Below are 144,179 nucleotides of genomic sequence, written 5' to 3'. Positions count from 1 at the left end.
ACGTTAAGAAGTTAAAATAAACGCTAATACATAAATGAACTATACTTAGTTAAGTTTTAAAATGAAAACGTTATATGATATAATAATTCCTATTATGTAAACGATCTTAAATTATACTTTGAAATATAATTAGTATTTGAAAAACTAAATATTATATTATTAAATAAATATTTCTAATATATATAAATTTATATTTTTAAATGAATATATATATATATATATATATATATATATATATATATATATATATATTTTTTTTTTTTTTCCAAATGATAAAATATAACTTCAATATAAAATGTTTTGATTAAAAAATAATACTATCGTGTATATATATATATATATATTTGTATATATAGTGAAAAGATGATTTATAGAAGCAAATGACCAAAACATTCAAATGAATAAGTTACACTTTGAGTGAGATAGTTTTTCATTGATTTAAGTCTAATTATTGATAAAGGTACACGTCGTGTAATGTAATGTGCTAGTTTTCTAAGCGTACGAAAATGCGTTCGAGAAACCGAAACCGGAACATAAGTCGAGCGACAACGTACAAGTCATCGGGATAAAAATTTCAAGTTAACTATACACGTAAATAAAATATAATATATAATTAATTAATTATATATATATATATATATATATATATATATATATATATATATATATATATATATATATATATATATATATATATATATATATATATATATATATATATATATATATATATATATTAAACTGTTGGCAGCCCACGAGAAAATCGAGTGTGAGTTAGAAGGTGGAGGTCCGCAATCGCGGAGGTCGAGGGTCCAGGTCTTGGGCTATAAAGCTCGATCATTTTGCTTGCTCGATTCACATTTCAATCTCTCTATTTATATTATTATTATTATTAAAATTAATATTATTATTATACGTATTATTATTGTTAGTATTATTATACATAAAATACTACGACGAGGTTATGATCGAGTTATTTCAAAATGGATTTTTTTGAGTGGGATAGAACTAAGGAAAATATGGGTTATAACTATGGAGGTTATGGGTATGATTCATGGGTTTTGTTCGTGAGGTCAAACTAGTGTTTATCATCTCCGTTACGTCTACGTACTTCCTGCAATATTGAATCACAATATTGATACGTGAGCATTCATATCTTATCTTTTATATATTAATAGTGTATCACTGACTAGTGCTCAAGTATATAGGATTATGCATGCTTATATGTTTAATTTCGTCGTTAAATAGTTTATGATAAATCATGAATTTAATACAAATGCTACTGAGATAAGGTATATGATATGCATGTCGTTGGAAATCTGGCGAAAAATTAATAACTTTTCATTTAGAAAGCGTATGATTTCGATGAACGGATTAAAAGATATAGTCAACTGAATTATTATTAATTTTAGTATTATTATTGTTAAAATGATTATTATTACAACCGTCGTTATTATCGTTGTTATAATCTAATTATTATTATTATTATTATTATTATTATTATTATTATTATTATTATTATTATTATTATTATTATTATTATTATTATTATTATTATTATTATTATTATTATTATTATCATCATCATCATTATCGTTATAAGAATTATCATTAAAAATTGTCATTGTTATTAGTATTACTATCATTATTATCATTAATATTATTATTAATATTATCATCATCATTATTATTATTATTATTATTATTATTATTATTATTATTATTATTATTATTATTATTATTATCATCATCATTATTATTATTATTATTATTATTATTATTATTATTATTATAATTAGTATTATCATTAATATTATTATTATATTTATTATTATTAATATTATTATCATTAAAACTAATATTAGCATCATCTAATTATTATGATTACTATCATTATTATGAATGCGTTATAAAAGAGGATTAAAAGCTATTAAACAAATCGATTAGGAAATAAAGAGTATATGTATCATGATGAAATTAAAATATTGTAATATATTGATTTAGATAAAAATATCGTTTTCATTATTATTATTATAAAAAATATCATTAATATTAAAACTATCATTTTTATTAAAATTATCATTTTTAATAGAAATATCATTGCTATTATAAAATATCATTATCATTATTATTATCATTTTAGTATTATTATTATTAAAAATTATTATTTTGAATAGAATTATCATTATTATTGAAAGGATCCATTCATATACATTATAAACGATTCACAATAGTTGATTACATTGCGAGGTATTTGACCTATATATGATACATTTTACAAACATTGCATTCGTTTTTAAATGACAATCTTTCTTTACATCGAAAATTGACAAGCATGCATACCATTTCATAATATCCAATATCCAACTATAAATTGATTTAATAATAATCTTTGATGAACTCAATGACTCGAATGCAACGTTCTTCGAAATATGCTATGAAAGACTCCAAGTAATATCTTTAAAATGAGAAAATGCACAGCGGAAGATTTCTTTAACACCTGAGAATAAACATGCTTTAAAGTGTCAACCAAAAGGTTGGTGAGTTCATTAGTTTATCATCATCATTTATTTCCATCATTTTAATAGACCACAAGAATTTCATTTCCAGTTCTCATAAATATACGTCCCATGCATAGAGACAAAAATAATCATTCATATGGTGAACACCTGGTAACCGACATTAACAATATGCATATAAGAATATCCCCTATCATTCCGGGATCCTCCTTCGGACATGATATAAATTTCGAAGTACTAAAGCATCCGGTACTTTGGATGGGGTTTGTTAGGCCCGATAGATCTATCTTTAGGATTCGCGTCAATTAGGGTGTCTGTTCCCTAATTCTTAGATTACCAGACTTTAATAAAAAGGGCATATTCGATTTCGATAATTCAACCATAGAATGTAGTTTCAATTACTTGTGTCTATTTCGTCAAACATTTATAAAAGCGCATGTATTCTCAGTCCCAAAAATATAAAGGGTAAAAAGGCAAATGAAACTCACCATACTGTATTTCGTAGTAAAAATACATATAACGTCATTAAACAAGTGCAAGGTTGGCCTTAGATTCACGAACCTATATTAATTATATATATTTATATGTTGGTCAATATTTGTATAGCAATTTAGGTCAGGTCATAGTGTAATCCTATCCTATAGCTCGAGTCTAACTCTACAGTATAGTAACATGTTATATTACTCATGCTCAATTAAGATTCTAGTAAAAGGTGACGTGTGAAACAACGTAACACAAATGGTTTCATAATCATAAAATAGTATTTTAGGTTTTTTTTTTTTTTTTTTTTAGAGAAAATCAACACAAAAAGTTAACTGAAAAGTTAACAGGAAAAGTCAAAGTTCAAAGTCAAAAGTCAAAGGTTAAAGTCAAAAGTCAAAAGTCAAAGTAAAAATGAGGTCGCATGCAAATATATAATAACTTATACAAAAATGATTTTCGGTCAAACATGACTAAACGGGCCACTTCAGCTATTTTTAGAAAAATTATCGGAACTCCGATTGATAAACGGCCAAAGATAAAAGTTACACATTACCAAAAAAATTAAACATAAATATTACAGAAGTAAACTAAACCTAGACAACTCGTAGTTGCAAACGCGTTTTCGGCGTTTCAAAGTTAATTTTTCAGCTTTAATAAATTTACAAAAGTGACCGAGTAGCCTACTTTGGAGATTTTTAGAAAATTCCTCAAAACTCGTATTGACAAACGGTCAAAGCCTGCAAATTCTCGTTACCACAAAGATATAACATGATTTTTGGCAAGAGTAAACACATATCAGGCCGACCATGACAACTGATATAAAACTGACATTTTTAAATAAAAAAGTTTCAGCTCTTTTTAGAATTTTAAAATGTGACCAAACTGTCAACTTTGATGATTTTTAGAAAAATCGTCGAGACTCGAATTGACAAACGGCTAGAGTTGTTTATTAGACCTTACAGCAAAGAATTCAGTGGTATTTTTTTATATATGAAACAACGCAGATCAGCGAGAATTTCAGTTCCCGTTTCGACATTTCATCAAAATTTGCAAAACTTCTTTTGTCCATAACTTGACAACCGTTCAACGAAACGAGACGTGCTTTATATGAAAATTCATCTACTCGACGAGTAGAATCCAAATAATCACTTTTTATAATCCAGAAAATTAGTTCACTAATTATCATCAGCAATTTTAATTACGAAATTAATTATGCAATTTGTTTATTTCATAACTTTCTAACCATTACTTGGATTCAAGTGATTCTTAAACCAAAATTCAACTATTTTTCGCTAGCTTTCCAACGACATGCATATCTTATACCTTATCTCAATCGTATATGTAACTAATTCAGGAATCAACATAACCTATCTAATGGCAATATCAAAAGTACAAGCATGCATAATCCTATATACTCGAGCACTAGTCAGGGATACACTATTAGTATGTAAAAATTAAATTATGAGTACTCACATATCAATATTGAGATTCAATATTGCAGGAAAGGTACGTAAATGAAACGGAGATGATAAACACTATATTGACCTCACGAGCATACCCATGAACCATACTCAATCACCTCCATAGCTATAACCCATAATTTCCTTAATCCTATCCCACTCGAAAAACAATTTCGAAATCACTCGGATAGCACTCTGTCGTAATATTTTATGTATACTAATAATATCTTGAAATAATACGGAGTAAATATATATATGTAAATCGATTGAGAGAGTTTAGAGAAAAATATTTTCAAGTTTCTATGAAATAATGAAACCTATTGAATTCTATTTATAATAGATTTTTGAATTATTAAAGTGAATTATTAAAGTATGAATTATTAAAGTGAATTATTAAAGTATGAATTATTAAAGTGAATTATTAAAGTATGAATTATTAAAGTGAATTATTATAGTATGAATTATTAAAGTGAATTATTAAAGTTAAAGTAAGGTAAAAATAAAGTAAAGGTAAAGTTTAAGTATAGTAAAAGTATAAAACTATGTACGTATAATACGCGTATAAATATATAATATTAATTTAAATTGTTATATATATTTAATAAAATAAAATATAAATATCGTTATCTTTATCATACTAGTTAAGTAATGAGTTGTCAAAAGTGGTTCTAGATATTTATAAAAGTTATATACGTTTTAATAATAAAGTTCTTTTTAAACTGAAAACATTTTTGTACGTTTGAAACTAAATAGATCCATCGAGTCTTTATGAGATTCAATCTTCCACTATCCTTTGTCTAGTTCTCAATGATTGACAATTTATTTTTATTTATAAATCACTTTACTATTTTCCGAATATTGTTAAAATGGAAAGATTTCTCAAATCAACGTGGGCCTTTCAACAGAGACTTGTAATCATAATTCAATATATCTGATAATTCAATCATTTGATCTTATCTTCTAATTTCATTGATAAACATTTTGAAACATATACAATCACGTAAAGTATTTAATCTAATATTTTGTTTGCGTTTCAAGTTATAATATATATACACATATACATATATAATCATATTCGTTTAATGGTTCGTGAATCGTTGGAACTTGGTCGAGGTTGAATGAATGTATGAATATAGTTTAAAATTCTTGAAATTTAACTTAACAAATATTGCTTATCGTGTCGAAAACATATAAAGATTAAAGTTTAAATTTGGTTGGAAATTTCCGGGTTGTCACAATTATTATTAAAGTTATTAATAAAAAATATCGTTATTATTAAAATTATCATGTTTAGAATTATCATCATCATTAGTAAATATAAATATTGTTATTATTAGTAGAATAATAGTAATTATTATTATTACAAAATAATACATCTTTTACTCATTATTATTATTATAATTTTTATTTTATCAAATAAATATGGGATACAAAGATATTTTACCACGCGTAATATAATTACATTAATAATACATACCACTATATTTTATGATACTAAGTGAACGTTATAAATTTTATTACTTAAGATATATAAAAGTGTATTTTTATCTTATATAAATTTTAATATATATTCTTACTTATTAATAAATGACTTGTATTACTGAATCTAATAAAATCTGATGAATATATTTAAATATATAAAACGACTATATTTAAGTTAAATAATAAACTTGTATAGATTTTGGAAGTCATTTTGGGTCAAGTTGACTTTTGTTGACTTTTGCATATCGATCTCGAGCATTAGGATTTTGATACACTACGGTTTGACCTAAATTGTTAGACAATTATTGACCAACATATATATATATATATATATATATATATATATATATATATATATATATATATATATATATATATATATATATATATAATTAATATAGGTTCATGAATTCGAGGCCAACCCTGCACTTATTCAGTGCCGTCATTTGCATTAATGCTACGAAATACAGTATTGTGAGTTTCATTTGATTCCCTTTTACTCTTTACATTTTTAGGACTGCAAATACATGCGCTGTTTTTACAACTGTTTTATTTAATGCCTTTGAAATCTATATTTTTGAACTGAGAATACATGAGATGCTTTTATAAATGTTTGACGAAATAGACACAAGTACTCAAAACTACATTCTATGATAGAATTATTTGGATTCAGTGGTTCGATTTCTATAAAGATTGCATTAGCTACCATCGGTGAGATTGTTTTGCATTTTTGCATTAGCTACCGTTGGTGAGATTGTTTTGCATCTTGATAAATGGTTTAATTTCTATAAAGATTGTATTAGCTACCATCGGTGAGATTGTTTTGCATTGCACGTTGCATTAGCTACCGTTGGTGAGATTGTTTTGCATCTTGGTTGCATTAGCTACCGTCGGTGAGATGGTTTTGCATTTTTGCATTAGCTACCGCCGGTGAGATTGTTTTGCACTGTCCGTATTCCCATCAGGTGTTTTTCATAAGAATGATTTTTAGCCGTGAGCAGACCGGCATATTATTTGAAAATGAATTCTTGTGGTCTATTAAAATTATGAAATGATTATTTATGATAAACCAATGAACTCACCAACCTTTTGGTTGACACTTTTAAGCATGTTTATTCTCAGGTATTAAAGAAGTCTTCCGCTGTGCATTTGCTCATTTTAAAGATATTACTCGGAGTCATTCCTGGCATATTTCAAAAGACATTACATTCAAGTCATTGAGTTCAATAAAGATTATTATGAAATAAATGACAGATTAGGTCATCTATAGTTTGGATATTATAAAATGGTATGCATGCCTGTCAACTTACGATAAAATGAAAGTTTGTCTTTTCAAAACGAATGCAATGTTTGTAAAATGTATCATATAGAGGTCAAATACCTCGCAATGTAACCATATGTTATTGTATTCGTCCTTATGGAATAGGACGGGTCGTCTCACATGTCACTTCTGTGCACATGCTGCCAAACCTACGCTCTGATACCAACTTATAACACCCCTGATTTTTTTTTAAAATACAGCGGAAGACCTGGTTATAATATATATCATATAAAATCCACTTGGTTATAATATACACGTTAATATTTAAAAGTCTGGGTGTTATATTAAATATTACAACAACTTTTAATATAAAAGACACGACATCAGAGTTTCCGGCTTTGTCAAACATATCTTCCAACATCCCATCTTCACCCTGATAACTAGCATACAACAAATCCATAACTTGTAGGGATGATGTGGGGGATTAGCACGAAGCTAAGTGAGTGCAACTAACTACATGCAATAGTATACAGGAACCGTCATACTAATCATGTCACATAGTCTAACACATAAACATCACCCAAGTGCCGTCTACAGAGACTCTGGCGGCTCGGCCAAACCATTAACCATCAGTTGATCGGACTGGGGCTTACCAGAAGTTCCTCCACCACCGTATGTATATATATAATCCACACGCGACGGACGCGTCATTCACATATATATACACCATGATTGTCTAGGCTACCACAGAGGAACCCAACCTGCAGGTTGATCTCTCCTACCGAGGCTACCACACAATTGGGACGCACTGGGCTCCAGCGGACAAGCATCAACTAACATGCAGTCATCACAACAAACTAACTAACCACAACAGTAAGTATATCTAACAAGCATGGCAATCATAATATAACATGCTACTATATACTATATTCTCCAGTTAGTCCCACTCACCGGTACCGACATCACTCGGTAGTCTAATGTCACCGAGTCTTCTCCTCGTATGTATCACCCGAAAACAATACTCAAAAGTTAGTTATAATATCATGATCATCAATATACAAACGGGCAGCATAACGGCTAAAAATCAACACTTAGTAAAATATTTCACTGCCAAAGACACTCGGTCGATCGTCAGAGACAGTCGGCCGACTATCTACACTCACTCGATCGAGTGTCAAGTCACTCGGTTGATGGTCTCTCGCAGACACACTCGGCCATGGGTCTTACACACTCGATCGATGGTCGAGTCGGTCGGTCGAGTGTCTCGAGACACTCAGCCGACTGTGTTTATCTGCAGAAGCTGAAGAACAAAGTGACGGGTTTCAACCAAAATCGACCAATTCTTGCTCTAGAGCTCGATTATGACCTCAGAATTGACCAAATTGAAGACACTAAACATGAAGAAACATAAACCCACAAGATTTGGACTCAAACAACATCAAATCTAACCATTTTGACCCAAATTACACACTTTGTAAAAACTAACACAAAAACTCAATTTTCTCAAAGATTATAGCATGAAAAGCTACAAATATTACCTTAAAAGAATCAGAAAATCGCAAGGAATACAAAAATACCAACGATTTAAGCTCTAAAACAAGAATTAAGGATTAGGGTTTGGTGTAGGTGAAGAGATGAAGAACGGTGTGTGTTTGGTGAATTTTGTAGAAATGGTAAGAACACAGCTCACTAGTTACTTAATTTAGGTTAATTCCCACACTGTGCGATACACGGGTATTTATCAGTTATCTGATATCTTTCGTACTTAATTTGACTGCCTTAACGGAGTCCAAATTAAATAAACAAACATGTTCTGTGACCCTTGTCACAAACTGGTCCTATTCACATCATTAAATAACAATAAATATAAAACTAAATAAAAGCATATAATAACACCACACAACCTGAGGGTAAAATAGTAATCTAATAGCTAGGCCCGCTTCGAGGGTGTTACAATGTCAAGCCAGTTATACAAAGACCACAAGTCCATAATGTTAAACTTTGTTAATTGACTGAAAACGACATCGGCTACGTATCAATCCATTTATTGAGAGAGCGATGTTATGTTATTTAGTTTCATAGATCATAAATACACCGGATTTCTCCAACATGGTATTTATCATAGTTTTTGAAAGCACATTTATCTAGAGTCTTATACCCTGTGCCCGGCCTCATCTGTTTCAATTTTCGGGACACCGGCCATACACTTGTTAGACGCAGAATACTTAAACCCACTTATGTAGATTTAAGCACGTTCCAAGTTGGATAAACTTTATATAACTTGACAAAAACTCACCTTGTTTATAAAGCATTGAAACACTTATAATGATATAAACGACAACAATAGTAAAACATCCCAAACTTACATTTTTAATAGACACCAGAAGTAATTTAGCTCATTATAATTTAACATTCATTATAACATTTCGATATAATACTGATGAAGTCATAGTTGATACATGAAATGTTGAGTAAATAGGCTTCTCGATAACGCTTTTCAATAAGTACCTCATTTATTACTAACGTAACTACACTACTAGAGGCACTAATAAGACTTCTTTCCCTATAGTTATTACATCATAATAACTACTAACTGCTAGAAAATAGAAAATACTTGGACAAAGTTTCTTTGAATTGAATTGAAATAGAAATGAAGTGTGTGTAAAAGTGAACGATCAGTAGCCTATTTATAGTAAAGCGGGTCGCCAGTTTTGAGAATTGAGTCGCTAGTTGCTTAACCCGGGTCGCCAGTTGCTTAACCCGGGTCACTAGTTTTCTGCTTCGGGTCTCTAGTTTCTAACCTTGGGTCGTCAGTTTCAGCTGTGGGGTCGCCAGTTTTTGATTTCGAGTTGCCATTTTTATTTCTTAAGTCGCTAGTTTCATTTTCGGGTCGCCGGTTTAAGTAACCGGGTCGCCAGATGAAGTAACCGGGTCACCAGATGAAGTAACTGGGTCTCCAGTTGCTTCATCTAGGTCACCGGTTGTTTAACAACCTTTAGGTGTTTATTTGACGAATGAATTTCTTTGATAGTTGCGCTTTATCTTGCCTGGTGCAATGTACAGTCAGCTTGTAGTAGGTAAATATGTCTTCTGGAAGGTCTTTAAGCTTGATCTTAAGTGTACACAAGTCCCTTGGCCAGTCTCTGAAGCTCTTGTTGGGCGGACTTGAGTGTAGGAGAGATTAGGGTTTAGTGTGTGTTTCAGTGTGTGTAAGTCTTGTAACTTCTTGATCTCTTCAACCGGATGCACAGAGGATCTAGGTGAGGCATCGCCATTTTTTTATATACGTTGCGAAAGCATTATATTAATTAAACCATTTCATTAAGACAAACATGATTATACAAACCCAATGTAACTTGCAACTATCATTAAATTACTACAAACAGGTGCCACGTGATATTACAACAAAATATAATTTTAATTGGGAAAAGTCACGTCAGAGTTCTTCATAGTCAAACATAACATCACCACGCCCGTCTTCTCTCCAAAAGCACTATCTACAGAAGTTAACAACCTGCATGGAGGAGATGGAGGGGAATTTGCACGAAGCTAAGTGAGTGAAACTAAATACAAGCAATAGTACATAACTGCAGTTACACTAATCATGTCATTAAATCTAGCACAAACATCACCCAAAGTGAAGTCTACAGAGACTCCAGCGGAACCCACAACCACCAGCTGATCGGACTGGGCTTACTGAAAGTTCCTCGAACATACCATGTTGTATAAATCATCCACATGTGATGAACGTATCATTCAAACGTATACAAACATGGATGTTGACCACCTCATGAGGAACTCAACCCTCAAGTTGATCTCTCCTACCTAAACTACCACATGATAGGGAAGCATTGGGCTCCAACACACATGGCAACACATAATAAATAGTTATCAAAGAGCCATAACTAACTAGTAATAGCAGCATGTTAATCTCGACAACTAAGGCAATCATAGAATAGCAAGCTACTTTATACTATCAATCTTCAGTTAGTCCCACCAAATACCAGCAACCGAAGGTTCTAAAAGGTCTAATCTTTCTGAGTCTTATCTTTGTCTTTATCACCTGACCAAAGATAACACAAGGTAGCAACATTATTCCAAGAATAATGATGACACTACTGAATCATTAACAAAAAGGTCTACATCTCTCGACCCCTTACAAAGCCACATTTTTTATTCAACAGAATGGTTTATCATGCCCACAAGAATGACATACATAATCCAAAATCACACTAAAATTACAATTGTAGCTACTAAGGTGTTCTTAATAAATTTAGACATACGGGCAGCATAACGGCTAGAAAACAGCCATTAAACAACAAGTCATGCACTGATATACATCCGTACGGTCGCAGATGCATCCGTACGGATACAACGTGTATCCGTGCAGTTACAGGTTCATAATCTAGTTGCATAACACCAATGTATTCATACGGTTGCATATGCATCCGTACGGTTACACAATGTACCTGACGGTTGCAATATGTAACCGTACGGTTGTGTTCTTCAGCAACAACAGCAGCTAAACTACGGGTTTCAAGCTCAAATCAATAAAAAATCTTGATCCTGAACTCATTTTTGACCACAAAATCGAACACATCTTATACACTAAACGTTTTGGGATATAAACCCACCAGATTTATATCGAAACATCCCTAAATTTGCACAATTTGACTCAAAAATCACTTTTAATAAAACCTAACTAAAAAACCCCAAATTTACAAAGATTAAGAAATGAAATCAGTAAAATCGTTACCTTGATAATCTTCTCAAATCACAAACAACAGATTATAAACACAAACAAACACCAAAGATCTAGATTTAGCACTTAGGGTTTGGTTAGCTGAAGGAGATGAAGAACGAGGTGTGTGTATGTGTGTGTGTGTGTGGTGAATTTTCTAGAGGATGAAAGAAAAAGGCATCCATTAGACACTTAAGTAGCGTTAAAACCCTTACCCCACAACACACGGGTATTTATCAGTTATCTGACATCTTTCGTACATCGTTAGGCGGCCTTAACGGAGTCCAATTTAAATAAACAAAACTGTTATATGACCCTTGTCACAAACTGGTCTTAACCACATAGCCAAATAATAATAATAATAATCATTATATTAAAATTTAATCATATAATATAACACATAAACAAACTTAAGGGCAAATGAGTAATCTTACAGCTAGACTCGGCCTAAGGGTGTTACACTAGGTCAAGGTTGGAGAACTCGGATCTCGGGGAGATCTCGGCATCTCGGAATAATCTCGGGGAGATCTCGGACGTTGACTTACGTTGAATTTGTAGTTTTTTTACTAAAAAAGTACATAAAAACATAAATATATGTATATTTATATACGTTTTTACGAGATTTTACAACAATATCCGAGAAATGAGCGAGAAAATCTTAGAAATTAAGAATTTTACAAGAAAATCTTACAAATTAGCAAGAAAATCCGAGAAATCGTGGTTATGACTAAGTTTGACCCCGTTGACCGAGAAATCTCGGGAGATGAACATCTCGTCTCGGTTGCCTTCTAAAAACGAGATCTCGGGGGAGATCTCGGGGAGATCTCGGGAGATTTACAACACTGCACTAGGTCATGGATAGATCTTCATGAATGAGCTTCAATTATGTGCCGGTAAGTCTGCTAGTCTTCTTGATCTTTCGAAGTAGTCTTTTATAGTGATATCTGAAATTAGGGTTTACCTTGTTCTTTAATTCAAGCTTATGGATTCAGACTCTAAGAGTTCTTCATGGATGTTTATGAGTCTAGAATACCTATTTTAAGGCTAAGTAGATAGAGTATATCGCTTGGATAGAAAAAGTGATACAAACCTTGTTAAAACCCCTATTTTGGCCTTATTTTGGCATTTCTGCCTTTGACCTCTCAATATTATAATTTGTATGATTTTGCATGTTTATATATCATTTTGTTAATATTAAGGTTAAAATATAGGTAATATCACTAGTAAAAACATGACCATTTTGAGTGATATGAGGAAACTACATCAAAAAGATGTAGCCCCCAAGTACAGTCGAAGAAAGCAAAACCAACTGAGCCTAACTAAATGCTAACAATAAAATCGAGCTCTAAACTAAAGATCAAACAACCAAACTAAAACACTCATCAAACAAGCCAAAAAATATAAATCAAGGAAAGAACAACAAGAGGTACGACATGAAAAAGATAACCTCAACAGAAGCCGAAAGAACTCGATTACCGCATTACAACTCAATCAAGATCTTTCATAAATTCATCAAATTGCTTCTTCACGGGCACCTTATACCAAATTTCTTTTACGAAGCTTTTTTGGTTTAACCATTGGCGTTTTCGAATCATTGGAATTAGTTATAATTTCTTCAACCTTTTCACCCCTAACCATTTCGTAAAATCGTCAAAGGATCCGAAAGGAGAATTCAATTTACTAAGGGAATCCTCATCATCGTTAATCAAAGGCGTCTTACCATTATTCCCATTCACTTTTTTAGCTACGGAAACTAAGTCTGATAACTTTTTATCAACAACACGAGTAGCCGTACCATCACAAAAATACGAACCCTCTTCCAAATTCCCATTAGCTGAAGTGGAACCCAACACAAAACCCCTCGTGGAGCACACTCCACGCTAATTAGATCCACCAAAGTACACCATTAGGAAAAACATCTTGCTTATTAGAAACATAACCTACAAATGGTTCTACAACAAGATCCAACAAAGGGTTCAAATGAGTGGGATCACACCACCTTCCACCAAGCCATTTACGTTGTCAACCTCTATAGTAACTACTGGAACAGCACAAGTAGCGTCCACCACGCCCATGTCAATCAATCGAAACATCAATCGAATCTGAAACAACTCCCTGCACCTGACATGCATCATGAAGAGTGTTTTGGATGGATTTAAAATGAGCCAAATAAAATGACGATACAGGGACGCTCCTCAACTCGGATCACCCACATAACAGTTAAAGGGAGCCGGACCTATCATGATAGTCCGATTAGATCTAGCAAGCAACTCAAGTAGATACTCGTCATTGAAAAGCCGTCCGAACTCCGAAATATTACCTACTTCGTTGACCCAAACCCGAGTCTTCGTAAAGCTCGAATCTTTCAAGTCCGCTTCGTTGGTGTTTGACGTGAGATGACTTTAGAGAAGCGAAAGCGGACCCCAGATTACCCAGATTAACAGTCGATTTAACAACATCAAGAACCTTACTACTAGTTTTTCGAAATTTATTGCAAATTTTATTTTTATAGGATACCACTAAATATAATAATGAGATCTCATAAATTTTTAGAGATTATAATTTGGTAGTTTGGACTAATAAAATATTTAAATTAACCTACTTATAATTGTATAGTATGGGTATTGAATATATTAAATAAACATGAAAATAAACATACCCTTAAGTGAGAACCACACCATCTCATCATAACTCTACTGATAATAACTATTATTGGTCCAATACATATAAGTGGGTCATTTGAGTAGATTAACCATATACTTCGTATTATGTTATGGAGTGATATGTAAATTGTTTTTTAACACTTCAATGTAAACATTATATAACACTCCCTCCGTCCTATTTATATTTAGTTGTCCTCACACAAAACATATAGTTTAAGAAAATGTCATAAAAGTTATACTATTTATTTACTTTTCAGTTTTACTCTTACTTTCTCTTTTTCGTATTTTATCTACATATATTAAGGACACAACAGAACTTAATCTTTTTATTCTTTTCTATTTATGGAAGTGGACTATAAATTTGAAACATCCCAAAATAATATTAAACTATAAATTAGGGAGAGAGTAACATTGATCAACCATACCATCTATTAAACAATTACAATAATATTGTAGCAAGTAATTTTCTTCACTATATTTCTTGTAGATTACTGAAGTCAATAGCAATTACGGTACCAATTTTTTGTTTATCTTTTGTTTAAAACATGTGAACTTGAAAGTAGTACCAATTGAAACCAAAAAGTTGGAATTAAACGTTCGTGTAATACTCATTGAGGTTCACTATGGTTCACTTCTAAATGAGAACCTTGTTAAGGTTCTCATTATGGATGAAGTTTATCATATGAAACCTCATCAACAAATGTAAAAACTTACCTATAGTATTTAGTAGATTGAATACATATATATATATATATATATATATATATATATATATATATATATATATATATATATATATATATATATAAGATGTAGAATCCTTCTCATGTCATAGAATAAAGAGAAGTCATTTCTCCACTAAGAGTGAAACACCGCAAGAATAGAGAAAGTCTTCCCTCGCAATGTTCTATGGATAGAGAGACTGCTTCCGAATGGACATCCGGTCAATAAGTAGGTTAAGTGTGAGACGCCATGGAATGAATTATCCAATTTTATTATGGTTGTTATAATGACAGTAATAAAAAATAAGAGCAACCTTATATTTTGAGAGTATTATCCAATTTTATGTTTGTGTTTTTAGCGCGACCCGACCCGATTTGACACGACAAATTCAATATTTTGTGTAAGAAACTAATCAAATAAAATTTTGGAACTCCATTGAGTTTTCATCCTAGAATCGCCACTGCTTTGAACATGAATAGACAATCAAGATGTTCTCGAATGTGGCTTTGTCGGAGCACCCTATCAAACAACCGAACGGGCCGAACTTACAAAGAGAATAGATAATGGCTTTCTTCTTCAACGGAAAATTACTGACATTTTCTACCATCATCGAAGCTTTATCAACCAGTTAAATGTAGTAATCCAATCCATCTACAACATCCATGTTGACAGACAGTTAACGTCAGAATTTTAGGATCCGAGAAAACCGATTTCGGTTAAAAGAACCAACGTTATTCATTTTTGTTGCCAACCGACGTATATGGGGTGTCCAAAAATGTTAGACTTATCAAGCTCTTTAATGGCAGCAACAACAGAACACTTCTCTACATAAGTTACAAATGCGTACCTTCTTAATGTACAAAACTTGACATCGGAAATGGGTCCTAGCTTTCTGCAGGAAAACTCGATCATTTGACGCGTAAATGTTTTCTCCATTCTTCCTATGAAGACGGTATCGAAATAGAACCGGGTCAATTTTTAAGCGTGGCACCCGTGATCCATCGTGACACCACCATTAATTTATGTTTGGTAAAGATTATACATCTAGTTATCGGATTATTAGTGTCGAGATACTTGTTGTTAACTGAGTATTAGTGATTGGCACATGCAGTGTTTGATCTTAAACCCGTACAAATTTCTTACTATTATTACTATTTTATTTGCTAATATGATAAAACAAATTTAATTGTTATTCTCTTTTCTTTTTTTTTTTTGAACGACGAATTTGCATCACCGGATCATTTATTTCAACGACCATCTTCATTTGTACCCACACACGCTAGAAGGAAACTCCTACCCGGGTTGCTTGGCAATTAATCGGGGGACCCGGTTGCTTGACAACTAATCGCATGAAATTGGAGAGAGACCTTCAGCCCCCAAGAATTGAACCCGGGTTACTTGACAACTAATCGCGAGCCTTTCCACAATGAGGAATGATATTATTGAAGCAAACGTTCGTTAGTTAATTGTTATTATCTAATAATAATAATAATAATACTGTAACTAGTGTAATTAGTGGGTTGAAAATTTACATGTTACATATAACATTGCTATGACTTATGATGTTACTCTTTTACCATACAAAAATTACAAATGCATGAGTTCATTAACCTTAGAAGCTTACGTAATTATTTTAAAAGCTTAGGTAACTATTTTGCAAATCTCAGAATATGATTAAATAGGCTTAAAATGCTTTTAATAAAACAGAATGATCAAATACATTTAAGTGAATTTTATAACGATTAATACAAATGTAGATCACTATTATGGGTAGACACATTTACTCGTGGATATGTAACAATATTTTCATTGCTAATCTTGAACTTCCAACCTAATATTTTGAAGGTCAACGCAATTGTTAATTTGATTGTTTTTATCTATAAAAGATTTTGTAACATCGGAATTCGAATTGTATAATCAGGTTAAAGTGAAAGATCATTGATCTAGTAATATCATTGGACTCTTCTTGGTAAGAGGTAAGAGGTTGAGAGTTTAAATTTTAAGATGAACAAATATGTACAAAGTAAACAAGTTACAGTTACGAGTGTGGCTTTTTTAATGTATTATATCATGATTTTATAAGTTTCTATTTGAGAATGTTTCTGATTATATGTCTTAAAAAAACGAACAAATTTTAGATTAAATAACAGATTAATCGATAAAGATATAGAATTTTACTTATTGAATAAAAAACTATCAGATTTATACAGTCCCACGAATGTGTGTGTATTTGTGGGTTGGAAGAATTGTTGAGCATAATTGAGTGTTTTGTTAATCTCTTGAACTTTTCATCGTATTCATGAATTATTCTTTGATTTTATTTATATATAAGTCTCGTTTTTTCTAAAAAAACATGAAAAACAAAGAAAATAGTAATTATTTCAACTTAATAACGACATAAATGTAGCCACAAAAGTGTTTGATTACATTTATGAAAATGTAGATAGCCCATACTACGATATTTGTTGCACGTTGCTAATACTTTTAATGTAGTTAATTAATTATTAAACAGTAGCCCATGGATATTGACAGCCGAGCTTATTTATTAATTAATACTTACAAGTAATAATAATGTAAATGTAAAAGATCAGCTTTTAATGATTGTTCTATTATATGTACCACCATTACTTTTTATTATGCGCATATTTTTCAACATACATTTCTCCAAACTCCTTTTCTCTTGTAGCTGCTTAACCTCAACTTATCACTTGCTACACCAAATTTGAAATAGAGACACCAATCACTTATTCGTACACTACCAAACTATGATTTAAACTATTAACTATTATACTCTATAATATATCTACAATATCTTTGTGGTGTACCAATTAATATTTTCCCTTTCTATTACCGTTCAATCACATTCTCTAACGTCATTCAAGTTTAATTGAAAACTAACTTAATATAAACTAGTATCGATTTGGGTCGATATTATAATGATTAGTGATCGAGTCGTTATATTTCATGAAATGAAATGTTCTATCATGTTTGTGCAATGCAATGCATTCAAGTACTAAAAGTTAAGAGTAACTAAAATAAATATTTCAATATCGTGTAGAGCCACATAATCAATACGGAGTACTAAACTGAAACAGCCAAACACTTAAGACCTAACATTAATTGAGGAAATACGTAACATAAACGCAAACCATATAGAGATATAAGGTTGATATTGTTTTGAAGCTATCTTATTGATTGAAACTACCAAACTTGGATGTTTAAACCACTTTTAAACAACCCAATAAAACTGGTTTTGGTTCTTTTCTTGTTGAGATATGGAGTTTTTTAAATAAAAGGAAAGGAAATCATAGGCTAGATTTTGGGATGAGTAGCTTGGAGGTTAAGGCAGCTTGTGGAGCAAGTATTCGAGAAGAAAGTTCCGCGATGGCGAATTTTGGAAGGACATGAAGCTCGTGATCGCGAAAAAGTGTTTGGATGGCCAGAAGTTTTCTAGAAAATCTTAGCTTGCTCTTTAAGTTATTTCCTTGTTTGTTTTCCCCTATAAATAGACCCCTATGTAACCCATAACTGTCTGCACGAAAATTATAAGAAAAATCTTTGGAGTAAACCCTATGTAACCCGTGGTGTAAACCCTTCTCCGCGCTTTGAAGTTGGGATATAACCACGTTAAAATCCGTGTCGTTTATCTTTATTTATCGCTTTATGCGTTATTATTCATTTATCGTTCGTGGGTGAGTGATTGGTTTACATCACTTATCTTTTTGGAGCCTACTAAATTCCTAACAAGTGGTATCAAAGCTATAGGCTACGAGGTCGGGCACCATGGCAATTTGGAAGCAAGAAAAACTAGTTGTTGAACATAGTGGGCTCGCGACCGCGAGACCTGAGGTTGCGATCGCGAGGAGTGTTCTTGCTAATTTTTTTTTCAAACGACGGGGTTAAGGATTGCAACATGTATCGAGACCATGTGACTTAGTTGGTCGCGATGAACTCATGAGTATGTGACAAGGTTGCAAAATTTGCTATTCGTGGATTAATCGGTCGGGACTTTGGAATGATTAATCGGCAATGCGAAGATTAATCGGGGATTAATCGGATTGTACCTTATACATTTAAATATTAAATTTCAAACATTATATGTGTAAATATAGAAGAAAATCATAAACATAAACATAAACATAAACTTTAACAAAACTGTTGACAAATTGTTCATTTTGTACAATAACTCTAAAGTTCTAGTTTAAATTCGTGTTAAAATGTTGACCAAATTTGACTTTGACCGAATTGGATTACCAAATTTTATTTTTACCCATCAATCGACGTTGACCGATTAATTAAACGGATTTGGAAAATCGAAGCATATTGCTCTTAAATATGAGTAATCGGGGTTAATAGGCGATTAATTGGGTTTTCTAGAATGGTGGGTATGTCTATGTATCCGGTAGTGTTGATCACACTAGGATTCGGGTAACGATTCTAGAAAATTATATTGTAATCGGTGTGCAACGGTTGTATTGTGATGGTGATTTTTTTTTCACGAAGGGTTACGGAGTCAAAGGTCGGGTCTGGAGAGATTTTTCGAGAGATCCAGGTAACAGATACGAGTTCTCAATCCTCGCTATCCCGTGCGAAGGAATGATTGAGCAAAATTCAGATGTTCATGCGTAGCCGCACAAGAAAAATCATAGCGGGTTCGTTAACCGTTGGATCGACATAATTTTTTGGCTTTGAATAGACGACATACTTCTACAAGTGGTGAACATTTGAGGCCAATCTGACCGTTGGATCTTGAGATATGGTTTTTCGAATCTAGGCTGTTTTTAGCGTGAACTTTTCGGGTTTGATGACGCGAACGCGAGATGGTTTTGTCTCGAAAACTTTGAGCAATACGAGCTGTGTTTACAGAGATGTGGGTTTATTACGGAAGCTCAGCAAGGTTTTCTTCTCTCGGTTTAGAACTGTTGTGGTACCGAACAAGATGCATCGAGTTGAAATCGATAGTGGGAGTATCGGGAAAGTTTGTTGCTTACGGGTTTTGAAACGGGATGACCAATGGTATCTGGTCAATATTCCAGGGATTATGAAATATGCAGGCGGATTAGAGTTCCTGCTGACCAAGGAAAATTGATTGTCGAAGGGTATCGGATAGCGCACATTCGACGGTTGCTCGGTTCTTAGTTGATGTTTCAATGAAAAGAGCGATTCTTATTCGAGGGTGATCAAATAGAAATCATTAGGTGATGGAAGAGGGGCGCATAATCTTGTAAGTCCCGGAATTTGAGCTTTCTAGGATCGTTGAGAGTGTCGGGAACTCGTTTTGAGTTTGGTAACCGACGAAAGTTATTGAGTTAGTGGGAGTTTGACGACTAATGGAGTTTTGGAGATGATTGAGCGACTTATTTCTCCAGTGTTTTCAGGTTTAGTGCGTTAATTCTGGATAACACTAGGGTTTCGACTACTTGTTTTGCTCTTGATGTGTGCGAGGTGGTGTATAAAATAGTTATAATTTTTACAAGGAAATACTATTAAATACGATACAATTTTACACAAGTGATTTATTTATTTATAGAGTGGATATACCTAAACCTTGCTACAACACTTATAGGCAGTGTACCTAATCGTACAGTAGTGTAGTTTTTAGTAAGTCCGGTTCGTTCCACAGGGAGACTTAGCCAAGTTTAACGCTATATTTTTTTTTTTACTTATAATTGTAAAAATACAAAAATATATATAAGTAGTATTATTATTATAAAAGGGGGTTTTTACCGTTTAATGACCGGTTTGTCGATTTTAAAACTTTAGTCGCAGTTAAAACCTAATGTAAAATATTAAAAATAAATATAACTTAATTTAAAGCGTAAAGTAAATAACGATAATGAAATTGTGATAAATAAAAGTGCGATAAAATAAAATTACGATAATTAAAGAGTACGATAATTAAAAATGCAATTAAATAAAATGACAATAAATAAAAGTGCGATAATTAAAAGTGCAATTAAATATGAAATATATAAATTATGCTTTTTTAAACTTCCGTAATCATGATGTTTGACGTGTTGATTTTAGTTTATTCCCATGGGTTAATTGTCCTTTGTCCTGAATTATTCGATATGTCCATACGGATTTGTCCATAATAGTCCATCAGTCATAATCATAAAGTGCGAAAGTCTTCGTCAAATTATTCTTATTCCCGAAGTCAAATATTCCAACTAATTGGGGATTCGAATTGTAACAAGGTCTTAATACTTTGTTTAATGAATACACCAGGTTATCGACTGCGTGTAAACCAAGGTTTTACTACTTTGTTAACAATTACACCAATTACCCTTGAATGTAATCCACCCCTGTTTCAACAAGTCTATTAACTATTAATCCAGTTCCATGTCCGGTAAAATGAACAATTATTGGTATTTATAGATATCCCGCCCACCGTGCCCAGTCAAGCGTATGTGGTTATATATAAATACGTCAAATTATAAGTCTATATATTAAATTAACGAGGTATCATTTAGTTAATATAAAGCTCATTAATAGCCCATAGTCTAATTTCTACAAGTGTCGTTCTTTTATCCAAACCCCAATTATGGTACAAAGCCCAATTACCCAATTTTAATATTTAACCCAACATCACGATTACTTTGGCATTAAATAAGCATAATAATAATTTAGCTACGAGACATTAAATTAAAAAGGTTGAACATAACTTACAATGATTAAAAATAGCGTAGCGTTACACGGACAGAATTTCGACTTACACCCTTACAACATTCGCTAACATACCCTTATTATTAGAATTTAAAATAAATTTAAAATTAAAATATAATATATATATATATATATATATATATATATATATATATATATATATATATATATATATATATATATATATATATATATATATATATATATATATATATATATATATATATATATATATATATATATATATATATATATACGTGAGATAGATAGAGGAAAGATATATGGATATATGATCACCAAACTGCGAAATTTATAGGCATGTGGCCAGCCACCTACTGCCATGTGATCGCATGGATTTAACACTTCCAGGCCATGCGATCGCATGGCCTGCTTTTCCAGCTCACAGGTCTTTGTTTGTTTATTTGCCGACGTTTTAATAAATAAATATAATATATAAATAATTTTAAGAATTATTTAAATATTATATTATATTTATGTGCATAGTTGACTTGAAATTTTTAGTCCGTTGCGTCGAGCGTTGAGAGTTGACTCTGGTCCCGGTTCCGGATTTTCGAACGTCCTTACGTACAATTTAATATCTTGTATTTTGCGTTTCGCGTCTTGTACTCTTGTAATTTTGAGACGTTTCTCATCAATAATTTGAACCTCTTTGATTGTACTTTGTACTTTTGAGCTTTTTGGTCGTTTGCATCTTCAATTCGTCGAATCTGTCTTTTGTCTTCACCTTTTATTATTTAAACGAATATCACTTGTAAATAGAACAATTGCAACTAAAAGCTTGTCTTTCTTGAGGGATAATGCTATGAAATATATGTTTGTTTTTAGCATTATCAAATATTCCCACACTTGAGCGTTGCTTGTCCTCAAGCAATATAGTCTTGAAATAAAAATACTAGAATCACTTCTTTATTCTTCACACTTTGTACATCAGTGATTTTTATACGGCGGTATAAACAATGGTAGTAACGATGTGGTTTACAGTCCCACATGACTATGAAAATTTAGATCCTTTAGGAAATTGGATCTTTATGAAAACATTTGATCTTTTGAAAATTAAATCAAGCTTTTACCCTAGATAAGTTTTTCGAAATAACCCTTCACCGGTGTTTGCAAAATGTTTTTGTGGGTTTGGTGGGTTTCAGATTTGAAAATTTTAGCTCAAAACTTGCGGTTTTGTGTCACCCACTTGCTAACCTTGTATTGGGAAAGCAACACGTCCAGTATACTTGCTCCGTATATTACCTTTCGGTAACTACCATCCGGTTGTAAAGGAAAGCGTTGAACAAGAAACTGTTAAGGCAATGTCCCCTGACATGCTTTTAATTATGGTCTATAACGTGTCGGATGCAATTACTATCCTTGGTAGGAGCAATAGTAACGCTCACCCTGTAGTTTTTCGGTCTGGCACAAGGTCCTGTCTTCTACCATACTATGCAACCACCGTTCTTACGGTTGACACCCGATTTGGTTCAGGTGACCTGATGAATTCCAGGTGAATTTCTAGGATTTTACGTTCAATGGTAATGAACGCATTAAAAATGGGTTTTCCGAAAACAAATCGGTTTGTAATTTGATCAAAATATTTTCTCGTTCAAGATCGAGTTTAGATATCATCGAATTTCATGAGTTTGTAATTCTCAATCTTTAAGGTCAATCTCAAGGATTGAGTAATATCAGTCGTAAAAGCTGATTTTTAATCTTTAAGGAGATTATCCTTTCTGGGGGTCTGATTCATTAGTCTTATCAAGCTAATTTGCATGGCGCCCTCCCCATTTTACGAGACAGATCCTCTCATGGTTAGGATAAGTCTGGCCACTTGGCGACCCTGTTTGATGCTGAGGTCCGTGGATTTCCAGCTGATTTTCGAGAAAACTTTTCAAGGTTTTTCATAGACTCTACAACTGGTCTGGACGACAACTTCCTGACCTAAATCAAGAAGCGCGTTTCTTTTTCGGAAGACTTTACTTCCTTTTAATGATGGAATTGATTCATCGTGTAGATTCATCTTTCTTTCAAATATATTTACAGTAAATTTGGTAAAACTGATTAGTTTAGTCTAAAGCAAAAGTATCTTTAATTATTTGTTACAAAAATATGTGATATATGTTTTAAATAACTTGGTAAATTTTTCCCACACTTTTCTTTTATTTTCCTTTCTTTGCCTTTTTATTGTCCTCTATTCTATTTTAAATGAATTCTAACATTTTGGGTTGTTTCTCAATTTATGTCCTTTTCGAGGTAACAATAATTTCGGTGTTAACACCTAGTTTTATCGTTCATAAATATGTATAAACATGATTTTGAATTCATTTAATTGAAAATTTTGAAAAATTTTACTAGAATTGGGTAGTCAGTATATAAGACTAGGGCTGTTCTTTATTATCAGAGAGCACTAGATTCTAATACAACTACTGCTTTACTAGTATTTTTAATGGTAACCAAGTGTTTAAATTTAAAATTTTAAAAATCCGAAAGAATTTAACCCCTTCCCACACTTAAGATCTTGCAATGCCCTCATTTGCAAGAAATCAGTAACAATTTAAATTATTGAGGGTGAGTAGCGTAGAAAAATGATTAAATTTTACCAAAGTTTCCAAACATATTGGGTTTTTTTTTTTTTTTTTAAATACTTTAGATTAATAAGATTAAAAATAATGATAATAAAATTTCTCGTCCCACCCCTGGGTAAAGCAATTTCGGTTCAACGACCTAGTTTTCAACTCACGACGAATTTTAAAAATCATATTTTTAACTTAACGAAATAAAGTAAATTTTTGTTTTTAAATTCACACCAAACTTAAATTTAAAATGCATAAAATTAAAAATTCATATTATTAATACAAACTTTATATTAAAAATTTTGTTTTTAAACATACAAACTTATTTTAAAAATATTAATTTTTTCAAATATTTGAAAACTTAAATATATTGATTTTAAAAATTTACATTAATAATTTAATATTAATTTTAAAAACAAAGTAAAAATAAAATTTAAAATCTTTTTGGTCTTTTATTCCACTTTAATCAATCAAATATTATCAAAAATATACGCCCCTTTTTTCGGTAAAGTAATTTCGGCTATATTACCTAGTTTTACTCCTGACGAATTTCTGAAATATTTTGGGTTGATTAATTAAAGATATTTATACCTTAAAAATAAACGGTAAATTTCGCAGTGATGTAATAAATTTTTGTATGATATCAATAATTTGGGTTACGCATACCTAATTTTATTGAATACCAATTTAATACTTTATAGCGAACGATTTAGCGTTTATTATCAAAAGGTTAAAAGCAATAAAATAAAAACTGTACATACTTACCTGTGAGATAGAATTCTCAGTGACCTGCTTTAGCCCACTCATAAGATAGTCGGACTAATTGGTTTTCCATAGCTACATAGGCGTAACCCCGAGCATTCAACGATTTTTCTTCGAAACATATGAATGGTCCTTCTCTGCATAAAGTAACGAACTCGGTATTGGAATATGTCTGATTCGTCGATCATTTTCCTTCGTGTGACCATTTTCCGCATTTGTGACATCTTTCAAGGTGTCGTGCTCTTCTTTTCGCTGCGGATTTTGATTTTCCTTTACCAAAATGTAACTTATTATGATCGTTTCTGAGTTCTTTTCTTACTCCGTCCAATTTGGCTCTTATTACTGATACCAGGTCACTCGGGAGTGTGTCATTATTACATTTAGTAATCAAAGCGTGTAGCATTAGACCATGGTTCAGATCAAAGGAATTCTTCATCTCGTAAAACCTAAAAAAAATAAAAATTCAGAATGGGGGGAGAAGACTAGTTCTTTAGGGTCTGCTAGGGAAAGACCATTCGGATTCCATTCTTGAGAACTACACGAAAACAGAATATCTAACTCTAACAGAAATACATATTATCCTTTAAAGATTCGAACCTCCCCACACTTAGTTAGATGTGGTGTTTGAAATTGTGATTAACTTCATTGTCAACTTCCATCGGGCCATATATGTAATGTTTAACTCTGTGACCATTAACTTTAAATTCAATCCCATTTGAATTTATTAATTCTACTGTTCCATACGGAAAAACTCTTTTGACTATAAATGGTCCAGACAATCTTGATTTCAATTTTCCAGGAAATAGCTTGAATCGTGAATTGAAAAGAAGAACTCTGTCTCCTTCTTTAAATTCTTTTGAACTTCTGATTCTTTTATCATGCCATTTCTTCGTTCTTTCTTTATAGATTAACGAATTTTCGTATGCTTCATGTCTCAATTCTTCTAATTCGTTTAGTTGACTTAACCTTAGACGTCCGGCTTCATGTAAATCAAGATTACATGTCTTCAAAGCCCAAAATGCTTTGTGTTCAATTTCTACTGGAAAATGACATGCTTTTCCGTAAACTAGTTTGAAAGGTGTGGTTCCAGTTGGAGTTTTGTAGGCTGTTCTAAAAGCCCAGAGTGCATCCTCCAATTTCATGGACCATTCCTTCGGATTTGATCCTACGGTTTTCTCTAGAATACGTTTTAAAGCTCGGTTGGTATTTTCAACTTGTCCACTTGTTTGTGAATGATAAGCAGTGGAGATTTTATGAGTTACTCCATATCTTTTGAGAACTTTCTCAAGTTGATTGTTACGAAAATGAGTACCCCGACCACTTATTAAAGCTTTCGGTGTTACAAACCTAGCAAAAAGACGTTTTAAAAAGTTGACTACAACTCGTGCATCATTAGTTGGGAGAGCTTGTGCTTCCGCCCATTTAGATACATAATCAATAGCAACGAGAATGTAGAGATTATTATGAGATTTTGGAAATGGACCCATAAAGTCAATACCCCAAATGTCAAATACTTCACATACTTGAATGACATTTTGTAGCATTTCATCTCGTTGACTTATTTTTCCGGCCCTTTGACAAGCATCACAGGATTTGCAAAGAAGGTGTGCGTCTTTGAAAATGGTAGGCCAATAGATTCCAGCGTCGTAAACTTTTCTTACTGTGAGCTGAGGCCCATAATGCCCTCCTGTTGGTCCTGTGTGACAATGGTTTAAGATTTGACTAGCGTCATTTCCGAATACACATCGGCGTATTATTCCATCGGGACAACTTTTAAACAAATATGGATCTTCCCAGAAATAGTGTTTTATATCACTAAAGAATTTCTTTCGTTTTTGGTACGATAATCCTTTTTCAAGGAATCCACATACTAAGTAGTTTGCATAGTCTGCAAACCATGGAATTTCATTATAATCTATCTTCAATAGATATTCATCAGGAAAGTTGTCTTGTATGGCCGATTCATTTAGAACTTCTAATTCAGGATTTTCAAGACGAGAAAGATGATCAGCTGCGAGATTTTCTGCTCCCTTTTTATCTCAGATTTCAATATCGAACTCTTGTAAGAGTAAGATCCAACGGATTAATCTTGGTTTGGCATCTTGTTTCTAAAATAGGTATCTAAGAGCAGAATGGTCAGTATAGACCACCGTTTTTGCTAGAACGAGATATGAACGAAATTTGTCAAAAGCAAAGACAATAGCAAGAGTTCTTTTTCAGTAGTTGTATAATTCGTTTGTGCTCCTTGTAACGTCTTACTAGCATAATATATAGGTTGAAATCATTTTTCAATCCTTTGTCCTAAAACGGCTCCCATTGCAAAATCGCTTGCATCGCACATTAGTTCAAACGGTAGATTCCAATTTGGTGTTATCATGATCGACGCATTAGTGAGTTTTTCTTTAATAATATTAAAAGATTTGATGCATTCATCTGAAAATATGAATGGAGCATCCTTTTCTAGGAGTTTATTCATAGGAGTGGCAATTTTAGAAAAATATTTTATGAAACGTCGGTAAAAACCGGCATGCCCTAGAAAACTCCTAACTCCTCTAACATTGGTGGGATGTGGAAGTTTAGCAATTACATCTACTTTAGCTCTATCCACTTCAATTTCTTCCTTTGAAATTTTATGACCAAGAACGATGCCTTCTTTAACCATGAAATGGAATTTCTCCCAATTAAGTACTAGATTTGATTGTTCGTATCTAATAAGCATTCGTTCAAGATTAAGTAGACATATTTCAAATGTATCACCGAAGACTGAAAAGTCATCCATGAAAACTTCCATGCATTCTTCTATCATATCGTGAAAAATCGCCATCATGCACCTTTGAAAGGATGCAGGGGCGCTGCAAAGTCCAAATGGCATGCGTTTGTAAGCAAAAGTACCATAAGGGCACGTGAATGTGGTTTTCTCTTGGTCCTCGTGTGCTATTGGAATTTGAAAATATCCGAAAAAACCGTCAAGAAAACAATAGTAACTGTTTTCGGCTAATCTTTCCAACATTTGATCAATGAAAGGTAAGGGAAAGTGATCTTTTCTGGTGGCGTCATTTAATTTTCTATAATCAATACAAACACGCCATCCTATTACCGTCCTAGTAGGAATAAGCTCATTTTTCTCATTTGTGATGACAGTCATGCCACCCTTCTTAGGTACGCATTGAACTGGGCTTACCCATGGACTATCAGAGATTGGATAAATTAAACCTGCATCAAGCAGTTTAATAATTTCTTTCTTAACAACATCTTGCATATTAGGATTTAGTCTTCGTTGGCGTTGCACATACGTTTTATGACCTTCTTCCATAAGGATTTTATGTGTGCAATACGAAGGACTTATTCCTTTAATATCATGAATCTTCCATGCAATAGCTGATTTATGAGCTTTTAGCACAGAAATGAGTTGAGATTTTTCATTTTCCGTAAGAGAAGACGATATTATTACAGGTAATTCAGATTCACCATGTAAATAAGCATATTCCAAATGGTTTGGAAGGGGCTTTAACTCTAATGTCCGTGGTTCTTCTATCGATGATTTATATCGATATCTGTCTTCCTCTTTTAGCATTTGAATTTCTTTTGTTGTTGTTTCATATCCATTAGCCATAAGTGTAGCTAACATTTCAGCTTCATCAATTGGTTCAGTTCCTTCTCCTAAAGAACATTCTCCTGTTCCTTGCAATTCTGGAAATTCTTCTAACAATTCTGCATGTGAATCTATAGTTTGAATATAATAACATGTATCATCTGCAGATTGCGGTTGTTGCATGGCTCTATCAATTGAAAAGGTAACACTCTCGTCCTCTATACTTAGGGTCAGTTTTTTACCAAACACGTCTATTATTGCTTTAGCCGTGTTTAAGAATGGTCTTTCTAATATGAGAGGAACTCGAGAATCTTCTTCCATGTCCAGAATAACAAAATCTACTGGAAATACTAAAGTACCAACTTTAACTAGCATGTTCTCCATTATCCCTCTAGGATATTTTACTGATCGATCGGCTAGTTGTATGCTTATTCGTGTTTGTTTCAATTCTCCAAGGTCTAGTTTAGCGTATAGTGAATACGGAATTAAATTTATACTAGCACCTAAGTCTGCCAATGCTTCTATTGAACTAAGACTACCCAGAAAACATGGAATTGTGAAACTTCCTGGATCAGATAATTTTTCTGGTATCTTATTCAACAGCACTGCAGAACAATTAGCATTCATTGTAACAGCTGAGAGTTCTTCCATTTTCTTTCTATTTGTGATTAGATCTTTCAATAATTTAGCATATCTAGGCATTCCTGAAATTACATCAATGAAAGGAAGATTGACATTTATTTGTTTAAACATATCCAAAAATTTAGATTGCTCGGCTTCAAGTCTCTCTTTTCTCATTTTACTCGGGTAAGGAAGTAGTGGTTGGTATGGTTTAACATAAGGTTTAGCCTTAACTGTGTTATCTTCATTAACCTTTTCAACTACCGGTTTTTATCCTTATCTTGCTCAGATTGTGGTTCTTGTGGAGTAGGAATAGTTTCATCAGAGATTACAGGCATTTCAGGTGGTTTAAGTGTAATACCACTTCTTGTGGTAATGGCTTTAGCTGTTTCATTCCGGGGGTTAGCATTTGTATCACTAGGTAAACTTCTCGGTTTTCTTTCACCTATCAACCTTGCTAGGTTACTCACTTCTTGTTCCAAATTTTGAATAGAAGCTTGTTGATTTCTAAATGCTTGAGTATTTTGTTCATTGGTTTGTTTCTGAGATGTGAAAAATTGTGTTTGAGATTCAACTAGCTTTGACATCATATCTTCTAAATTTGGCTTTTTATCATCCGTTTGTTGTGGTTTAATTGGAAAAATAGGTCTTTGCTGATTGTAAGTATTATTGGATACTTGTTGATTGCTAGGACCTTGTTGGTTGTTGTATAGAACATTTCGGTTATAATTCTGATTTTGATTGTAGATTGGCCTTGGCGGTTGATAATTATTCTGATAATTATTTCCAAGCCTTTAGTTTATGTATGAAACATTCTCTCTTTGTTCCATTGTTAGTTCAATACTGAGACAATCTTTTGTCAAATGTGGTCCTCCACACTGCTCACAACTAATTCGTATTGAGTGGATATCTTTAGTCAACTTTTTCATTCGTCTCTCGACAGCATCTATCTTTGCGGAAATGGAATCGAAGTCATGGCTAGAATCGGCTCTAGCTGCTTTAGATGATCTAACGATATATTTTTCTTGATGCCACTCATATGAGTGGGAAGCAGTGTTATCAATAATTTTGTAAGCATCAGTTGCGGTTTTCTTCATAATGGAACCACCAGCTGCTATATCGATGTCTTTTCTTGTAGTGATGTCACATCCTTGGTAGAATATTTGTACTATTTGACAGGTGTCTAAACCATGTTGCGGACACCCTCTAAATAATTTTCCAAATCTGGTCCAAGCTTCATATAGAGTTTCATTTAGCTTTTGCGTGAACGTAACAATTTCTCCTTGAAGTCTCACGGCTTTAGATACCGGAAAGAATTGTTTAAGAAATTTTTCAACTAAAACATCCCATGTATCAATCGCCCCTTCAGGTAACGATTCTAACCAATCTTTGGCTTCTCCCTTCAAAGTCCAGGGAAATAACATGAGATATATCTGTTCATCCTCCACTTCTCGGATTTTAAATAGAGTGCAGATCCTATTAAATGTACGAAGATGTTCATTTAGATCTTCCTTCGATGCACCACTAAATTGGCATTGATTAGTCACCATGTGTAGGATTTGTCCTTTGATTTCATAATCTGGCGCATTAATGTCAGGTTGAGTAATTGCATGACCTTGGCCAGTGCGTTTAGCTCTCATTCGGTCTTCCATACTTAGAGGTTCCAGATTTTCCATAATTGAATTTGTTGAATCTGAATCACTAGAGGATTCTGATTTAATGGTAGGTTCCTCAACAATCTCTGTTTGAATGATTGGTGGTTCCGGAGGAAATATTAATGGTTCAGGATCTATGAATTGTCCCTGAAGATCCTCCGAATTCTCAATTGTGAGGTCGGGTTCAAAAAATGGATTATCCGAAATTTGAATTGGAGAACTTGGTCGACTAGATGACGATTCTAAAAAAAAATCAACGGCGACAATATTTGCTAGATGTCTTGATCGAGTTACAGGTGGTGAACGTACAAAAGGTGGTGAACGTTTTGCTCGGTGCATTCACTGAATATCCTATTAGTTATAAAAATTATATAAGTTATCAAATTAATAGACTTTTCTGCTTTTGTCCACGTTTCGAATAGCCAATAGATGCAGCAGGGAGCCAGAACCCTTTAAATCGGAAGCTCACAACTCAGCCACTAACAAATCCAACTATTACTACGAAACAGAAAATTTGGATGTCTATCAATTTAACCGCTTAAAATAATTTTTCGTTGAAATTTAAAGAAATTTTAGAGAAGAAATAGAAAAAATCTATGTCCTAAAAACTAGAGTGGCGAAAAAAATAAGAAAGAAAAAGAGTGCGTCGGAAAACGTCGAAAAATAAATAGTCAAAAAAAAATAATAGGCGTCGAAAAAATAAAAATAAGAAAGTAGCGCGTCGATACTTAAAAAGGAATTAAAAACTAAAAATTAAAAGTTGCGTCTAAAAATATTAAAGCTTAAAAGAAATACTATATCTCAAATGGCAATAAATTAAAAAGGTACTAAAATATAAAAACAGCGTCGCAAAATTCTAAAGCACCTAAATCTTAGTCTAAAGAAAAAGCACTTAAGGGATTTTACGGCAAAGCCTAGAAATCTAGAAATAAAAATAACTAAGGCAAAAACTATAACTTAAAACTAAATACGAGCGAAAAATACAAATGTTACGCTAAAACGAATAAAAAGATACAAAATATAAAAATAAACTTAAAGTTGTAAAAAGTACAATTTTATAAAAATATTATTTTTATATTATTTATTTTATAAAACTATTAATTTTATAATTTATTAAAACTAATTAATACTAAATAAAACAAATTAATAAAATTAAAACTAAATAATATAATAATAATAATACCCTAATTAGGGTTTAATAATAATAATAATTATTATTATTACTCCGTAATTAATGCAGTACCAGGTCAACTATGGCGTGTCAGTTCACTTCATGCGATCGCATGAATTTTTGCCTTCGGGCTCATGCGGTCACATGAGCTAGGGTTTCGGGCCAAAAGTTAGGCTGCTACAGTACCGGGCCTCGAGTGTTTTTTTTTTCTGTTTTAAAATATTTATATAAAATATATATATAATTTGAATAAAAACTTAATTTTTAAATAAAAATAAAAACTTTATAATTGTATATGTATTTAACAAACTATTAAAAATATATAATTTTTGTTTTTCTTTTCTTTTTATAATTTTGAATTTTTAATATTTAAAACGTATATTTATTTTTTATAAAAGAACTTAATAAAAAAAAATTTATAGCGTTGCGCTTTTGGCGTTTTAGTGTCCCCGGCAGCGGCGCCAAAAATACTTGATGTGTGCGAGGTGGTGTATAAAATAGTTATAATTTTTACAAGGAAATACTATTAAATACGATACAATTTTACACAAGTGATTTATTTATTTATAGAGTGGATATACCTAAACCTTGCTACAACACTTATAGGCAGTGTACCTAATCGTACAGTAGTGTAGTTTTTAGTAAGTCCGGTTCATTCCACAGGGAGACTTAGCCAAGTTTAAGGCTATATTTTTTTTTTACTTATAATTGTAAAAATACAAAAATATATATAAGTAGTAGTATTATTATTATAAAAGGGGGTTTTTATAGTTTAATGACCGGTTTGTCGATTTTAAAACTTTAGTCGCAGTTAAAACCTAATGTAAAATATTAAAAATAAATATAACTTAATTTAAAGTGTAAAGTAAATAACGATAATGAAATTGCGATAAATAAAAGTGCGATAAAATAAAATTACGATAATTAAAGAGTACGATAATTAAAAATGCAATTAAATAAAATGACAATAAATAAAACTGCGATAATTAAAAGTGCAATTAAATATGAAATATATAAATCATGCTTATTTAAACTTCCGTAATCATGATGTTTGACGTGTTGATTTTAGTTTATTCCCATGGGTTAATTGTCCTTTGTCCTGGATTATTCGATATGTCCATACGGATTTGTCCATAATAGTCCATCAGTCATAATCATAAAGTGCGAAAGTCTTCGTCAAATTATTCTTATTCCCGAAGTCAAATATTCCAACTAATTGGCGATTCGAATTGTAACAAGGTCTTAATACTTTGTTTAATGAATACACCAGGTTATCGACTGCGTGTAAACCAAGGTTTTACTACTTTGTTAACAATTACACCAATTACCCTTGAATGTAATCCACCCCTGTTTCAACAAGTCTATTAACTATTAATCCAGTTCCGTGTCTGGTAAAATGAACAATTATTGGTATTTATAGATATCCCGCCCACCGTGCCCAGTCAAGCGTATGTGGTTATATATAAATACGTCAAATTATAAGTCTATATATTAAATTAACAAGGTATCATTTAGTTAATATAAACCTCATTAATAGCCCATAGTCTAATTTCTACAAGTGTCGTTCTTTTATCCAAACCCCAATTATGGTACAAAGCCCAATTACCCAATTTTAATATTTAGACCAACATCACGATTACTTCGGCATTAAATAAGCATAATAATAATTTAGCTATGAGACATTAAATTAAACAGGTTGAACATAACTTACAATGATTAAAAATAGCGTAGCGTTACACGGACAGAATTTCGACTTACACCCTTACAACATTCGCTAACATACCCTTATTATTAGAATTTAAAATTAAAATTAAAATATATATATATATATATATATATATATACGTGAGATAGATAGAGGAAAGATATATGGATATATTATCACCAAACTACGAAATTTATAGGCATGTGGCCAGCCACCTACTGCCATGCGATCGCATGGATTTAACACTTCCAGGCCATGCGATCGCATGGCCTGCTTTTCCAGCTCACAGGTCTTTGTTTGTTTATTTTCCGACAGTTTAATAAATAAATATAATATATAAATAATTTTAAGAATTATTTAAATATTATATTATATTTATGTGCATAGTTGACTTGAAATTTTTAGTCCGTTGCGTCGAGCGTTGAGAGTTGACTCTGGTCCCGGTTCCGGATTTTCGAACGTCCTTGAGTACAATTTAATATCTTGTATTTTGCGTTTCGCGTCTTGTACTCTTGTAATTTTGAGATGTTTCTCATCAATAATTTGAACCTCTTTGATTATACTTTGTACTTTTGAGCTTTTTGGTCGTTTGCGTCTTCAATTCGTCGAATCTGTCTTTTGTCTTCACCTTTTATTATTTAAACGAATATCACTTGTAAATAGAACAATTGCAACTAAAAGCTTGTCTTTCTTGAGGGATAATGCTATGAAATATATGTTCGTTTTTAGCATTATCAGCTCTCCAATGGCAAACAAATTTGTGACTGACTGGGTGTACGAACTAAGTTTCTTCTCAAGTAGCTGCAGTTTATTTGTTACTCTTACAGTGGGAGCGTGCTTGGCATGAGAAGACGGGGTTTGTGAAATTCATAGCTATGAGGAGGTCAGTGTACCAGCGATAAATCGAAAAGTTAAAAAGGTGGTAGACTTCGAGGTGGTGATTGTGTTCTCACTAGGAAACCTTGATGAATAGTCTACAAAGGCGTATGTTGGGTTTTCTTGTTGCTAGTAAAAGGAAATCATAGATAAACGGGAAATTCTATACGAAGGTGATCGTTGACATGTGGGTTCAGGATTGGACATGTCTAGAGCGATAGGTGAGGCGGTGTTGTCTCATGGAAGAATCCTATGATTGAAGTCTCGCTCACTTCAATTGGTCTTCTAGTGTAATAAGATGATCTTCGTGTTAGAAGATGGTGGCGAAAGAAACTGAGATGGCCCAAGCTGGTAACTATGAGATTGAATTATCGTTCAGTGGTGTCTTTTGGTGTCGAAAAACTTCACTTACTTGTAGGTTAACAAGTAAAGTGTGGCGTGATTCGGGTGTATCATCTGGCGGTATCAAAAGGAGTTGGTAATTGGTTAATCTAGAGTTATTGAGGAAAATAAAGGAACATATTTGACGGGCTGGCTAAAAGTCTCCAAGTGGGAGATTGTTGAGATATGGAGATCTTTAAACAAAAGGAAAGGAAATCAGAGGCTAGATTCTGGAATGGGTATCTTGGAGCTTAAGGAAAGTTGTGGAGCAAGTATTCGAGACAAAAAGTTCAAAGAATGTGTCAGGAAGATCTCGCAATCGCGAATTTTGAAAGGACATGAAGCTCGCAATCGCGAAAAAGTGTCTGGGCGGCCAGAAGTTTCCAGAACATCTTAGCTTGCTCTTTAAGCTATTTCCTTGTTTGTTTACCCCTATAAATAGACCCCTATGTAACCTATAACTGTGTGCACGAATATTATAAGAAAACTCTCTGGTTCACACCCATGGAGTAAACCATTCTCCGTGTTTTGGAGTTGGGATATAACCACGTTAAACCCGCGTTGTTTATCTTTATTTATCACTTTATGCTTTATTATTCGAACATCATCCGTGGGTGAGTGATTGGTTAAAATCATTTGTCTTGTTGGGGCCTACTAAATTCCTAACATTTCGTTGACGAAAAACATAAACTAAATTAAAAAGATTCGAATGATCTAGTAAATTATAAGTGATGCAGATCTAATAGTCTGCATAAGTACATTGTACGATCTACATGAACTGCATTGCGTATCAAGCAATACGTGTTCGACAAGAGAAAAACATTACAACGATACACAAGATACTAATGAAACAAATAAAGAGAACCATTGAGACCACTAAAATCTGCAACTTCGTCCATCACTACCCAACCGAAGTATCAAGATATTGAGCGCCTTGAACATCTTTAATGGTGCATAACAAATTACACTATGATGATTCAAGATCAAACCTGAAACTCCAAACTCCAAAAAATACTTCAAGCGTCATCCCTGATATCGTCCAAAAAGTCACGTTTTTATCCCTGATATTAAGCCCTACATCAATATAGTTCCAAAATTTATCGCCAAAATAATCGCTTTGTCGGTTAATTTTGTAGATTTAGTAATTACAAAGGCGATGCAAAAAGAATCAAGTAAAATGGATCTAAAATGAAGATTCTAGAGCGAAAACGGTGAAAGAAAAGTTACGACCCCGAAAACCAAATTACGATCCCGGGAACAAGCAAGACGATCTAAGCAAAACAGCAGACCAGCCCAGGCGCCGGCCGCCTGAGCCGGATTTCCACGTCGACCTTCCACATGGGCACCGGCTTGCCACATGATTTGGACATCGGGCATGGGAAACATCCTTAGCAGCTGACTTGCCTGGCACCGGCCTCCCACACCGGCCTGTGGGGCTGGCTTACCAGCCGTTCCCAGTCATTTTTCTCCTATAAACTAGGACTTTTAGGCTCATTTTTACACACACTCAGTTTTCTACTTCAATTTAGAATTAAATATTATTAGTTAGTTTTTAGTAGTAGCTAGCTTAGCTTTTATTTTTCGGAGGATATCCTGGCGAGTCACTGCGATCTCGGGCAGATTTCTTCGGCCTTTTCGGGTTTTTATCCAAAACGCTTGTCTTGTTAATTAAACATGCATTGTTATCATTTATGTTTAAAGTTGCATTTTGATATTACCATGTTAGCTTAATTAATCTATGTGTTACCATGATAGAAGTTTGGGTTAGTGTAGTTATGTTAAATTAGTACGATTACCGTTGTTATACTGAATATGTGACCCCGATAGATTTGTATGCTAGCATCTTAAGGATTGATCAACCTAAGTTGTGATCGGGACTTATCCACCCATATGAACTTAGCTACTTCATAGGACCAAGACCCCTGGTCATACTGTATCTGAAGATTCCATGAACTCAGTATGGTCGGTGTTCCCGATAGGCATCTAATGCACTTTTAGGACACGAAACTTAGGAATTGAGACATGATTGACCTAGTATGATTATTAATTATTCCAAGGAGACCTCTTAGGAGCCATTAAGATCTAGTTAGTGCTTTAACTGTGTGACCCAAACCTATTGCATGTTCTTGTTTGATTGTTGCCATAGGGTTAAGTCATATCAACTGTTTTAGGTATCTATTAGGTTTCTATCTGCTTTACTTTCAGTATATCAACTATAATGCTGTATAATGTTTAGATTAATATGATCTCATTAGTATGATGAAATGGTTGTTAGTTTACAATAATGTTTTGTCAACTTGATCCGACGGACTCCTTCCGTTTGGGATCAGTGTTCACTCAACACGGAACATTGTTATTCAGTTCCCTAAACTGATAACGAGGGTTAGGATTAGTACTAAAATCACTAATAAACATAGTGTTATGTTAAGGATAACCTCCGAGGTATAGATACCCTTCAATTATACAACCAAGTGACATGTTTCTCACTGCTCAAGGGGAACTTCGAGAGTCTAAAGATAAGTAGGCCTGTGTAACTGGCTCATCCAACCAGATCTACACTATTCTAATCATAGCTTTAACATAAACATAATTACATTTCCCTAGCCCAAACTGATATCTTGGTCAACATTTCTCTTATCTGCATACTCCGAATATCCCTCCATTACCTTTACTTTTTCGTAATTAGGATTATTAGCTTAAAACCAACTACTATCTTTCACCTAGATAATTTAACCAAAGACAATTATCCACTTGATTTTCAATTCGTTAAACCATTCAAAAACACGACCCTAAGTTAGCTTACACTTTCTACCCTAGAAAGTTTTAAAGTGAATTTAGGCCTCGCAAAATATAAATAAGAAAAAGAGGAAACCCTATTGATAAGTTCATACTGTCACCTTGCGACCTAACGACGCCGCATAAATAAAACCGTCCAGTTTAGACATATCATAAGGAGACCGATTTATTGGCGCCACTACCGGGGATCAAATATTTTGATTGAAAAGGGTTTTAAAAAGACAAATGTGCTATCTGGTGGTGTCTAAGAAAGCCAATGATAAACGGACTTGGTTATTGGATTTTTTGAACAGTCTCTAATTTTATTGGAACCAAAAGGAGCATGCCTCTCCGTAGTCGATCTGGCCACTTAAGTACGAATTAATTTGTAAGAAACTCTATTAATTGGAATATCTGATAAGGTTAGCGACCGAATTTCAAGAATAATTGTTATCGATCCTTTTAGTTAATTAATATTTTCTGGAAGATATTTTTCAGTTTTAAAACATAAAATCTAAAAAACAATGGAACAACAAATCACAATCAATTCTACACAAAAGCCATGCTTAGAAGAAAGAGGAGGACCAATCATCTTAGGAACCGAAGGGATCCCTGAAATCAGTTCACATATGATCAAATTGGTCAGTATGATCTGTAAATTTCAAGAATTTCCAACTGACGACCCGAATTTTTACCTGAACAAATTTATCAGTCTGGTTGACTCTTTTAAAAAGGAAGAAATCAAGAAAAACATTTTAAAACTTCACCTTTTCCACTATTCTTGTCTTCACACGCTTTAACATGGTTTGATGAGCTTAAAGCCACAAAGTTTTTGAACAAATTTTATCCACCTTCCCTGCAAATCTGTTTAAGAAATGACATCACAAACTTTTCTCAAAAAGAAAACGAGTCATTATGTCTGTCATGGAGTAGATTAAAGATGATGCTTAAAAGATGTCTGAATCATTCGTTGAGCCGAGCAGACGTAATCTGCACACTTTACAATGGTTTGACCAAAGATGATAAGTCTCTCCTAGACATGGCCTCGCAAGGTAATTTCATGTCATGAACGGCAGATGAAGCATGGAATCTCTTAGAAACAATAGGTGCACAACAGGAAGATTGGAGCAATGAAGCTGCTGAGAAACATGGCAGCTTTATTCAAACGGTAAAAATACTACAAAACCAGGTTAGAAGATCTCACCCTCACTCTTCAAAGTTTATCAATTCCTAAAAGTCCCAATGCTACTAGAACCAGTCTAAGGTATCCTTACCCTAGATGGGCATATAAATAACAAAATAGCTCGGACTCTAATATAATCTTCCCAATACACCAACCTACTCTCCACTCTCAGAAAACTTTAGCTGACTTTATGACAAAGCAATATATGATAAATCTTCAAGTCATACAATGCCAAATTTGACGTTTTGATAAAGACTTTTGAAGAACTAATAACAGATTTTCAGCTTACTCTTAACCGATTAACCACTAAAGTTGAAACAGAGTGTAGTGAGTTTGATGCCCTTGTAGTAACTAGAGGTGGGAAGGAAACAACTGTTAACATACCCATACAAAACATTTCCAATACGGAACCTGTGACAATTGACCCAGTTGTCAATCCACCAGAACCTATATCTCCTAAAGCCCCAAAAATTATTCTGCGGGCCGACATACCTTTTTCAAGTAGGCTTAGAAAGGAAAAGAAAGAAGCGTAATTCGTTAAGTATTGGGATAATATCAAAAACATGCATTTGTGTGTACGACTAGTAGATGCTTAAGTAGAAATGCCAAACTACGCTAAACTTTTCAAAGAATTACTTTCAAACAAAGAGAGATTAAGAGAGATAGTTAGCTTACCCTTAAGTGAGGAATGTTCATTTGTGTTACAACATGGTATTCCCCCTAAGTTAGGAGACACAGGAAGATTCACGGTACCTTGCTACCTGCAAGATATCCAAATCAACAATGCGTTAGCCAATATAGGAGCCAGTGTAAACCTAATGCCCTATTCATTATTAAAAAAGCTAGGACTTAATGATTTAAGACCCACCAGAATGACTATCCAACTTGTGGAAAGATCAGTTAAGATTCCTCGAGGGATAGCTGAGAATGTCTTAGTCAGAGTGGATAAGTTCGCATTCCCTGTTGATTTCGTCATTATGGATATTGAGGAAGACCCAAAGGTCCCACTCATACTTGACAACCATTCTTAAATACTGCCAAAACCATAAATGACGTACACGAGAAATCACTAAAACTAAGAGTTGGAAACGAAGAATTCATGTTCAATGTCGCCCGACTCATGATCCATCCTCGTGAGGAAGATCTCAATCTCGATTATTCTTTTGAAGAACTCGTCAATGAATATCTGGAAGATATGATGGCTATATGCAGTCAAGATCAAATTTCTAAGGATCTGTTCTTTTCACCTCCTGAAGAAAATCTTGATAACCATTCAGCCATAGATCTTGGTCAACACAAATCTCCCCTCTTCGAAAGTAACTTTCTCGGCAAAACTATCCATATAGAACCTCTAGGTTAAGCATTTCATTACCTCTATTAAGGAGAAGACCGAATGAAGAAACAGATTTCATTTTGGTATTCCATGAACCACAGTTAAATAAGAACTGTGATGAAATTCCTGAGCCAACATTTGAAACTAAAGTAGGAGTTTCTGAAGACGAAGCATTGAGAAGGATGAAGAATCAGAATTCCAGAAGAGGTATGACTCGTTAGATAGAAAGGAAATAGCAAGAATGAAGCCATCTATCGAGGAACCTCCAGAATTGAAGCTAAAAAGTTACCTGAACATCTGGAGTATGCATTCTTAGAAGGAGAATCACAGCTCCCTGTAATCAATTCTAAAGATCTCACGCCACATGAAAAGGAGGAATTGATTAAGGTTTTGAAATCACATAAGAAGGCAATCGCTTGGAAGATTTCCGACATCAAAGGAATTAGTCTGAACTATTGCACCAACAAGATTTTCATAGAAGACGATTTCAAACCATCAGTTCAGAGGCAAAGAAGGGTCAATCCAGTGATTCAAGAAGTCGTCAAGAAAGAAGTAATCAAACTTCTGAATGCCAGTCTGATCTATCGTATTTCCGATCACCATGGGTTAGTCCTGTTCAAGTGGTACCCAAGAAGGGAGGAATGACCATAATTAAAAATGTAAATAATGAACTTATTCCAACACAGGAGGTCACCAGTTGGAGGGTTTGCATAGATTATCATAAATTAAACGATGCAATCTGAAAAGATCATTTTCCACTTTCGTTCATTGATCAAATGTTGGAACGACTATCGAGAAATGAGTTCTATTGTTTCCTTGATGCTTTTTTCGGCTACTTCCAAATTCCCCTCGATCCAAAGAACCAAGAAAAGACAACCTTCACCTGTCCTTATGCAACGTTTGCCTACTGACGCATGCCCTTAGGGTTATGCAATGCACCTGCTACATTTCAGAGGTGTATGGTAGCTATATTCCATGACATGATCGAACGTTGTATGGAAGTCTTCATGGATGACTTCTCTATTTTCGGTAATACCTTTGAGTCGTACCTTTCTAACCTTGACAAGATACTCGCTCGGTGTGAAGATTCGAACTTAATTCTGAACTGGGAAAAATATCACTTCATGGTAAAAGAAGGAATAGTTTTAGGACATAAGATATCAAAGTCGGGAATATAAGTCGATAAGGCTAAAATTGAAACAATAACCAAACTTCCAGAATCTACCATAGTAAAAGCTGTGAGGAGTTTCCTTGGACACGCCGGATTCTACCGACGTTTTATCAAAGATTTTTCAAAGGTGACAAGACCTATTACTCATCTCCTCAGAAAGGAAGTTTGGTTTATCTTCAATGAAGAATGTATTCAAGCATTCAACTATCTGAAGGAACAGCTCACACATGCACCCATCATGATAGCTCCTGATTAAAGCTTACCCTTCGAAATCATGTGTGACGCTAGTGACTTATCGGTTGGACATGTACTAGGACAACGGAAAGATAAGCATTTTCATCCAATCTATTACGCCAGCAAAACCTTAACCGGAGCTCAAGAGAATTACACCACTACAGAAAAGGAGCTGCTAGCAGTAGTTTTCACCTTTGACAAATTCTGTTCCTACCTCATCATGTCTAAAACTACGGTTTACACAGATCAATTAGCCCTAAAATATCTGTTTACTAAGCAAGATGATAAACCAAGACTCATAAGATGGATCTTACTCCTTCAAGAATTCAATATTGAGATTAAATATAAGAAAGGAGTAGAGAACGTCACAGCAGATCATCTTAGTCATTTGGAAAATCCAGCGATGGAACAACTTGTTGAACAAGATATTAGAGACAAATTTCTAAAATAACAGCTTATGAGCTTAGGACAAGCCAACATAGGATCACAATTCACTGATACCCCTTGGTACGCTGACATAGCCAACTACCTGTTGCCAGAGTAGTGCAAAAAGGAATGAACACATCTCGAAGAAGGAAGTTCTTCAGGGATCCTAAGTTTTACTATCGGGAAGATCCGTACCTGTTTAGAATTTTCCCTAATCAGATAATCAAGAGATGCGTATATGAGAAACAAGCAACAAGGATTCTTCACCAATGTCACCAAGGACCAACTAGAGGTCATCATGAAGCAAATTTTGAAATGACCCGTTCATAATAATTATAAACGTTTCATATTAATTGATTTCGTTGCGAGGTTTTGACCTCTATATGAGACGTTTTTCAAAGACTGCATTCGATTTTTGAAACAAACCATAACCTTTATATTTGCGATAAAGGTTTAAAATATTACGAAGATTATCAAATAATGATAATCTAAAATGTAGCGTTTTCACACGACCATTACATAATAGTTTACAATAATATTACACAACAACTTAAGTCTTCGAATATAATTTTTAAACAATACTATACAAGCATGCAGACTCCAATCCTGTCTTTATTTAGCATGCAACAGCAGAAGCTCTTAATAATCACCTGAGAATAAACATGCTTTAAACGTCAGCAAAAAATGTTGGTGAGTTATAGGTTTAACCTATATATTTATCAAATTGTAATAATAGACCACAAGATTTCATCTTTCAATAACATGCAATCTGCATAAAAATTATTCATATGGTGAACACCTGGTAACCGACATTAACAAGATGTATATAGAATATCCCCATCATTCCGGAACACTCATCGGACATGATAAACTCGAAGTACTAAAGCATTCCAAATTCTAGAATGGGGGTTGTTAGTTCCCGTAGATCTACCTTTAGGATTCGCGTCAATTAGGGGCCAGTTCCCTAATTCTTAGGCTACCAAGCCAAAAGGGGCATATTTGATTTTGATCATTCAACCATAAAATGTAGTTTCACGTACTTGTGTCTATTTTATAAAACATTTATAAAACTGCATGTATTCTCATCCCAAAAATATTAGATTTTAAAAGTGGGACTATAACTCACTTTCACAGATTTTTACTTCGTAGGAATTTAAGACTTGGCCATGGATCGATTCACGAACCTAAAACAAATATATACATATATATCAAAGTATGATCAAAATATATTCAAAATATATACATATTCTCGAATCAATCCACAACCCAGTGTCTACAAGTCTCAGACTCGATCACAACTAAAAGTATATATATTATTTTGGAATCAACCTCAACTCTGTATAGCTAACTCAAGCATTACTGCATATAGAGTGTCTATGGTTGTTCCAAATAATATATATAGATTGGTCGATATGATATGTCAAAATATTGTATACGTGTCTATGGTCTATCAAGGTTACATAATATGTTAGAGTACATGTATAATACAATATAATTTAGTTAAGTTATGGTTAGAATAGATTTGTTACAAATTTCACGTAGCTACAACAAGCAAAAATATCCAATTTTGTTTTACCCATAACTTCTTCGTTTTAAATCCTTTTTGAGTGATTCAAGTTGCTATGGTTTCATAATGAATTGAAATTCATGAAACTAAATAGAAAAGTATAAGTTTATAGTTGGAAATACAGGTTACAAATCATTTTTGTAAGAGGTAGTCATTTCAGTCGAAAGAACGACGTCTTGATGACCATTTTGAAAAGCATACTTCCACTTTGAGTTTAACCATAATTTTTGGATATAGTTTCATGTTCATAAGAAAAATCATTTTCCCAGAAGGACAAATTTTAAATCAAAGTTTATTAAAGTTTTTAATTATCTAACCTAAAACAGCCCGCGGTGTTACTACGACGGCGTATGTCCGGTTTTACGTTGTTCTTCGTGTTTCCAGGTTTTAAATCATTAAGTTAGCATATCATATAGATATAGAACATATGTTTAGTTGATTTTAAAAGTTAAGTTAGAAGGATTAACTTTGTTTGCGAACAAGTTTAAAGTTAACTAAACTATGTTCTAGTGATTACATGTTATAATCTTCGAATTAATTAGTTTTATATATATGAATCGAATGATGTTATGAACATCATTACTACTTCAAATTTAGTAGGTAAACCTACTGGTAGTGACAAAAATTGATCTAGCTTCAAAGGATTCTTGGATGGCTTGAAAGTTCTTGAAGTAGAATCATGACACGAAAACAAGTTCAAGTAAGATTATCACTTGAATTAAGGTAGTTTATAGTTATAGAAATCTAATCAAAGTTTGGATATGAATATTACCTTAAATAAGAAAGATAACCTACTGTAATTAACAAAGGTTTCATGATCTTAGATGATTACTTGGAATGGATTTGCAAGATTGAAAGTAAACTAGCAAACTTGAAAGGATTTTCGAAGTGTTCTTGAAGTGTTCTTCCTATGATTATTATAGCTTGATTCTTGAAGTAATTTTTTTGATGAAGATGATGATTAGTTTACTGGAAATTTTGTTCCTAAGAGTGTCTGTGTGTGTTTAGAGAGAATTAGAAAGAGAATTGGAAGTGAAATGGATTGATTGATGAGTGGTGAGTGGGGTTAAAAGGAGTTCTAGTTAGTTGACTAGTTCATGGTAGAAGTTAAATTTGATTAGTCATGAATGACATAATCAAGAGTGGAATCCCATGCTAATTCCTATTGGTATATACCCATAGTAAGTACGCCTAGAAGCTGTGTAAAATACGGATACGAATATTGAATGACTACGAGTAGAATTGTTGATGAAAATGAATGGAAATGTAATTGTAAGCATTTTTGCTAAGTAGAAGTACTTTGATAAGTGTCTTGAAGTCTTTCAAAAGTGTACTAATACATCTTAATACACTACATGTATATTCATTTTAACTGAGTCGTTAAGTCATCGTTAGTCGTTACATGTAAGTGTTGTTTTTTGAAAGCTCTAAGTTAACGATCTCATTTAATGTTGTTGAAAGCTTTAAATCAAATTTTAACACATTTTTAATAAAGCGATATTAACCCAAACAAAAATTTTTCAAGCTAGTCTTAACAAGTTTGATTGCTTAACATGTTGGAAACATTTAATCATGTAAATATAGTTTTTATTTAATATATAATCAGGGAAAAGTTCGGGTCACTACAAATTTAACCGCAAGAAAAGTCTATGATTCAGGATTTTATTGGCCTACAATATTTCGAGATGCGCAAGAGATTGTAAAGCGTTGCGACGCTTGCCAAAGACAAAGGATTATCTCTTTGAAGAATGCAATACCTCGGACTAATATTCAAGCTTGCGAGATCTTCGATATATGGAGATTATACTTTATGGGGACATTCCCCAAGTCTAATGGGAAAAAATATGTCCTCGTAGCAGTAGATTACGTCTCCAGATGGGTCGAAGTTCAAGCATTTCCAACCAATGATGCCAAGGTTGTCTCCAATTTCCTGAAAAGACTCTTCTGTCGATTGGGAGCTCCCCACGCTGTAATAAGTGATAAAGGCACGCACTTCTGTAATACTCAATTAATGAAGGTAATGCAACAATACGGAGTTACCCACAAGATGTCCACTGCCTATCATCCGCAGACCAACGGGCAGGCAGAAGTCACTAACAGAGCACTCAAAAGAATTATAGAACGAACTGTCGGCCATCATGGGAATAAATGGGCCGAAAAACTAGATGATGCTCTGTTGGCATTTCGGACTACTTACAAGAATTCTCTAGGAACTACACCCTACCGCATGATTTATGGAAAAGCATGTCACCTTCCGCTGAAACTCGAATACAAAGCTCTCTGGGCACTGAAAATATGTAACCTCGATCCTTCAGTAACCACTAGGCATCGAAAGATGCAGATGAATGAACTCGCTGAATTAAGAGAGCAAGCATACGAGACGTCGTACATCTACAAGGAACGAATGAAGTTGTCACGTGATGCAAAAATTATACCAACAAAGTTCGCTCCTGGAGATAAAGTTCTACTCTTCAATTCTCGATTCAAGAAATTCGCTGGTATTCAGATCACAATGGAGTGGACCATTCAAAGTAATACACACTTTTCCGCATGGAGCCATAGAATTAGAAGGACCTACCGGAAATTTCAAAGTCAATGGACACCGATTAAAAGCTTATCTAAAAGACCACAACAGGAAGGAACATCTCTTCTCCCTTGATCCATTTTAAAGACATGCCAGAAGAAGTCGAGTTTTAACGACTTGATAAACAAAGTGCTCTTGGGAGGCACCCCTTGCTTATCCTTTTACTTTTAATTTATTTTCTTATGTTATTTTTAGTCTACGATTTATTTTACTGTGTACTAACCCTAAGCGTAATACTTGCGCTTAGCACTTACTCATTTGTTGAAATGTGTCCAGACAAAATGCCAAGTTCAGGTGCTTCCTACAGCATACCCATCCGCAGGAGAAGGATGTAACGACCAGACATTTTTGACTTTTAATTTTATTTATTACTTTCACGAAACTGTGTTTCTGTGCGTACTGAGTTTGATTAATTGCTGGGATCATTAATTATGTTAATTACTTTCGTTAATGCCTTACAACGTGTTTTTAAGTACTTAGTTACTTAACATAATCCTTGAATACATTTACGAACGTTAGTGCCACTTATTGTTTAAAACGAGCTATGTACTAAGTGCATGTTAAACTTTTGTCATAATTGGAATATTATGACTATGTAAACATAATTGTTATATATTTATGACAATTACTTGGCTTTATGATTCCTTAATTATGCTTAGTGTTTACTAATGCTTACTAGTTAGTTTTAATGGACTTAACACCTTAATGGACCTAGCTTATTAAAGGCCCAACCTACTTAACTTAATGGGCTCACCTAATGGACTAATTAGTGGACTAGTTAGCCCATGAAACATAAGACAAAACCCATTAGTAAATAAGACAAGTATTAAGCATGCTTGGTACTAATACTTACACATTTTAACCTTACACCCCATGCCACCCAACATGTACCCACACCACCATGTAATACCAACCATGCCAAGCAAATGGTCCCCCCCCCTTTTTTCTCCCCAATAACGTTGGCCTAGAGGGCTCCCACCACCACCACCATTTCATTTTAAACATCTCATTTCATTTCAAAAACACACACACTCTTTTTCTCTCAAGTTTCTCTCTAACTTTTCTTGAAGAACTTGAAGGTTTAAACTCTTTTTCTTTATTCTTTTTTGCTCCTAAAACCGTAATCATCATCATCTTTTTATTATTTTTGGATTTTGGTTTTTGTAACTAAAATCCTTATGTTATCTTGCATTCTTTAATTACTTGTATGATAAAGAATCAAGAACAAGGATCAAAGCTTTGTAGCTTTTGGTCCTACATGAAACTTGTAATAATCAAAGGATCAATTACTTTAAGTTCCTCTTTAAGTTCAAGTATTGGAACTTTAAAGTTCATTTTATGAAGATTCAAGCTTGTAACTTGACATCTCATTATATAAAGGATCCAACCTTGAAATTATTTAGTTTCAACTTTAAATTTATCATTTATGTTTGAGAAATTCGATTTATATAAACTCCTTGTTCAAAGATTTACTTGTCAACTTTGATCTCATAAATCTTGTAACCAAAGTCTAACTTTGAAGGTTCAAGAACAAGAAAGTTTAAGCTTCCTAGCTTATAACTTTCACTCATTTAAAGTTGATCTAAGTTAAGTAACTTATGGTCATCTAGCTTGTCAAAACAAGAATTCATTAACTTGTGTTCACTTTACTTTACAAGATCTAAGTTTTGTAACTTATGGTTGTGTAAAAGTTGAAAGCCTAAGTATTATGACTTAGGGTTTGACCAAGAACATTAGATCTAGACTTTCTAGTCTAAGGTCTTTAATACTTAGCTAAGATCTAAGTTCTATAGCTTAAGGTATTTCTTATTTAGTTGGATTTAAAGTTTATAGCTTAATAGGACTTGTATTTGTGTTAAAACTAAAAAATTGATGTAACTTCGGTTCATCGCCTTGCTCAAACTCTCACAAGAGTTGTATTTTACTTCTTAGTCCTAACTTTGTGTGTTGATGGTTAAACTTTAGTTAAAGTGATGCTAAAACATCAAGAGTTTTATACTTGAGGCTCATACGCATCAAGGATGAGAGCCGTGATGAGCTTCAAACACCAAGAAACCCACCGGAGCACTTGCTTTCAATTTTTCAGGGTCTGATCAGGCTCCTGGGCTTCTGGAAAAGTTAATTTCAAGATAGTTCGGTTCAATTAGATGAATTTTCGTTAAAGACTCATCTTAATCCGATTTACGGTTTAGGATGTGTAGCCTTCCGAAAGTCACTACGCCTTTGTAATGTTGTGCTAAAAATTCCGACCTACTCACACTTAAACCACCGCCATGGTCAAAAAAAGATGAGTTAGGTTCTGAAAATTGGTCAGCGGTTAGAGGACTCACATATGGAGCCTTGGCCACTGGTCTCACGTCATTTCAGTTTGTATAGAGGTTGTAGCAGCTGAACGAATTCATCCTTTGTTTCGATCTCTATTCTTGATTGAAAACTTACTTTACTTTTTACGTATGATGTTGATGATGATGACACTTAAGACTTAACTTATGTACATTTAAACCCTTTTGGGACAACTTACTGACTTAGTAACTTTTGACTTAGGTTGAGGACCTTTCGGACCGACTTACTTGCTTACTTATCTCGTATCTACTTTTACCGCACTTTCACTGTGAGTTATAGCTCCCTTTTTACCTAACTATTTTTGGGACTGATATGTTTTACTTACTAGGCACGAGTACTTAAATTTTATATATGTGTGGGTGATATAACGGCATAAAATTTCCCCTTAGCTCGGTAACGTTTAGTCATTGGTTTTTGAACCGGTGAACACGAATCTTAGATATGGATTCATAGGGTTTGACATCCCCACTCGGGCTAGTCTCGCTAGTATTTAACGGGTGTTTAATACTTCGTAAACTTACGCACTCACCAAGTGTACTTTTAGGGGGTGATATATACGTTAGGTTAGTTACCAAGTGCCCACGGTTAAGCATATACTTTTCATACTTTTTTGAATACGAAATCTCGTGGCCTACGATACATTATTGTTATTATCTAACTATAGCTCACCAAAATTTGTGTTGACTTTTTAAGCATGTTATTTCTCAGGTGCTTAGACGTATGTTGCTTCCGCTGTATTAGACTCTCGGAGTTAGACTTCTGCTGCATTGCTTAGAGATGTCTCAATTACGAAACTTTTACTTTGCATTCATAACTTATGCTATATTTGAACAGTGGCTTTGTAATGACCTTCGTATCACGTACTTATATTAATGCTTTCTATTCGTAGAAGCACTCTATCTTCTGTAAAACGTTATCTTTCCATGAATGCAAACTTGTTTTAAAACAGCATATAGTGTTGTAACCTTGTAATGGACCTGTTGTTGATGATCCGTACACGTTAATTTTGTACAGGGCATCACATTTGGTATCAGAGCATTGGTTGTAGGGAATTAGGTTTCATTAGTGAGTCTTGACTGAGCAGAGTAGGATTCGCTAATAGGACTAATCTACAACTTGCTTGTTTACTTGCTTCTGTGGAACTGCTGCATGCTACTGCTTACTTTTACTGCTATGTGAACTTGCTATATACTACTTTTTATTCTCGCTACTGCGTGCTACTATTTGTTTTTGATTTTATGTTGCTTCGGTATGATATTGTTATTATTGCCATGCTATGTACTGTTGTAGACGATCTAGGCTGCTATAGTTATTATGCCTGATTACGTGCTTGCTATATGTCTTACTGACATGGAAAAAGTTATTTTTCCTTGTTTAGATGTCGGACATACCGCCCATTATCATTGATTTGGAGAGTGACTCAGATTCATCTGCTACTTCACCTACCGTTGTTGCTGACTCACAGACCCCGTCACCGCTACCCTCCGACGACTCTGGCAATTTGTTTTCTGGAGATAGTGGGCTCGTGCTTGACCTAATGGACATCTCAGACAGAGACGAGGATCCCGCGAAGATTCCAGCTCCACCCAGCCCTAGACTCCTGGGGCCACAGCACCATCCAGTGGTACTGTGATCCCTGGGGAAGACGGAGACGGTCCTATCCATAATGAGCGTGGGCATTGGGTCAGACGCACCGCTGACGGATGTGTCGTTCCGATTCCACCCGACACATATTTACTCATGACCACCGGCCAGGCACATCCACCAGAAGACGACGACCCTGCACTACCTTCGGATGATTCAAACAATTCGTCATCGGATGAGGATCCCGAGGAGGATTCTGAGGAGGACTCCGAGGAGGAGCCCGTGCAGCCACCCTCTACCCCGCCGAAGAAGAAGTACCGCTTCGATGGTACTATTATTCCAAGGGTTAATGGAGGTAAGCAGTTCATGAACGCATGTGGACTGTTGGTTAGGGTCACCGCCCGTAAGCGGGTTGTGCCGTATCCTGCTGATCCATTCGCTCGTAAGGCCGCTCGTTATGCGCCTTCTACTTCTGGCACTGCACCATATGCACCACCGGTGCCACTTGCACCATCTGCACCACCTGCCCCACCAGCATCTCCCACAGTCGAGGAATTGACGAGGGAAGTGCATACCCTCCGTGCTCTGGTAACTGAGCTCGAGGACCAGATGACCCACCTGATGGACATCATTTACCCACCATCACCATAGGGCTATTGTATTAGATTTCATAATGTAATTCCGTTAGTATTTTCATGTTTTATGCATGTATTGTACGAACCTTATGAAGTTGTATGCAAATTTTATGATTAATGAACGGAATTAATGTTGTTTAATTATTGTACGACGTTTACTTTAAATTGTTGCACGTTGGTTTTTGTGCTATCTGTAACTAGTTACCATGCTTAGTCAACGTGTATTGTGTGGATCCCATATTGGTTACCATATACTATATATCATGAATTATCGAATGCTGGATTTTGACTTAAGTTGAAATTTTTGTTTAGAAGGCCAATGGCAAACGGAAGGGTTCCAAGGGAAACACCCACAGCAGTACAGATTGAGAAGATGCATGTATTGTACGAACCTTATGAAGTTGTATGCAAATTTTATGATTAATGAACGGAATTAATGTTGTTTAATTATTGTACGACGTTTACTTTAAATTGTTGCACGTTGGTTTTTGTGCTATCTGTAACTAGTTACCATGCTTAGTCAACGTGTATTGTGTGGATCCCATATTGGTTACCATATACTATATATCATGAATTATCGAATGCTGGATTTTGACTTAAGTTGAAATTTTTGTTTAGAAGGCCAATGGCAAACGGAAGGGTTCTAAGGGAAACACCCACAGCAGTACAGATTGAGAAGATGATAGCTGCTCGAGTAGCCGCAGCTATGGCGGATGCCAACCCCCAAGCTCCATCGGCTAACCAGAACGTTCATAACGGGTGTACTTATAAAGAATTTCAGAGCTGCAAGCCCCACAATTTCAGTGGTACTGAGGGGCCAGTTGGGCTGACTAGATGGTTTGAAAAGTTGGAAGTTGTTTTCCGCGTGAGTAACTGTTCCGAAGTGAACAAAACTAAGTACGCCTCCTGTACGCTGTCGGACAGCGCTTTAACCTGGTGGAACACACTCGCCCAGGCTAAGGGAATTGACGAGGCTTATGCTACACCATGGGAGGAATTTAAGAGTGCTATGATCGAGGAGTACTGCCCCAGAACTGAAATTCAGAAGATGGAAGCGGAGTGTTGGGAACTGAAAGTTGTAGGGACTGATCTTGATGGCTATAACCGAAGGTACTTGGAGTTAGCTTTGATGTTCCCCACAATGGTTACTCCGGAGTACAGACGGATGGAGAGGTATCTGTGGGGACTCCCCAAGTACATTCAAGGAAATGTCACTTCATCGAAACCAGCGAATGTCCCAGAAGCTATGTGCATGGCGCACACCCTGATGAATCAAATTACCCAAAAAGAGCCAGAAAAGGGGAAATCGAAATTGGGAGCTAGTAATGGGAAACGTAAGTGGGACAGAAACAAGGGAAAGGGTTTTGATCAAAACCCAGCTAAGAGGTACGAGAATTTTAAGGGAAACAATGACTGGAGGAATCCTAACCCAAACCCTAGCTCGAACCCTAACTACAAAGGAAGCCTTCTGCAGTGCAAGAGATGCTACAAGCATCATACTGGGTACTGCAACGTAGTATGTGAAAAGTGCAAACGGACTGGACATATCGGGAAGGATTGCAAGATCAACACCTCAGCTATGAGAACAACTCCGAATGGGCTAAAGAAATGCTTTGAATGCGGCCAACAAGACCACTTTAAGAATGAATGTCCGAACAAGAAGAAGGATGGCGGGCCAGCACATGGGAGAGGTTTCAACATGAACGCCGTGGATGCCCGTGAGGATCCTGACTTGGTCACATGTACATTCACTATCAATAAACTATTAGCTTCTGTCCTATTTGATACCGGTGCCGATAGGAGTTATGTATGTAGACACTTTTGCTCTAAGATAGATTGGTCGTTAGTGCCTTTGGATGAGAGTATACTTGTCTAAGTAGCCAATGAAAAACTTGAGAAAGTTGACCAAATTGGCCGAGGAGGTATTATAAACTTAGCTGGTGTGGATTTTGAGATTGATTTGATACCCATTAAGTTGGGAAGCTTTGATGTGATAGTCGGTATGGACTGGTTGTCCAAGGTAAGAGCCGAAGTTATCTGTGGTGAGAAGATTCTTCGTATACGTCGCGAAGATGGTGAGCCACTGATTGTTTACAAAGATAGATGTAGCCCGAAGCTGAACCTTATTAGTTGCTTGAAGGCACAAAAGGTTATGAAAAAAGGGCGTTTTGCTGTTTTAGCACATGTGAAGAAACTTGAAACGGAGGAGAAAAGCGTGGATGAAGTGCAAATTGTGAACGAATTTCCCGACGTCTTTCCAGAAGAATTGCCAGGATTACCGCCACCGAGATCAATGGAGTTTCAGATCGATCTAGTGCCAGGAGCTGCACCTGTAGCTCGCGCACCTTATCGACTTGCACCTTCCGAAATGCAAGAGTTGCAGAGTCAACTATAAGAACTACTAGACCGTGGATTCATCTAACCAAGCTCTTCGCCTTGGGGCGCGCCTGTTTTGTTTGTAAAGAAGAAGGACGGATCTTTCCGCATGTGTATTGATTATCGCGAACTCAACAAGTTGACAATCAAGAATCGGTATCCCCTTCCCAGAATTGATGATCTATTTGATCAGCTGTAAAAATCCAGCGTTTACTCTAAGATCAATTTGCGATTAGGTTATCAGCAGTTAAGGGTGAAGGAGAGCAATGTACTTAAGACTACATTCCGAACTCGTTATGGTCACTATGAGTTCCTGGTGATGCCATTCTGTTTAACCAACGCACATGCCGTGTTTATGGATCTCATGAATCGCGTATGCAAGTCGTACCTGGACAAGTTCGTTTTCGTCTTCATAGATGATATCCTAATCTATTCTAAAAGCGAAGAAGAACATGAGCAACATCTTCGAATCATGCTTGAACTTTTGAGACAAGAGCAACTCTATACCAAATTCTCTAAGTGTGAATATTGGTTGAAGGAAGTTCAATTTCTCGGTCATATCGTGAGCGATCAGGGTATCAAAGTCGATCCCGCAAAGATCGAAGCCATCAGCAAGTGGGAAACCCCCACTACTCCTACTCATATCCGCCAATTTTTGGGCCTCGTCGGTTACTATCGTAGATTCATCGAAGGTTTCTCTCTGATTGCGTGACTATTAACCGCATTGACTCACAAAGGGAAGAAATTCGTTTGGGCGGCCGAGCAAAAGTCGGCATTCCAAACCCTGAAGCAGAAGTTAACATCTGCACCTATCTTATCACTTCGCGAAGGCAGTGATGACTTCGTTGTGTATTGCGACGCCTCAAAACATGGTTTTTGTTGTGTATTGATGCAATGAACAAAGGTTATTGCTTATGCCTCCCGTCAACTGAAGATTCAAGAGCGAAATTACACAACGCGCGATCTCAAACTTGGTGTTGTTGTCTTTGCACTAAAATTGTGGAGACACTACCTCTATGGAACTAAAAGTACTATCTTCACCGACCACAAAAGCCTCCAACACATATTCGATCAGAAACAACTGAACATGAGACAACGACGGTGGATCGAAACATTGATTGATTACGATTGTGAACTACGTTATCATCCTGGCAAGGCAAATGTAGTAGCCGATGCCTTGATCTGAAAGGAGAGAATGGTACCTTTTCGTGTCCGAGCCTTGAACATCACCATTCACACGAATCTCAATAGCCAGATCCGCGTAGCTCAAGAGGAAGCTCTCAAGAAGGAGAATATTTCTCAAGAGCACTTGAACATTCTCGTCTTTCGATTCGAAGTTAAGGAGACTGGACTCTGATATTTCGCTGGAAGGATTTGGGTGCCTAGTTATGGGGATTTACGAAGCCTTATTCTAGACGAAGCCCACAAGTCAAGATATTCGATTCATCCAAGAGCCGGTAAGATGTACCACGATATCAAGGAACAGTATTGGTGACCTAATCTTAAGAAGGACGTTGCTACTTATGTTGGGAAGTGTTTGACTTGTTCAAAGGTTAAGGCCGAACATCAAAGGCCATCTGGGTTACTTCAGCAACCAGAAATCCCGCAATGGAAGTGGGAAGGGATAACGATGGACTTCATCACGACACTACCAAAGACAGTGGGCGGATACGATACCATCTGGGTTATCATTGACCGTCTTACCAAATCTGCACACTTCTTAGCCATGAAAGAGACTGATACGATGGAAAAACTCGCTCAACTATACATAAAGGAAATTGTATCTCGTCATGGTGTGCCCTTATCGATTATTTCAGACTGAGATGCCCATTTCGCCTCTAGATTTTGGCGTTCCTTGCAAGAAGCCTTGGGAACACGTCTTGACATGAGTACCGCATATCACCCGCAGACCGACGGACAAAGCGAACGCACGATTCAAACTCTGGAGGACATGTTGCGTGCTGGTGTTATTGATTTCGGAAAAGCTTGGGAAAAGCATTTGCCGCTAGCCGAATTTTCTTACAACAACAGCTATCATTCGAGTATTAAAGCCGCACCTTTCGAAGCGTTGTATGGCCGCAAGTGCCGTTCTCCTATTTGTTGGGCCGAAGTGGGTGAAAAGCAAATCACCGGACCCGAACTCGTTCACGAAACAACCGAGAAGATCGTTCAAATCCAAGAAAGGCTCAAGACGGCCCGTGATCGTCAAAAGAGCTATGCCGACCTTAAACGTAAGGATTTCGAATTCCAAGTGGGTGACCACGTAATGTTGAAAGTCGCACCTTGGAAAGGTGTAATCCGTTTCGAAAAGCGTGGGAAGTTAAACCCACGATATATTTGTCCTTTTGAAATCTTAGAGCGTATTGGACCCGTTGCTTGCCATTTGGATCTTCCGACACAATTGAGCTCCATTCATCCTACTTTTCACGTGTCGAACCTAAAGAAATGTCTTGCTGAACCAGAACTTGTCATCCCTCTTGATGAGGTTACGATTGATGACAAACTCCACTACGTGGAAGAACCCATTGAAATTATGGACCGTGAGGTCAAGACCTTGAAACACAACAAGATTTCGATCGTCCGAGTTCGATGGAATGCAAAATGAGGGCCTGAGTTTACTTGGGAATGAGAGGATCAAATGATGCAAAAGTATCCTCACCTCTTCTCGACTCCACCATCTACCTCAGCTTAAATTTCAGGACGAAATTTTCTTTAACAGGTAGGTAATGTAACGACCCGACTTTTTCAACTTTTAATTTTATTTATTACTTTCACAAAATTGCGTTTCTGTGCATACTGAGTTAGATTAATTGATGGGATCATTAATTATGTTAATTACTTTCGTTAATGCCTTACAACGTGTTTTTAAGTACTTAGTTACTTAACATAATCCTTGAATACATTTACGAACGTTAGTGCCATTTATTGTTTAAAACGAGCTATGTACTTAGTGCACGTAAAACTTTTGTCATAATTGAAATATTATGACTACGTAAACATAATTGTTATATATTTATGACAATTACTTGGCTTTATGATTCCTTAATTATGCTTAGTGTTTAATAATGCTTACTAGTTAGTTTTAATGGACTTAACACCTTAATGGACCTAGCTTATTAAAGGCCCAACCTACTTACCTTAATGGGCTCACTTAATGGACTAATTAGTAGACTAGTTAGCCCATGAAACATAAGACAAAACCCATTAGTAAATAAGACAACTATTAAGCATGCTTGGTACTAATACTTACACATTTTAACCTTACACCCCATGCCACCCAACATGTACCCACACCACCATGTACTACCACCCATGCCAAGCAAATGGTCCCCCCTTTTTGCTCCCCAATACCGTCAGCCTAGAGGGCTCCCACCACCACCACCATTTCATTTTAAACATCTCATTTCATTTCAAAAATACACACACTCTTTTTCTCTTAAGTTTCTCTCTAACTTTTCTTGAAGAACTTGAAGGTTTAAACTCTTTTTCTTTCTTCTTTTTTGCTCCTAAAACCGTAATCATCATCATCTTTTTATTATTTTTGGATTTTGGTTTTTGTAAAAAAAATCCTTATGTTATCTTGCATTCTTTAATTACTTGTATGATAAAGAATCAAGAACAAGGATCAAAGCTTTGTAACTTTTGGTCCTACATGAAACTTGTAATAATCAAAGGATCAATTACTTTAAGATCCCCTTTAAGTTCAAGTATTGGAACTTTAAAGTTCATTTTATGAAGATTCAAGCTTGTAACTTGACATCTCATTATATAAAGGATCCAACCTTGAACTTGTTTAGTTTTAACTTTAAATTTATCATTTATGTTTGATAAATTCGATTTATATAAACTCCTTGGTCACAGATTTACTTGTTAACTTTGATCTCATAAATCTTGTAACTAAAGTCTAACTTTGAAGGTTCAAGAACAAGAAAGTTTAAGCTTCCTAGCTTATAACTTTCACTCATTTAAAGTTGATCTAATTTAAGTAACTTATGGTCATCTAGCTTGTCAAAACAAGAATTCATTAACTTGTGTTCACTTTACTATACAAGATCTAAGTTTTGTAACTTATGGTTGTGTAAAAGTTGAAAGTCTAAGTATTATGACTTAGGGTTTCACCAAGAATATGAGATCTAGACTTTCTAGTCTAAGGTCTTTAATACTTAGTTAAGATCTAAGTTCTATAGCTTAAGGACTTGCTTATTTAGTTGGATTTAAAGTTTATAGCTTAATAGGACTTGTATTTGTGTTAGAACTAAGAAATTGATGTAACTTTAGTCATCACCTTGCTCAAACTCTCACAAGAGCTGTATTTTATTTCTTAGTCCTAACTTTGTGTGTTTATGGTTAAACCTTGGTTAAAGTGATGCTAAAACATCAAGAGTTGTATACTTAAGGCTCATACGCATCAAGGATGAGAGCCGTGATGAGCATCAAACACCAAGAAACCCACCGAAGCACTTTCTTTCTATTTTTTAGGGTCTGATCAGGCTCCTGGGCTTCTGGAAAAGTTGATTTCCAGATAGTTCAGTTCGAGTAGATGACTTTTCGTTTAAGACTAGTCTTAATCCGATTTACGGTTTAGGATTTGTAGCCTTCCGAAAGTCACTACGCTTTTGTAACGTTGTGCTAAAAATTCTGACCTACTCACACTTAAACTGTCGCCACGGTCTTACGTCATTTCAGTTTGTATAGAGGTCGTAGCAGCTGAACGAAGTCAGCCTTTGTTTCCATCTCTATTCTTGATTGAAAACTTACTTTACTTTTTTCGTATGATGTTGATGATGATGACACTTAAGACTTAACTTACGTACATTTAAACCCTTTTGGGACAACTTACTGACTTAGTAACTTTTGACTTAGGTTGAGGACCTTTCGGACCGACTTACTTGCTTACTTATCTCCTATCGACTTTTACCGCACTTTCACTGTGAGTTATAGCTCCCTTTTTACCTAACTATTTTTGGGACTTAGAATACATGCGCTTTTTATGTTTTACTTAGTAGGTACAATTACTTAAAATTTATATATGTGTGGGTGATATAACGGCATAAAATTTCCCCTTAGCTCGGTAACGTTTAGTCATTGGTTTTTGAACCGGTGAACGCGAATCTTAGATATGGATCCATAGGGTTTGACATTCCCACTTGGGCTAGTCGCGCTAGCATTTAATGGCTGTTTAATACTTCGTAAACTTACGCACTCGCCAAGTGTACTTTTAGGGGGTGATATATATTTTAAGTTAGTTACCAAGTGCTCACGGTTAAGCATATACTTTTCATACTGTTTTGAATACGAAATCTCGTGGCCTACGATACATTATTGTTACTATCAAACTATAGCTCACCAACATTCGTGTTAACTTTTTAAGTATGTTATTTCTCAGGTGCTTAGACGTATATTGCTTCCGCTGTATTAGACTCTCGGTGTTAGACTTCCGATGCATTGCTTAGAGATGTCTCAATTACGAAACTTTTACTTTGCATTCATAACTTATGCTATATTTGAACAGTGGCTTTGTAATGACCTTCGTGTCACTGATGTTATGCGAGGTGTATATGAAATAGCTTATATTTTACTAGGAAAAACTATTAAATACGATACAATTTTACACAAGATATTTATTTATTTATAGAATGGATATACCTAAACCTTGCTACAACACTTATAGGCAGTGTACCTAATCGTACAGTAGTGTAGTTTTTAGTAAGTCCGGTTTGTTCCACAGGGAAATCTTTTAAACAAAGCTTAACGCTATATTAGTTTTAATTTATAAAAATACAAATATATATAAGTAATATTATTATTATAAAAAGGAGGTTTTTACCGTTTAATGACCGGTTTGTCGATTTTTAAAACTTTTAGTCGCAGTTAAAACCTAATGTAAAATATTAAATAAATAAAAGACTTAATTTAAAGCGTCAAGTAAATAACGATAATGAAATTGCGATAAATAAAAGTGCGATAAAATAAACTTGCGATAATTAAAGAGTACGATAATTAAAAGTGCAATTAAATACAATGATAATAAATAAAAGTGCGATAATTAGAAGTGCAATTAAATATGAAAATAAAGGAATTATGCTTATTTAAACTTCCGTAATCATGATGTTTGACGTGTTGATTTTAGTTTATTCCCATGGGTGAATTGTCCTTTGTCCTGGATTATTTAATATGCCCGTCTGGTTTTGTCTATAACAGTCCATCAGTCATAAATATAAAGTGCGAGTGTCCTCGTCAAATTATCCTTATATCCGAAGTCAAATATTCCAACTAATTGGGGACTTAAACTGTAACAAGGTTTTAATACTTTCTTATCAATTATGCCAAGTGTGCTTGTACATAATTTCACCCCTGTTTTAATAATTCCATAGATTATTAATCCATTCCCATGTTCGGTTAAATGAACGATTATTCGTACATATAAATACCCCGCCCATCGTGTCCGATTGAGTGTATATGGTTATTTATAGGTATGTCCAATTATAAATCTTTATATTAAAATTAACAAACTATCATTTAGTTAAACAAATATAAAGCCCATTAATAGCCCATAGTCTAGTTTCCACAAGTGTCGTTCTTTTGTCCAAACCCCAATTATGGTACAAAGCCCAATTACCCAAATTTAAATATTTAGCCCAACATCATGATTACTTCATTTTAAATAAGCATAATAATAACTTAGCTACGAGACATTAATGTAAAAAGGTTGAACATAACTTACAATGATTAAAAATAGCGTAGCGTTACACGGACAGAATTTCGACTTACACCCTTACAACATTCGCTAACATACCCTTATTATTAGAAATTAAAATTAAAATTAAAATTATAATATATATATATATATATATATATATATATATATATATATATATATATATATATATATATATATATATATATATATATATATATATATATATATATATATATATATATATATATATATCGTATGATAGAGAGAAAGAAAAAGATGTGTTAAGTTCGGCTGAAAACTGCGAAATTTATAGATGTGGCCAGCATATTGGGGCCATGCGATCGCATGGCCAGCTGGGAGAGCTCACATGTTGTTGTTTTTCTTCTGCCGATGGTTTTATTAAATATATATAATATATAAATAATTTTAAGAATTATTTATATATTATATTATATTTATGTGCATAGTTGACTTGTAATTTTTAGTCCGTTGCATCGAGCGTTGAGAGTTGACTTTAGTCCCGGTTCTGGATTTTCGAATGTCCTTGCGTACAATTTAATATCTTGTATTTTGCGTTTCGAATCTTGTACTCTTGTAATTTTGAGACGTTTCTCATTAATAATTGGAATCACTTTGATTGTACTTTGTACTTTTGAGCTTTTTGGACGTTTGCGTCTTCAATTTGTCGAATGTGTCTTTTGTCTTCACCTTTTATTATTTAAACGAATATCACTTGTAAATAGAACAGTTGCAACTAAAAGCTTGTCTTTCTTGAGGGATAATGCTATGAAATATATGTTTGTTTTTAGCATTATCAAATATTCCCACACTTGAGCGTTGCTTGTCCTCAAGCAATATAGTCTTGAAATATACTAGAATCACTTCTTTATTCTTCACACTTTGTACATCAGTGATTTCTTTACGGCGGTATAAACAATGGTAGTAATGATGTGGTTTACAGTCCCACATGACTATGAAAATTTAGATCCTTTAAGGAAATTGGATCTTTATGAAAACATTTGATCTTTTGAAAATTAAATCTAGCTTTTACCCTAGATAAGTTTTCCGGAATAACCCTTCACCGGTGTTTGCAAATTATTTTTGTGGGTTTTGTGGGTTTCAGATTTCAAAATTTTAGCTCAAAACTTATGGTTTTGTGTCACCCACTTGCTAACCTTGTATTTGGAAAGCACACGTCCAGTATACTTGCTCCGTATATTATCTTTCGGTAAACTACCTTCCGGTTGTAAAGGAAAGCTTTGAACAAGCAACTGTTAAGGCAATGTCCCCTGACATGCTTTTAATTATGGTCTATAACGTGTCGGATGCAATTACTATCCTTTGTAGGAGCAATAGTAAAGCTCACCCTTATAATTTTCCGGTCTGGCACAAGGTCTTGTCTTTGACCATGCTATGCAACCACCGTTCTTACGGTTGACACCCGATTTGGTTCAGGTGACCTAATGAATTCCAGGTGAATTCCTAGGATTTTACGTTCATTGGTAATGAACGCATTGAAAATGAGTTTTCAGAAAACAAATCGGTTTTAATTTGATCAAAATATTTTCTCGTTTAAGATCGAGTTTAGATATCATTGAATTCCATGAGTTTGTAATTCTCAATCTTTAAGGTCAATCTCAAGGATTGAGTAATATCAGTCTTAAAAGCTGATTTTTGATCTTTAAGGAGATTATCCTTTCTAGGGATCTGATTCATTAGTCTTATCCAGCTAATTTGCACGGCGTCCTCCCCATTTTACAAGACAGATCCTCTCATGGTTAGGATAAGTCTGACCACTTGGCGACCCTGTTTGATGCTGAGGTCCGTGGATTTCCTGCTGATTTTAGAGATGACTTTTCTAGATTTTTCATCAACCTACAGCTGGTCTGGTGATGTACGAAACGTGGTATATGAATTGTTGTATGAAATAGTATGGAAAATACCGGTTAAAGATTGCTACACAATAACGGGCAGTGTACCCGATCGTGTAGTAGTATATTAAATGGTAAAATCCGTGTATCGTTCCAAGGACAGTAACTAAATCAAATTAGGATTATAGACTAAATTATGATTAACTAAGAAAATAACAAGTACAAGATATATTTTGGTTTGCCCTATTACGATAGGCGAATCAAGTGATGAATAAGATTAAAAAGACAATATTTTTGGTATTTTAAGTTTATGAAAACAGAAAGATAGTTTTGATATCGAATTAAAGAGATATGCTCATCTAGACTTTTTACCCTTAATGTTGAATGTTTATTTAGGATTGAGATCGGATTGATTGGTTATGCACGAGAACTAATTAATTGGTTCACCAAGAGTAGTCTTGCGCAAACACTCAAACGGGATTACACGACGCAAGTGATGTTCTTGTCATCTAAGACCTCCTATTTGTAATCAATTAATTCAACTAGTTTGAAGACTTGAAGAATGATCAAGTCAATGGTGTGTTGTACATGATCCACTCCTATATCAGCTAAAGGTTTAACTTAGTTCATTCCCTTGGTCCGGTTAAATGCTCAATTCACCCAACCCAAATAATTAACTAAGTGTTATAACAAGATCCCTATAAACGTTACTAGATAAGGCAAATCACTAACACATGCTAATTAATGGAATAAGGTAGTTGAAAGTGTGTATAACAGATTCTAAGGAATTGGTCATTCACCTAGACAATTACACATACTAATTAAGTTATTCCAAAGTATCTACAAGAGTCGTTCTTACATTCTTATGTAAATTAACCATTTGAATTCAACTTATCCTTTTTGGTAAAAGACGGATAAACACATGTCACTAAGTGTAAATCAATATATTAACTTAACAAGATGATGTTTCTTAATCAAATGAACATATCAACTAGTTGAATTGAAAGGATTAAACTTAACAAGAATGGTTCTTGTATTCAAACAACAAACTATCGTGCATGGCTCGATCAATCAATAGTAAACATTCAACATCTCAGTTATTTATCTAGATGAACATAAAATGGACTAGCCAACAATCATGCTTGAAAACTTAAACACAACAGTAACAAAGATAGAATTCATTGTAAATACAAGATTAACCTTTTAGGAGTAATCTTGGATGAAGCTCTTGAATGATCTTGGATTCTTCAATAATTTGAGTACTTAAATGCACTTTGATATGCTCTAGAACTGCTTTGAATCGTATGTTTTCGTCCCTCAGCAGAAAGGAAACTGGTCTCTCTCAAATGAAACTGGAAATGGAATTAAATAAGCTGAAATGTTGGTGAAAAGTACTGTGCGCGGCGCGCACAGTAAGGGTGCGCCAAGCGCACTCTCACCTACTTCACTTTATACTTTACAGCTCGACTACACACGTTCAAATCTACTTTTCTGTCAAAAGTGCGCGTAAGGGTGCGCTGAGCGCACTACTGTGCGCGGCGCGCACCATCAAATTGTGCGCTGAGCGCACTTTGGTTTTTGCCAAGAAATCCTCTGATCAAAATATTGCAATGTGCGCTGAGCGCACTCTTTGTGGTGCGCTGAGCGCACTCTCCTGGTTTTGGCTTTCTGGTCTCGTTTTCGATCTCTGAGCTGTTGTCATACATAATCTTCATATTTCTTCAAGTTTACAATGATTCTAGACTATATTACAATACTATGAATTACAAACGGATTTACGATGTTTACATATGAAATAAACAACAATAGGACGTGATATTACGACTAAAGATATGATTAATTGGAGTAATATCAAAATCCCCCATACTTGACCTTTGCTTGTCCTCAAGCAAGTCTTGTTCTAAACATTCATATACGAAACACAAACATAAATGAATCACACGCATTGTTTGAAATACAATTTACACGAATTACACGACTCATGCCAAAAACACACAAACTCACGCTATATGAAACTCATAAAACACAAATGGAAAACACACTCACACGATATAGTACACAAGTTTACACTATTGGAATACACACTCGTTTAGGTACACACACAATTTATGAAACACACGCACACATTTGGATTATTTGGGAGAGAAAAAGTTTGGATCCTTAGGGAAAATTGGATCTTTGAGAAAAACGTTTTAATATTTTGAAAATGTCAATGTTAGTTTTTAAACTAAACACATTTTTCGGTTTTAACCTCAAATTCTGGTCGAGGGTAACTGAAAACCGAAGTCTCAATCGGCGATTAGCAAGCTATCCGCCCCCATGATTGTAGTATCATGGAACTCTTAACCGAATGTTCAAAAAAATTGTTTTACACAATATAGTTCATAAAATAGCATAAGTTTTAGAAGAAACTTATATCATGTCCAAATATCATCGGTGAACCATGAGTTTGCACACCTCAATTTGTTATGGCATATGTATGTTGACCGTGGTCAAACATAGATGCGGTTGATCTTTACGGAGATCATCCATCTGGGAATTAGATTCATTAGTCTTAAAAGCTAATTTGCAATGTGCCCCTCCATTATACGAGACAGATCCATCTCATGGTTAGGATAAGTCTGACCACCAAAAACCCTATTTGATGCTGAGGTGAGGTGGATTTCCAGCCGATGATAGAGATGACTTTTCAATTTTTTTCGTCAACCTACAGCTGTTCTGGACTAAATCTTCTAACAAAAGTTAGCAAGTGTGTCGTGATTCATCCTTTTCGTTCAGTGACTTTTATTTCTTTTATTTCCAAGCCAAAAGTATTTTAATCATTTTAACTTTGCAAAAATTTGTGATAATAATTCGAAAAGATTAGTAACATCCCCCACACTTGGCTTTTTCGCTAATACTTTTAGTTCTAAAATTTAAAAATTTTCATAAAATGCGACAATAAGCCAAGTTGTATTGCATATCCGAGAGAATTACCCACTCCTCCACACTTAAGATTAAGTAAGGCCCTCATTACTTAAAATCAGAAACAAATTAAAAATTCACGAGGGCATTAGTGTGAAGAAGAATTCGAAAAACCTTGGCATAAAGCCGGAGATCGTGAAATGTAGGTGAGCGATGGCGCTGAACTTAATGCCAGCATAAGAACATCGTTCATTCCTTGATCTTTATCACAAATTCCCAATTGATAGTACTTCGCTAAACTTAATTCCATCATCACTAAACCTTAACAATAAGAAATAAACACAAAACACACAAAATAGAATAGATAAAAGTGGTGTTTTTAACACAACCACCACAAATGTCAAACGTACAACATAAATATCCTAATTATTACAAACCAATTGTCTTAAAAGAAACAAATCTGAAAAATTACCAAATGTTACCAAATATTACCAAATAAGGCGCATTTGCCCTCTAATTATCACCAAAGAAATTACCAAAAGGCCATCCGGAGTAGGTTCCCGAACCATCATTCCTAGGTCTTCCGTGTGGGTATTGCTCCTCAAATCGTCTTTGTGCATCCTGCATAGCTGCTTGTTCATCATATGTCGGAGGACTCAGAATTCGGTTCGGCAGGTGATAATAGGTCGGATGTTGGTAGGAAGTGGCATAATACTCTTGGGGGTTTTGCATATACATACCGACATTATGGAGAAGCCAATCGCCCCTGCAATTCCCCCACCTTCGGTCATACGTTTTTGCCCTATTATGCTCGCGCTGCTCTTCATGAAATTGGTTAAATTGTTGCCTTTGTTCCTCATATTGGTTATCCCTGTGTTGATAACCTACCCTCATATCATGAAAACCAGAAATCACTTCCTCCAACTCTTCCTCCCTCGACCTTTGTGTCCGCCTACGCCTTCGCATTTGAGCTTGTGGTAATTCTTCTTCAGTTTCAGGTTCTTCCATGCGAACCTCTCCCTCCGCTTCATCTCTTCCAACACCGCTACCACCCGCTTCATGATCATGGGCACGTGGTGGTTCGTCTACTCTCGGGACAAATGGAATAAGCCTTTGATGATTATTATAGCTCAAAAATTGTGCATTAAGATAATAAGTCTTGTTTAAAGGCTTCATTGTTGTACTATTTGGAATCAACCGAGAGAAATCGACACCAAAATGCCTGGCAATCTGGGTGATGTAATGCCCACCAACAATCTGATTCAACCCTCTATCTCCCCGCGAATTATCAAGATAATCTGCCAAAGTGGATGGAATGTCGACACTACTTTGGTTGTAGATTTTGTCTACAAGAAAAACATCTTGACGTGTCACCTTATTTGTGCCATGTTTTCTTGCATTAAATGTACATGCAACAAGCCGATGAAGCATTCTTTTGTCTTTATCATTTATATCGGTGAACTTGCTTCGGCTCGAGGAGAATTGAGTGTCACTCATATCGTCCCAAAATGGGCGTGGATCATAGGAATCATCATAATACTCGGCTGATCGTAAGTAGGCATTAAGTTGGGCATCATCTAGTTCGATATATAGATCAAATAGTCGGGCAAACTCAATTTGACTAAGTGCCCGATCCATCCCACCTAAACGAAACCTCATGAAGTTTTGAGTTGTCGGGTCCATAACGAGATCAAAACGTAAGGATGCTATGAATTCTTTGCACAATTCCGGGTAAATGACATCATTGAATCCCATAATCCTATCCCATGCCCTGAATGTTATTAACCTGCCAGTTAAAAGCCGGTATTTAACCTCCAACATTCTCGACACTCTATCATATTCCCTTGCTTCAACCAATGGAGCTGGGTCAAAATACCAAGTGGCATCACATGTTTTGTTTGCTACCCAATTATATGCACTTGCGTAATCCTGATGATCCTGGACATAAGCTAACCAAACCCTTGGATCATTGTGATCCAGTGATCCTTCGGGTGAAGATTGTCGTTCATTTGGTGGAGAATTTTGTTCATCCGAAGAATCTTGTTCTTCTCGGTACCGGTGGGAAGGTTCTTCGTGTTGTTGACCTGTCCTTGATCTAAAGTTGTACTGCACACATAAAACATACACCAAAACCAAAGAGGCGCATAGACAATAGTATGCATTAGTGTGAGTTCATCATAAATCAAGTATATGTTCAAAAATACATATAGCACATAATCATGTTAATCATTCATATAAACATTTTCTCAAAAGATCCAAGATTAACATAACTAGTCTAGTGTTTTAGAAACCAAATTTGAACATGAACCTCATATCATTCTCATCTCTCAACCTATCACATGGAAACTTAACAATTTTCAAGAATTTATAACAATTAAGAACTAAAATATGTTAGATTTCCAAAACATGAACCATGTTATGCTCAAAATGTGATACATATTTATGAAGTACACAAATTATCTCAAACATTCACAAACATTTTGCTAGGAACCAAATTCAACCAAACTTAAAGCCAAAATTCGGATTTAATTTTTACATAAACCCTAGAATCATGAATATATCCTAAAAACACAATGTAATGTGATTTCAAGCTATACAAAGCAATTATAACAACCTAAAGCATGTTAATGTTCATAACAATTAGCAATTCAAGAAAACCCACATAAATTTCTTAAACAATCCAAAAAATTAAGCATGAAATCAAAGTATTGAAAAGAAAATTAAGTGGAATCACATGAACATACCCTAGGCATCTTGATTTAGGCTTTGATTTGAGAAGAAATGGTTCAAATTAGAAGGATTGAAATTAGGGTTTGGAGTGTTTTAGAGTGAAAGAGAGAATGAATCTGCAATTTTGGGTGAGGAGTGAGGGAAAAACGAGTGTGTGGTTGTAATGAGGAGATAAAATCATGGGCCCCACAAAAATTTGAAGCTGATCCGCCTATTTTTTAAGAGTGCGCCAAGCGCACATTTTGGGTGCGCGGCGCGCACCAGTGATCTGAGCTTAAAAAACCTCTGACCCAGTTTTTGCAAAGTGCGCTGAGCGTACATCTTAGGGGTGCGCGGCGCGCACTATTGTTTTTCAGCTGTTTTCGCTTTTGGTCAGTACAGTGAGGTTGGTAACATATTGGTGAACGTAATAGCTTTCAACAAAAATTAAAAATCACTCAAAATCACGTAATTCAAGCAAAAACCTATTTTTAACATTTGTGAAGGTTTCAAAAATGAGTCACTTCACCCGACTCTTCCCCCAAACTTAGGTAGCTTTGGGGTTGAAAATGAGTTTTACCTCATCTTCAATATTCATGGGTCCGTCAACATATAGTTTGACCCTGTGTCCGTTTACATTAAATGTGTCACCCTTCGCATTCCGTAATTCCACCGTTCCATACGGAAAAACCTTGTTAACAACAAATGGTCCCATCCATCGGGACTTGAGTTTTCCAGGGAAAAGTTTAAATCGTGAGTTAAATAACAAAACACGATCACCTTCTTTAAAATCTTTCGGATTCTTAAGACGGGTATCGTGCCAAACTTTGGTCTTTTCCTTGTATATGAGCGAGTTTTCATAGGCGTTGTGTCTCAACTCATCCAACTCATTAAGTTGGTTCAAACGAAGGTTTCCTGCTTCTTCAAGATCAAGATTACACGTCTTAAGAGCCCAATGTGATTTGTGCTCGATCTCCAAAGGGAGATGACATGCTTTCCCATAGACTAGACGGTAAGATGTGGTTCCAATAGGAGTTTTGTAGGCGGTTCTAAATGCCCACAAAGCATCGTCAAGCTTTGTTGACCACACCTTGGGATTGGATCTAACCGTTTTCTCAAGAATCCTTTTTAGTGCCCGATTCGTATTTTCAACTTGCCCACTTGTTTGTGGGTGATAAGATGTAGAAATTTTATGGGTTATCCCATATCGTTTTAACACCTTTTCCAATTGAGTGTTGCAAAAATGGGTACCACGATCACTAATTAAAGCCGTCGGGGTACCGAACCGGGCAAAAAGCTCTTTAAGAAAATTTACAACAACTCGTGCATCGTTTGTGGGGAGGGCCTTTGCCTCTGCCCATTTTGAGATGTATTCAACTGCAACGAGTGGCTGGAATGAGATTTTGGGAATGGTCCCATGAAATCAATGCCCCAAATATCGAAAACCTCACAAACTTGGATTATGTTTTGAGGCATTTCATCTCTTTGACTGATCTTTCCTGCCCTTTGGCAAGAATCACATGATTTACATATACGGTGAGCATCTTTAAAGATGGTAGGCCAATAAAAACCGGCCTCATAGACTTTTCTCCTCGTGATTTGGGGTCCGAAATGTCCACCAGTGGGACCAAGATGACATTGGAGAAGAATTTTATTGCATTCTTCCCCGGAGACACATCGACGGATTATCCCATTGGGACACCGTTTGAAGAGATACGGGTTTTCCCAAAAATAGTACTTTAAGTCACTGAAAAATTTCTTTCGTTTTTGATGTGACATACCTGTTTCTAAGAATCCACCCGCAAGATAGTTGGCTATGTCAACAAACCAAGGATCATCAATTTTCTCAATTTTCATGAGATTTTCGTCTGGAAAGTTATCTTGGATAACAGTCTCATGGAGAACCTCAAGATTCGGGTTCTCAAGGCGAGAAAGATGATCGGCAGCTAGGTTTTCAGCCCCCTTTTTATCTTTAATATCAATGTTGAATTCTTGCAGAAGCAAGACCCAACGTATTAACCGGGGTTTAGCATCTTGCTTAGTGAGCAATTACTTTAATGCTGAATGGTCTGTATAGACAACCGTCTTTGCTAGTACCAAATAGGATCGGAATTTATCCAACGAAAAGACAATTGCCAGGAGTTCCTTCTCGGTGGTAGTGTAATTAAGTTGGGCTCCTTGCAATGTCTTACTAGCATAATAAATGGGCTAAAAATGTTTTTCAATTCTTTGCCCCAAGACGGCACCAATAGCAAAGTCACTAGCATCACACATAAGTTCGAATGGGATTGACCAATTTGGCGATATGAGAATGGGTGATTGCGTGAGTTTTGCTTTAAGTAGGTTAAAGGCTTTAAGACACTCGTCCGTAAAGACAAATGGAGCGTCTTTCTCAAGAAGTTTGTTCATTGGGGTCGCAATTTTAGAAAAATCTTTAATGAACCGACGATAAAAACCGGCGTGCCCCAGAAAACTTCTTACACCTTTCACATTTGTAGGGGGTGGTAATTTGGCTATGACTTCCACTTTAGCTCTATCCACCTCCAATCCTGCATAAGAAATTTTATCACCTAATACAATGCCCTCTCTTACCGTGAAATGGCATTTTTCCCAGTTTAGCACGAGATTAGATTCTTCACACCTTATCAACATACGCTCAAGATTATTAAGACATAAGTCAAAAGAATCACCGAAGATTGAAAATTCATCCATGAATACTTCCATAAAGTCTTCAATCATATCATGAAAAATAGCTACCATACACCTTTGAAAGGTAGCAGGAGCATTGCATAAGCCAAAGGGCATACGTCGATAGGAGAAAGTACCATAAGGGCATGTAAAGGTTGTTTTCTCTTGGTCCTCGGGCGCTATAGGGATTTGGAAATATCCCGAGAAACCGTCAAGAAAACAATAAAAATTCTTTCCTACCAACCTTTCCAACATTTGATCAATGTAAGGAAGGGGAAAATGGTCTTTTCGGGTAGCATCATTTAATTTTCTGTAATCAATACATACCCTCCAACCCGTGATAGTCCTAGTGGAAATTAATTGATCATTTTTGTTGGTGATAACTGTCATGCCACCCTTTTTTGGTACACATTAGACCGGACTCACCCAAGGACTATCCGAAATTGGGTAAATAAGACCTGCATCAAGGAGTTTAACAATCTCCTTTTTAATGACTTCTTGCATATTAGGGTTCAGTCGCCTTTGTCTTTGTACACATGGCTTATAGTTATCTTCCATTAAAATCTTATGCGTATAATAAGAGGGACTTATACCCTTGATGTCATGAATTTTCCACGCTAGAGCCAGTTTATGGGCTTTTAACATGGAAACAAGTTTAGACTTCTCACTTACAGAGAGTTCGGATGAAATGATAACCGGGAGAGTAGAATCCTCTTAAAGGTAAGCATATTCCAAGTGACTTGGAAGTGGCTTCAGTTCCAAAACGGGAGGTTCTTCAATCGATGTTTTACATCGGTACTCATTTTTTAAATCCAACTTTCTGTATTCTTCATCATTTGGCTCATAACCGTTAGCCATCAAAGCGGTCAACATCTCCACTTCTTCCACCATGTTTTCTTCATCACCTTCCGCCAAAATGCATTCTCCCGAACCTTGCAATTCTGGAAATTCCTGTAACAACTCTGAATATGCGTCTATGGTTTGCAAATAATAACATTTATCATCAGTAGACTCGGGGTATTGCAAGGCATGGTCAACAGAAAAAGTGACCTTAATATCCTCAATGCTAAGGGTCAATTTCTGCCTGTGAACATCTATCATAGCTCTAGCGGTATTGAGGAAAGGTCGACCTAATATAAGAGGCACACGTGTGTCCTCCTCCATGTCCAAAATTACAAAATCGGCCGGAAATACTAGGGTAACCACTTTTACTAACATATTCTATAAAATTCCATGAGGGAACTTAACAGAGCGGTCCGCTAGTTGAATTGCCATTCGGGTTGGTTTTAGTACCCCGGGTCTAGCTTAACATATAATGAATAAGGCATCAAATTAATGTTAGCCCCTAAATCCGCTAATGCTTTAATGCATTCCAAATCTCCTAGGAGACATGGTATGGTAAAACTCCTAGGATCTGCTAACTTCTTTGGTATTTTGTTCATCAAAATTGCGGAACAATTAGCATTCATGGTGACGGATGAAAGTTCCTCCATTTTCTTCCGATTAGTAAGTAAGTCTTTTAAGAACTTAGCATACTTGGGCATACCTGAAATTACATCAATGAAAGGCATATTTATGTTAATTTGTTTAAACATATCTAAAAATATTGACCTTTCGGCTTCGAGCCTTTCTTGTTGCTGTTTCCTTGGGTATGGGAGCGGTGGTTGATATGGCTTCACTACGGTTTTTCCCGTTCTTCCTTCTCAACCACTTGTTCCGGCTCCTTAATTGGTTCATCATCTTTGTTCAACGGAACACCAAAATCAGAATCTTCGGGCATTCTTGGAGCTTCGTATGCTAGACCACTCCGTGTGGTGATAACATTGGCGTGCTCATTTCGAGGGTTCTTATTAGTATCGCCCGGTAAACTTCCTGGTTTTCTCTCACTAAGTAAACTAGCTAAACCATTCATTTGTTTCTCCAAGTTCTGAATTGAGGCTTGTTGGTTCCTAAATTGGTGTTCATTTTTCTCGTTCGTTTGATTTATGTTTGTAACAAGCTGGGTTTGTGATGCAATCAACTTTTCCAACATACTCTCCAAATTTGACTTTTTTTCTTCCTGTTGGGGTTTTTGATAAAAACCCGGAGTTTGTTGTTGGTACCCACTACTTGACCCTTGTTGGTAATTGGAATTTTGACCTTGAGGGTTGTATGGGTTGTTGAAGTTTCGGTTAATTGGAATTTTGACCTTGATGTTGCAACACCGTCTATTTTTACACTTAGGGAACTAAGGTCATCATAAGCACCGGCACTTTGGACTTGAGCATTACGAGTAATTGGTAATTCTTGATGCCACTCATGAGAATAATCAGCTAGTTTCTCGATTATCTCATAAGCCTCTTGCTCGGTTTTGTCCATGAGTGAACCTCCGGACGCTTGATCAATGGAAATTCGGGTTACAACATCACAACCCTTGTAAAAGATTTGGACTTTTTGGAAGGTATCCAAACCATGGTTTGGACATCCTCTCAGCATTTTGGAAAATCGATTCCATACTTCATACAAGGTTTCCATCGGCTTTTGACAGAATTGGGTAATTTCGTGTTGGAGTCTCGCGGACTTAGAAGCTGAAAAATATTTCTTAAGAAATTTTTCCAACATACCATCCCAAGTTTCTATGGTAGCCTCGGCCAATGAATCCAACCAACTTCGTGCTTCCCCATGGAGTGTCCATGGGAAAAGTCTTAAAAATATGGTCTGGTCAGTTTCTGGTTTAAGTTTGAAAAGAAGACATATCTCTTGAAAAAGACGAATATGTTCGTTTGCATCTTCATTCGGACCACCACCAAATTGACACCTGTTATTAATCATTTGGAGAATAGGTCCTTTTATTTCAAAATTTACCTCACCAGTGGGTAGAGTAATGGCACTACCTTGCTCGGTTCGGGTTGCCTTCATCTTGGCTACCATTGATTGTCTTTATACCACCGGTCTTGCTTCTCCTTCCATTTCAAATTTTGGAGGAGGAACGGGGTCACCAAATTCAGAATATCTCGGCTTGGTTGTACTTGATTCCGACTCAAAAGTTTCCTGCTTTGATGAAGATTCAAAAAGTTCAAGTACTTCTTTCGGGATCCTACCAAGCTTTCTATCAGGTTCCGTAAGCGGTGTAAGTAATAGAGAATCTGAACTTCGGGTATGTGGCATATGCAACCTAAAATCTGTCAATCACACAACTAACAAAACTATTAAATGCACCGATTCTATAAGTCTAAAATTCAAAGACTATTAATAATTTAAAATAATTAAGAAACTACTTAATCACAAATTAGTCAATTATTCTATTTTGACACAAAACTGTCCCCGGCAGCGGCGTCAAAAACTTGATGTACGAAACGTGGTATATGAATTGTTGTAAGAAATAGTATGGAAAAATACCGATTAAAGATTGCTACACAATAACGAGCAGTGTACCCGATCGTGTAGTAGTATATTAAATGGTAAAATCTTTGTATCGTTCCAAGGACAGTAACTAAATCAAATTAGGATTATAGACTAAATTATGATTAACTAAGAAAATAACAAGTACAAGATATATTTTGGTTTGCCCTTTTACGATAGGCGAATCAAGTGATGAATAAGATTAAAAAGACAATATTTTTGGTATTTTAAGTTTATGAAAACAGAAAGATAGTTTTGGTATCGAATTAAAGAGATATGCTCATCTAGACTTTTTACCCTTAATGTTGAATGTTTATTTAGGATTGAGATCGGATTGATTGGTTATGCACGAGAACTAATTAATTGGTTCACCAAGAGTAGTCTTGCGCAAACACTCAAACGGGATTACACGACGCAAGTGATGTTCTTGTCATCTAAGACCTCCTATTTGTAATCAATTAATTCAACTAGTTTGAAGACTTGAAGAATGATCAAGTCAATGGTGTGTTGTACATGATCCACTCTTATATCAACTAAAGGTTTAACTTAGTTCATTTCCTTGGTCCGGTTAAATGCTCAATTCACCCAACCCAAATAATTAACTAAGTGTTATAACAAGATCCCTATAAACGTTACTAGATAAGGTAAATCACTAACACATGCTAATTAATGGAATAAGGTAGTTGAAAGTGTGTATAACAGATTCTAAGGAATTGGTCATTCACCTAGACAATTACACATACTAATTAAGTTATTCCAAAGTATCTACAAGAGTCATTCTTACATTCTTATGTAAATTAACCATTTGAATTCAACTTATCCCTTTTGGTAAAAGACGGATAAACACATGTCACTAAGTGTAAATCAATATATTAACTTAATAAGATGATGTTTCTTAATCAAATGAACATATCAACTAGTTGAATGGAAAGGATTAAACTTAACAAGAATGGTTCTTGTATTCAAACAACAAACTATCGTGCATGGCTACAATCAATCAATAGTAAACATTCAACATCTCGGTTATTTATCTAGATGAACATAAAATGGACTAGCCAACAATCATGCTTGAAAACTTAAACACAACAGTAACAAAGATAGAATTCATTGTAAATACAAGATTAACCTTTTAGGAGTAATCTTGGATGAAGCTCTTGAATGATCTTGGATTCTTCAATGATTTAAGTGCTTAAATGCACTTTGATATGCTCTAGAACTGCTTTGAATCGTATGTTTTCGTCCCTCAGCAGAAAGGAAACTGGTCTCTCTCAAATGAAACTGGAAATGGAATTAAATAAGCTGAAATATTGGTGAAAAGTACTGTGCGCGGTGCGCACAGTAAGGGTGCGCCAAGCGCACTCTCACCTACTTCACTTTATACTTTACAGCTCGACTACGCACGTTCAAATCTGCTTTTCTGTCAAAAGTGCGCGTAAGGGTGCGCTGAGCGCACTACTGTGCGCGGCGCGCACCATCAAATTGTGCGCTGAGCGCACTTTAGTTTTTGCCAAGAAATCCTCTGATCAAAATATTGCAATGTGCGCTGAGCACACTCTTTGTGGTGCGCTGAGCGCACTCTTTGTGGTGCGCTGAGCGCACTCTCCTGTTTTTGGCTTTCTGGTCTCGTTTTCGATCTCTGAGCTGTTGTCATACATAATCTTTATATTTCTTCAAGTTTACAATGATTCTAGACTATATTACTATACTATGAATTACAAACGGATTTACGATGTTTACATATGAAATAAACAACAATAGGACGTGATATTACGACTAAAGATATGATTAATTGGAGTAATATCATCTGGACGACAACTTCATGACCTAAATCAAGAAGCGCGTTTCTTTTTCGGAAGACTTTACTTCCTTTTAATGATGAAATTGATTCATCGTGTAGATCCATCTTTCTTACAGTAAATCGGGTAAAACTTTTTAGTTTAGTCCAAAACAAAAGTATCTTCAGTTATTTGTTACAAAAATATGTGACTTATGTTTTAAATAACTTGGTAAATTTTCCCACACTTGGCTTTTATTTTCTTTTATTTGCCTTTTTATTGTCCTCTATTCCATTTTAAATGAATTCTAACATTTTGGTTTGTTTCTCAATTTATGTCCTTTCCGAGGTAACAATAATTTCGGTGTTAACATCTAGTTTTATCGTTCATAAATATGTATAAACATGATTTTGAATTCATTTAATTGAAAATTTTGAAAATTTTACTAGAATTGGGTAGTCAGTATATAAGACTAGGGCTGTTCTTTATTATCAGAGAGCACTAGATTCTAATACAACTACTGCGTTACTAGTATTTTTAATGGTAACCAAGTGTATAAGTTAAAAATTTTAAAAATCCGAAAGAATTTAACCCCTTCCCACACTTAAGATCTTGCAATGCCCTCATTTGCAAGAAATCAGTAACAATTTAAATTATTGAGGGTGATTAGCGTAGAAAAATAATTAAATTTTACCAAAATTTCCAAACATATTGGCGTTTGTTTGCTGAATGATAAATGGTGCACATCATTTGTTCATTCCGTCTTGTTGTTACATCACATTTATTTTTCATCTTGTCGTCAAAATTAGTAGCTTTTGCTGAACTTAATGTCAGTCTTTGAAAATGCGCTGTTTTACCATGTTTTGTACAATTGACAATATACATACAATACAAATATAAACATGCATGGTAATTTGGAATGGGACTTAAAATCCCACTTTCAAACTTTCAAATCCTAAATGGGAAATATTAGTACACAATATTAATAAAAATGATAAAAATTACACAAATATATCCAATAACATAAGTTTAAACATGAATAAGTAAAAAGATAAAAACATAAAAATCATAAAAATAACCAATGGAACCAAATCAGTCTGGATAGGGGTTCCAGTTCATCTCGTCAGGTGGATTCCATTGTTGGTTATAGGTGTTCTGATAGGCTTGGTTATAGTCATACCGGTTAAAGGGTGGTCGGATGTCGGGGTTGTGTGGCGGAAAATGAGCAGGTCGAGTAGGCACGTAATTATTTGGTACCTGATATGATAGCTGGCTCATGATTTGGTGCTGATGAACTAACCACCTATCGTGTTAGCATCGCCTATAATCCTCGTATACTCGCTCGGAGTTTCACTGCTCATACATACTATGTCTGGCCGCGTTCGTCATTGCTTCCTCATCTATACGAACGTGGACGTCAAGAATAGCATCTCGAAAGACATCCCTAATGTCTTCCGCTTCCTCCATTTCCTCATCTGATCCTCTCTCTACCTGAGGTTGATTACCTTCATAGGGAATTGCTTGGTTACGTCTAATCTTCAATACCTTAGCACCCGCATAAATCCGCAATCCTATGGTCTCATCCTGTTCTCTACAAACCTGTAATGGACCCCCTTGGTTCCTATCAACACCTAAATACTCTCCAATGAGAGTAACAAAAATACCTCCTCCTATTATACTCCCGTCCTGCATTCCTTCTACCATTTTAGATAAATAAAAACCAACACAGTAAGGGATATTAACAAAGCTTCTCGGGTCTCGAATACACTTTAGGTAAAATAAATCATGTAAGGTCATTTTCTCCTTATTGTGACCTCTCTGTGTAATCGAGTTAGCCAAAAATCTATGAATTACACGAAGCTCGGCTTTGTTAATATGTAAGTAGGAGTTTTTTCCTCCCAGTGTAAAAACATTATAGTTTGACATACGCCTCCAAATGGAGTTCGCGTCAAAATTCCTATCTACCCTTTCACCACGATAAATCAAATTCATACAATCGGGTAGTAGCAATTCACTAGGAGTGTAAATCTGTAATGCCCTGGCCATGTCCATCATGGACATTCTGTACATCCTACCGCCAAGGATAAATTTAAGAAAACTTCTATCATCTAACCTATCTACAACTACATTTAACGCTATAGTACTCATCAGCTCAACACACCATTCCTTATATACAGGTTTACGAATGGTGAAAAGACGTTCCCAATCTGTAAAAGAAGAATTGCCATACCTTTGAATCAAATGCTGTCTAACACGGTCAGTTAGATGGACCGTTTCCAAAGGATTCCAATCAATTACCCTCGGCACCTCTACCTCTTTTGTTACCAATTTAAATTTATTACTTTGATATGCCGGGTAATCTCTCCATCGTCTATCGAATCTCAGATTAGGATGCAACGTGTGTTCAGGAATCATTGGGTATTCTACAGGCGGATGCATCGAAAATACTATGAATTCATTAGGTAACTGTAATGGGTCATAATGAGATGCCCCGTACTAAATCATCATGTACGGACCATCAACGACAGGATCATTACAAGGTTAAGTACTATATGCGATTTCAAAAAGAGGTTGCATTCATAACAAAAGTGATGTTTTAACCAACATCGAATGTTTTACAACAAAAGTACGCTTCAATGAACAGAAGCAATTAGTAATTGTACGTGACCCCAATGGTCGTTACAAATCATCGTTTAAAAGTAGTAATATTTGAATGTAAGTAAACGTTCATGCAGTGACATCTCTAAAGCAGCGGGTGTCTACAGCAAGACTAGTACACAGCGGAAGCAAACAAACCTTAAGCACCTGAGAAAAACATGCTTAAAAATGTCAACACGAATGTTGGTGAGCTATAGTTTAAGTATAACAGTAATGTAAGGTAGGCCATGAGATTTCAGTGCTACAAAGAGCGTTTTAAAACAGTAATCCAAATCCGTATGTTTAAGCATATGTTTAACCGTGGGCACTTGGTAACTAACTTAATGTTTATACCCCCTGAAAGTACACTTGGCAAGTGCGTATGTTTACGAAGTATTAAACACTCGTTAAATGCTAGCGCGACTAGCCTGAGTGCGGATGTCAAACCCTATGGATCCATATCTAAGATTCGCGTTCACGGTTCAAAAACCAATGATTAAACGTTACCGAGCTAAAGGGAATGTTTATGCCATTGTATAACCCACACATATATAAGTTTAAGTACTCGTGCCTAGTATGTAAAACATAAAATCCGTATGTATTCTCAGTTCCCAAAATAAGTTAAAGTAAAAAGGGAATGCTATAACTCACAATGATAAAGTAGCGGTAAAGTATGACTCGGAAAGTAAGCAAGTAATGAAGTTGTCCAAACGGGTCCTCAACCTAAGTCAAATAGTACTAAGTCAGTAAATCGTCCGAATAGGTTTAAAAGTATGTAAATAAGGTCTTAAGGGTCATCATTATTCATCATTAAACAAAAGGTGTAAAGTAAGTTTCGTTCATGAAAAGAGTTTAAAACAAAGGCTGAGTTCGGTCAGTCACCACGGCCTCTATACCTACTGAAATAAGGTGAGGCCAGTGGCCATGGCTCAGTATATGAGTCCTTTAGTTGTGGTAAAAATCCCAGAAGCAAAATCATCTTCGTTTGACCGTGGCGACGGTCTAAGTGCGAGTAGGTCAGAATATTCAGCACAACGTTAAAAGGACATAGGGACGATCGGAGGGCCATAAATCCTAAACCGTAACTCGGATTAAGACGAGTCCTAAATAAAAAGTTATCTACTCGAACAGAGATATCTGAAAATCATCTTTACAGTAGCCCAGGTCATACGGGTCAGACACAGAAACAGTAAAACAGTAGGGTCAGTAGGTTCCGGTGGTTCTTGGTGCTCGATGCTTATAATGGTTCTCATCCTTGATGCATATAGCTTCAAGTGTACAACTCGTTGATGTTTTTGCATCATTTTCACCAAGGTTTGACCATCATAACCCAAGTGTAAGTCTAAGACATGAAGCACAACTCACCTAAGTGTTGCAAGTGTTTTGATGAACCAAAGTTACATCAAAGTCTTAGATTCAACACATACATGAAATGTAAAAGTAATATTGAACTACAAACTTGAAAGTAAACTAACTAATCAAGATCTTAAGTTGTAGAACATAGTTCTTAGTTAGATCTTGAAGATCCTAGACCCAAAAGTCTAGATCTAACATAAGTGTATCAAGTTATAATTAAAGAAAGCTTACTTACATGTTCTTGAACTTTTAAAGTTAATTTTAGTTCAAGAAAGTATGAGATCAATGTTAACTTGTAACACTTGACCATTAAAACCAACAAACATAAAATTAAAGTGCATAATATAAAGAAACAAGCTAAGTAAACAAGTAACTAGTTCATGGGTTGTTCATACTTTAAAAATTTAAACCAAAGTTTGATCTTTAAGAATGTAAACTTTAAGTTTACAAACATGACTTACAAATAATGATTCTACAACCATGAACTTAAAATCTTTTAATATATTAAGTGTAGAACATAAACTAGAAAGTTTATGTTCTTGTGTGTTCTTGAAAATACAAGATAAATGAAGAACAAACTAACAAGTTTGGTTCTTGAAAGCTAGTAAATAAATAACCAACAAGACAAGTAGCTAAACCACAACCAAGAAAAAGTAATCAAAACAAGCCAATGATGATGATGTATAGGGTATATGTTACGGTTTTTGTGAAGAGAAAAGGAAGAACATAAAACTTTGTTACTTACAAAATGTAGAGAAAAGATGAGAGCAAATGTTGAGAGAAAAATGAGAAGTAATTTGTGTGTGTGAGAAAGTGAATGAAATTAGTGAGTAAGTAAACAAAATTTGAAAGCCACAACACTCCCCAAGGAGCCCAAAACCTACGGCCACAATAAGGGAAGGGAGGAAGAAAATTGTCCATAAGGTTCTTTCATGTAAAAGTCTTAAAAGGTGGTTACTAGGGTGCATGGTGTTGGAAGATGGTGCAAGTAAATGGTAACTAGATTTCATAAGTGACTTAATCCATCTAGTTAAATTTTAAGTAATACTTACATGAAAGACATGGGCTAATGAATCCATTTAAGATGTAGGGTGGGCTTATAAGCCCAATATCATGAGTTCATAACATTAATAAGGCCCAAGTTCAAGTATTTAACAAGTTAATCCAATTAAAGCCCAAGTAACTAACTAATAACCATAGTTAATTAAAATGATTAATAAACTTAATCATGAATGTAAATAATATTCTAAAAATATTATTCGTGAAAGTTCGTGTGTCACAAAGACGTTTCGGGCATTCAAAAGTCATGTATGATCAATCAAAGTAACAAGTAAATGTAATAACATACATTCGTTAAATCACAAGTATTAATAATAATTATTATTAATTAAACGTTGGAAAATCCAGGGTCGTTACACATAATAAGGTACATGTTGATCAGGCTGTTGTTGTGGTTCCTGTTGTGGTACTTGTTCGGGTTCTGGCTCGTATTGCATTTCTGGTTCTGGTTCTGGTGCTGGAGCAGATCGTCTAGATGATGACGATGAAGAACCTCCAGTATCGGCTTTCTGCAAAATACATTAAACACAAGGTTTGTGCATCCAAATATGCATTAGTGTTAGCAAAATAACAACTTAAAACAATCACAATAACATGTTAAATCAAAATTAAACTTATACACATTTTCACATTTTTTACAATTCTATACTTTTTCAAATAAGCACATATGAAAATGTATACAAAGTTCATAAGCATTTAACTCAAATAACATGTCAAAATAGTCATTACTAATAATTAAACAAGTTTCAAATGGTAATTATATCAAATTAATCAAGTTCATGAATTTTGCACCTAAAAAGTCCACTTTAATCTTCAAAAATCATGTTTAGGATCAATGTTTGGATCATTTAACTACCTAAACATGTTACACTACTTAATTTAGCAATAATTTATGACAAAAATCGGCCATAACCTGTTTATATCAAAAAGCCCCAAATTGCTCAAGAACACAAACCCAAGATTTCTAAAAATTTTGAAGTTTTTGGCTTCAAATCATGTTAAATAGCATCAATCTAGGTTATACATGCTTAAAATACTAACAATTTATCACTAATTACACTAGAAATTAACAAAATTTCATTAGGTAAAATATTGGTAATTATCACAAAAACTAGGAATTTATAGAGTTTAGGGGTGTAATTTTTACCTTTTTGCTGAAGAATGAGAATCTGGGCATAATTAGAGCAAGAAATTTGACGAATTACGGTGAAAATTTTCGAATTTTAGAGAGTATTTTGGGGTATTTTCGTGTATTTGTGTGTGTTGTGGTGTGAAGAACACAGACCCGCTGGTCTTTTGAGTCTGGCCAGTTTTCCAGCCTCATGCGATCACATGAGGTTGGAGTGTAAACCCCATGCGATCGCATGGGGTGCCGGGTACAGTACTTTCCCTTTTTTTAAAAAAAATATAAAACCTTATAACTGTTTAAAACATTTAATTAATTAAATTCTAAAAATTTTGTTTTCCTTTAGGAGCGAGGGTGTTTCGGATCGTTGTCCTAGTCCGTCCCTCGACAAAAATTTTAAAATTTGTCATTTTTAAGCGCGATTTTAAAAGCAAAGATTTTTGGGTTTTTAATATTTTTAGCATACTTTAATTCAATAAGATTAAAAATAATGATAATAAAAGTTCTCGTCCCTCCCTCGGGTAAAGCAATTTCGGTTCAAAGACCTAGTCTTCAACTCACGACGAATTTTAAAAATCATATTTATAACTTAGCAAAATAAAGTAAATTTTTATTTTTAAATTCACACCAAACTTAAATTTAAGATGCATAAAATTAAAAATTCATATTAATAAAATTTAAAAATTCACACTAAACTTATATTATATTTTTGTTTTTATACATACAAACTTATATTAAAAATATTAATTTTCCAAATATTTACAATTTTAAAGATGTTTACAATATTAATTTAATATTTATATATTAATTTTAAAAATAAATTAAAAATAAAATTAAAAATCTTTTTGGTCTTTTATCCCACTTTAATCAATCAAATATTATCAAAAATATACGCCCTCTTTTCGGTAAAGTAATTTCGGTTCAACGACCTAATTTAACTCATGACGAATTTTTGAAATATTTTGAGTTGATTGATTAAAGATATTTATACCTTAAGAATAAACGGTAAATTTCGCAGTGATGTAATAAATTTTTGTATGATATCAATAATTTCGGTTACGCATACCTAATTTTATCGAATACCAATTTAATACTTTATAGTGAACAAATTAGCGTTTATTATCAAAAGGTTAAAAATAAAAATAAAAATAAAAACTGTACATACTTACCTGTGAAATAGATTTCTTAGTGATATGCTCTAGCCCACTCATAAGATAGTCGGACTAATTGGTTTTCCATGGCTACATAGGCGTAACCTCGAGCATTCAACGTTTTTTCTTCTAAACATATGAACGGTCCGTCTCTGCATAGAGTAACAAATTCGGTATTGGAATATGTCTGATTCGTCGAGCATTTTCCTTCGTGTGTCCATTTTCCGCATTTGTGACATCTTTCAAGGTGTCGTGCTCTTCTTTTCGCTGCGGATTTTGATTTTCCTTTACCAAATTGTAACTTATTATTTTCGCATCTGGATTCTTTTCTTACTCCGTCCAATTTATCTCTGATTAATGATACTATTTCACTTGGAAGGGTGTCATTATTACGTTTAGTGACCAAAGCGTGTAGCATTAGACCATGGTTTAATTCACATGAAGTCTTCATCTCGTAAAACCTAAAAAAAATAAAAATTTAGAATGGGAGGAGAAGACTAGTTCTTTAGGGTCTGCTAGGGAAAGACCATTCAGATTCCATTTTCGAGAACTACACGAAAACAGAAAATCTAACTCTAACAGAAATACATATTATCCTTTAAAAGACTTGATTCTCCCCACACTTAGTTAGCTGTGGTGTCAAAATTGTGATTAACTTCGTTGTCGACTTCCATTGGACTATCTATGTAATGTTTAACTCTTTGACCATTAACCTTAAATTCAATCCCATTTGAATTTATTAATTCTATTGTTCCGTATGGGAAAACTCTTTTGACTATAACTGGTCCAGACCATCTTGATTTCAATTTTCCAGGAAATAGCTTGAATCGTGAATTGAAAAGAAGAACTCTGTCTCCTTCTTTAAATTCTTTTGAACTTCTGATTCTTTTATCATGCCATTTCTTCGTTCTTTCCTTATAGATCAACGAATTTTCGTATGCTTCATGTCTTAATTCTTCTAATTCATTTAGTTGACTTAACCGTAGACGTCCAGCTTCATGTAAATCAAGATTACATGTCTTCAAAGCCCAAAATGCTTTGTGTTCAATTTCTACTGGAAGATGACATGCTTTTCCATAAACGAGTCTAAAAGGTGTGGTTTCAATTGGAGTTTTGTAGGCTGTTCTAAAAGCCCAGAGTGCATCCTCCAATTTCATGGACCATTCCTTCGGATTTGATCCTATGGTTTTCTCTAAAATACGTTTTAAAGCTCGGTTGGTATTTTCAACTTGTCCACATGTTTGTGGATAATATGCGGTGGAGATTTTATGAGTTACTCCATATCTTTTGAGAACTTTCTCAAGTTGATTATTACAAAAATGAGTACCCCGATCACTTATTAAAGCTTTCGGTGTTCCGAACCTTGCAAAAAGACGTTTTAAAAAGTTGACTACAACTCGTGCATCGTTAGTCGGGAGAGCTTGTGCTTCCGCCCATTTAGATACATAATCAATGGCTACGAGAATATATAGATTATTATGAGATTTTGGATATGGACCCATAAAGTCAATACCCCAAATGTCAAATACTTCACATACTTGAATGACATTTTGTGGCATTTCATCACGTTGACTTATTTTTCCGGCCCTTTGACAAGCATCACAGGATTTGCAAAGAAAGTGTGCGTCTTTGAAAATTGTAGGCCAATAGAATCCAGCATCGTAAACTTTTCTTGCTGTTAGTTGAGGCCCATAATGCCCTCCTGTTGGTCCTGTGTGACAATGGTTTAAAATTTTACTAGCTTCATCTCCGAATACACATCGGCGTATTATTCCATCGGGACAACTTTTAAACAAATGTGGATCTTTCCAGAAATAGTGTTTTATATCACTAAAAAATTTCTTTCATTTTTGGTAGGATAATCTTTTTTCAAGGAATCCACATACTAAGTAGTTTGCATAGTCTGTAAACCATGGAATTTCATTATAATCTATCTTCAATAGATATTCATTAGGAAAGTTATCTTGTATGGCCGATTCATTTAGAACTTCTAATTCGGGATTTTCAAGACGAGAAAGATGATCAGTGGCGAGATTTTCTGCTCCCTTTTTATCTCGGATTTCAATATCGAACTCTTGTAAGAGTAAGATCCAACGGATTAATCTTGGTTTAGCATCTTGTTTCGAAAATAGGTATCTAAGAGCAGAATGGTAGGTATAGACCACCGTTTTAGCTAGAACGAGATATGAATGAAATTTGTCAAAAGCAAATACAATAGCAAGGAGTTCTTTTTCAGTAGTTGTGTAATTTGTTTGTGCTCCTTGTAACGTCTTACTAGCATAATATATAGGTTGAAATCGTTTTTCAATCCTTTGTCCTAAAACGGCTCCCATTGCAAAATCACTTGCATCGCACATTAGTTCAAACGGTAGATTCCAATTTGGAGTTATCATGATCGGCGCATTAGTGAGTTTCTCTTTAAGAATATTAAAAGATTTGATGCATTCATCTGAAAAGATGAATGGAGCATCCTTTTCTAGGAGTTTATTCATAGGAGTGGCAATTTTAGAAAAATCTTTTATGAAACGTCGGTAAAAATCGGCATGCCCTAGAAAACTCCTAACTCCTCTAACATTAGTGGGATGTGGAAGTTTAGCAATTACATCTACTTTAGCTCTATCCACTTCAATTCCTTCCTTTGAGATATTATGTCCAAGAACGATGCCTTCTTTAACCATGAAATGGCATTTCTCCCAATTAAGAACTAGATTTGATTGTTCGCATCTAATAAGCATTCGTTCAAAATTAACTAAACATGATTCAAATGTATCACCGAAGACTGAAAAGTCATCCATGAAAACTTCCATGCATTCTTCTATCATGTCGTGAAAAATTGCCATCATGCACCTTTGAAAGGTTGCAGGGGCGTTGCAAAGTCCAAATGGCATGCGTTTGTAAGCAAAAGTTTCATAAGGGCACGTGAATGTGGTTTTCTCTTGGTCCTCGGGTGCTATTGGAATTTGAAAATATCCGGAAAAACCATCAAGAAAACAATAGTAACTATTTCCTCCTAATCTTTCCAACATTTGATCAATGAAAGGTAAGGGAAAGTGATCTTTTCTGGTGGCGTCATTTAATTTTCTATAATCAATACAAACACGCCATCCTGTTACAGTCCTAGTAGGAATAAGCTCATCTTTCTCATTTGTAATGACAGTCATGCCACTCTTCTTAGGCACGCATTGAACTGGGCTTACCCATGGACTATCAGAAATTGGATAAATTAAACCTGCATCTAGCAGTTTAATAATTTCTTTCTTAACAACATCTTGCATATTAGGATTTAGTCTTCGTTGGCGTTGCACATACGTTTTATGACCTTTTTCCATAAGGATTTTATGTGTGCAATACGAAGGACTTATTCCTTTAATATCATGAATTTTCCATGCAATGGCTGGTTTATGAGCTTTTAACACAGAAATGAGCTGAGATTTTTCATTTTCAGTAAGAGAAGACGATATTATTACAGGTAATTCAGATTCACCATGTAAATAAGCATATTCCAAATGGTTTGGAAGTGGCTTTAACTCTAATGTCGGTAGTTCTTCTATCGATGATTTATATCGATATCTGTCTTCTTCTTTTAGCATTTGAATTTCTTCTGTTGTTGGTTCATATCCATTAGCCATAAGTGTAGCTAACATTTCAGTTTCATCAATTGGTTCAGTTCCTTCTCCTAAAGAACATTCTCCTGTTCCTTGTAATTCTGGAAATTCTTCTAATAATTCTGCATGTGAATCTATAGTTTGAATATAATAACATGTATCATCTGCAGATTGCGATTGTTGCATTGCTCTATCAACTGAAAAGGTAACACTCTCGTCCTCTATACTTAGGGTCAGTTTCTTACCAAACACGTCTATCATTGCTTTAGCTGTTTTTAAGAATGGTCTTCCTAATATGAGAGGAACTTGAGAATCTTCTTCCATGTCCAGAACAACAAAATCTACTGGAAATACTAAAGTACCAACTTTAACTTGCATGTTCTCCATTATCCCTCTAGGATATTTTACTGATCTATCGGCTAGTTGTATACTTATTCTTGTTGGTTTCAATTCTCCAAGGTCTAGTTTAGCGTATAATGAATACGGCATTAAATTTATACTAGCACCTAAGTCTGCCAATGCTTCTATTGAACTAAGACTACCCAGAAAACATGGAATTGTGAAACTTCCTGGATCAGATAATTTTTCTGGTATCTTATTCAACAACACTGCAGAACAATTAGCATTCATAGTAACAGCCGAGAGCTCTTCCATTTTCTTTCTATTTGAGATTAGATCTTTTAGAAATTTAGCATATCTAGGCATTCCTGAAATTACATCAATGAAAGGAAGATTTACATTTATCTGTTTAAACATATCCAAGAATTTGGATTGCCCATCTTCAAGTCTCTCTTTTCTCATTTTACTCGGGTAAGGAAGTGGTGGTTGGTATGGTTTAACATAAGTTTTAGCCTTAACTGTGTTATCTTCATTAACCTTTTCAACTACCGGTTCTTTTTCCTTATCTTGATCAGGTTGTGGTTCTTGTGGAGTAGGAATAGCTTCATCAGAAATTACAGGTATTTCAGGTGGTTTAAGTGTAATACCATTTCTTGTGGTAATAGCTTTAGCTGTTTCATTCCGGGGGTTAGCATTTGTATCACTAGGTAGACTTCCCGGTTTTCTTTCACCTATTAACCTTGCTAGGTTACTTACTTCTTGTTCCAAATTTTGAATAGAAGCATGTTGATTTCTAAATGCTTGAGCATTTTGTTCATTGGTTTGTTTCTGAGATGTGAAAAACTGTGTTTGAGATTCAACTAGCTTCGTCATCATATCTTCTAAATTTGGCTTTTTATCATCGGTTTGTGGTGGTTTGTTTTGAAAATTAGGTCTTTGCTGATTGTAAGTATTATTGGATACTTGTTGATTACTAGGACCTTGTTGGTTGTTGTATGGAACATTTCGGTTATAATTCTGGCTTTGATTGTAGATCGGTCTTGGCGGTTGATAATTATTCTGATAATTATTTCCAGGCCTTTGGTTTAGATATGAAACATTCTCTCTTTGTTCCATTGTTAGTTCAATACTGAGACAATCTTTGGTCAAATGTGGTCCTCCACACTGCTCACAACTAATTCGTATTGAGTGAATATCTTTAGTCATCTTTTCCATTCATCTCTCGACAGCATCTATCTTTATAGAAATGGAATCTAAGTCATGGCTAGAATCGGCTCTAGCTGCTTTAGTTGATCTAACGATATCTTTTTCTTGGTGCCACTCATGTGAGTGGGAAGCAGTGTTATCAATAATTTTGTAAGCATCAGTTTCTGTTTTCTTCATAATGGAACCACCAGCTGCTATATCTATGTCTTTTCTTATAGTGATGTCGCATCCTTGGTAGAATATTTGTACTATTTGACAGGTGTCTAAACCATGTTGCGGACATCCTCTCAATAACTTTCCAAATCTGGTCCACGCCTCATATAGAGTTTCATTTGGCTTCTGTGTGAACGTAACAATTTCTCCTTGAAGTCTTACGGCTTTAGATGCCGGAAAGAATTGTTTAAGAAATTTTTCAACTAAAATGTCCCATGTATCAATCGCCCCTTCAGGTAACAATTCTAACCAATCTTTGGCTTCTCCCTTTAAAGTCCAGGGAAATAACATGAGATATATCTGTTCATCCTCCACTTCTCTTATTTTAAATAGAGTGCAGATCCTATTAAAGGTACGAAGATGTTCATTTGGATCTTCGTTCAGTGCACCACTAAATTGGCATTGATTAGTCACCATGTGTAGAATTTGTCCTTTGATTTCATAATCTGGCGCATTAATGTCTGGTTGAGTAATTGCGTGACCTTGACCAGTGCGTTTAGCTCTCATTCGGTCTTCCATACTTAAAGGTTCCAGATTTTCCATGATTGAATTTGTTGAATCTGAATCACTAGAGAATTCTGATTTAATGGTTGGTTCCTCAACAATCTCTGTTTGAATGACTGATAAAGCTAAAAACGAACATATATTTCATAGCATTATTCCTCAAGAAAGACAAGCTTTTAGTTGCAATTGTTCTATTTACAAGTGATATTCGTTTAAATAATAAAAGGTGAAGACAAAAGACAGATTCGACGATTTGAAGACGCAAACGACCAAAAAGCTCAAAAGAACAAAAGACAATCAAAAAGGTTCCAATTATTGATAAGAAACGTCTCAAAATCACAAGAGTACAAGATTCAAAACGCAAAGTACAAGATATTAAATTGTACGCGAGGACGTTCGAAAATCCGGAACCGGGACCAGAGTCAATTCTTAACGCTCGACGCAACGGACTAAAAATTACAAGTTAACTATATATATAAATATAATATAATATATAATTAATTATATTAATTATATATATATTATATATATATATTTAAAACCCTCGGCAGCAGGAAACTCCAAGGGTGTAAACTGAAAATACCTCTCCGCGACTCGCGGAGTTTGAAGGCCATTTTGCCGCGAGTCGCGGAGCCCCAAATTTCAAGTCTGGCTATAAATCAACCCGAATTCTGATCAAAATTATCATCATCTTTTTCTCTTCCTCTTCATACGAGTAATATATATTTATATTTATAATTTATATTTTAATTTTAATTATAATTCTAATAATAAGGGTATGTTAGCGAATGTTGTAAGGGTGTAAGTCGAAATTCTGTCCGTGTAACGCTACGCTATTTTTAATCATTGTAAGTTATGTTCAACCTTTTTACATTAATGTCTCGTAGCTAAGTTATTATTATGCTTGTTTAAAACGAAGTAATCATGATGTTGGGCTAATTACTAAAATTGGGTAATTGAGCTTTGTACCATAATTGGGGTTTGGACAAAAGAACGACACTTGTGGAAACTAGACTATGGGCTATTAATGGGCTTTATATTTGTTTAACTAAATGAAAGTTTGTTAATGTTAATATAAAGATTTACAATTGGGCGTCCCTATAAATTACCATATACACTCGATCGGACACGATGGGCGGGGTATTTATTTGTACGAATAATCGTTCATTTAACCGGACACGGGAATGAATTAATAGCCACTAGAATAATTAAAACAGGGGTGAAATTACATTCAAGGGTAATTGGTGTAATTGTTAACAAAGTAGTAAAACCTTGGTTTACACGCAGTCGATAACCTGGTGTATTCATTAAACAAAGTATTAAAACCTTGTTACAATTCGAATCCCCAATTAGTTGGAATATTTATCTTCGGGTATAATAATAATTTGACAAGGACACTTGCAATTTATATTTATGACTGATGGACTGTTATGGACAAAAACCAGACGGACATATTGAATAATCCAGGACAAAGGACAATTAACCCATGGGCATAAAACTAAAATCAACACGTCAAACATCATGATTACGGAAGTTTAAATAAGCATAATTCTTTTATTTCATATTTAATTTCCTTTATTTTATATTTAATTGCACTTCTAATTATCGCACTTTTATTTATTGTTATTTTATTTAATCGCACTCTTAATTATCGTACCTTTTAATTATCGTAATTTTATTTTATCGCATTTTTATTATTCGTAATTTCATTATCGTTATTTACTTTATGCTTTAATTTAAGTCTTGTATTTATTTTATATTTTACATTAGGTTTTAACTGCGACTAAAGTTTTAAAATCGACAAACCGGTCATTAAACGGTAAAAACCCCCCTTTATAATAATAATATTACCTATATATATATTTGTATTTTTATAAAAGTTAACTAATATAGCGTTGAGCTTTGTTTAAAGATTTCCCTGTGGAACGAACCGGACTTACTAAAAACTACACTACTGTACGATTAGGTACACTGCCTATAAGTGTTGTAGCAAGGTTTAGGTATATCCATTCTATAAATAAATAAATATCTTGTGTAAAATTGTATCGTATTTAATAGTATTTTCTGCTAAAATTTAATAGTATTTTATACCCCTCTGCTTTGACATCAAGTTTTTGGCGCCGCTGCCGGGGAACTATCTTAAAAGCCGGAAGCGCAACGCTAATAAAAAAAAAAAAAAAAAAAATTTAGTTACTTTTATTAAAAATTCGCTTTTGTAAAAATACGTTTTAAATATTCAAAAATATAAAAAGAAAAACAAAAATATAAGCATTTTTAAGATTTTGTTAAATATTTAAGTTTTATAAGTTTCTTTATTTTTATTTTAGTTTATAAAAATATAAGTTTTAATTTTAATATCTTTTATTTAATTAAAAAAACAGAAAACAAAATAAAAAGAAAAAAAAAAATAAAAAGAAAAACGCGTAAAAAGACAAAGCTGTCATCTGAATTCCTGAACCCCGCGACTCGCGGGGTTTTCCTCTTTATTTGCCGCGACTCGCGGAGGCCTTCTGACACACGGACAAAAACCCTAATCACGGGTTATTTTTAATTATTATTATTATTAAAACCTAATTACTATTATTATTATTATTAGTTATAATATTACTTATACTATTTATTTATATATTTAGTATTAATTAGTTTTATTAAATTGTAAAATTAATAGTTTTATTAAATAAATAATATAAAAATAATATTTTTATAAAAATTGTACTTTTTACAACTTTTTATATATTTTTATATTTTGTACCTTTTTAATCATTGTAGCGTAATATTTGAATTTTTTAGCTCATATTTAATTTTAAAACTTAGTTTTAGCTATAATTATTTTTACTCCTAGATTTTTAGGCTTTGCCGTAGAATTCTTTAAGTGCTTTTTCTTTAGACTAAGATTTAGGTGCTTTAGAATTTTGCGACGCCTTTTTAAGTTTTAGTTTCTTTTTAAGTTATTTCCATTTGGGATTTAGTTTTTTCCTGTAAGCTTTAATATTTTTAGACCTTTTACTATGTATCAATTATCATTCCAATTAGTAATATCAATTTGCGATTATAATTTTAAGTTAGTTGTAGTAATAAGGTTAAATTAGTTAAGTATTTTTAAGTTTTTATAAGTTTCTTTTATTTTTCCGTCACCTTTTATTTTTCAACCATTTTTCTTTTTCGACATTTTTCGACGCGCAATCTTTTTCTCTCTTATTTCTCGCTATTCTAGTTTTAGGACTTAGAATTTTTTCTACTTCTTATCTAAATTTCTTAAAATTACGAAAATTTATTTTAAGTGGTTAAATTGATAGACATCAAAATTTTCTGGTTCGTAGTAATAGTTGGATTTGTACGTGGACCGGGTTATTGGAGCCAAACAGTCCTCAATTATATTGAGACCAAACGAATCCTGCCCCTCTGCTGCATCTTTTGGCTATTCGAAACGTGGGCAAAATCAGAAAAGTCTATTGATTGGATAACTTATTATAATTTTTCTTTCCTTTTTAAAAACTAATAGGATATTCAGTGAATGCACCGAGCAAGACGTTCATCACCTTTTGTACGTTCACCACCTGTAACTCGATCAAGACATCGTTTAACAAATATAACCGCCGTTGATTTTTCTTTAGAATCGTCATCCAGTCGACCAAGTACTTCAGTTCAAATTTCCGATAATCCATTTTTTGAACCAAACCTAACAATTGAGAATCCAGAAAATATTCAGGAACGGTTTGTAGATCCTGAACCATTAAACTTTCCTCCGGAACCACCAATCATTCAAACAGAGATTGTTGAGGAACGAACTATTAAATCAGAACCATCTAGTGATACCGAGTCAACAAATTCAATTATGGAGAATCTGGAACCTTTAAGTATGGAAGACCGAATGAGAGCTAAACGCACTGGCCAAGGTCACGCAATTACTCATCCAGACATTAATGCGCCAGATTATGAAATCAAAGGACAAATTCTACACATGGTGACTAATCAATGCCAATTTAGTGGTGCACCGAAGGAAGATCCAAATGAACATCTACGTACCTTTAATAGGATCTGCACACTATTTAAAATCCGAGAAGTGGAGGATGAACAGATATATCTCATGTTATTTCCCTGGACTTTAAAGGGAGAAGCCAAAGATTGGTTGGAATCGTTACCTGAAGGGGCGATTGATACATGGGATGTTTTAATTGATAAATTTCTTAAACAATTCTTTCCTGCATCAAAAGCCGTAAGACTTCAAGCAGAAATTGTTACGTTCACACAGAAGCCAAATGAAACTCTATATGAGGCGTGGACAAGATATGGAAAGTTGTTAAGAGGATGTCCGCAACATGGTTTAGACACCTGTCAAATAGTACAAATATTCTACCAAGGATGCGACATCACTACAAGGAAAGATATAGATATAGCAGCTGGTGGTTCTATTATGAAGAAAACCGAAACTGATGCTTACAAAATTATTGATAACACTGCTTCCCACTCACATGAGTGGCACCAAGAAAAAGATATCATTAGATCATCTAAAGCAGCTAGAGCCGATTCTAGCCATGACTTAGATTCCATATCAGCAAAGATAGATGCTTTCGAGAGACGAATGGAAAAGATGACTAAGGATATTCATGCTATACGAATTAGTTGTGAGCAGTGTGGAGGACCACATTTGACAAAAGATTGTCTCAGTATTGAATTAACAATGGAACAAAGAGAGAATATTTCATACATAAACCAAAGGCCTGGAAATAATTATCAGAATAATTATCAACCGCCAAGACCGATTTACAATCAAAACCAGAATTATAACCGAAATATTCCATACAACAACCAACAAGGTCCTAGCAATCAACAAGTATCCAACAATACTTATAATCAGCAAAGACCTAATTTTCAAAACAAACCACCACAACAAACCGATGATAAAAAGCCGAATTTAGAAGATATGATGACGAAGCTAGTTGAAACTCAAACGCAGTTTTTCACATCTCAAAAACAAACAAATGAACAAAATGCTCAAGCATTTAGAAATCAACAAGCTTCTATTCAAAATCTGGAACAAGAAGTAAGTAACCTAGCAAGGTTAATAGGTGAAAGAAAACCGGGAAGTTTACCAAGCGATACAAATGCTAACCCCCGGAATGAAACAGCTAAAGCTATTACCACAAGAAGTGGTACAACACTTAAACCACCTGAAATACCTGTAACTTCTGATGAAACTATTCCTACTACACAAGAACCACAACCCGATCAAGATAAGGAAAAAGAACCAGTAGTTGAAAAGGTTAATGAAGATAACACAGTTAAGGATAAACCTTATGTTAAACCATACCAACCACCACTTCCTTATCCAAGTAAAATGAAGAAAGAAAAACTTGAAGCCGAGCAATCCAAATTCTTGGATATGTTTAAACAGATAAATGTAAATCTTCCTTTCATTGATGTGATTTCAGGAATGCCAAGGTATGCTAAATTCTTGAAAGATCTAATCACGAATAGAAAGAAAATGGAAGAACTCTCGGCTGTTACTATGAATGCTAATTGTTCAGCAGTGCTGTTGAATAAGATACCAGAAAAACTATCTGATCCAGGAAGTTTCACAATTCCATGTTTTCTGGGTAGTCTTAGTTCAATAGAAGCATTGGCAGACTTAGGTGCTAGTATAAATCTAATGCCATATTCACTATACGCTAAACTAGACCTTGGAGAATTGAAACCAACCAGAATAAGCATACAACTAGCCGATAGATCAATAAAATATCCTAGAGGGATAATGGAGAACATGCTAGTTAAAGTTGGTACTTTAGTATTTCCAGTAGATTTTGTTGTTTTGGACATGGAAGAAGATTCTCAAGTTCCTCTCATATTAGGAAGACCATTCTTAAACACGGCTAAAGCAATGATAGACGTATTCGGTAAGAAACTGACCCTAAGTATAGAGTATGAGAGTGTTACCTTTTCAGTTGATAGAGCAATGCAACAACCACAATCTGCAGATGATACATGTTATTATATTCAAACTATAGATGCACATGCAGAATTATTAGAAGAATTTCCAGAATTACAAGGAACAGGAGAATGTTCTTTAGGAGAAGGTAATGAACCAATTGATGAAGCTGAAATGTTAGCTACACTTATAGCTAATGGATATGAACCAACAACAGAAGAAATTCAAATGCTAAAAGAAGAAGACAGATATCGATATAAATCATCGATAGAAGAACCTCCGAAATTAGAGTTAAAGCCACTTCCAAACCATTTGGAATACGCTTATTTACATGGTGAATCCGAATTACCTGTAATAATATCGTCTTCTCTTACTGAAAATGAGAAATCACAGCTCATTTCTGTGTTGAAAGCTCATAAACCAGCCATTGCATGGAAGATTCATGATATTAAAGGAATAAGTCCTTCGTATTGCACACATAAAATCCTTATGGAAGAAGGTCATAAAACGTATGTGCAACGCCAACGAAGACTAAATCCTAATATGCAAGATGTAGTTAAGAAAGAGATTATTAAACTGCTAGATGCAGGTTTGATATATCCAATTTCTGATAGTCCATGGGTAAGCCCAGTTCAATGCGTGCCTAAGAAGGGTGGCATGACTGTCATTACAAATGAGAAAAATGAGCTTATTCCTACTAGGACTGTAACAGGATGGCGTGTATGTATTGATTATAGAAAATTAAATGACGCCACCAGAAAAGATCACTTTCCCTTACCTTTCATAGATCAAATGTTGGAAAGATTAGCCGGAAATAGTTACTATTGTTTTCTAGATGGATTTTCCGGATATTTTCAAATTCCAATAGCACCCGAGGACCAAGAGAAAACCACATTCACGTGCCCTTATGGTACTTTTGCTTACAAACGCATGCCATTTGGACTTTGTAACGCCCCTGCAACCTTTCAAAGGTGTATGATGGCAATTTTTCACGACATGATAGAAGAATGCATGGAAGTATTCATGGATGACTTTTCAGTCTTCGGTGATACATTTAAATCATGTCTAGTTAATCTGGAACGAATGCTAATTAGATGCGAAAAATCAAATCTAGTACTTAATTGGGAGAAATGCCATTTTATGGTTAAAGAAGGCATCGTTCTTGGACATAAAATTTCAAAAGAAGGAATTGAAGTGGATAGAGCTAAAGTAGATGTAATTGCTAAACTTCCACATCCCACCAATGTTAGAGGAGTTAGGAGTTTTCTAGGGCATGCCGGTTTTTACCGACGTTTTATAAAAGATTTTTCTAAAATTGCCACTCCTATGAATAAACTCCTAGAAAAGGATGCGCCATTCATCTTTTCAGATGAATGTATCAAATCTTTTAATATTCTTAAAGAAAAACTCACTAATGCACCGATCATGATAACACCAAATTGGAATCTACCATTTGAACTAATGTGCGATGCAAGTGATTTTGCAATGGGAGCCGTTTTAGGACAAAGGATTGAAAAACGATTTCAACCTATATATTATGCTAGTAAGACATTACAAGGAGCACAAACGAACTATACAACTACTGAAAAAGAACTCCTTGCTATTGTCTTTGCTTTTGACAAATTTCGATCATATCTCGTTCTAGCAAAAACGGTGGTCTATACCGACCATTCTGCTCTTAGATACCTATTTTCAAAACAAGATGCTAAACCAAGATTAATCCGTTGGATCTTACTCTTACAAGAGTTTGATATTGAAATCCGAGATAAAAAAGGAGCAGAAAATCTCGCCGCTGATCATCTTTCTCGTCTTGAAAATCCCGAATTAGAAGTTCTGAATGAATCGGCCATACAAGACAACTTTCCTGATGAATATCTATTGAAGATAGATTATAAAGAAATCCCATGGTTTGCAGACTATGCAAACTACTTAGTTTGTGGATTCCTTGAAAAAGGATTATCGTACCAAAGACGAAAGAAATTCTTCAGTGATATAAAACACTATTTCTGGGAAGATCCACATCTGTTTAAAAGTTGTCCCGATGGAATAATACGCCGATGTGTATTTGGAGATGAAGCTAGTAAAATTTTAAACCATTGTCACACAGGACCAACAGGAGGGCATTATGGGCCTCAACTAACAGCAAGAAAAGTTTATGAAGCTGGATTCTATTGGCCTACAATTTACAAAGACGCACACCTTCTTTGCAAATCCTGTGATGCATGTCAAAGGGCCGGAAAAATAAGTCAACGTGATGAAATGCCACAAAATGTCATCCAAGTATGTGAAGTATTTGACATTTGGGGTATTGACTTTATGGGTCCATTTCCAAAATCTCATAATAATCTGTATATACTCGTAGCCATTGATTATGTATCTAAATGGGCGGAAGCACAAGCTCTCCCAACTAACGATGCACGAGTTGTAGTAAACTTTTTAAAACGTCTTTTTGCAAGGTTTGGAACACCGAAAGCTTTAATAAGTGATCGGGGTACTCATTTCTGTAATAATCAACTTGAGAAAGTTCTTAAAAGATATGGAGTAACTCATAAAATCTCCACCGCATATCATCCACAAACAAGTGGACAAGTTGAAAATACCAACCGAACTTTAAAACGTATTCTAGAGAAAACCGTAGGATCAAATCCGAAGGAATGGTCCATTAAATTGGAGGATGCACTCTGGGCTTTTAGAACAGCCTACAAAACTCCAATTGGAACCACACCTTTTAAACTTGTTTATGGAAAAGCATGTCATCTTCCAGTAGAAATTGAACACAAAGCATTTTGGGCTTTGAAGACATGTAATCTTGATTTACATGAAGCCGGACGTCTACGATTAAGTCAACTAAACGAATTAGAAGAATTAAGACATGAAGCATACGAAAATTCGTTAATCTATAAAGAAAGAACGAAGAAATGGCATGATAAAAGAATCAGAAGTTCAAAAGAATTTAAAGAAGGAGACAAAGTTCTTCTTTTCAATTCACGATTCAAGCTATTTCCTGGAAAATTGAAATCAAGATGGTCTGGACCATTCATAGTCAAAAGAGTTTTCCCATACGGAACGATAGAATTAATAAATTCAAATGGGATTGAATTTAAAGTTAATGGTCACAGAGTTAAACATTACATACATGGTCCGATGGAAGTCGACAACGAAGTTAATCACAATTTCAATACCACAGCTAACTAAGTGTGGGGAGAATCAAGTCTTTAAAGGATAATATGTATTTCTGTTAGAGTTAGATTGTATGTTTTCGTGTAGTTCTCGAAAATGGAACACGTATGGTCTTTCCCTAGCAGACCCTAAAGAACTAGTCTTCTCCCCCCATTCTGAATTTTTATTTTTTTTAGGTTTTTACGAAATGAAGACTGCCTGTGAATTAAACCATGGTCTAATGCTACACGCTTTGATCACTAAACGTAATAATGACATACTACCGAGTGAATTAGTATCAGTAATCAGAGAAAGAATGGACGGAGTTAGAAAAGGATCCAGATGCGAAGATAATAAGTTACAATTTGGTAAAGGAAAATCAAAATCCGCAGCGAAAAGAAGAGCACGACACCTAGAAAAATGTCACAAATGCGGAAAATGGTCACATGGAGGTAAATGTTCAAATAATCAAACCTATTCAAATACCGAATTTGTTACTTTATGCAGAGACGGACCGTTCATATGTTTAGAAGAAAAGACAATGAATGCTCGAGGTTACGCCTATGCAGCCATGGAAGACCAATTAAACCGACTATCTTATGAATATAATAGATCATATAACTAAGAAATCTATTTCACAGGTATGTCTGTACAGTTTTTATTTTTATTTTTATTTTTAACCTTTTGATAATAAACGCTAATTTGTTCGCTAAAAAGTATTAAATTGGTATTAAATAAAATTAGGTTTGGCGACCGAAATTATTGATATCGTTCAAAAATTTATTACATCACTGCGAAATTTAACGTTTATTCTTAAGGTATAAATATCTTTAATCAATCAAATCAAAATATTTCAAAAATTCGTCATGAGTTAAATTAGGTCTTGGAACCGAAATTACTTTACCGAAAAGAGGGGCGCATATTTTTGATAATATTTGATTGATTAAAGTGGGATAAAAGGACAAAAAGATTTTTAATTTTATTTTTACCATGTTTTTTTTAATCTTAATATTTAAATCTTAAATTAATATTGTAAACTTTGTAAAAACAATATTTTTAAAATTGTAAATATTTGAAAAATTAATATAAGTTTGGTGTAAATTTATAATATGAATTTTTAAATTAAGTTTGGTTTGAATTTTTAATTTTTAAAATATGAAATTTTAATTTTATGCATTTCAAATTTTAAGTTTGGTGTGAATTTTTAATTTTTAATATTAATTTTGAATTTTATATTTATGTTGTGTGAATTTAAAAACAAAAATTTACTTTATCTCATTAAGTTAAGAATATGATTTTTAAAATTCGTCGTAAGTTGAAGACTAGGTCTTTGAACCGAAATTGCTTTACCCGAGGGAGGGACGAGAACTTTTATTATCATTATTTTTAATCTTATTGATTTAAAGTATGCCAAAAACATTGAAAAAAAACCCAAAAATCTTAGCTTTTAAAACAATCGCTACAAAAAGACAAATTTTAAAATTTTGTCGAGGGACGGACTAGGACATCGATCCGAAACGACCTCGTCCTAAATAACAAGGGAAACAAAATTTTAAAATTAATTTCTTAATTGTTTTATAAGTTAAAGATTATTAAAAAAAAAAAAAAAAAAAAAAAAAAGGGCCGCGACTCGCGGCAATTAATGAGGATATCACCACGACTCGCGGTGGTATGAAAATACAGAAAAAAAAAATAAAAGGAACGAGCTGGAACAGAATAACACACACACACATACTGCACTTCGAAAAAACCCGAGAAAACCCACGAAAATCATCCCAAAAACTCGATTTTTCACCGTTAATCTTCAAATTTTTCACTACAATCATGTTGAGGAGGATCTTATCTAAGAATTACTCAAGAAAACAGAATGAAAGGGGTGAATCTTCATCCCAAGCCCGTCATGCTCCTGCTGAGAACTTGGAACAACAGGAGGTAGATAACTACTACAAGCAGGATGTACCTCATCCAGTCATGACCTTTTCAGATATGCACTTGGAACAGTTGCACCCGAACCTGAGATTTGACAGACTTTGGATAGACTATCCAAAATATCAACGGGGTTTGCGTACTCTTCATTCCAAGGTTGTTGAGGTACCAAGGGTCATAGAATGGGGACCCTTGGAAGCTGTAGAATTGGCCGGGCCAATTAGGGAATTACTGGTACAGAGGTATGGTAATTCTTATTTTAATGACTGGATATGTTTATTCACCATACGCAGACCTGTATATAAAGTATGGTGTGAAGAGTTGTTATGTAGTATAGAGTTGAATGATCGGGTAGCTAGTTTAACCGATCGTTCTTTTATTAGATTTTTGTTAGGCGGTTCGATGCGACACATGTCTTTACTGGACATGGCTCAGGCTTTACGTATATATACGCCTGAGGAATTAGCGTCTGCCGATTGTAGAGGATTGATACTAAACGGTAGGAAAATAGATGAAAATTTTGATACACACGGTGTGTGGAGTCAAATGACAAGCCATCACCGTTTTAAAGGGGGAAACTACTCTTATTTGGATATAGATAGAGCCGAATTAAGAGTAATACATAGGTTTTTAGCTAATTCGATTACACAAAGGGGTAAAAACAAAGAAAAGGTAAATGAACAAGATTTGTTTTACCATATGTGTATTCGAGACCCACACAGCGTTGTAAGTATACCATATTGTGTGGGTTATTATTTATCAGCTATGGTTCGAGGGATGCGTCCACATAGCATAATAGGAGGTGGTATTTTTATTACTTTGATTGGTGAATATCTGGGTGTGGATATAAGTCGGGGGGGATTATTAGTAGAAGAGCCGGAACCCCGCGACACTATAGGTTTAAATGTATACCATGGTGCGAAAGTGTTGAAGCGGCGAAATAACGCCGCAGTACGATACAATGGTAGACATCCACAGGCAGAGAGAAACCAGGAACAAGGTAATGTAGGAGGGGGGAACCAGATGCAAGAAATGCATAGGTTTATAGCTTCTCAGGAATACGAAAATGCTAGACAGAGAGCATTTGAAGATTGGCAAGTTCATCAGAACCAGATCATAGCGCATTGCCAACATATAGGTAGAAACTATATTCCTACACCGAAACCCGTCTTCCCTCCTTGGTCGATAGAGATGCAGCCACCATATCCTACGTATGACCCTGCCGAAGCATTCTATAGCACTTATGGTTATGCGTGGAACCCCTATTGGTACCAATATCATCCTTAGTTTTATTATTATTTTTTTTTATTTTATAATTTGTAATTATTGATACATTTAATATTTTTGTTAATATTGTAATCATTTTTATAATTATCTAACTTTTATTCTTATATTTTAATAATTTTTGAATGTGGGGTAATAAACCAAACTTCAAAAATATGTATATATGTTTGCAGTTTATCTTATGTACACAACAGGGTAAAACAACGCATTTTCAAAGACTGGCATTAAGTTCAGCAAAAGCAAGTAATTTTGACGACAAAGATGCAAAATATATGTGAAATAACAACAAGACGGAATGAACAAATGATGTGCACCATTTATCATTCAGCAAACAAACGCCAATATATTTGGAAACTTTGGTAAAAATTTAATCATTTTCACACAAATCACCCTCAATAATTTAAATTGTTACTGATTTCTTGCAAATGAGGGCATTGCAAGATCTTAAGTGTGGGAAGGGGTTAAATTCTTTCGGATTTTAAAAATTTTTTACTTTATACACTTGGTTACCATTAAAATACTAGTAAAGCAGTAGTTGTATTAGAATCTAGTGCTCTCTGATAAAAAAGAACAGCCCTAGTCTTATATACTGACTACCCAATTCTAGTAAAATTTTTCAAAATTTTTAATTAAATGAATTCAAATCATGTTTATACATATTTATGAACGATAAAACTAGGTTTTAACACCGAAATTATTGTTACCTCGGAAAGGACATAAATTGAGAAACAAACTAAAATGTTAAAATTCATTTAAAATGGAATAGAGGACGACAAAAAGAAAAATAAAAAGCCAAGTGTGGGAAAATTTACCAAGTTATTTTAAACATATGTCACATATATCTGTAACAAATAACTAAAAATACTTTTGCTTTGGACTAAACTAAACTGTTTTACCCAATGAAAGAAAAGAAGAAATGGATCTACACGATGAATCAATTCCATCACTAAAAGGAAGTAAAGTCTTCCGAAAAAGACACGCGCTTTTTGATTTAGGTCATGAAGTTGTCGTCCAGACCAGCTGTAGGTTGACGAAAAATCTAGAAAAGTCATCACTAAAATCAGCAGGAAATCCACGGACCTCAGCATCAAACAGGGTCGCCAAGTGGTCAGATTTATCCTAACCATGAGAAGGATTTATCTCGAACAATGGGGAGGCACCGTGCAAATTAGCTGGATAAGACTAATGAATCAGATCCCCAGAAAGGATAATCTCCTTAAAGATTAAAAATCAGCTTTTAAGACTGATATTACTCAATCCTAGAGATTGACCTTAAAGATTGAGAATTCAAACTCATGGAATTCAATGATATCTAAACTCGAGCTTGAACGAGAAAATATTTTGATAAAAATACAAACCGATTTGTTTTCTGAAAACCCTATTTTCAATGCGTTCATTACCATTGAACGTAAAATCCTAGGAATTCATCTGGAATTCATTAGGTCACCTGAACCAAATCGGGTGTCAACCGTAAGAACGGTGGTTGCATAGTGGTCAAAGACAGGACTTTGTGCCAAACCGACAAATTATAAGGGTGAGCTTTACTATTGCTCCTACCAAGGATAGTAATTGCGTCCGACACGTTATAGACCATAATCAAAAGCATGTCACGGGACATTGCCTTAACAGTTGCTTGTTCAACGCTTTCCTTTACAACCGGACGGTAGTTTGCCGAAAGGTAATATACGGAACAAGTAAACTGGACGTGTTGCTTTCCAAATACAAGGTTAGCAAGTGGGTGACACAAAACCGCAAGTTTTGAGCTAAAATTTTCAAATCTGAAACCCACCAAACCCACAAAAATATTTTGCAAACACCGGTAAAGGGTTATTCCGGAAAACTTATCTAGGGTAAAAACTAGATTTCAAAAGATCAAATGTTTTCATAAAGATCCAATTTCCTTAATGGATCTAAATTTTTATAGTCATGTGGGACTGTAAACCATATCGTTACTTCCATTGTTTATACCGCCGTATAGAAATCACTGATGTACAAAGTGTGAAGAATAAATAAGTGATTCTAGTATTTCAAGACAATATTGCTTGAGGACAAGCAACGCTCAAGTGTGGGAATATTTGATAAAGCTAAAAACGAACATATATTTCATAGCATTATTCCTCAAGAAAGACAAGCTTTTAGTTGCAATTGTTCTATTTACAAGTGATATTCGTTTAAATAATAAAAGGTGAAGACAAAAGACAGATTCGACGATTTGAAGACGCAAACGACCAAAAAGCTCAAAAGAACAAAAGACAATCAAAAAGGTTCCAATTATTGATAAGAAACGTCTCAAAATCACAAGAGTACAAGATTCAAAACGCAAAGTACAAGATATTAAATTGTACGCGAGGACGTTCGAAAATCCGGAACCGGGACCAGAGTCAATTCTTAACGCTCGACGCAACGGACTAAAAATTACAAGTTAACTATATATATAAATATAATATAATATATAATTAATTATATTAATTATATATATATTATATATATATATTTAAAACCGTCGGCAGCAGGAAACTCCAAGGGTGTAAACTGAAAATACCTCTCCGCGACTCGCGGAGTTTGAAGGCCATTTTGCCGCGAGTCGCGGAGCCCCAAATTTCAAGTCTGGCTATAAATCAACCCGAATTCTGATCAAAATTATCATCATCTTTTTCTCTTCCTCTTCATACGAGTAATATATATTTATATTTATAATTTATATTTTAATTTTAATTATAATTCTAATAATAAGGGTATGTTAGCGAATGTTGTAAGGGTGTAAGTCGAAATTCTGTCCGTGTAACGCTACGCTATTTTTAATCATTGTAAGTTATGTTCAACCTTTTTACATTAATGTCTCGTAGCTAAGTTATTATTATGCTTGTTTAAAACGAAGTAATCATGATGTTGGGCTAATTACTAAAATTGGGTAATTGAGCTTTGTACCATAATTGGGGTTTGGACAAAAGAACGACACTTGTGGAAACGAGACTATGGGCTATTAATGGGCTTTATATTTGTTTAACTAAATGAAAGTTTGTTAATGTTAATATAAAGATTTACAATTGGGCGTCCCTATAAATTACCATATACACTCGATCGGACACGATGGGCGGGGTATTTATTTGTACGAATAATCGTTCATTTAACCGGACACGGGAATGAATTAATAGCCACTAGAATAATTAAAACAGGGGTGAAATTACATTCAAGGGTAATTGGTGTAATTGTTAACAAAGTAGTAAAACCTTGGTTTACACGCAGTCGATAACCTGGTGTATTCATTAAACAAAGTATTAAAACCTTGTTACAATTCGAATCCCCAATTAGTTGGAATATTTATCTTCGGGTATAATAATAATTTGACAAGGACACTTGCAATTTATATTTATGACTGATGGACTGTTATGGACAAAAACCAGACGGACATATTGAATAATCCAGGACAAAGGACAATTAACCCATGGGCATAAAACTAAAATCAACACGTCAAACATCATGATTACGGAAGTTTAAATAAGCATAATTCTTTTATTTCATATTTAATTTCCTTTATTTTATATTTAATTGCACTTCTAATTATCGCACTTTTATTTATTGTTATTTTATTTAATCGCACTCTTAATTATCATACCTTTTAATTATCGTAATTTTATTTTATCGCATTTTTATTATTCGTAATTTCATTATCGTTATTTACTTTATGCTTTAATTTAAGTCTTGTATTTATTTTATATTTTACATTAGGTTTTAACTGCGACTAAAGTTTTAAAATCGACAAACCGGTCATTAAACGGTAAAAACCCCCCTTTATAATAATAATATTACCTATATATATATTTGTATTTTTATAAAAGTTAACTAATATAGCGTTGAGCTTTGTTTAAAGATTTCCCTGTGGAACGAACCGGACTTACTAAAAACTACACTACTGTACGATTAGGTACACTGCCTATAAGTGTTGTAGCAAGGTTTAGGTATATCCCATCCGTAAATTAATAAAACTTGTGTCATATTTTGTAGTATTTTGTATTAAAATATAGTACTATCACGTACCCCCACGCTACCACATCAATGACTGGTGGTTCCGGAGGAAAGATTAGTGGTTCAGGATCTATGAATTGTTCCTGAATATTCTCCGGATTCTCAATTGTGAGGTCGAGTTCAAAAAATGGATTATCGGAAATTTTAATTGGAGTACTTGGTCGACTGGATGACGATTCTAAAGAAAAATCAACGGCGACAATATTTGCTAGATGTCTTGATCGAGTTACAGGTGATGAACGTACAAAAGGTGGTGAACGTTTTGCTCGGTGCATTCACTGAATATCCTATTAGTTATAAAAATAAGAAAAATTATATAAGTTATCAAATTAATAGACTTTTCTGATTTTTCCCACGTTTTGAATAGCCAAAAGATGCAGGAGAGGGGCAGGATTCGTTTGGTCTCAATATAATTGAGTACTGTTTGGCTCCAATAACTCGGTCCACGTACAAATCCAACTATTACTACGAACCAGAAAATTTTGATGTCTATCAATTTAACCACTTAAAACAATTTTTCGTTTGAAATTTAAAGAAATATTAGATAAGAAATAGAGAAAATTCTAAGTTCTAAAAACTAGAATGGCGAGGAATAAGAAAGAAAAAGAGTTCGTCGAAAAACGTCGAAAAATAAAAGGTTGAAAAATAAAAATAAGAAAGTAGCGCGTCGAAACTTAAAAAGGAACTAAAAACTAAAAATTAAAAGTTGAGTCTAAAAATATTAAAGCTTAAAAGAAATACTATATCCCAAATGACAATAACTTAAAAAGGTACTAAATCTTAAAAAGGTGTCGCAAAATTCTAAAGCACCTAAATCTTAGTCTAAAGAAAAAGCACTTAAGGGATTTTACGGCAAAGCCTAAAAATCTAGAAGTAAAAATACTATGGTAAGAACTATGACTTAAAACTAAATATGAGCGAAAAATACAAAAATTACGCTAAAACAATTAAAAGGGTACAAAATATAAAAATATACTTAAAGTTGCAAAAAGTACAATTTTTATAAAAATATTATTTTATATTATTTATTTTATAAAACTATTAATTTTATATATTTAAAACTAATTAAAACTAAAAATACAAATTAAATCTAAAAACTAAACTAAATAATAAATAATTAAAAACCCAATTAGGGTTTTATAATAATAATAATAAATAATACTCCGTAATTAATGCGAAACTAGGTCAAATGTGGCATGTCTGTCAGGGCCATGTGATCGCATGGTCCTCACCTTAAAAATCCATGCGATCGCATGGAGTAGGTTTTCGGGCCAGGTGGGTTGGGCTGCTACAGTGTAGCCCGTAAACTTTTATATTAAATTTTTTTTTCTGTTTTAATTTTCTGATTTATATAAATAAAATTTATATTTTTACAAACTAAAAAAAAATAAAAAAAATTAAGGAAACTTGATAGTTTTATATATATTTATTTAACAAACTATTAAAAATATATAATTTTTGTTTTTCTTTTTATATTTTCGGAAACTAAAACGTATTTTTACAAAAACTTATTTTTATAAAAGTAAACCAAAAATAAATTAAAATCTTTTTTTATAGCGTTGCTCTTCCGGCGTTTAAGCAGAAATGATCCCCGGCAGCGGCGCCAAAAATACTTGATGTTATGCGAGGTGTATATGAAATAGCTTATATTTTACTAGCAAAAACTATTAAATACGATACAATTTTACACAAGATATTTATTTATTTATAGAATGGATATACCTAAACCTTGCTACAACACTTATAGGTAGTGTACCTAATCGTACAGTAATGTAGTTTTTAGTAAGTCCTGTTTGTTCCAAAGGGAAATCTTTTAAACAAAGCTTAACGCTATATTAGTTTTAATTTATAAAAATACAAATATATATAAGTAATATTATTATTATAAAAAGGAGGTTTTTACCGTTTAATGACCGGTTTGTCAATTTTTAAAACTTTTAGTCGCAGTTAAAACCTAATGTAAAATATTAAATAAATAAAAGACTTAATTTAAAGCGTAAAGTAAATAACGATAATGAAATTGCGATAAATAAAAGTGCGATAAAATAAACCTGCGATAATTAAAGAGTACGATAATTAAAAGTACAATTAAATACAATGACAATAAATAAAAGTGCGATAATTAGAAGTGCAATTAAATATGAAAATAAAGGAATTATGCTTATTTAAACTTCCGTAATCATGATGTTTGACGTGTTGATTTTAGTTTATTCCCATGGATTAATTGTCCTTTGTCCTGGATTATTTAATATGCCCATCTGGTTTTTGTCCATAACAGTCCATCAGTCATAAATATAAAGTGCGAGTGTCCTCGTCAAATTATCCTTATATCTGAAGTCAAATATTCCAACTAATTGGGGACTTAAACTGTAACAAGGTTTTAATACTTTGTTATCAATTATGCCAAGTGTCCTTGTACATAATTTCACCCCTGTTTTAATAATTCCATAGACTATTAATCCATTCCCGTGTCCGGTTAAATGAACGATTATTCGTACATATAAATATCCCGCCCATCGTGTCCGATTGAGTGTATATGGTTATTTATAGGTATGTCCAATTATAAATCTTTATATTAAAATTAACAAACTATCATTTAGTTAAACAAATATAAAGCCCATTAATAGCCCATAGTCTAATTTCCACAAGTGTCGTTCTTTTGTCCAAACCTCAATTATGGTACAAAGCCTAATTACCCAAATTTAAATATTTAGCCCAACATCATGATTACTTCGTTTTAAATAAGCATAATAATAACTTAGCTACGAGACATTAATGTAAAAAGGTTGAACATAACTTACAATGATTAAAAATAGCGTAGCGTTACACGGACAGAATTTCGACTTACACCCTTACAACATTCGCTAACATACCCTTATTATTAGAAATTAAAATTAAAATTAAAATTATAATATAATAATATATATATATATATATATATATATATATATATATATCGTATGATAGAGAGAAAGAAAAAGATGTGTTAAGTTCGGCTGAAAACTGCGAAATTTATAGATGTGGCCAGCATATTGGGGCCATGCGATCGCATGGACTTTCTTCTTCCTGGCCATGCGATCGCATGTCCAGCTGGGAGAGCTCACATGTTGTTGTTTTCTTCTGCCGATGGTTTTATTAAATATATATAATATATAAATAATTTTAAGAATTATTTATATATTATATTATATTTATGTGCATAGTTGACTTGTAATTTTTAGTCCGTTGCGTCGAGCGTTGAGAGTTGACTTTAGTCCCGGTTCCGGATTTTCAAACGTCCTTGCGTATAATTTAATATCTTGTATTTTGCGTTTCGAATCTTGTACTCTTGTAATTTTGAGACGTTTCTCATCAATAATTGGAACCACTTTGATTGTACTTTGTACTTTTGAGCTTTTTGGTCGTTTGCGTCTTCAATTTGTCGAATCTGTCTTTTGTCTTCACCTTTTATTATTTAAACGAATATCACTTGTAAATAAAACAGTTGCAACTAAAAGCTTGTCTTTCTTGAGGGATAATGCTATGAAATATATGTTTGTTTTTCGCATTATCAGTCACGTACTTATATTAATGCTTTCTATTCGTAGAAGCACGCTATCTTCTGTAAAATGTTATCTTTCCATGAATGCAAACTTGTTTTAAAACAGCATGTAGTGTTGTAACCTTGTAATGGACCTGTTGTTGATGATCCGTACACGTTAATTTTGTACGGGGCATCACAAAGGACTCCCAGGGTTTACCTTTCAGAGAGCAGTACAGACCAGCATTGGCCTTCGACGGGATAGCTAGGCCCAAGACGTTTGATTTTAGAGAGTGTTGATGAGGTAATCAGTATGGCACAGCCAGTTCCTCCACTACGACGCTCCAGGGTTTTAGCCTCTAGACCCATTGAGCATCCAGAGCCACGCGAGTCACATGTTGTGATTCACTATGGAGCCACCATGAGTGACCCATTTGTCACATGGGCATTACTTAGAGATCACCAGAGACTCTACAGAGCTTTCAGGTCATATCTTCAGCGTTAAGGAAGGCCCCGAAGTACACTAGGGCCTTCCTCGTTTAGGTTAGCACGTCGTGCTCCACCTGCACCTCAACCTACCCCTATACGCTCTACTCCAGCTTCAATTCAGTATGTAGCCTCAGAAGTGGCTCTCGTTCATGCTACTCCTATTACACCGCCTGCTTCAGCTACTCCACCTGCTCCAGTTATTGAGACCAGCGGTTATGCTCAGCACATAATAGAGATAGTTCCTATCTGTGAGTTACCCGAGGGCTGCCATCTAGTCAAAGTCCCTATTTTAATAGAACCACTTATGGCCCAGGTCTTTGAGATAACTGGGAACATCCCCGATGTGGAGCCATTCCTGAGTCTCTCGCACCTTGAGATACCATCAGACCTATGTTTAGACACACTTTTAGGCCCTGATTTGGATGCGGGAGAGCCACTTGAGGACTTTCCAAGACTTGAAGACGAGAAGGATTTCCTAGGCTCCCTCGGATACTTCGCAAACGCTATTCCACACACAGGCTAGGACAGTATTTCGTAGACTCCTTTTTATTTTTAATCTTATCTTTATCATAAAAGCATTATATAAATATATATATATATATATATATATATATATATATATATATATATATATATATATATATATATATATATATATATATATATATATATATATTGTGGAAATGCTACTCTCTTTTATTCTTTATGCAGAATCATATCCTGGTCCTTTCCAGCACTAGGAGCATAGCTTAACCTAGGAAAGTCTGGCACTAGGAAAATAGTTAGACCGTAGGGAAGTAATCTGTCCTCAAACCTCTTTCAGTTATTACACACTAAAATTTCTAAGTGTGGGGTTGTACCCGCAACAAACTTAGATATTTTAGAAAATATTGTCCTTAATTCATCAAAGTATTAAAATATTCTATTTTATGGAACATTACGGACAATGTTCATCTAAGTGTGGGGTATTGGGTAAAGGTTTAAGAACAAAGTAACCGTAAAATGCTAAATTTTGAAAAATTCTTTTGTCTCAAAGTAGTCAGCAAAGAATATTAGAGAAATTCGAAAAATTCTCACCTCGTTTTACTCAAAAGTTCTATAAAATTGCTAAAATCAGTTTTCTGAAAATTCACTAGAACGAAACGATTAAGCTAAAACTCATGATTTTTGTCAAAAGATTTCTTTCGAATAAATATGTAAAAGGCTACGCATGACCAAGCACGACCCCTACTACCAAAAAGTAAGGAATTCTTGGACTCAAAGTACATGTATGAACCATCCAATCTACAGTACTTTGTCAGTTCATTTGATGGGCGTGTCGGTGTACGGTTCGAGTTAGAACTTGGTTTTGACATACGTTTCAAGGCCAATGGTTAGTAAGCGCCATACGTAGTTTAGGTGCGATTCTCCTTCCGAAATCATTCTGAATAGAGAAGACAAAAACCATCTGTTTCCATTACTCACCCTAAATTCACTATCAAAATACACTACCCATTCACCTTCATTCCTTTCCTGCTTTTCAAAAGATCCATAGATCAATAAAGAGATAGATCGATCAAGTTCACTTCAAAAGCACTTGTCAAAGGTTTCCGAACCCCCGATTGTTTTTGATAGGTCAAAGACCTATTTTCGGTGAAGCGTCACTTCCTCTCTGGTGACCAGGAGCAAAAGACAAACATTATGAAGAAAATGGTATGCTAAAAAAGAAAAAAAATGATGAAAGAGCAAAGCCTCTAAATAAAGGCAAGAAAAACCCGAGAAGTTGCCCAAAGAAGAATTACCGGAAGAGCCAAGAAAAATTTTAGACAAAAGTCTTCGCAAAATCCGCATCTTTCGAAGAACTCATCGCAAAATTCAAGCCATTTTATATATCCATAAGGATACTCTGAAGAATCAAAGTCTATCGATTCTCTTAAAAAGTCAATATATCCAAATACCTTACACCTTTTCATCAAACTCCCCCATCTCCGCCAACCAACCTTACAACCCATCTTCCTCTTAGAAGAATGTCTAGGAAGAAGATCAGTGTCGTCCTTACTTAACCGGTGGAGAAATTGATGCTTTACCAAGCTTATGATGGCAACCTTTACACGACTGGCTTCTGAACGACAATACAATTAGATTAGGGAACCCTAAACACTTGAGTGATATAAGTGATCCGCTACTGAGAAGCCTGGTCATGTATACTCTACATATGAGAGTTGGAAAGTATGCCTTTTTCACAATGGACGCGATTGAAATCTAGTAACAGAACCATCAAAGTTTGAAACCTTTTCTACTATTTCGAAAAATGTGATGACTTCTGGTCAAGGCATAATAAAAGAATCCAAGGGTTGGCGAGGGAGAGTCTATGTGATGACCCGGGAATTTCCGACCAATTTTAAACTTAATCTTTATATGAATTCGACACGATAAGTAAAGTCTGTTAAACTGAGTCTACAAATTTTTGAACTATTTTCATATTCAATTGACCCTTGACTATTTCCGACGATTTACGAACAATTGTTGTAAATAGATAAATATATATAAGACAAATATATTTTCATATTTGATATGCAAACACATAGTATATAATGTATTTATATTAAAATGTATAAATATTAAACATATGATATCACATAACATATATGGTATAATTAAAATATATAATATGATGAATGTAATTACAAATATGAGTGTTATACTAATATCAATATTAATACTAAAAATTAGTGTTAGTATTATTATCATTTTCAATAGATAATATGTGGATAGGAAAGTTGTTATATATATATATTAGTATTGGTATTATTGTTATATATGTTATGATGACTACTATTATTATCATTAGTAATAATATTAATACTATTACTATTATATCTATATTACTATTAATTATAATATTAAAGAGTATTATTATTTTACTTACAATTATTAATAAGATTAATTATAAACCATAAGTATAAACATTATTGTAAGCATAATTAAAGGTATAACCTAGTTATAATTTAAAAGTCATTAGTTATTATTATTATTATTAAAAAAATTTATTTGTTATTGTTATTAATTATTATCATTATCTTGGTATGTAATACTGTTTAAACATTATTATTTATTATTATAAGTAATATTATAAGAACTATTATATATATTGTTATTACTAATATTATCATTATTAGAATGATGAATTTGGTTATCAACGTGGTTATTATTATTAGTAGAAAATTTTGATTCTTTTATGATTATTATTATTTTTACCATTATCATTAAATATTATGATTAATATAGTTAATATCCTTTTTTCTTAAAAATATGAGTATTGTTGTTATTTTTAATATGATTATTAATTACTAATATTAATTAAATAAATAAATAAATAAAAAAGGATGCTGAAAGACAAATTGCACGCGTATTGGATCACAGCTATATTTTTGTTTGCTTTCTTCTTCCTCTTTTTTTTTTCTCCTCTAACCCGTGAACTCTACCCACTTCAACAACCCTAAAAATTTGAGAAATTATTCTTTTAGCATAAATCATTCAACTACAAAATACGAGTACCATCTACACCCATTGAACTCAGCTGGAAGATTTAATAAAACAACCACACCCTTCGATAATTTTTTTTTTTTTTAAAACCCATTTCATCTTTAAATTGATTTTGAACGAGATTACAAAAAGTAAAAATGTAAGATTGTTAGGATTGATTTGAGTAAACTTTCTGTAAAATTGTAACTTCCAATTCCTCCTATCGAGTAAGAAATTTGAAGTCAAAGTTTTATGTTTCAAAAGTCAACTGAGTGTTCTAGGATTAAATTGGAGTTATAGATGTCGTTTCAATTGAAATTAACGATTCATAAAGCTTCCATGAATCATTTGCAACATCTTTCGTGTTATGGATTTTGTCTAATACGCTCGAAAAATCAAAATCAAATTTTTTTTTTGTTGAACACCTGTGTCGAACAGCAAGACTTATTTTTTTTTTTTTTTCGAGCAGTATAAACATCAGGAAATTGATTATTGTCATTATTTTTTGAAGTACCTAAGTCCTTGTCTTGATGAATTGCATCTTTGAAGTCAATTTATAAAAAAAAATTTTGTGTGTATACAGCAGCTAGTCGCTACCTTTTTTTTTATATTTTTTTTTCTTCTTTGATAACCCATTTAACCATATCTGATTTCTTCTATTTTGATTTAAACACATTCAATTCGTTTTGCTGTTATGATGTTAATTATGGACTCAGTTAAAGAATTACGAAGGAGATGAATATAGATAGATAATATTTACGGTATAAGTATAATTGAGTTTGAGATTAAATCAGAAATGCGTGATTTGCTGGATGGTTGGGGTGTTTGTGTGATGTACGAGAGGTCGCGGGTTCGAGACCCTCCGGTGGCGTAATATATTTTTTTTGAGCTTTCTTCAAAGGTTATAACCCTTCCATTATCATTTTTTTTTATTAATAACTATTATTATTATTAATATTATTATTATTTATCATTTATTGTTATCATTAATATTATTGATTATTGTTATTATTTCCTAAGTATTAGAGTAATAAATATTATTATCACGACTAAAATTAATATTAATATCATTATTACTAGTATTATAATTATTATTATTATCATCTTAATTATAAGTATCATAACCATTGTTAGTACTATTAGTGATATTATGAGTATTATTAATTATTGTTGTTGCTATTTTTATATTAATATTATGATTGTTATTATTATCATTTTAGTTATTATTATGTAATATCACTAAGTAGTAATAGTATTATTATTATTATTATTTTTATAAGTATATTATTATTATTATTTTTATAAGTATATTATTATTGGTTTGTGGATATTTAGACTTTCGAATCATAAAGGTGATCGATTTCTCATCATTACTAAGTGTCATTCTACCCTTTCTTACATCAAATAACGCCCCGGTGGACGCTAAGAATGGTCGACCTAAAATTAGAGGAACGTTTGAGTCCTCTTCTATGTCAATGACAATGAATTCGACTAGAAAGGTTAAATTACCTACTTGAACGGGTAGGTTGTCAGCAATTCCAACTGGGTGCTTAATGGTTTGATCAAGGAGTCGAACACTCATATCCGTTGGAGTTAACTCACCTACACCTAATCTCTTATATAATGAAAGAGGCATAACACTCACACTTGAACCTAAATCTGCTAGTGCATCATACATGACACAGTCACTAAGTAGACAAGGAACAATAAATTCACCCGGATCACCTACCCTAGGTGGAGGATTTGGTGGAACTGTCTTCACCGGGTTTACTTCTACTGTTTTTGTTTCTTGCACTTTTTTATTCTTCTTCTTCTTCTTTCCAGAGGTATCACAAACTTTATTACCTATTACTTGCTCATACTCAACTCCTTTTCTTGGAAACGGGATGGGTGGTCTGTATGGTGCCACCACTGGCTTTACATACTCGGGTGGTGGTGGTGGTGTAACTTCTTCATTGTTACTTACATCTAAAACTTTCCCATCTTCTGGTATTGGTTTTTCAGAATTTGTTGATATCATGTTAACATTTTCATTCCGAGGATTTACTTCATTATTACTCGGTAGCTTTCCTTGTTCCCTTTCACTCATCAATCTAACAAGAGTACCTACTTGTTTTTCTAGATTCAAAATGAAAGCTTGTTGAGTTCTAAATGACTGCTCAAACCTCTCATTCGTTTGGGTTTGAGTTTCAATAAATTGTGTTTGAGATTCAACTAGCTTAAATACCACTTCTTCCAGATTTGACTTCTTCTCGTCGTTTTGTTGTGGTGGTTTATACAAGCCAGGTCTTTGTTGATTGAAAGTGTTGTTTTGAGTTGGTTGGTTATTCGGACCTTGTTGGTTATACGAGTTATTGTCGGGTCCTTTTGGATTGTAAAGAATGTTTTGATTTCGATTGAAGTTTGGCCTTGGCGGTTGATAATTATTCTGATAACTATTTTCCAGCCTTTGGTTCATGTAGACAACATTCTCACGTTGTTCCATCGTTTGTTCAATGTGACAGTCTTTCATTAAGTGTGGTCCATCGCATTGCTCACAACTGATTCGTATTGCGTGAATATCTTTATTCATCTTTTCCATTCGTCTTTCGAAAGCATCTATTTTTGCGGAAACGGAATCAAAGTCATGGCTAGAATCGGCTCTAGCCGCTTTAGATGAACGAAAAATATCTTTTTCTTGATGCCACTCATGAGAGTGGGAGGCTGTGTTATCAATAATTTTGTAAGCTTCAGTTGCGGTTTTCTTCATAATGGAACCACCAGCTGTTATGTCGATGTCTTTTCGTGTAGCAACGTTGACACCTTGGTAGAATATTTGTACTATTTGATAAGTGTCTAAACCGTGTTGAGGACATCCTCTCAACAACTTTCCAAATCTTGTCCACGCCTCATATAGAGTTTCATTTGACTTTTGTGTGAACGTAACAATTTCTCCTTGAAGTCTCACGGCTTTAGATGCCGGAAAGAATTTTTGAAGAAATTTCTCAACTAAAACATCCCATGTGTCAATCGTTCCTTCAGGTAATGATTCTAACCAATCTTTGGCTTCTCCCTTTAAAGTCCATGGGAACAACATAAGATAAATAGTTTCATCCTCAACTTCTCGGATTTTAAAGAGATTACAAATCCGATTAAAAGTTCGAAGATGTTCGTTTGGATCTTCTTTTGTTGTACCACCAAATTGGCACTGATTGGTGATCATGTGTAGGATTTGTCCTTTGATTTCAAAATCTGATGCTCTAACATCTGGCTGAATAATGGCGTGACCTTGGCCCGTGCGTGTGGCTCTCATTCGATCTTCCATACTTAGAGGTTCCGTTACTTCCATAATTGAATTTGTTGAATACGAATCACTAGAAGATTCTGATTTAACGGTTTGTGGTTCAGGAGGAATGATTAGTGGTTCAGGATCTTGGAATTGTCCTTAAATATCCTCCGGGTTCTTGGTTGTGAGAGCCTTTATATTTAGGGTTTAAAAATTGGATTATCGGAAATTTGAGTTGGAGTACTTGGTCGTCTAGATGATGATTCTAAAGAAAAATCAACGGCGATAATATTGGCTAGATGTCTTGATCGAGTTACAGGTAGTGAATGTATGAAAGGTGGTGAACGTTTTGCTCGGTGCATTCACAGAATATCTTATTAGTTATAAAAATAGAAAAACTTATATAAGTTGTCCAATTAATAGACTTTTCTGATTTTGCCCACGTTTCGAATAGCCAAAAGATGCAGCAGAGGGGCAGGATTCGTTTGGTCTCAATATAATTGAGTACTGTTTGGCTCCAATAACCCGGTCCACGTACAAATCCAACTATTACTACGAACCAGAAAATTTTGATGTCTATCAATTTAACCACTTAAAATAAATTTTCGTAATTTTAAGAAATTTAGAGAAGAAGTAGAAAAAAATCTAAGTCCTAAAAACTAGAATGGCGAGAAATAAGAAAGAAAAAGATTGCGCGTCGAAAAAGGTCGAAAAATAAAAAGGTCGAAAAATAGGCGTCGAAAAATAAAAATAAGAAAGTAGTGCGAAATACGGCGTCGTAAAATTCTAAAGCACCTAAAACTTAATCTAAGGAATAAGCACTTAAGGGATTTTACGGCAAAGCCTAAAAATTCTAGAAGTAAAAATAACTATGGCAAAACTAAACTTAATACTAAAAGTTGCGACTATAGTCTAAAAATCTAAAGGTAATAAAACTAAAAAAAAACAATTTTTTTTTATAGACAAAATCTTAAAAAATATATATATTTTTTTAATAATTTTTTTTTTTTTTTTTACGTTTTTTTTTTTTACGTTTTTGTTTTTTTTTTACGTTTTTTTTTTTTTTTTTTTTAAGTTTTTTTTTTTTAAAACGAATTTTTTTTTCTAAAAAAAAACGTTTTTTTTTTTTACAATTTTTTTTTTTTTTTTTAAAATGATTTTTTTTTACAAATTAATACTTTTTTTTATAATTATAATTTTTTTTTCAAAACTTTTTTTTTAATTCATTTACTATTCATGAATAGTAAATGAAAAGAAATTAATTAATTTACTATTCACATGAAAGCGACATGATAGAAATTATTAATTACAATTTACATAATATACCCCTGAAGTATTTAATAAATACGACTTTTTAAAACTTTTACGATTCAAAATATATTCTAAAATATTATTATATTATTATATTCTATTTCAATATTATTATATTATTATATTCTATTTCAATATTATTATATTATTATATTTTATTTCAATATTATTATAATTAAAAATATAGCGTTTTAGCGCTCCCCGGCAGCGGCGCCAAAAACTTGATGATGTAGCGTGAGGGGTACGAAATAGTGTTTATTTTTACTAGGAAATACTACAAAATTTTACACAAGTTTTATTATTTTTACGGATGGGAAATACCTAAACCTTGCTACAACACTTATAGGCAGTGTACCTAATCGTACTGTAGTGTAGTTTTTAGTAAGTCCGGTTCGTTCCACAGGGACGCAGTGAAGTTTAACACTATATTTTTATAAAACTATATTTATATAAATTATAAATATATATATATATATATATATAAGTAGTAATATTATTATAAAAGGGGGGTTTTTACCGTTTAATGACCGGTTTGTCGATTTTATATTTTTAAGCGTAAAGATAAATGACAATAATTAAAGTGCGTAAAATAAATAAATGACGATAAATAAAATAACAATAAATAAAATTGCGATAGAATATGAAATAAAAGGATTATGCTTATTTAAACTTCCGTAATCATGATGTTTGACGTTTTGATTTTAATTAATTGTTACTCGGGTTAATTGTCCTTTGTCCTGGTTTATTTGATACCTATCTGGTTTTTGTCCATAATAGTCCATCGGTCATAAATATAAAGTGCGAGTGTCCTCGTCAAATTACCCTTATACCCGAAGTCAAATATTTCAACTAATTAAGGATTTAAACTGTGACGCAGTTATCACTTCTGTCAACAATTACACCAGTTATCACTGTATGTAATCCACCCCTGTTTTGATTAGATATGAATATTAATTTACCCACTTGATCAGTTTGAATAATCAATTACCCAACCCGAATAATTAATTAAATGATTATAATAGGACAACGTCACTAAATAGGAGAACCATAATCATTATTAATTATTAGGTTAATTAATTTGAAGATAGGTTCGACAGACTCCAATGAGTTGTCACTCAATTAGACAATACCCCCCATCTATTAATAGTCAATAGTCCAATTTCCACAAGTGTCGGTCTTTTGCCCAAACCTTAATTATGGTACAAAGTTCAATAACCCCGTCTTAATATTTTAGCCCAACATCACGATTACTTCGGCTCAAATAAGCATAATAATAACTTAGTTACGAGACATTAAATTAAAAAGGAAGAACATAGCTTACAGTGATGATTAATCGCGTAGCGTTACACGGACAGAGTTCTGACTAAAAACCCGTAATTAATCATTACAATAACTTAAAATTACATTATTATTAAAATTAAAATTAAAATTAAAATTATATATTTATATTTATGTTATACATACGAGAGAGAAAGAGATTGAATATAATAAAAGGGGTGCATTATTTCATCGAGTAAATTGCCTTTTTATAGGCAAAATATAGATTTGAATTTTCATTTATGACCCCTGAACTATGCTCAATTAACAACTTTTTATTATTTAATATTATTCTTATTATGAATTATTTAAATATTATATTTTATTCTTGTGCATAGTTGACTCGTAATTTTTACACCGTTGCGTCGAGCGTTGAGAGTTGACTCATGTCCCGGTTCCGGATTTTCGAACGTCCTTTCGTACAATTTTATATCGTGTACTTTGCGTTTTGTAACTTGTACTCTTGTCATTTTTAGACGTTCTTCATCAATAAATTGAACCTTTTGAATTGTATCTTGTACATTTGAGCTTTTTGGACGTTTTGGTCTTTCAAATCTTCGTTTTTGTCTTTAAATCTTCATTTTCGAGCGATTTGCGTCTTTCGTCTTCGCACTTATTTATTTAACTATTACAACTAAAAATAAGGAAATTACATTTAAAAACTTTACATATTGGAACGATATTGCTACTAAATATATGTTCATTTGGAACACTATCAGGTTGAATTATTGAAATCGAATATGCCCCTTTTTATTAAGTCTGGTAATCTAAGAATTAGGGAACAGACACCCTAATTGACGCGAATCCTAAAGATAGATCTATTGGGCCCAACAAGCCCCATCCAAAGTACCGGATACTTTAGTACTTTGAAATTTATATCATGTCCGAAGGAGGATCGAAATGGTGGGGATATTCTTATATGCATATTGTGAATGTCGGTTACCAGGTGTTCAATCCATATGAATGATATTTTTGTCTCAATGCATGGGACGTATGTTTATGAGAAATGGAAATATGAAATCTTGTGGTCTATTAAAATTATGAAATGATTGTTTATGTTAAACTAATGAACTCACCAACCTTTTGGTTGACACTTTAAAGCATGTTTATTCTCAGGTACGAAAGAAATCTTCCGCTGTGCAATTGCTCATTTTAAAGATATTATTTGGAGTCATTCATGACATATTTCAAAAGACGTTGCATTCGAGTCGTTGAGTTCATCAAGGTTATTGTTAAGTCAATTATAGTTATATATATTATGAAATGGTATGCATGCCATCAACTTTCGATGTAATGGAAGATTGACTTTTCAAAAACGAATGCAATGTTTGTAAAATGTATCATTTAGAGGTCAAGTACCTCGCGATGTAATCAACTGTTGTGAATCGTTTATAATCGACATGGACTTCGTCCGGATGGATTAGGACGGGGCATCACAGTTGGTATCAGAGCGGTGGTCTTAGCGAACCAGGTCTTGCATTAGTGTGTCTAACTGATAGTTGTTTAGATACATTAGTGAGTCTGGACTTCGACCGTGTCTGCATGTCAAAAGTTTTTCTTATCATTTCGTGTCGAAAATTACCTGCTTATCATTCTTTGATAAGCAGCTTATCATTCTTAGTCTAAACACGTCTTACTGCATTTAGTGCATCGATAGTGTATAGATAAAAAAATTCATATCTTAGCGTATCTGCTAATTCATATCTTAGCGTATCTGTTATTGTTACCTTTGCCTGACAACTTCCGTAGATTCCTCCGTAACTTATGGGATTTTAGTATTATATATGCATATGTAAATTATGTATTGCAGGGTACTAATCTACATCCTATAATCTAATTCTTATCGAAAATCCTTCATCTGATCGTACGAGATAAATCCCTCAACCAGTTCAAGCTCCTCGAATTCCGACAACTATTCCGATATGAAAACACACTTGAGCTTCGAAAGCAGTATAACTGGAATGGATCAACAAAATCAGTCATCACCAATTCGGGATGAATTGGCGATGGGTTCATAGTCGACTTAATCAATGGAGACGCGAAGAAGGCGATCCCTTCCACCAACCGAATTTACCTCTTGGCGATGAACCTGAAGCACTTATCGGCGAACCTATTCATAATACTATATTCTCTCTCATTTCCCGAATATCTCGTCAAGATTATATTCTATCTAAAATTTTAAACCTTATTCATTCGCTCGTTCCAACCGATAATCATCCCGGAATAATAGAAGAAGTCAACAAACTTCGTGCTCAAAAAATAAATTTGGAGAATATGGTACAAAATGCACCAGCTTCAGCAACATCACCGGCACCAACAGTACCACCAACAGCAACATCCACATTCCACACCTCAACATCACAATCGTTATCTTGGACATCAATATCATACGCACTATAGATACCAAGGAGCACCAACAATAATGAACGATGAAGTATTGATCCATAACTTCATTAATATTCTGCGAAGAATATGTGGTTCTTAATTGTTTTAGAGATTACTTATTCTAGCTCAAACCGAAAAGCAAATGAGTTTAATATCATATTAACTCATTTAAATCCATGATTACATCTGAAGGAAATATATATGTATATATATTTTCATAAAGATTATAAGTAAAAGTTCCTTTGTACAAACTGTTAATGGTGAAAATATTTTAACGGGTAGGTAATACCCGAAGAATATTTAGATTCCACATTAATAAGTTATACTGTACATTATTTCAATCCGATTCAACAGTCATTTACTATCCTACTTACAACCACTGATATACGTATCCGTTCACCGCAGAATAACCCTTTTCATTCAATTTCATATTTGGATTTTGATCTATCAGACTCCAACAAGTGGCATAATGAAGAAAACAATTGACAAAATAAAATTTGTTAGAAACAAACAAATTAACTATGGGAAATTCTGTTAAGAATCCACGCTAACTGTTCCTAGCTAACTAATTAATTCCGTAATACATTTTATTTATTGCAATTTATTTATCGCAATTTATTTATCGCAATTTAAATTCTCACAATTTTATTTATCGTCATTTAATTTCTGTTATTTACTTTACGCACTTTATTTATCGTCATTTATTTCCTGTTATTTATTTTACGCACTTTAAATACCGGGACACGTATACAAGGTTTTGACATATCATATCGACGCATCTATATACATTATTTGGAATCACCATAGACACTCTATATGCAGTAATGATCGAGTTCTCTATACAGGGTTGAGGTTGATTCTACAATAACATATATACTTTGAGTTGTGATCGAGTCTGAGACATGTACACGGGTCACGATACATATTAATTAATTCGAATATTATAAACTATATATGAATTATTGAATTAGAAACTGTGGACTGCTAACTGTGGACTACCAAGATTAGACAATTAATTTGAATTAAAATATTGATTATAACATATGAAACTAAACAATTCTTCAAGTTTTTCACTTGATTTCACCTTAAACCTCATTTGTATCTTGACGATTACAATCTGCGTTCAAACCTTTCATGATTCTTGAAAGCGCCTCAATCGATAGGATGAACCAACCGCACTTCATCTACGGAAGAAAAGATTGATGCATATAGTAATGCACTTGAAAAAAAAAAATCTCGGAAACTGAGTAAACGTTTAACACATAACTGTGCTAATTTCTTTAGTGTTATTATTACCCAAAATAACTTTGCAGTTCTTCTTCAAAATAGCCAATTTTGTCACTGCTCCAGCAAGACAACTTCGACTTTTCGTACGAAATAACCTTATTATAACGTTGATATATACGCGTCTTTTATTGTTACCAGGGAACCTTTCATATTCCACCATATTACCATCAGCGTTTAATCATCTAAAAACACAATTCTCCTGAAACCACCTCGGATTAAGAACCGATGATTCAGATATCATAGCATTAAATGCAGAGGAAACAGAAAAATGGTAGATGGTCTAAACGGCCAAAAGTTTGATGATAAAGAAAGGAGTGTTAGGAACGCTCGATAGAAAATTGGGTATTGAAAAACAGATTGAGCTACCCATGAAGGAGACCAAGGACAAATACAAGGACCAAACCCTATATTCAAAGGATTCAGGTAATTCTGGATCCGTTGAAATCTTTAGAGAATATCTTGTTCCGAAGTCATGTTAAAATCTTGCGGAAAATCTTTCTCCATCAACCATCGAACTTAGAAATTCCAAAATATCATCATCAATATCTTCGATATTTCTGAGGATATTTTCATAAATATTCTCGTCCGAAATTTTATACCTCCTCGTGCTTCCTATGAATCATTATATTGGAAACATTCAATAGAAAATTTAGTACCGAAAAGCAGATTATGCGAAACTATGAAGAAAGCCGTGGACAAATCACAAAGAATAAGTTTGACTTCAAAGAATCCAAAAGATTCAATGCCTGCTGAAGTCTTTAGCGAATATCTTGCACCTTACTCTAAACCCTTGCGAACAATAGTCTCCATCATCCTCTGATCTTAGATATTCAAAGATATTATCGTATCTTACATTATAAATATCCTCCATATTTCTGAAGATATTTTCATAACTATTCTTATCTGAAATCAATAATCTCTCCGTGCTATCAGTGTTACATCATATAGAAACTATTAGTTTCTATATTCTGTAAACTTTCGAGCTTAAAATATGAATGTTTTTGAAGTAGTGTTGGGAACTGATGCATGCGTTAGTATAATATAATGACACTTGATCAATGTGATTATATTATAGTAAGTCATGCTGAGTTTCTAAATGGAACATGATGATTCACAGATTATAACGTCATTATGTGCCATGTTACACGACTCTTACGTTCTGCCTAAACTATAAACATATCAAGAACATATTTTTTCTTGGTAGTCCTATCTTTCCTTGAATTCTGGTAATTTGACAAGTCAATTGTGCTATTACCGTTTCTTTCTTAGGACATTAACAATGTTCATTCTGAAACTTATATCTGCGAATCCTGGACCATTACAAGAGATGCCCAATCGCAAGAAGAAGAAGAAACGAATGAACAAAGCTCCGAAATAGAAATTGGAGTATAAATTGCAGCAAATAGGGGGGAAGTATTAACTGGGGATGACAATGATTATAGAAAATAGAACCAAGGACTTCGAGGTATAAGGGAAGATATAAAGCCCGATAACAACACATAAAATTACAAACCATGTATATCAATGTTTATAGCAACATAAAGACACGGGAGGATTAAAAGCACTATCACCCCAAGGTAATAGTAGAAGTAAATAGATTCTTCTGGTGGAAGATTGAAAAGAAGGATGACAGAAATGATAATTAGAAAAAATATCAAGGATTAGTACTTGACTAAGCATTTCCACAATCTTTTAGATGTATGAACTAAGAAAGAAAGTATAGGAATGGTGAGAATAATGGAACGGAGAAGTTTAATTTATAATGGAAACATCAGACAGAGTAATCGAGGCGGATCACAGTATTTAATTATAGAGATCTTAATTTCATTATTCACCGAAGAATCAAATCTTTTAGATTTCGAAGATTTTCTTTAATCCCTTGAATTCCGGAATTCAAGCAAAACAACGTCAAAAGTTAAGACGCACCTTATTTTCTAAATTTAACCCTGACTCTGTCAAAAGTTAATACGAATCTTTACCTTGCCTATTTCAAATCTTTTGTGATAGCTTCACTCATACGCTTCAGGTAACCGAATCGTTTAATCTATATTACTCGGTAATGATAAAACTCTATTTATCACTCATATTCGTCAGGAAAATATTTTTATTGTTAGCCATGACGACCTCACTCAAATTTCGGGACGAAATTTCTTTAACGGGTAGGTACTGTGATGACCCGGGAATTTTCGACCAATTTTAAACTTAATCTTTATATGAATTTGACACGATAAGCAAAGTCTGTTAAACTGAGTCTACAAATTTTTGAACTATTTTCATATTCAATTGACCCTTGACTATTTCCGACGATTCACGAACAATTGTTGTAAATAGATAAATATATATAATACAAATATATTTTCATATTTGATATGCAAACACATAGTATATAATGTATTTATATTAAAATGTATAAATATTAAACATATGATATCACATAACATATATGGTATAATTAAAATATATAATATGATGAATGTAATTACAAATATGAGTGTTATACTAATATCAATATTAATACTAAAAATTAGTGTTAGTATTATTATCATTTTCAATAGATAATATGTGGATAGGAAAGTTGTTATATATATATATATATATATATATATATATATATATATATATATATATATATATATATATATATATATATATATATATATATATATATATATATTAGTATTGGTATTATTGTTATATATGTTATGATGACTACTATTATTATCATTAGTAATAATATTAATACTATTACTATTATATCTGTATTACTATTAATTATAATATTAAAGAGTATTATTATTTTACTTACAATTATTAATAAGATTAATTATAAACCATAAGTATAAACATTATTGTAAGCATAATTAAAGGTATAACCTAGTTATAATTTAAATGTCATTAGTTATTATTATTATTAAAAAAATTTATTTGTTATTGTTATTAATTATTATCATTATCTTGGTATGTAATACTGTTTAAACATTATTATTTATTATTATAAGTAATATTATAAGAACTATTATATATATTGTTATTACTAATATTATCATTATTAGAATGATGAATTTGGTTATCAACGTAGTTATTATTATTAGTAGAAAATTTTGATTCTTTTATGATTATTATTATTTTTACCATTATCATTAAATATTATGATTAATATAGTTAATATCCTTTTTTTCTTAAAAATATGAGTATTGTTGTTATTTTTAATATGATTATTAATTACTAATATTAATTAAATAAATAAATAAAAAAGGATGCTGAAAGACAAATTGCACGCGTATTGGATCACAGCTATATTTTTGTTTGCTTTCTTCTTCCTCTTTTTTTTTTCTCCTCTAACCCGTGAACTCTACCCACTTCAACAACCCTAAAAATTTGAGCAATTATTCTTTTAGCATAAATCATTCAACTACAAAATACGAGTACCATCTACACCCATTGAACTCAGCTGGAAGATTCAATAAAACAACCACACCCTTCGATAATTTTTTTTTTTTTAAAACCCATTTCATCTTTAAATTGATTTTGAACGAGATTACAAAAAGTAAAAATGTAAGATTGTTAGGATTGATTTGAGTAAACTTTCTGTAAAATTGTAACTTCCAATTCCTCCTATCGAGTAAGAAATTCGAAGTCAAAGTTTTATGTTTCAAAAGTCAACTGAGTGTTCTAGGATTAAATTGGAGTTATAGATGTCGTTTCAATTGAAATTAACGATTCATAAAGCTTCCATGAATAATTTGCAACATCTTTCGTGTTATGGATTTTGTCTAATACGCTCGAAAAATCAAAATCAAATTTTTTTTTTGTTGAACACCTGTGTCGAACAGCAGGACTTATTTTTTTTTTTTTTTTTTCGAGCAGTATAATCATTAGGAAATTGATTATTGTCATTATTTTTTGAAGTACCTAAGTCCTTGTCTTGATGAATTGCATCTTTGAAGTCAATTTATAATTTTTTTTTTTTTTGTGTATACAGCAGCAAGTCGCTGCCTTTTTTTTATTTTTATTTTTTTATATTTTTTTTTCTTCTTTGATAATCCATTTAACCATATCTGATTTCTTCTATTTTGATTTAAACACATTCAATTCGTTTTGCTGTTATGATGTTAATTATGGACTCAGTTAAAGAATTACGAAGGAGATGAATATAGATAGATAATATTTACGGTTTAAGTATAATTGAGTTTGAGATTAAATCAGAAATGTGTGATTTGCTGGATGGTTGGGGTGTTTGTGTGATGTACGAGAGGTCGCGGGTTCGAGTCCCTCCGGTGGCGTAATATTTTTTTTTTAGCTTTCTTCAAAGGTTATAACCCTTCCATTATCATTTTTTTTATTAATAACTATTATTATTATTAATATTATTATTATTTATCATTTATTGTTATCATTAATATTATTGATTATTGTTATTATTTCCTAAGTATTAGAGTAATAAATATTATTATCACTACTAAAATTAATATTAATATCATTATTACTAGTATTATAATTATTATTATCATCATCTTAATTATAAGTATCATAACCATTATTAGTACTATTAGTGATATTATGAGTATTATTAATTATTGTTGTTGCTATGTTTATATTAATATTATGATTGTTATTATTATCATTTTAGTTATTATTATGTAATATCACTAAGTACTAATAGTATTATTATTATTATTATTATTTTTATAAGTATATTATTATTATTATTATGAATATGATTATTAATATTATTATTATCATTATGAAAATAATACAATTATTATTATGTTCGTAAATATTAGTATTAATATAACTAAATATATATAAATATTAATCATTATAAATCTATATACATAAAAAATCAATATATATATATATATATATATATATATATATATATATATATATATAGAATATAATTTAAGATATAATATAAGTATCCGTTTTAAAATGGAATTTAGTATAAAAATCCATATAACTATAAACATATAAATAATACATATTAATAAATGAAAGTTTGTGATTTACATTATGTATTAATAGATATACAATTGTTATAGGTTCGTGAATCCGAGACCAACCCTGCATTGTTCAATATTGTCATATGTATTTTTACTACAAAATACATTAGGTGAGTTTCATTTACCTTTTTACCCGTTATATTTTTGGGCTGAGAATACATGCGCAATATTTATAAATGAGTTACAAAATAGACACAAGTACGTGAAACTACATTCTATGGTTGAATTATCGAAATCGAATATGCCCCTTTTTATTAAGTCTGGTAGTCTAAAAATTAGGGAACAGACACCCTAATTGACGCGAATCCTAAAGATAGATCTATTGGGCCCAACAAGCCCCATCCAAAGTACCGGATGCTTTAGTACTTCGAAATTTATATCATGTCCGAAGGAGGATCCCGAAATGATGGGGATATTATTATATGCATATTGTGAATGTCGGTTACCAGGTGTTCAATCCATATGAATGATATTTTTGTCTCAATGCATGGGACGTATGTTTATGAGAAATGGAAATATGAAATCTTGTGGTCTATTAAAATTATGAAATGATTGTTTATGTTAAACTAATGAACTCACCAACCTTTTGGTTAACACTTTAAAGCATGTTTATTCTCAGGTACGAAAGAAATCTTCCGCTGTGCAATTGCTCATTTTAAAGATATTATTTGGAGTCATTCATGACATATTTCAAAAGACGTTGCATTCGAGTCGTTGAGTTCATCAAGATTATTGTTAAGTCAATTATAGTTAGATATATTATGAAATGGTATGGATGCCGTCAACTTTCGATGTAATGAAAGATTAACTTTTCAAAAACGAATGCAATGTTTGTAAAATGTATCATTTAGAGGTCAAGTACCTCGCGATGTAATCAACTGTTGTGAATCGTTTATAATCGATATGGACTTCGTCCGGATGGATTAGGACGGGGCATCACAGTCTATTAGAAGATAAACCTTATATTTCCGCTTTTTTCTTGAGGACAAGCAAAGCTAAGTGTCGGGTATTTGATATCGGCCAAAAAGTCACGTTTTTAAGCCCGATATTAAGCCCCAAATCAATAAAGTTCCAAACCTTATCGAAAAAATGATCACTTTGTCAGTTAAATTATAGATTTAGTAATTACAAAGGCGATTCAAAAAGAATCAAGTAAAACGGGGGTAAAATGAAGATTCTAAAGCGAAAATGGTGAAAGACAAGTTACGACTCTGGAAACCAAGTTACGATCCCCGGAACAAGAAATACGATCCAAGCAAAACAGCAGACTAGCCAAGGCGCCAGCCTCCTGAGCCGGCTTGCCACACCGGCCTGCGACCTGGGCACCGGCTTGCCACATGATTTGGACACCGGGCATGGGAAACGGCCTTGGCAGCCGGCTTGGCTGGCACCAGCCTCCCACACCGGCCTGCAGCCGTTCCCAGCCGTTTATCTCTTATAAAATGGGACTTTTTGGCTCATTTTTACACACACTCAATTTTCTACTTCAATTTTAATTTAAATATTATTAGTTAGTTTTTAGTAGTAGCTAGCTTAGCTTTTATTTTTCGGAGGATATCCCGGCGAGCCACTGCGATCTCAGGCATATTTCTTTGGCATTTCAGGTTTTTATCCGAAACGCTTGTCTTGTTAATTAAACATGTATTGTTATCATTTATGTTTAAAGATGCATTTTGATATTACCATGTTAGCTTAATTAATCTGTATGTTGCCATGATAGAAGTTTGGGTTAGCGTAGTTATGTTAAATTAGTTCGATTACCGTTGTTATACTGAATATGTGACCCCGATAGATTTGTATTCTAGCATCTTAAGGATTGATCAACCTAAGTTATGATCAGGACTTATCCACCCATATGAACTTAGCTACTTCATAGGACTAAGACCCCTGGTTATACTGTACCTGAAGATTCTATGAACTCGGTATGGCCGGTGTTCCCGATAGGTATCTAATGCGCTTTTAGGACACAAAACTTAGGAATTGAGACATGATTGACCTAGTATAATTATTAATTATTCCAAGGAGACCTCTTAAGAGCCATTAAGATCTAGTTAGTGCCTTAACTGTGTGGCTCAAACCTATTGCATGTTCTTGTTTGATCTTAGGGTTAATTCATATAAACTTTTTCAGGTATCTATTAGGATTCTATCTACTTTACTTTCAGTATATCAACTGTAATGCTGTATAATGTTTAGATTAGTATGATCTCATTAGTATGATGAAATGGTTGTTAGTTTACATTAAATTTTTGTCAACTTGACCCGACGGACTCCTTCCATTTGTGATCAATGTTCACTCAGCACGTCACGTTGTTATTCAGTTCCCTAAACTGATAACGATGGTTAGGATTAGAACTCAACTCACTAATAAACATAGTGCTATGCTATGGATAACCTCCGAGGTATAGATACCCTTCAACTATACAACTAAGTGACATGCTTCTCGCTGCTCAACGAGAACTCCGAGAGTCTAGAGATAAGTAGGTCTGTGTAATTGGCCCATCCAACCAGATCTACACTCTTTTAATCATAGCTTTAACATAAACATAATTATATTTTCCTAGCCCAAACTGATATCTTGGTCAACATTTCCCTGATCTGCATACTCCGAATATCCCTTCATTACCTTTACTTTTCCGTAATTAGGATTATTAGCTTAAAACCAACTACTATCTTTCACCTAGATAATTTAACCAAAGACAATTATCCACTTGATTTTCAATTCGTTAAACCATTCAAAACACGACCCTAGGTTAACTTACACTTTCTACCCTAGAAAGTTTAAAAGTGAATTTAGGCCCCGCAAAATATAAATAAGAAAAAGAAGAAACCCTGTTGATAAGTTCATACTGCCACCTTGCGACCTAACGACACCGCATAAATAAAACCGTCCAATTTAGAAATATCAATCCCCATCGAACGTTTACACATAAAAACGGCGAACTCCCGGATCAGAAGACACTAAACAAGTCCACAAGCCAAGAAAACAACCATGCAATCTCAGCGCATCCGAACCAAGAGGTGCTCCGACGAGATATAGATCTTACGCCAGAATAAGGAACCACCGAGCATTGAGAGACCACCAAGGCAAGGACACAACACAAAACGCGAAAAGTAGCCAAGAACAACAAACAAGAACAACAAAAAAAAAAACAAAATAAACTATTTTTGCTAATCGTTTTTTGGCTGTTTGTTAAGTGTACTTGGTTTGTTCACACAAAACATATTTCAGTCATCGATTATACTCTTGGCTAATTTATAGGAAATAAGAACATGCTAAAATTAGTGATTCATGATCGTTGAGGCAGTTAGATGATTAGTTTTTACCTTTTTTACTACTTTGCGATTCACAACTATAATGAAAAAAAAAATTCTAGTGTTACTAGTAGGAATAAGAAACTTGCTTGTGATGCTTGTGAAAAAGATAGGCATAAAGAATTTTGTGAACTACCTTTATTCTTAAATTTAGAATGGTAAACATAAAAAGATTGAGGATTAAAAGACTAAAGGGTGTTCTTCAATTTATCTTAAGTATTTACACATTGTTTGACCTATGTTTTGGTAAGATAAACAAATAACGGTAAATTAGTCAAAATACCTTTAAATCTCAGAGTGTTTAATGATATGCCCTTAAATTTTCATAATTACTAAAATGCCCTCTGACAGCGCACCACGCACGATGCGCGCTGGTCTGTGCGTGATGCGTAGTGCTTTGTAGTTTATACATTTTACCTGGAACGTTCATTCATCCCGCAACTCGCACCATGCACAGTGCGTGTTGGTCTGTGTGTGTGGTGCGTGTTTTACAAAATACGATCAGAGTTTTTTCTGATATTTTTAAAACTATTTAGGATAACATTTTATCTCCTTTAATAGAGTGTTCTATGATCAGTTAGTTTCACCATTCCAACAATACTCGTTTGGGAAATTTTTCAGTGCTTTTCATTCCTGAAAGTTATCACCTTAGCCATTTATGAGTTATTGTTAATTTCTTTGTTTTAGTGTAAAAATATTTTAAAATGATGAAAAATTTAGACTATATATTTGTTATGGAGGTGCATTTGAATATGTTAACAATGTGTCAATGTTAAATACGTTTAAATCTTACTGTTTATCTTGAAAAATCAATAACTTGCAAAATTATTCTAAAAAAATGCTACAAAAGTTACAGTTACCACTTGATTCAACAATAACTCCAAAATTTTTAACATTTCAATCATACTCATATACAACAATACTATCAACTACAACTTTAATATCATGCAAGTCCATAAGAACAATTTCGGCAACAACAACAGTTCCAACAACAATGGTACCAAAACACACAGTTTAACGGTACCAAAACACACAGTTTAACTAACAACAATACCAAAACACATTGTTCAACCAATAACATTACCAGAACACACAGTTCAACCAACAACAATACCAAAACGCATAGTTCAATCAACAACAATACCAAAACGATCAATTTCAACAAACAAGTACTCATGCCATGAAAACAGGAAGCACTTCCACCAAAGCAATTGAACTAACTCATGAAGAGCTAGAATGTCATGATTACCAACATTACGACGAATAAACGTCAATGCACCTAAAAAAACATAACATCCTTTCATTGAACCATTTGTAAGACAAACAGTAGATGAGAGTACGGGGGACGAAAAGGAGGAGGTCGAGGAGCCATAGAAGAAAGAGCAAATTCGAGAACAACAAGGAATTCCACATGACATGTTATGGGATTAACTAGGTGTTGGAGGTTTTATTAAATTCTTTCGTGTAGGGTAAAATAATCGATAGCCGGATAAATCACTGAATCGTGGTATCACTTTCCGAAAGTAATTATTCGACCCTTATAGCCTGGGTTACACGAATATCACTTTGGGATAAGACAGAGATTAAATTCTTGTTTTGGCAGAAACAAGAATTCCTTTTGCAGAAGAATATTTTGGTGTTCGTAACTTGTGTCTTTTTCTCATGCATATTGGTTAATATATTTATATACACCCTTAATCATGAAAGTGTCTTTTATTAAAATCAATTGGCCGATTGATTAATAAAAGTATCTTCTATAATATTCAAAAGTGGTTACAGGAAGAATATTTCTATAAACAAATATTATCACTTCCATCATTAAAGTAAAAGTTGTTACTTTTACAATAAACAAATATTATATTTTACAACTATCAAAGCATGAGTGATCACTTTATAATAAACAAGTATTATTCCTTCAACCACTAAAGCAAAAGTTGGTGAAAGAATAATTCTTCCGTAATCACTCAAAATTGTGTTAAGTGTTTTCTTACTGCTGTCTCTTAAGAACCAGCACTGCAAAAGGACCAGCAGCGCAAAAATCAGTAAACAGGACCAGCAGCGCAAAAGTCAGCATACAGGACCAGCAGCGCAAAAGTCAGCATACAGGACCAGCAGCACAGAGGAACCAGCAAACAAGACCAGCTGCGCAGAACAACCAGCACAGGGACCAGCTGCGCAGAACAACCAGCACAAGGACCAGCTGCGCAGAACAACCAGCACAGGGACCAGCAATGCAGAACAACCAGCACAAGGACCAGCAATGCAGAACAACCAGTACAAGGACCAGCAATGCAGAACAACCAGCACAAAATACTTAGCCAAATTTCAGCTTACTAAGAAAACTTAGTACTAAAAACACTTAGTCAAATTTCAGGTAGACCAAGTCATGATAGTAAATAATGGAAAACCACTTTTGGGTTCGGGTAATCTATCACTTAATGGGTGTACACTCCGTACCTCCAAACCCATTTACAAGTGTAGATTAAAACCCAAAATTACACTAAATTTACAACAATCCTCCCCAATTTAGTGCAATTCGTTTCATGAGAATTAAACAAATTAAAACAAAACTCATGCATAAATGAAAATATCTTGAAGATTGAATTTTCACCTTAGTACATTACACATTCTAAATATTCGAGAATCGGGGTGTTCTAAGAATTGAACCCTTCAACCCATTTGAATAACTGAAAATAACATACACATAAGTTTTCAAATACTCTAAAGCTATCCTGACACTTTACAAGCCATGTGTCCATATCCATTCATGAATGTATCTAAAGCAAAAGTCCAAGCTTTGTTGAAGCGGCAAAACTTCACATTCACATAGGTAGTTCATTTCAGTCATGCACCCGCTATTACACTTTTTCAAATAAACCATTAAGAAGCTAAACTTCATCCTCACCTTCAACAGGTCCGAGTACATACCTTACCTTGGGATGATACAAAATTTTGTACTCCAAATTTCTAAGTATAAGCCTTCCACATTGAATTCAACTTCTAATTTTCATCAGAAGGGAATTGGGTATCTTATAATTAGAAATTTATGTGGACTTTAAACCCATCCCCACAGCAGACTTGTTCACCAAGTCTCTTGCCAATCCCTTCGTCAAGTGATCAGCTAAATTCTGTTGTGACCTCACGAACACTATAGAAATCACCCCATTCATGATGAGTTCACGAATCATGCTATGTCTGACACCTAAGTGTCTAGACTTTCCATTGTACATCTGGCTATAAGCCTTTGCCAATGTCGCAGCACTATCACAATGGATAGACATGGGTGCTATAGGTTTAGGCCATAATGGTATCTCATGGATCAAGTTTCTAAGCCATTCTCCTTCTTTACCAGCAGCAGCTAAAGCAACAAACTCAGATTCCATCGTTGAGTTGGTAATACATGTCTACTTCTTAGAAGCCCATGAAATAGCACCTCCCCCAAGCAAGAACACCCAACCACTCGTTGAAGAATGATCTTCAATATTGGTTATCCAACTCGCATCAGAATATCCTTCTATTACCGAAGGAAACCCATTATAAGATAAACTATAGTCCATAGTTTTCTTCAAGTACTTCAGTACCCGCCTAATTGCTTGCCAGTGATGAGTACTAGGATTACTAGTATATCTACTCAGTTTTCCCACAGCAAAAGCAATATCCGGCCTTGTACAAGTCATGGCGTACATCAAACAGCCAATCACCTGAGAATACTCAAGTTGTGATACAGCTTCACCTTGATTAGGCATAAGCTTCTCACTTGGATCAACAGGGGTACTCACAGGATTACATTCAAAGCAATTGAACTTTTTCAACACCTTCTCAATATAATGAGATTGACAAATCGAAATTCCTTTGCTTTCACGTTTGATCCTAATGCCAAGGATAACGTCAGCCTCCCCCATATCTTTCATGGAGAATTTTGATGACAAAAATTCTTTTGTTAAATCAACCTGACTTTGGTCAGTCCCAAAGATTAACATGTCATCAACATATAGACAAATTATAACTCCTTTACCAGAATCATCAAATTTACTATATACACATTTATCTGTTTGGTTTAATTTAAAACCACTAGATAAAATCACTTCATCAAACTTTTGATGCCATTGCTTAGGTGCTTGTTTCAAACCATATAAGGATTTCACAAGTTTGCACACCTTGCCTTCATTTCCTGGCATGACAAAGCCCTGAGGTTGGTTCATATAAACCTCCTCATCCAATTCACCATTCAAGAATGCTGTCTTCACATCCATCTGGTGAATAAGTAGATTGTGAATCGTAGCCAAAGCAATCAGCAGTCTAATGGTAGTGATACGTGCCACGGGAGCATAAGTATCAAAATAGTCAATTCCAGACTTTTGTCTAAAGCCTTGAATGACTAACCTTGCCTTGAACTTTTCAATAGTTCCATCCACCTTCATCTTCTTTTTGAAAATCCATTTGCAACCCAAAGGTTTGCAACCAGGAGGTAGATCAGCTAACACCCAAGTGTTATTGCCCATGATAGAATCTATCTCATCATTAATTGCCTCTTTCCAGAATGCAACATCCTGAGACCTCATTGCTTCATCATATGTTTTAGGATCATCATCAACATTGAAACAATACGAATATTGGGTAGAAACATCATCCCTAGAACCTTCAACTAAGTATAGTTGAAAATCTGGTCCAAATGATTTAGGTTTCCTTTTTCTTTTGCTTTTCCGAAGCTCAAGTGACTGATCAACAGCCTTTTCAGAGACTTCATCATTACAATCCTTATTGATTCCATTGTTACTTGGAATCATATCCTTTTGTCTAGGTATAGATGAAAATCAATTTTCATCAAAGATTGCATCCCTTGAATCAATCACAGAATTGATTGAGACAAACTCATTAGGCTCTATTACATAGAACCTATATGCCTTGGAATGTTCAACATATCCAACAAATATGCAATCTATACCTCTTTCACCTAAACTTTTCTTCTTGGGATCAGGTAGTCTTACAACCGCCCTACAGCCCCATACCCGAAGATAATTCAAGTTAGGTTTCCTTTTATTCCAAAGTTCATAAGGTGTAATCTTGTTTCTTTTGTTAGGAACTCTATTAAGCAAATAACAAGCTGTTAACATAGCTTCCCCCCAAAATCCTTCACTTAAACCCGAATAGGATAACATGGAATTAACCATTTCCTTAAGGACCCTATTCTTCCTTTCAGATATACCATTTTGTTGTGGAGTATAAGGAGCTGTGGTCTCATGGATAATACCAACGGATTGGAAATACGAATGGTCAATGTATTCACATCCCATATCTGTTCTAAGTCTTTTAATCAAAGCCTTTTGTTGTAATTCTACTTCAGTTTTAAATATTTTAAATTTATCTAATGCTTCATCCTTAGTATGTAACAAATAAACATAACAAAATCTAGAAGCGTCATCAATAAAATTCACAAAATATTTCTTGTTCCCTAAAGTAGGAGTAGCATGCAAATCACATAAATCACTATGTATTAATTCCAAAATTTCAGTATCACGATGTACATTTTGAAATGGTTTCTTAGTGATCTTTGTTAACATACACGTTTTACACTTTTCATTGTTCATGTCAAAAGCCGGTATTAATCCATCTTTAGACATATCTTGCATTCTTTTAAAGTGTATATGTCCTAGTCTAGCATGCCAAAGTGTAGAATTATTTATGCTAGAAGTAGATATAAAAGCAAAATTAACATTCAAGTGATTAATGTTAAGTCTAAACATTCTATTGCATAAATAACCAAAACCAACAAACATACCATGTTTTGACAAAACAAACTTATCAGATTCAATCACTTGTTTATAACCACAACAATTTAACACACTACTGGAAACCAAATTTTTTCTTATTTGTGGTACATGCAAAACATCAAACAAACAAATAGTTTTTCCAGAACTAAAACACAAATCTACACTTCCACGTCCATGAACAGAGGCTGTTGACTCATTTCCCATATGAAGAATTGATCCATCAGTCACGGACTCGTAAGTCTTGAACCAAAATCTATCCTTGCATACATGGGTGGTGGCTCCCGAGTCAACCCACCACGCGACATCATCATCCTGCACAAAATAAGCCTCAGATATATATGAAACATAATAATTCTCAATTGAATTATTAAATATATTCTGACCTTTCGAGTTGTGGTTGTCTAAACCATTTCCCGAATAGCTTTTGCTAGATCCTTTGGCATTATTATTACCAAAAATAACCTTGCAATCCTTTTTCATGTGTCCAGTTTTACCACACTTCCAACAAGTCAATTTAGACTTCTTGTTCGGATTAGCCTTGTTATAACCTTGATGTTTACGTTAGCCCTTTTTGTCATTATTACTAGTGAACTTTTTATGTTCCACCATATTGACAACAGACGTACCAGCAACTTCGTTGCTCTTTGGCTTGTCATTATCCTGCAACCTGAGGGATTCCTCAATACGCAGATGACTACCCAACTCAACAAGAGTTAACTCCTCCTTCTTATGTTTCAAAGAATGTTTAAATTCTTTCCAAGATGGAGGTAGTTTATCAATTATGCTTGAGACTTGAATAGACTCATCCATGTTCATCTTATGTTGTGTGAATTGACCAAGTATACGAATGAGCTCATTGTATTGTTCCAAGATCGGTCTAGAATCGACCATCTTGTAATTATTAAAATTACTCACAAGGAACTTTTTACTAGAAGCATCCTCAGACATATACTTGGTTTCTAAACAGTCCCATAGTTCTTTAGAAGATTCAACATTTAGGTAAATATCAAAAAGGGAATCAGCCATACCATTGAGGATTAAACCTCTAGCGATGTAGTCATCGTTCTCCCACTTGCACCTTTTCCGAATTTGTTCAATAGTGGCATCATCACCATGATCTTCAGGAATTGGTGTGCTGAGTACGTACACCACACTCATGCTGCTCAGAAAGAAGTGCATCTTCTTTTGCCATCTCCTAAAATCAATTCCCTCAAACTTATCAAGTTTGGAGAAATTCGCCGTCATGTGTTTCATCGTAGCCGCCATCGATTATAACGAATAATTACCTTCGATTGTTGGAGGTTTTATTAAATTCTTTCGTGTAGGGTAAAATAATCGATAGCCGGATAAATCACTGAATCGTGGTATCACTTTCCGAAAGTAATTATTCGACCCTTATAGCCTGGGTTACACGAATATCACTTTGGGATAAGACAGAGATTAAATTCTTGTTTTGGCAGAAACAAGAATTCCTTTTGCAGAAGAATATTTTGGTGTTCGTAACTTGTGTCTTTTTCTCATGCATATTGGTTAATATATTTATATACACCCTTAATCATGAAAGAGTCTTTTATTAAAATCAATTGGCCGATTGATTAATAAAAGTATCTTCTATAATATTCAAAAGTGGTTACAGGAAGAATATTTCTATAAACAAATATTATCACTTCCATCATTAAAGTAAAATTTGTTACTTTTACAATAAACAAATATTATATTTTACAACTATCAAAGCATGAGTGATCACTTTATAATAAACAAGTATTATTCCTTCAACCACTAAAGCAAAAGTGGGTGCAAGAATAATTCTTCCGTAATCACTCAAAATTGTGTTAAGTGTTTTCTTACTGCTGTCTCTTAAGAACCAGCACTGCAAAAGGACCAGCAGCGCAAAAATCAGCAAACAGGACCAGCAGCGCAAAAGTCAGCATACAGGACCAGCAGCGCAAAAGTCAGCATACAGGACCAGCAGCACAGAGGAACCAGCAAACAAGACCAGCTGCGCAGAACAACCAGCACAGGGACCAGCTGCGCAGAACAACCAGCACAAGGACCAGCTGCGCAGAACAACCAGCACAGGGACCAGCAATGCAGAACAACCAGCACAAGGACCAGCAATGCAGAACAACCAGTACAAGGACCAGCAATGCAGAACAACCAGCACAAAACACTTAGCCAAATTTCAGCTTACTAAGAAAACTTAGTACTGAAAACACTTAGTCAAATTTCAGGTAGACCAAGTCATGATAGTAAATAATGGAAAACCACTTTTGGGTTCGGGTAATCTATCACTTAATGGGTGTACACTCCGTACCTCCAAACCCATTTACAAGTGTAGATTAAAACCCAAAATTACACTAAATTTACAACACTAGGTGCTGGTGCTTTTTCTGTGCAAATTGTGGATTTTAATACTTCTTTTAGTTATTCAATTTGCTGATTTTCTACCTTCATTCGGATATGTCACCCCTTTTGCTCTAACTTGAACCTGAAATTAAGAAAACCCCCATAAATATTGTTGAAAACTCAGCTCGGGTATAAAAGGGGCAAACGTTTAAAAAGAAGGAAGAATTCCAACTTCAGTTACTTAAGAAATGTCTTGAGGATGGCCAACAGATTATTGCGGTGAAATCTGACAAAACGAGCAATACTGCTCGTTGTAATTAGTCAGATTGTGCATTGAAAATAAGTGCATCAGTTGTACCCAAAAGTCCAAACAAGAAATTTACAACATGAGCACACACACAATGCAACACACAAATCTTAGATAACAACAAACTGCGAACAAGAAGGTTTTGGGGCACATTTTAGATGATTCGATTCTTCAAGGTTAAATTTAGAAAGGAAATGATATATCGTCCGTATGAGTCACCAATTCCAGGTGAGTTTCTCGTACAATCAGGCACGGAGGGCAAAATATTACGTTATCTAGTTGTTATGAGGTAATTATAAAGAATCAATCACAAAGCTTCCTCTATATCTACACAACATCGAGTTGTGTAATCCGGGTAGCTGAACGAACATCAAACCGACCATGAAGACAAATTTTTAATGTGTTACATGTCGACTGGTGCAGCAACAACCATATACTGATCATATATGAATTCAGCGATTTTGTCTATAATTTTCTAATTATTGTTATAATTGTAGGTACGAACATTAGCAAAATACACGTGACCAATAATCATTGTTGATGGTGTTCATTTGAAAGTTACTTACTACAAAACTAATCTAATTGATGTGGCGATGGATGTCAATAGCGGCATTCTACCTCTTGCCTACATTTCTCGAGCATGTGAGACCATGGACCATTGGTCGTGGTTCTTTGATAACCTCCGACACTCGAGGGAATGGACTTTGAGATGCTTACTTTCATTTTTGATAGTGTAGTTCAATAGCACCTGGTCTTGATTCCGTTTTTCCAAATGCCTATCATAAACTCTGTTGTCGTCACTTGTAAATGCATTTGAAAAAAAAATGATGAGATTAGTTATTTCCGATGGCATTATTGGAGGTTGTGCAAGTCGTACCGCAAAACATAGTTCGATCGCAATTTGGGTGTATTGACTAGATGTGTTTCGAAAGTTGCCGCTCATCTTAGAGAGGATGGTTTTGAAAGATAGTCAAGACATCATTCTAAACGACCTCGATACTCTTATATGGACTAGTAATAGTGTAGAGTCTATCAACGCTTTGACATTACATGCACGCAAGTTACTGATAACAATGTTACTATAATACTTTCGAGTTTCTGTTCAACAATGGTTTTTTAATCATTACAATATCGTAACCACAACTAAAACACCCGTTATCCCTCATGTAGAATGTTAAAAATAAAGTTAATAAGCAATCTTAACTTGTTTTATTCTTTCTTAACTTAGTCTGGTTAGTGCAGGACTTGTGTTGATAAGAACAAAGGACTGCTGTTGATATTATACAAAAGGTTTGGTGTCTAAAGTATGAAAGGATTTTACTTGCTGCCTAAGTTGTGCTGTTATTGATAAATTCAAGACTAGAAGGGCTAGAGTGAAACTTTGTTTCTGGAAATATATAAATAGAGATGGATGCCGTTGCTGATTGATAACTTTTCCAGATCTATTCAATCTCTCTCTCTCACTCGTTTATGTGCAGAAAACCCTAATTTGTATTCATAGTTTATCTCTGATTTTACATCTTGTAATCTCAGATTGATTCTTATTTGTAACAACACTTGTGTGTTGATTATTGTTTAATTCTCAGATTGTAATTGTTGGTGTTTCTCAGATTGAAGATTTTTGGTGATTGTTCTTGGTTAATGATTGAATCTGTGTTATTCTTCTTTGATTCATAGTTTTGTACATGGTATCAGAGCTATTGATTCATTGTTGATTCGGTTTGTTGATCCAGACGACGGTATCTTCATCTTTGGTGTTAGGGTTTGTTTCTGGTTATCATCTTAGATCTATATCTAAGATTCATCAAATCTGTGCGGGTTCGATTACGGATTGTGGTTTCTTGGAATTATTCCTAATTTTAAAAAAAAAATTAGGGTTTGAATTCTAGATCTGCTAAAGAAGGGTCTTCTTTCTTCCGCTGTCTTATCTGCTCGATCTTTGTCTTCAAAGGGGAGTCTCGTGTTTATTCGTGTTTTCATCCCTTTTTTAGACCAAAACACTGTGCCCAACTCTTGATCTGAATCCTTGAGATTCATGAAAACCTGATCAAGCACAGTTGTTTTTTGACCTATATTTTTTGTGTTTTTTTCTTTTGTGCTAATCTTGCAGGGTGCTTGACTAGTAGTCAATTGCTGGAGATTTGTAAGTGTTCTTTTCTCTTACAGGTGTCTGACAAGCTTTTGATTGCTGTGTTTGTGCTTCTTGATTCTTGTTTCTTGTGTTTGCTTTTCGTGCTTATTTGTGTCTACTTGTCTTTGTGTGATTCTTGTTGTTATTTGTGACTACTGTTATTATGGCTGATTCTGATGATACTTTGATTAGCAAATTGGATTTTGGAAATCCATTATATTTGCATCCCAGTGACATTAGTAGTACTCCTCTGGTGAGTATGAAGTTGTTAGGTACAGAAAACTATAGAGTCTGGGCATCTGCTATGACTCTTGCTCTTGAAACAAAGAACAAATCTGGTTTCATAGATAAGACTTGTAAGAAGTCTGAGTCTAATTCTGTTTTAGCAAAGCAATGGGATAGATGTAATGCTGTTGTGTTATCTTGGATACTTGGTTCTGTGTCTGAGGAAGTCTATTTGGGTCATGTTTTTTCTAAAATTGCTTCAGATGTTTGGATAGAATTAAAAGAGACTTATGATAAAGTGGATGGGTCTGTTGTTTTTAACTTGCATAAAAAAATTAATTCACTAAATCAAAATGGTCTGTCTTTGTCTGAATATTATCATAAAATGAATTCATATTGGAAACAATATGAAGCTATGGTTCATTTACCTAAGTGTACTTGTGAAGCTGCTAAAGAACATTATGATCATGTGCAAATGACTCAATTATGGCAATTTTTAATGGGGTTAGATGATTCATATCAACAAGTTAGGAGTAATCTTTTAGTCATGGATCCTTTACCCACTGTTAAAACTGCTTATGCTACATTGTCAAGGGAAGAGTCTCATAGGAACTCAATCCAAAATTCTGTAAAAACTCAGGCATCTGCATTTATGGCTAAGCCTAATAATAATCAGTCTAACTCTACTCCTAGTGCAAGTAGCAATGCTACAAATTTTACTAGGAATAACAGAGGACCTAATCCAAACCTTAAGTGCACTAAATGTAATAAACTTGGTCATACCATTGATAGGTGTTTTGAGCTTATTGGTTATCCTCCTAGTTTTAATAGAAGGAATTCTAAAAACACTACTTCCACTTGGACTAATAATTCTGGTAACAAGTCTTTTTCTAGCAATTCTGTTGTGTCAGAAGCTTCAACTTCTCAAACCAATTTTCCATTTACTGAGGAACAAGTATCAAGGCTTATGTCTTTAATAAGTAATGACAGTTCAAATGGTGGTTTAAAGTCTAACATGGCAGGTATGCAAAGTAATTTTGTTAAAACTTCTTGGATCATAGACTCTGGGGCTAATCAACACTATATAACAAATTCTAAAAATCTTAAAAACATTGTTGATATTTCTGATTTAAATCTTGTTGTTGAACATCCAAATGGAACAAAAGCTAACATTCAACAAATTGGTGATTATGTTTTAAGTTCTTATATAACTTTGTTTGATGTGCTGGTTGTTCCTGAGTATATGGTTAATCTCATGTCTGTTTATAGAGTTGCTAGAGATAGTAAAAAATTTTTGGGTTTTGATGAACAATATTGTTACATTCAGGACTTACCCAGCAAGGGGGTAATGGGAAAGACACTTGGGATTGGTAATGTGGAAGGTGGATTATATGTTCTTGATGATAAAACTATTTTTGGTAATTCTGCTTCTTGTAACAATATTAATTCTTGTTATTTGTCTAAACATACTTGGCATAATAGGTTAGGACACCCTGCAGATTCTGTTCTTCAAATTTTAAAAAATGATTTAGGTTACAGTAATGATTTAGAGGTTCCTTGTGATATTTGTCATAAGGCTAAACAAACCAGGGAACCTTTTCCATTAAGTGAACATAAATCTTTAAGTATTGGTGATCTTATTCATTTAGATTTATGGGGTCCATATAAAATAACAAGTAGAGATGGCTATAGATTTTTCTTAACTATTGTTGATGATTATTCAAGGGCAGTTTGGGTTTATTTGTTAAAACATAAGTATGAAGCTAGTGAGAATATTGTTGATTTCTTTAAAATGTTCAAAACTCAATTTGGTAAAAATATTAAAGTTGTTAGAAGTGATAATGGAACTGAGTTTGTTAACAACTTTCTGAATGATTTTTTCAAAAACAATGGTGTTATTCATCAAACTTCTATTGCTTATACACCTCAACAAAATGGTATTGTTGAGAGAAAACATAGGCATTTACTAAATGTTTCTAGGGCACTTTTGTTTCAAGGGGGAGTTCCTCTTAGTTTGTGGTCTTATTGTGTTCTTACTGCTGTTCATCTTATTAATAGAACCCCTTCTTCTGTATTAAAAGGTAAAACACCTTATGAAATGATGTATGGTTTTGCTCCTAAGTTGGATTATTTGAGGGTGTTTGGTTGTCTTTCTTTTGCTACTAAACTTAATAATTCTGATAAGTTTAGTACTAGATCTGAAAAGTGTGTTTTCATTGGTTACTCTAATACTCAAAAAGGTTACAGACTGTATAGTCTTGATTCAAAGGCCATTTTTTATTCTAGGGATGTGAAATTTTATGAAAATGTTTTTCCTTTTAAAATGTCTTCTCAAAAAGATAGTGATGATTTACAAGATGTTACTCACTTAAACTTTTTTGATACAGATTCTGCTATTGGAGGAGGATTGTCTCATATACCCAATGATGATAATGTCCCTTCTGATATAAGTGATGGTACAGTCAACCCTAATCTTGGTAGCACTAGTGTTGATACTACATCTAATGATACTACATCTGGTGATACTACACCATGTAGCTCCACTAGAGTAACCAGTTTAGGGGATGATAGTGCAACACTTGATGAATCCTTGGTCCATAGTGACACAAGTGATAATTATAATAACTCTGAGGGTGACCCTGTTACTGTAGAACCTGAGTTTGAACCCAGGAGGTCTACAAGACAATCCTTCCTTCCTAAAAGATTTGATGACTATGTCTTAAATAGCAATTTAAGATATGGTATAGAAAAATACTTAAATTATTCACACCTTTCATCTGACAACTTGTGTTTTATTACATCTTTGAATAAAACCTTTGAACCAAAGACTTATAGTCAAGCTTGTGTTGATCCTAGATGGGTTGATGCTATGAACTCTGAGATGGAAGCATTAAATAGAAATCAAACA

The sequence above is a fragment of the Rutidosis leptorrhynchoides genome, chromosome 10 (genome assembly GCF_046630445.1).
Source record: "Rutidosis leptorrhynchoides isolate AG116_Rl617_1_P2 chromosome 10, CSIRO_AGI_Rlap_v1, whole genome shotgun sequence".
Lineage (NCBI taxonomy): Eukaryota > Viridiplantae > Streptophyta > Magnoliopsida > Asterales > Asteraceae > Rutidosis > Rutidosis leptorrhynchoides.
The sequence above is the reverse complement of the archived record's forward strand: the minus strand, read 5'-3'. Positions refer to the sequence as shown.